This window comes from Phaethon lepturus, unplaced genomic scaffold (assembly GCF_000687285.1).
Source record: "Phaethon lepturus isolate BGI_N335 unplaced genomic scaffold, ASM68728v1 scaffold21624, whole genome shotgun sequence".
Taxonomy (NCBI): domain Eukaryota; kingdom Metazoa; phylum Chordata; class Aves; order Phaethontiformes; family Phaethontidae; genus Phaethon; species Phaethon lepturus.
The window spans coordinates 9656-126449 of NW_010534566.1; the positions used below are offsets into that span (position 1 = coordinate 9656).

The 116794-nt window shown below is 40.7% G+C and overlaps 2 protein-coding genes across 2 annotated transcripts; one reads left to right on the forward strand and one right to left on the reverse strand.

Moving 5' to 3' along the window:
* Positions 1 to 27981: 27981 nt before the first annotated feature.
* On the forward strand, positions 27982 to 64211 carry COL17A1 (collagen, type XVII, alpha 1). Its single transcript, XM_010285576.1, has 55 exons — positions 27982 to 28036; positions 29622 to 29720; positions 31683 to 31820; positions 32173 to 32220; positions 32575 to 32610; positions 34204 to 34251; positions 34654 to 34797; positions 35771 to 35914; positions 36680 to 36751; positions 37769 to 37840; positions 38203 to 38268; positions 39557 to 39721; positions 40099 to 40188; positions 40328 to 40369; positions 40979 to 41128; positions 41584 to 41799; positions 42414 to 42452; positions 43436 to 43462; positions 43941 to 43967; positions 44471 to 44533; positions 44707 to 44811; positions 45309 to 45371; positions 46001 to 46036; positions 46177 to 46230; positions 46618 to 46653; positions 46853 to 46888; positions 47305 to 47367; positions 47750 to 47785; positions 48167 to 48238; positions 48605 to 48631; positions 49310 to 49345; positions 49856 to 49891; positions 50119 to 50199; positions 51187 to 51222; positions 51915 to 51995; positions 53214 to 53267; positions 53388 to 53429; positions 54251 to 54310; positions 54470 to 54529; positions 55057 to 55083; positions 55171 to 55212; positions 55375 to 55440; positions 55821 to 55868; positions 56922 to 57035; positions 57312 to 57449; positions 58040 to 58123; positions 59143 to 59271; positions 60420 to 60509; positions 60938 to 61051; positions 61294 to 61446; positions 62261 to 62680; positions 62873 to 63013; positions 63600 to 63662; positions 63895 to 63966; positions 64162 to 64211. The coding sequence occupies exons 1-55, from the start codon at positions 27982 to 27984 to the stop codon at positions 64209 to 64211; spliced, it is 4506 nt and encodes a 1501-aa protein (XP_010283878.1).
* A 6876-nt stretch (positions 64212 to 71087) lies between these two features.
* SLK (STE20-like kinase) lies at positions 71088 to 95993 on the reverse strand (the record flags this gene model as incomplete). Its single annotated transcript, XM_010285578.1, has 18 exons — positions 71088 to 71234; positions 71820 to 71933; positions 73513 to 73638; positions 74837 to 75025; positions 76004 to 76128; positions 76373 to 76502; positions 79815 to 79907; positions 81922 to 82101; positions 82376 to 82499; positions 82773 to 82903; positions 84149 to 85573; positions 87555 to 87683; positions 88661 to 88742; positions 89433 to 89627; positions 89847 to 89919; positions 92522 to 92671; positions 93425 to 93473; positions 95829 to 95993. Coding segments are annotated over 18 exons (3627 nt in total), but the record flags the coding sequence as incomplete, so codon positions are not given.
* Positions 95994 to 116794: the final 20801 nt, after the last annotated feature.

Sequence of the window (116794 nt, forward strand, 5' to 3'; positions counted from 1 at the left end):
CCCCGCCGCGGGAAGCAGAACGCACTCCCCTCAGGCACCGGGGAAAGTAACCGAGGAAAGAACACCAGCCCCTCACCGGCCGCACCGCTTCAATCTCCCGCTTCCAGGGGGGGGACGAGAGCGGAGTCGCCAGTGCGCCTGCGCGCGCGCGCGGCGTGGTGACGAGCTGGCGTAGGCTGCTTTGCGCCTGCGCGCAGTGGAAGGCGGTGTGGGACACTGATGCGGGCGGGCCCGCGAAGCGCGTTCCTGCGGTCGGGCGTGCGGAAAATGTGTCGGTGGGCGCCGCTGACGCAAAGGTGCCGGGCAGGGCGGGGCCTGCGGTGAGCCTGGGAACCTCGTACACGCTTCTGTTGCAGCTGGGCATGCGAGGTCGGCCTGCTGTGTCCCTGAGGCCGGTATGGGCCAGCCAACCCATGGCTGGGATGGCTGGGGTCCTGCCCAAGGCCAAGTGCAAGTGCCCCTGTGCCAAGGAGGGGGGCTCCGGCCTCAGCTGGGGGCGCTCCGCAGGGCAGGCCCAGGCCCAGCCTTTTGGCATTGCCAAGGAGCCTCGGCTCCCCATCTCGAGCCACCCGTCATCTCTACCTCAGGCACTGTCTCCTCACAGAGGGGGAAGATCCGTACCCAAGAAATGCACCGGGAGAAGTGCAGTCTGAACAGCACTGTCTTGGTTCTGAGGGAAAGCGAAAGAAGTGAGAATAAAGAAACCTGGCTGGAAAAACTGGCAGGTAGATGGTGATTGTGACAAGGGGCAGCCCCAGCTGTAGTAGCAGTCATGCAGTTTAGAGCAGGATTAGAGGGTGCCCTGAGACTCAAAGGCACTGTTGAAGCACATGTGATTTTCCTGTCTTTCTTGGCAACCTTCCCTTCTGTGCCGCAGACCTGTTTTTCACCACATGGATTTATGTTTCTCAAAACTGATGTGTATGAAATGTTTTCCCAGTATAACTGTCAGGACTGAGAAAATGAGCTGTGGAAGCAATAACAGTGATAGCTCCCAGCCCGCTGTCTGTAGATGGTATCAGTGGTTTCCCCAGCACTGTCCACAGCCGAACTGCTCCATGCTGTGCATCAAGGTTTCACACAGCTGTGCTGAGTGTTGCACACGGAATATACGCACCCGCGTGCTCTTGCTAGATCACGCCTTTCATTTGTGTAGCAGAAATGCGCTCATTTCCTGCCTGGTTCCTCCTCACAATCGATGAGAGCGCACAGTTTTCTCTTCGCCTTGTGTAACTCCCATCTGTATTGACACAAGATACGCTCTTGCACTGAGAGGTGAGTAAGCACTGAGTGTAGGTGTGATAGTATGTTAGCAGTTGCTGTGCTTTTTGACCATAAGTATACATAAATTCACGCACTTCAAATAGAACTTCACAGGGATGACAGCAACCTTTTTTTGTCCTGCAGTAAAAATTATCTAAGCATTCAAAGCCCATCTAGAACAAGTCACTTTGAGAAATCTGAGAACTTGGGGCCTTTAGATTACTCCTTGTATAGGAGTTGACTATCTATGGGTGAAACAGATTTAGAAATAATATTTTCAATAGCAAATGTGGGAAGTTAGATTATGTGACTTAAGTTCTATGATCTATTATAACCATCTAGCAAAAAACTTGCATGGTACCTCAACTGTTGAGGCAGTTTGGAGGCACTTTTTAAACCTAGCCCTTTTTTTGTTGGTGGGTTTTTTTAATACCTGCAGCTAATTTAATGTCATAAATATTTTAATTTTTTAGTGTGTTAAAAATGGATTCCTGAGTGCAACCGTAAAAGTGCTAATAGAACTGCTGCTGCAAATTTATCAAGTGGGTTGGATCCCAAATACACTGGAGCTTTGAGATGGCATGTCTCCAAGTTCACAACACATTTCCTTGTGTCTCGAGGATGGTCCCAGCTTTAAATTACTCATGCTCTGTTGTACAGACATGTTAACAGCTGAGTTGCACAAGAACAACAGAAAGTTTGAGATATTATATCATTTGCCAGCAGAGATTCCAGTGAGATTTTACACGAACACAACACACAAAAAAGTCATCCTGTGCATTATCTTTGTTACTTTATTAGAGCAACGCCCATGTGCCCCACCCCAGGTGAGGATTACATTCTGCTTGAGACTGTGAATATAGAAAGACAGTTCCACACGTTGCGTTTATGAGTTTAATGTACTACACATAGAGCAGAGAAAAGGAAATATTATCATCAGTATTCGCTGATGGGTTATCACTCCAGGAAGAGATCCTGTTTCAGGTTGGTATTAAGTGTTTGGCTCTGTTTACCACATTTACCTATGGGTTTACTTGGTGTTCACATGTAATACTGCAAAACCATGACTTTTCCCAGATCTGGCACGGAGCTGGGAGCCAGGGTGTTATCAGTCACTATTCAGTGACTATCCCGTACTTTTATTGCAGAAACCCAGTAGTGATGGATATTATGTTACCCACAACTTAATGATGGCAAACACGAGTCAGACTAAAAACCTTCCTCTGAAAAAGTGCACATCTGTTTCCCTTGAGGAAAAGAGATTATCCATGTGTTATTGATACTGGCATGTTTATGGCACACTGTAGGTTGTTTCTCATACTGTTCAGTTAAGCTCACTGGTACGTGCACACAGCTAGCAAGTTCATTGCAATACAGTCTTTATTAAGCACTATAATGCTATTGTGTGCGGGTTTTTTTAATTCCTTTTGTACTCAGAATAGATTGGGGTAGGCAAAATAAAAGAAATAATTGCATAGGAAATTGTGCACTGGGTAATAAAATTATTGAACTCTGTTTGCCGAACATATTGCTCCCATTCAGAGAAACTTATTTCCCTAAGGAACCGGAAAGAAAACATGCTTCCTGGTTTTATTTTCTTTGGTGTTTCTCTGATGACATTTTAGTGATTTGATTTTTTTTTTTTGTTTACACCAGTTTGTCTGCACAATTGAAAGATATTTAGTATGTATCATCCTTCGTTAATCTTATGTTACCAGGAGAGCACTAGGACTCACATTTCAGTACTGAGAGGACAAGACATATTATATTCCCCTATGGTCATCATCTGGAGTTGCAAAACCAAAGTGGAGAGTAATGGTAAAGGATACTGACTTTGGGTTTAGAGACTCCAATTTGACTTTTATGGGTTCTTCTCTTCCAGAGTCCCAGGAGCATCACAAAACTTCCATTTAACAGCTTGCTGGGCGCAATGGGCCAGGCCTTTTCTCTCTAAGCATTGCTAATGAGTAATTGAGATGTTAGTCAACATACTAAGTCTTAAGGCACATACGCATTACCCCTTCTCTTCTTTTTCTGAAATCTGTTGATCTTGTTTAAAGCAAATGATGTGTCCTGACGCATGAAGTACACTCTGCACTGTCTGCATATTCTCTGTTGCCTGAGGCAGGAGGGTGGAGTGTTTTTATGTGCCTAACCACTAACTGCTGCAGAAATTTTTTAAATCCTACCCACTTCAGTATGGGCCTAGGGCTGTGTTTTTGCTGGCTGCAATTCAGTTCTCAGAAAAATGTTCTAACTTGCTTATAGTCATGTAAATATATCAAGGGAAGGGCTTTATAGACCAGATTCCTGGAGTAAAACCTGTTTACGACAACAAAACCTGTCCTTGGGAGATAGATTCTGCTCTCATAATGGTGCAAATGTCCAGTAATTACAGTGAAGTCACTAGAATGACATCAGCATGAAGCTAAAGCAAACATAAGAGTTAATTGCCTTTTCTGCTTTACATCTGGGACTTGCTCAGGCTATCCCATATTTTTTACTTCAATTTTCAAGGGACCTGTCTTGAAAAGAAAAACTGACATAACATGCTGTAGCTGAGAGGCATTGCAATTTGCCATTACAGAAGATAATGTACGAGCAAGCTGTGATGGGCTTCCTAGTCCTTGCTGCTGCCTGTGCGAATAACCAAGTGGGTGAGGCACAGTGCTAATAAAAGGGAATGGCATGAGACTGTCTTTTATTTTTGTGTCTGCTTGTGGGATTTTCTCTGACATAGTTATGCCAAAAATTACAGTTTGAAGTCTTTACGAGACTGTAGCAGACAAAGGAAACAAACAATAAACAGACCATCAGTGTTCTTGTCTTTGCTGGAGAACTGATTGATCATTATTTAAAGAAAATTCAAGTCTTTTAAATCTAAGCCCTTGCCCGTACTAGTCCCTGGTACAGCTTTTGTCATCTGTGATGGTCGGAGCATATTTTTGTTAAAGGTATTTGAATTGTAGTGGAGCTTGAAGACTCATTTCATTTTCTAACATACTTAACACAAAAGCTCATTTCATGCTGTGAATGCACGTATCTCTTAGGTTGCTCACATTTATCTGTGCTGCTGAAATTGGTGAAGCTGAAAAAGTGGACATCGTTTATTTGCTAGTGCAGACGAGCTAGTTTGAGGGCAGTTACCCATAGTCTGTAGGCCTTGGGTGGACACAGTGGATTAAACAGGGGTACCAAACAAGTCATCCAGTGAGCAGGTAAGCACAGATGGAGACGCACACCTTACCTTCTTCCTGGACTCCTGGGGGTTTCAGTCTTGCTCTGAGTGTAGATATGAGTGAGTAGTGTCCATCATCACTTCAGCGGCATTACTGGTTATTGTTTTGTTTTAGAACAAATAACCATTCTACTGAGCATACCTTGTTCCCTACTGAAGTGCAGCATCATCAGGCGGGATTTAAAAATACACTTCCTCCCTGTTACTAAGAGATAAATTAGGTCATTTTCCTGAGGCTAGAGAAAGCTGTATAAAGTAAAAATTTAGAGGTCTTTTCCTAAGGATGAAATACGAATGTGGTGTTCGTGGGAGTTTTCCATTTCTGGATACTGCTGACAATAAAGTCACATCTAGAGGGCTGAGATTTAAATGTGGTAATGTTGTCAGACACTGACCACGTTTATGTCGCAAACCAGGCTCACAGGTTAATACACTCATATGAGAGCTGGCTTAAAACTCTCTCCTGTTTTGTGCTCATACAATTAATAACTTACATAACATTTTAAGTGTGCATAATTGTTGTGATATGGGGGATATGTCTGTGTATTTTTTGTGCAAAGTCACATGTGTAAGGACAGCTGCCTCTGGATTGTGAGGCAGCAAATTCACCAAGAATTGTGAACTGGTATGAAGCTCTCACTTTTTAACATAGAGGTTGAAGCAAATTCCTTAAAAGTCAAAAGACGTAAGGTAGTCATGGATAATGGGAACTCAATAAATACTTGCTTATCACCCTTCCTCTCAAAACGCTCAGCTATAGGGAAGGCAACAAGAATGTCTTCTGTGCCATTTCCTCTAGCAAGTAAAATGTGCAGTGAAGCACATTTTTTACATCGTTTCTTGAGTAAAATAGGCTGTTTGTGCCAGTTATGGCTCATTTCGGAATGGATATTTCAGTGTTTGTGGGCTGTATTGCTTTTGTTCCAATTATTTCCAAAGAAATTTCAGTGCAAATTTTCTATTCACGTTCATATCTGAAATAACTGTATTTTGAGTCCCTTTGTCAACATAGGCATACAGAAAGAGCTTTACTGATGAGTGTGTAATATTTTCTTACAACCTCAGTGGGTTGAAGTGTTTATTCTTACGTTATTTTTACCATTGTTGTGTTGCCTTACTACAGAACAGCAGCTTAGCACTTGTGACATTTGAAGACATTGAGAAAGTTCCTCCTGAAATGAAGGGAAGCAGAACTATCCTATCCTGATGGAAGTTAGCAGAAATGTGGCATATGGAGTGAGCTAATGATATGATTTCCTGTGGTGCCGAGATACTGAAATTGCAGCTGACTGTATTAGCGTAAGTGTTTCACACTGTGTTTAACGTGTGAGAAGGCAACCAGTCTCCCTCTCAACACATTAAGGAAACTGTATTTTGTTTGAAGAACATTTATCTTACATGGAGTCCAGGAATGCTGAACTGATGCTAAGTGAAGAAAGAAAATTCTTTCATGAACCAGGTTAGCAATGTCCCCGACTTTAACTGGGGATGTTTTCCCATTGGTAGCCCTCATAGCTTTGAGATTGTGTCCTGGCATCAGTGACTGCCATCACACTTATTGATAGTCACTGAACAAGCTCTCTTTCATCATCAACCTCTTTGATGACAGCCATGCCATACCATTTCAAGTATCACTCCAACTGGAAATCTCCCAGTACATTCACAGCTGAAAGAAGAGTTATTCTGTTTTTAATGTTTTAAAGTTTAGTACATTTTTTCCTTGAGTTAATTACAAGCATTTTATGGGTAACATATGCCAGAATAAGCTATTTCATCATTTCTAAATGCTTGGTGATAACTCAACACATGGGTATGCATTAACAAGTTTTCTCTTGAAAGACTCCACAAGAGTTAGATCAGCCGATAGATCACCCTGGAATTTTAGCTAGCATATACCCTGCCTCTTCTTGAGTCTGTGAAACTGGGCATGACTAACCTTAAAACTGTCCACATTGGTGTCTGAATAGGAAGTCTTATGTGGGATTCATTTTTCTAAGATAACAGTACAATACTACTTAATACTTGGATACAAAGAGTAATCAAGAATATCATCATCTACTCCATGCTGTCTATTTTGTTTGGTGACATCTTTCTTTTCCATTTCAGTGAGGAATTCTGGGTCAGAATTTTTTTTTCCTTAAAGCAGGATTCTCACTTTCTAAAATCAAGCCTAGAAGCTGTTAAACTACCTAACATTTCCTTGTCCTAAGCTTTTCTCTCAAACCTGAAGATAAATGCTTTCTCACAAATATTGCTATAATGCAATAATACTACTACTTTGCATTACCAGTTAGTGTACCTAGCTGTAACTGCTGATTTTCTAAAGATGTTGGGTTTTTTTTTAAAAAAAAAAGGACAATAAGCATAGGTTGGAAATGGCAAAGAGGAGGATCTCTTCTCCAGACAGAATGTTTGTGCCAGTACCTGTTACTGGAAGGTCTTGTTGTTTTGCTGTTGCCTTCTCAAGGAGTTTCAGGTTCCACTTAGAACAGATAAATAACTCTCCTCACTGACCTCCAGATTCTCAGTTACACCATGGGTACATCCTGCAGGTGAGAAGTACAAATATGTCTCCACAACCAACACTGGTGAGGTGCTGAAAGTTGATCCTGGCGTGCAACATCAGAGTCACTGCATAGCACTGCTGGGAAAACTACAAATGAAGATGCTGCCTTTTCTGCTAAGTGCTACAGGCAGTGTCCCTAAGTTCTGCCAGTCTCATGTAGTATGGACTTTTAACGGTCAAGCCTGCAGTCTAGACACCAGACAACCAACATGAGGTACAGCTCTCTGGAGAGTCCATCAGGCAGTGGAGAAGTTGAGAGGACCTCAAGAAGCTAAAGAATTCATATGTTTTCCTTTTATCATGAACCTGAGTCCACCAAAGATAGATGGCCATGCATATTGCCAAATTTCAAAAGCAGGCCAGAGTGGTAAAGTCATTCTGTGATGCACTCTTAAGACTTGGGTATGTCACCAGGAGCATAGAAGCAATACCACTGAGGAAGAACAAAATAGTAAGGAAGTTGCTCATGTATGTATTTTACACATATATATTTACTTTTCCTTTTAAGTAAACCTATGTGTAAGAACCATCCTCACAGATATGATGGAGAACTTGCAATGACTCATCATCCAAAATGTGGATGATCAAACCCCACACCCTGAAGTTACTGTGATAAACTCTATTGCTGCTCTTAATTATTGCTGCACTTATTTTTGAAATGACAAAACCACATGGACCAATTTAATCTTTAGCATAGATGATTTAATGGGAATTTATTATTTTATATCAACAACTAATTTCATTCGATTAATTTGTAATCATTTTTTTCACCTGCATAATTTGGGTAGAAGAAGGGTAGGAAAAGTGGTATAAGATTAAATGATCCTCAAGTGCTTTCTTTGTGGGAAGAAGCTAAGTGAGCCTTCTTCAGTGTTTTGGCCTATTAAAGCCATTACTCAAAAAAATGAAATTGCAGTCTAAGATTCCCTTTACATTTATGCCCCACAGATGCAGCCATGTTCAAGCTGATGTTATAAGTGATTAAACTGTGATTTAATTTTCATCATTTCAGGTGGAGGAATCCCAAGAGGTGGTCACCAAATAAGGAAGCACTTTTATGAAGAGATGGGTATGTGTTCAAATCAGATCATCTTTAGTATATATTCCACAGATGAACGTTGACTGTGTTTTCCCACTGATGTTTAAAAAATGCAGATCCTAGGCAAAGTATTAAAAAATGCATTCAAGGGACACTCAGCATATTCTTTATAATTCTTTAAAATACTGCTCACAGTTATCCCTAACAGTAACTGAATACTTGACACAGAAATATTCTGTGAATATTTCATATGCACACAAGTACACAACAAACAATTCTCTTGTGTTTGATCACATGCTTGTTTATTGCTGAGTTGTTTATATGTTGGGAGCTCTACATCCCAATTTTTTATAGTACACTTACTTGTATTGCTTCTAGATGCTGGTCTTTTTTCACTGGTTTGTTATTGTTCAGTTGTGCAGACACCGTGCATTTGCATTAGGAAAAGCTGAAGGATTCCACTGACACTGCAAATAACTACAGCAAACAGAAGAGAAGTAGGAGCATGTAATTCCAATAGCCCCTTTAACACCAACCCAACCACAGTTCACTGCCCTCCCTCCTGTGAGCTGATTGCTCTTGACTCTGGCAATTGCTTAGTCTCTGTTTCTAGTATGTCTTCTTCCCACTTGGTCTCTGTCTTCCTAAGTTTTCATTATATTTTATGTGCGTATATTGACTTGTTGTTTCCTTTGTTTTGCTTGACTGCATACACGTGGTGTGTGTTAGCTGCCACAGACGCTATTCTGTTTTCCACATTTTGTGTACTTGAATGGAGGGGATCAAACATCTTTATTGATGAAGATGGGGATGTATGTGTGTATCAATGTCTCAGTAAGCATTAAGTATTGGACATGGCTGTTTATTGGCAAAAGAATTTGCTTCTAGACATATTAAGAACACCAGTTTCCAAAATACACTGCTCATGCCTGCACTGTTAAGGAAATACCTTATGAAGCTGTAAGTTAAACACTGGTCAGGTAGATGAGGTTCACAACAATTTGGCACCGGTTGTCCTTCACCAGCAAAATATGGTAGTTTTTTCCTGCAGTTACAAGTTTAAAGACATTTGCAAAACTGCCAGATTGTTATTATCAAAACAGTAATTAACTGAAGTGTCATGCAATTAAACTAGACCAGCATGTATTTGACAGCCTTGGGCAATGCTAGGAATGAAGTCCTCAGTTCAGCACAGTACTTAAATATGCATATAGCTTTAAGCATGTGGGTAATACCCATGAAGGCTAGTGGTAGGTTTCAGTGATCAGAGGAAAGCTGCAAGAACAGGAAAAGCTTAGTCTGCTGTTGAAAACCATAATGACATGTATGACAATAGCATTCAAATTCATAAAAGGTGGTGGCAAGAAAGGAGATAAGTTACACTGTGAATGGAAGAGGGGAAGTGATCCTCAGATGAAGCAATAGATACTTGTTCTGGAACTTCAAGACATTTTCTAACAGCAAGTATGGTGAGATGTGGACCAGATCACCTCAGGAAGGTCTAAAACCTCATGGAAATTTTTAAAAGTCTTTTAAAGAAAAATCTGTGAATAGTTAAGGTGGAACTGGATCTTGGGACAGAGAGATGGACAAGATACCTACTTGAAGGCGTTTTCAGCCTTATTTTCTACAGTTGTGTAATTTTATATGCTTAAAATTACACATGTTCATCAAAATAAATGTCTAAAGACTCTCACAGAGTTTGTCCTTATAGGCTTAGGCAAATGTTATTCTGTCAGAAGGGGGAGCAGTGGGTCAGTGTTCTTACTGGGCTCTCTGTGGCTACCTCATCTTTACAAAAGGAACTGGATTCAGTGAACTCAATATACGGAACTCCAAAAATACACACTCTTGCTAGTGAGGGTTCTTCACTTCAGATCACCACCTGTACTGTGTTTTATCCATTATTTTTATCGTGCCATTATACCTAACAGAACTATGTTTTTCGCACAGATTTTTAATATTTGGGGGTGGTGGTAAATATTTTATTCTGAACTTTTTAATTTATGCTGGAAACTAAAAACATCTTTAGCTATTGTGGTTACAAAACCTTCAGCTGTCAACTTTAATCATGGATGTTATTAAAGTAGAATACAAAGGGCACTTCCTTTGCAGGCACTGGCTAAGGCAGGCAGGCACCATAACATGCATCTGGCAACCCTGTGATAACAACAAATATACCCAGAAAGATCCATTCGTGCAGGAACATCTGAAATACATAACATACAGAGATGAATCAAGGGTGCCTTGATTTTGATAAGAGAGGGCTGTGTGTTATCACAGGTCTCACAAGCTGAACTTCTGATGGAAGCTAATTAATGAGAATCTGAATCACTCTGACATGAAAAGTTTGAATAACAACTAAGTTTCCAGCCAGTCATCGTGCTGAGAAGAAGTGACACACAACAGACCTGGCTTTTGGGAAAAGCTTTTGTGCTTTGGATAAGAAACAGGATTTTTCAAGCAGAGACATGAAAATAGAGATGGGCATAGTCAGAAGGTTCAGAGCCAAGTCAGAAAAACTGCCAGAAGCTGGAAGAAGAGACTACTTAAATAGCTTGGATCCAAGTTTTGAGTGTTCACTTGCAAATGTCTGACTCAGAACTGTTTAAAATATAATATGCTAGTCTGAAGTCAGTGTTCAAGCCCTGCTACAAGCAAAGCACTGCAAATAAAAGCTTCCTTTTTCCCCAGGGTTCTGCCCTTCCAGCTGAGCAGCTGGAACACAGTGTGCTTGCCATCATGCCACCATTTCTCCCTTTACTTTTGATTTTAAATACTTCTGGGCACTGGAGAAAAGCTGGTTTGTAAAATGAGATCCTCTTGCAGGCAACATTATGTGAAGGAATGATAAAATCACTGATGGCCATTACTGGGGAGAGCAAGGAGTAAAAGAGTAACTCTGGGCCTAGGAGCCAGATTATATAGAGGCTTTTCCAGTAAAGCCAGCTACTGCTCATTGTCTTTCTCTGAATATTCCTTGTTTATATCTCTGTTGCTTTACCCACTGCAACTGAAATTGTAATACTCACCTTTTGCAAAAATGGTGAGCTAGTCCAGGAGAAACCCCATTCTGCAAGGCAGCATGACCCCAGCCACCTTAGGATCATCTTTTCCTTTGTAACCATCAGGAGAAATGTGTGAAAGAAGTCAGCAGTTAAAATGAAGAAGCATTCCTGCCTAGCTCCACAGAAACACAAGTACTGCTGAAAATAGTAACTTCCCAGTCAGCTCTGGCATACTGGAGAGCTGGCCTTACAGTTGTCACCTTAACAATGAGTTACAGGTCAATTAGATGAATTGTGGTAGGTGCAGCAACTTGGGACATCTGGATTCTAACTGGGGATGAATTAACTGTAAGACTGTCATATGCATGGAAGAGCTGCATGATTTCTATAGAAATTATTTTTAGTACTACTACTTTTACGACTACTGTACCAATAAAGATGGGTAGATATTCTACAGACTGCCTTGTACCTTTGTATTCTTACGAAGCAGAAACATCAAAGGGCCACAGACAGGCACTGATCTATTCTCTTCTCTTCTGGGTCACAAATCTTCTCTTTGTTTATCCTTCAACAAACAGGTTTTGGTTGGAATTAGCATATCACTTGTGGTTTTGTATGGCAAAGGTGTGTCTGGCTAGAGATTTGCTTGCAGAAGCATAATCTCTAATAAAAAGTGAGGAACTTGGAGAGGTGTGAAGCAATGGGAGCATAAAGAAAATAACCATGAATGGTACTGAATACGGCTTTTGACCCACATAAGAAGAAAGCTGCAAACTAAAAGATGTTCTAGATTAAAGAACAGTGATGGATCATAAAACAGATAGAAAAACACTTGTTAATGAGCTGCCAGCTATGACTTTTGACTTCTATAATATTGCTCAAATATTTACTCTCATTCTGACTATTAATAAATGGCGTGTCTCTAACTACTCTGTAACTCCAGCCACAGTTTCCAGCTTTTACATATGTCCATTCATGATTGACTCAGAGTCAAGGCAAAACAGAATGTGCAGGGACTGGCTTATTTTAACCCTTGTAACTGTTTTTTCTAAATGGTTTCTGAAGAGAAGTGTTAAGCCTGTGTTGTGACTGTTCCCTGTGGGTCTGGTCTGTTGTTCTGCCTCTGTGAGAATGTTTTTATGGTCATGAAGTCTGTGCCAGGGTGTCAGATGTAGATGTGAAACTTGATCAAGATTACTGAAGTTCTGGCATATCAAAATAGAAGGAAGTCCACAAATGCTATAATTAATTTCGACACACAAGATACAGCAGAAGGGCACTGTGAAAGAGATAAATAATGAGTATTTATAACAATCCACATATAACAACAGAATTTGAGAAAGATAGACCTTGTACCATTTGGCCAAGATCTTAAAAAAAAAAGCCAGTGTGGAACAAAGTTGGATTCCAATTTCAGTCTGTGCCAGCTTCCTCATGAACAGAGCGAAGATCTGTATTACTTCCAGGATAACCGCCACAGAGTGGGCAGCACACACTGTAGACACTTCACTCTCTCCAAACCTTTTCAGTGACCAGGTTGAACAAAGACCATTATGCTTTCTGCAACGCTGATATAGAGGTGCTTTTTTGTAAACAACCATTTCACCTTGAAAGTCAGGATAAAAATATGTTCTAGACAGAGACACCTATAACTTCCCTATTGAAAGAGATCTTCGCAGACTCTGACTCAGCTTCAGATCTGCTGAACAGTATGACTCTTCTAATGCCTGTTTTTGATGTGTTCTTGTGGAGTCAAGGGCTGCTTATCATGCCCTCCTATGGCATTTTTGCCATGACAGATAGTTTAAAACTTTTTGACTTTGGTTGTTCTATACAGTGCATGTATCATTATCTTTGTTGAAGGATTGAAAGTCTGCCATGTAATCATTCAGTCCATCCACCTTATTCCATTTCCTAAGAAATTAGTTGATGAATTTGAAATGGCTTACGATTTTCATCATATGGATTAAAGACACATCATTAGGAGGAGAAAGATACTGTACTGGTATGCAAGTGATTAGAACCTGTGACCAAATCTGTCACAGCCTAATTTGATGTCTTCCACCGTGTCTTCCACCCATCCCTCTGTTGAGAACAAAAGCATTTGCCCTGCTTTCAGATGTGTAGAACAAAGCTTCTGTGCATGCAGGATTGCAATTGGGATATGAGCTTCTGTGTTGTCTCGCTTTAAAGAACTACTACAGACTTCTCTCTTTGTTCAAGGTGCAATAAAAATGAAGTATTTTTCTTACCCTCTAACATATTGTCCCTGCACCCTTGCCATAGGCTCTGTGTGCAGTACAGCATATAGCAGCCTTGGCCTTTATAGCATCTTCGCTTACCGAAAACAGCATTTAAAAAAATGTTTCTAAATTACTTTAGAAGTGTTGCATCAGTCTTTTATTCTGGACCCAGCTTTTTATTGATGCTATAAACTGCATACTTCGTATTTGCAATAATGCAATTCTTCATTTTATCAGTATTTACTGAGTTGAAGAGATTGGGGCAGTGTTGGGGGGGAAGGGTTGAGTTAGAAAAGGTGTACATAGTAGCCTACAAAACACATACTTAAATTGATACTGTAACCAGAGTTTACAGTTTACAGTTTTACAGTAAACAGAGTTTACAGTCTCTGTGTAATATCTGACATTTCTGGATAAATGAGTATTACTTCTATCATGAATAAATGCTCATCAAAACAGGTATTATGCACAACTTACCCCCTCAGTATAGATCTGACGGTGCATTTACTTGCCTCAAGGGAGTGGATGTCCTTCCAGCAGAACTCAGTTAAGGATAGTGATTTTTTTTTTTTTTTGAATAGTCAGGAAAGCTAAAAATCTTAGCACTTGTAAATTAAAGCTTTGGGTATTGAATCAAAGAGTAGGAACAATGCACTGTAAGTTAAATGAGTAGTTCCATTTTGTAAACGAAGAGTAGCTCAAGACACAGTCGAAGTGAATAGACCAGGGAAAGGCACTAAATTTAAAAAACTTCAATACAACAGCTCACACAACTCTGCTGCCAGTCACGTGTGAAATAACACCTTCCCTCCTATGACCACAAAACTTAGGAATTAATAAAGTTCCATAGCTCCGTGCTAAAAAGAGGAGACGAGGAAAAATTGTGAAAGGAGTAGAGAGAAGACAGTTAATATCTATGTCTTGAAGAGGATACTTAGCAGTTCTTCAAGAAGGGAAGAGAGAAAAGAGTGATGGAGACATAATTTTGGTAACATAAGAGAATGTTTCCAAAGAAGAGTCAACTCCAAAGAAGTGTTATTAGCTCTACATGAGATTAACTCATTCTTCAGTAATTTTTACAGTGTGAGAGAGAATGGTCTCCAAGCCAGTCTCCAGCCTCAGTACTCAGAACATGTACAAAGCTTCCAGCTGCCATGTGAGGTGCGTTCTGGAGAGCAATTTTACAAAGAGTCTCATGTCCCATCTTGTGCTTGCAGTCCTGCAAGAGATTAGCAGTCTTCTAGCCATGTGTATTGGATAATAATATTTTATGCCTCTGGAATGTATCTTCTAATAAAGGAGTGCCATTTAAATTGGGGCTTTGCAAGTCTGCACATGGCAGGTGAGGCTGTGTGCCCCGGGAAAAGCAGGTGCAGCAAGGGACAGCAGCCAGGAAGAAGGATTCAAGCCTTTCTGAGGACCAGTTCAGCAAATAAATAGAAGTAGAAATAGGAATAAAAACAGTTTCACACACCTTCTTGCCATGAGCAGTTAGAGCAAGTGGTATGATGTTGCCTTCAGAACCAAAATAAGATCCAGATTGTTCCATTGTAGTGCGTGATGTTAATCCAGATCTAAATAAATGCAACAGAAACAAGCACAGTCCAGCTTTACGCTAATGGAAACCAGTCTCTTGACTTAAAACTCTTCTGCAATAAAATTGAAAACTCTTTTGCAATAAACATGTGTTTGGACATTGATTTACGGTTATGAAGCACCCAGGAGAACAAAAAGCTGTTGTGAGTTGAAATGCTCATCCCTGATAATAACACTGATCTTTACTGTGATAAATGCCAACCCATGATAAATCCCTAATGATCAGTGGCAATAAACAGCGCTCACAACAGAGCATGTTCCCTCAGAGAGAACGCCTTAGTAGCCCAGCAGGGACTTTTCATTCTGTTGTTTACTTTGGCAGTGAAAAGTGGGCATGGCCCCGAACTGCTTGGGAGCCTAATCACAGGAAGTACCTTCCTAGCAAAGAAGGAGAAGGATCATGTTGCTGTGTAAGTTGACAGGGACCACCTTTGGAACAGAAATCTTGTAGAACTCTCTAGTCTTCCATTCAAAGCCTGACGCGGGAGATTTGCTGAACAGCCTCAGTCTTCATCATGCATGCGCCCAGAGGATAGTCAGAACTTCCCAGGATATACAGAGCACAGCTGTTCTAACATGTTTGTACAAAACCACTTTTTTCCCCCTCAGAAACATTGCTACCTAAACTTGACAATTACCCCAGAAATCTTACTATTTTAAAAGAAACATTTTCTCAAAGCCCTTTCAGCCCAGGACAGATTGTCTGATCACAGGGTTAGAGAGAACAATGTGAAAAACACAGGTTTAAATCACTGTTCAGGTGTTTGCATATTGCAAATTATTATATTCACCACTGGGCTGGCCTTCTCTTGCTTCTCCAAAAAATAATAATAATTTTTGATTCAGTTTGATTCAGCCTTGATTTCAGTTTGATGCAGGTTCCAAACTACGGGGAGACTGTTACCCCGTTAGTGTTAATGTAGTGCCAGACAGTATCTCCTACATCATTTGGTCTCAGGAGTGTTTGAACGTGAAGATGGAAACTGAAAGATGCAAGTTACTACTCTAGAATCTTACCTATATATTTTCATTTGAAATTACAAAAATCAAAAAGAAATTTTGAAAAATGTTCTAAAAAGCTTTTAAATTTTTAAAAAACTATTTACTTTGGGAAAACCTATATTCCAAATGATTCCCCTTACTGCCCTGGAAAAAAAAGAAGAAAGGAACAAAAAGAAATTTTCCACTTTTTGTTGTTTTCAAACTCTGTTGGAAACAAAAATTTTTTTTTTCCTGTAAATTTTTCTATAAAAGTGGTGCGAAAAACAAAATTGATGGAGACTTTTCATCCAGCTAATGATTTTGGTCCGTCATTTATTTCCTCTATTGTAAAGGATGGAGAGATTATCTTGGTTCTGGATCTGTCTTTTCACCTTCTCCTAATTGTCGTGTACTCTTGAGGAAAAACTCATCGCTCTTTAAGCCACACCAAACCTGCAATAAAGTTGCTGGAGTACAAAACTGTGTTTGGCCCATTGTATTCAATGTCCGTTTGTTTTCTAATTCAAACTTACAACAAAGGCAGTTTCATGATCAACATACACATGTGCACAGACATGCCAACAAAGACCGAGGTGCCATCCAGGGACTACAAAAACCCTGTTGTGTGGAAACATAAAAACTGAAAAGCTCAAAAACTTGACTTGGCTATTTTTTTTTTAAATGCTTTTGTTTCCTAAAGTGGCAGACTGGCATGCCATATAGATGGGGCACAGTAAAAGCCTGTGTTAATAAAATAGACTGAGTTTGAATCATCTTTTACTTTATACCCTGAATCCAAAATCGCTTTCCACATGCTAGGAAAGATCCCTGCAGAAGGGATCAAACCATACATAGTATACTTGTTGTGCTGCATGTTCTGGCTTTTTAGCATGTTTACTCTGATCTGATACAAGAGTTTCCAGCCTTTTTCAACTTGCAGACTTCTAAAGATTTTCAAAGGGAGAGGAAAATCCTTCCATTGCAGACTAAAACCATTTGGCAATATGCTTCTTTTACTTACCACAGGTTCCTCAGAAAATCTGTGGTTGAAAATGGTGGGTGAAATGTACTTCATCCACAATGGGCCTCAAATTGTCAGGTTACAAAACAGAAAAATGAACATATTGAATACACATTTAAAATCTACTTAGACCTTGCTTCTTTTTTGCCCTGGATGATCATTTGCTTCTGTGCTAAACAGAATCCATGGTGACTGAAGCATGTTCTCTTGGTGACCTGCAAAGCTATATAAATTTGTTAGGAGATGTGCTCATTGTGGTTGCTTCTGATGCGGGGGATTCCCTTCCCAGAATCAGGGGATGTCTGGGATGGTGATGGGAGAAGCTGCGTGTAGTGGTGCACACTTTATTGACATGAGTCTATCAGGAAGCTTACTTTTTCCCTTGCATCTGGCAGGGCCATGGAGGGTCTACATACACTGCTAGTGCCACCTCAAGAGTGAGTATAAACCTGCCACATCCATTAAGTCATTGACTTTCGCTCCACATACTACGTTTTGTCTGGTCTAGGAAACTCAAACTGGTAGTTTGAGTCCATTGTGTCAACATAGCATTTAGGACAAGCCAAGTTCTGGGGAACATACATTGCAAAATCAGTCTGGACTGCATGAGTGAAGGGGTGTTGGCCACTGCCGATGCTCTGGGCCTGCCCCCAAGCGACTCTGGAGCTCAGGCTAATGCTTCCTCTTAGCACAAGCTTGTGTGTGAACGATGTGGTTAATGAGGAAATCTATTCTTGAAAGCAAAGTTAGATCTTGACAATATAGATATGGCTAGAGGGCTTGGGGATGGGATACAGAAGATGTTCCACAAGCAGTATAGACTCCATTTCTGCTTTCTTCACTTACTGTCCCTGCAGAGATCCCCAGTGCTTGGCCAGGTTCCTTGGACTGAGTGTGAGCTGGCTGTATGCACAATCTTGAGTACATCCTTTGCATAGTGTTTAATTTAATTCTCTGATGTTTAATTTAATTCTCTGAGCCCAAGTACTTTCAAGAGAAGTTCTTGCACTATGTACAAACTCACCTGAGTGACGGAGCATCAGTGGCACTTCTGTTCCTAGAATCTCCTGAAAATCATCTCTGGTCTGTGAAATAATCCTTGATAGAAAAATGACCCTTTGAGACTTAGCAGGGAAAAGGAATGTATAGAGCTGGAGAAGGGGAGAGAGCAAAAGAAAACTGCTCTCAGAGACCCTTCAGTCACTCTCCCATGTATTTCCCATCTTGCTAATGAGAATTCCTCTCTCTGTGTAGGAGGTGAGTTGCTGCAAGCTGTAGCTGAGCCAGCAGAGATTTTCCATCAGGGTATTTTTGCCAATGTATGTTTTGAATTTTCTGTCAAGATGGCAGGCAGAAATCATTCTTATTTGCCAACACTCAGCAATTTCTGAGGCAGATCTCTAAGATAAGTGTTGTCTCCAGCTTTTGTCCTGTATGCACTGTTGCCCTGCAATTCTCCCTGTGTTGCTTTTTGTAGTGGTGCTTAAACTTGCAGGCTTTGGCCTGGCAGTAGGTAGAACTGGTTGAATTGTTTGTTTGAAATACTAATTGCTTGGAATTTTGACCATGGGTATGGCTGGTGAGCAATTCACAAATCAAATCTTGTTTTCTTTGGGGCTGCCAAGAAAGGTTTTTTTTTGCATGCAGCTAGTTCTTTGTAAACAGTTTGCTTTGACTTTTCTCCATTATTTATACTGGCAGCACCACAGCCACGTCATCTGGCGTTGGTTGTGTCCCTTTGCTGCCTGCTGACTGAAACATTTGATGTGTGAGGTTAGCAAATAATGCATTTTCTGGTGCATATTTTTTGTCTAAGAGACACTGGTGCTAAAACTCTTTTTAGGGTTCACAGGTGGGCTTGCAAACAGTAGTTTTCTAAAAGCTGGGGTAGGAAATTATTTGATCCTGTGACTCAAACTTTGAATTCTCTTAAATAAAATACCCAAGGACTGGTTTCTTTTGTCTTTGACCAAGCAGATTGGGCAGTGGGCTGATTGTGAGTAACTAGCGGCATCAAAAAAGTGACTCAGTCCAGCTCATAGCGCTGCTACTGTATGCAGCATGTGTTGCAGGCAACTTTTACCTAGATGACAAAGTGAAAGGGATTATTCATCATGCCATCACTGGGAAAGAGCAAACTCTTATGGATGAAAGTCACTTAGTCTAAACTTACAGTGATACCCCTCAGAGCAGCAATGATCAGGACCATCTGCTTCACAGCTGTGTTCCCTGGCAGATGCTGAGGTTTGCTGGACAGCTGGGGTAGGTCCCTAATTGCCATGGGTGAGAAAGAGAGGGGAAGAGGGAGAGAGAGATGGAGAGATCACAGCAGGTCACCTTTGCAAACAGGTCTGTTAACATCCCAGCCTTGATGTCATTAGAGATGAGTCTGATGTGGGTGGTAACTCCTGGCTCTGCCAGCGAGCTCCTGACCTGTACAGCCTGACCTGTACCAAGATGTAAAATGTGCCCAAGCATCAATGCGCATAAAAAGCTGCATGGAGGACAGGGGGACTTTAAAGATCACAGGTGTGTTTTGTTTGGAACTGTCTTTCACCAAAGCTTACATTATCAGGAGCAGTCCCAGACACACAAGACAATACATACATGTATCTCCAGCCCTTGGACTGTGCTACTTGCTAGTAACTATTAGGCAGTTATATTGCAGAGCACCAAGACAGCATCGGGATCCTAGTGTCTGTACAGGCTTCTCTCTGAGCAGAGGTAGACAGCTGTCTACAGCTGCTGAAGAGTCCCACTCCTCCTGTCTGCATAGTAGTAGTACAAGCAGCAAGCCCAAGTCTTCAGCCACCTACTCCCAGTCTCTGTCCCCTAACAGAACAGGCCAGGCCCTCCTCTCTGGACCACTACAAGTCAGTGTCCTGTGCACGGTTAAGGATTGGTGTTTCATAATGCTCCATATGCATGTATAGCTTTATTATAATTATTGCTGTTTATTATTTGCACTGTGATAAGCCTTAGAAGCTGTAGCAAGCCTCCTGCTGCGTGGAATGCTCTATAAAGCTAGGAGAGAGGAGAGGCAGTCCTTAGCTGTACAGCTTTTATATTAATGAGTACAAACAGTGAAGACATCTTCTCTTGATCACTGAAGTCTCCTGGGACCTGTGAGATTAGTTAGCAATAGTTTTTTGCATGCTGACATTACTCACCTCCCAGCACCCCAAAAGCAACGATCAGTTCCCCACAAGGCTTTTATTCATGCCTGAGGTTACTCACAGTGAGTTTCTCAAGTGATGTGCAAACCATGGACTCACGGCACTGAGTCAAGGAAGTGATTCAGGAGGCTCTGGTTGGTTCAGTAGCTGCATGGCTCCATTGTGTAAAACCAAGGCACAGAGGGAACTGCAGTTGCTACCCAGAAATAGGTGTGGTTTCTTCTTCCCTGTGCAAGCCATCCTTGTGTGGGCCTGCGCTATTCCAATCAGCTACTTGGCTGATTCACTAAATGTGTAACTTATGTGTCAATTGAGACAGAATTATCAGACTAATGTACACCTTACCATGCACTCCACAGCTCCCTTTGAAGTTGAAGATAACACGTTATCATCACTCGGCTGTTTCTAAACCATGAACATGCCTTAAGCTGCTAGAGGATGGCCAATGACAAAACCAGCTGGTTTAGCTTGGAGACTCTTTATCTTTGGGGTCCCCTTGCAGAGTGAGAAGTGACTCAGATGTGCCGTAGCACAGCCCCCTTCCAGGTGCAGTGAATGTGCAGTGTAGAGTCCTGCCTAAGATGAGGCAACTTTTTCAGTGCCAGCATCAGCTACTGTAAACTTTTGGAGCATCTTTCACCAGAGAAAATGGTGCTGTACTCAACTATGATTTGATCTGCATAGCTGCCAGACTGAGGCATTGATTGGAAGCTCAAAGTCTGTGCAGCTTCTTCTTGTGCTGGGAAAAGGGAAAGCAGCAAACTCTGCATCTGGTAGAAAATTCCCAGGTACACTCAGCAGCAGTGTGACTCCGTATCTACAAAATTCACCTTCTACAAGTGAAGTTGAGCAGGACAGATGGGGGAATGGGAGGATGGTGATTGTTACTTCCAAGAGGAGCTGAAGCTGCCTCCCTTGCTCTGACCACCAGTCCGCACATCACCACTGTTACTGCAGAAGTGGCAGCTGATGAACTGAAGCTAGGTCTGCTGCAGTTCATTGCACTCTGCCAGCTAGAAACCTGATTTTCTGAATTCCTGAGGCAATCACTGGCTTCAGTAAAAGATGAAGCAGCTCAGGACGTCTCTAAATTATGTTCTTGATGTTGACACATGTCAGTTAGGAACCTGAGTGAATTAATCAGTGTGTTTCATCAGGCAGCATCGTCACCTTCATCTTCATCGAAATTTCCTCTTTTAAATGCAGAGTTAATGGTTCTCAAGATGTGGTTTATTTTCACTTTCCGTTTAAGGCACCTCTATGCCATACCCCCCCTCCCTTCTATTTCTTCCCAGTAAGAAATTGGTAAAATAACTTATGAAGAGATGCTCCATGAACACTTTGTTCTCAAGAAACATTAGACCAGTGTATTTGTCACTGATGATATTGCAGGGATTAAAATACTGTAATTTTCTTATTTTATCAAAATTGTGATGGCTACCTTTTGTTTATACTTATATAAACAAAACTGGTAGACAAAGGTTAAAGGAGGGAGAAAATTCCTCCAGTCCTGAGGACCTTATCTTAAAATGTGAGGTCACATCTCTTGCTCCATTGAAGTCTGCGTGCCATTCCAGTGAGTCTCCCTCATACTGCTGGGTTTTATGGAGCTAGAATAGCCCAGTGCATTCAATGCTGTCTTGTCTTGAACAACTTCTGTCTGTGAGCAGCTAGGGTATGTCTGAAGCACACAGCTGTGGATTGTGCTGGAAGCAGATGTAAAATGAGATGACCAAAGTGCAGGTTTGAAGTCCAGTTGATAATAAGAGGGACAGTAATTCATGTTCACAGAGTATGAAGTTCAAAAAGCGAAAGCGACTTTTATCCTTTTGGTCAAGGCTTAAGCCAAGTGCAGGCTGGTCCCAGGCTGAGCTCTACACCTCTTAATGACTTGGTTACCACATGCAGCTTGTTTAGACAACTAAACGTCCTTTGATTAGTGTTCAGAAGGCAGAGTCATGGATGCTTCCTCCATGCAGGGAGGAAATTATGCTTCATAAATATCTGACTGACTAAAGATAAATATAAATACAAATTCTGGGATTTAGGCAATGCATTGATGAATTCTGCAATGTCTTGATCCCCATCAAAAAACACAGGGAGTGCCTTGGAGTGGCAGTGTAGTGCTGTATAGCAGCCATGTCCCTACACACCTTTGGAAATTTCCAGTATGGAACTTAAAAGAACAGAGTGCGATCTTGACAGTACGCAGCTACAGTCCCTTGAAAGGTCTGTGCAAAAATATGCATGAAGCATCAAGTTCTTTCCCATTCAGTGGTATGAATCTGTCAAAATCTGTGTAGGGTGAGAGAAGTCAAGGTGAATTCTGATTCTTATAAAGAAGCACAGGGCACCAAATGACACTGTCGTGTTCAGTAGGAGGAAGTCTTTACACAAGTCTCACAATGTATAGTTAAGCTGTAAAAACCTTTGTTTTAGGACACTGTGCATACTAAAATGTTGTACAGATTCAAAATTGGACAGATTAATGGAAAATATCCATCAAAGAATGATTGCAATGCTGCAGCTTTTGACTTAGGAAGTCTCCAGTGTACACCAGGAAAACATCTACATATGCTTGTCCAGTTCATGTAGTCTTCCCATGGCTGTTAAAATGGGCCATCGTGGAAGACAGGGTTGTGAGCTAAATGGACTTCTGCTTTGACCCACTATGGCTGCTCTACTGCTCCCGTTCCTATATAGTGGGAAGTCTGTAGGTGGTATACATGGAAGAGATTTTGTTCCTTACTCATTTTGGTGTATTTTTATTTATTAATAGTGCTGCCTTCTGAATAGAGTATAAATATCTATGGAGTTGGCAAGACAGTTCAGACCACTGACTTCAGCAGTTTTCAGCCAGTTTGTACTAGCTGGGAGTTTAGCCCCTTGTTTTGCTAGCAGTAAAATATGCTTAGTTTGCAGCCAGCTTTGCAGAGACGTCAGCAGGTGCTGTGTAACTTTCTGGAAGAAAATGCTAAAATGTATCTCAGATCTATCAGAAAGCACTGCCATAACAGTTCATTTTCCCTGACATAAACCTTTACACCTTTGTCTGTCTGGGATACAAACAGTTAATCTACCTGAGCAAATAGGTAGGAACATTTTTTATTTCAATAAAGTTTGATTCCTGGAGGCAGATCTTTTTTTCCAGTGAGTGTCAGATAATTGGAAGGGTAGGGTGAGGCAGGAAACCACGACACGCCTTTGTTGGGACTTGTTTAAGAGCATGGGAATAGAAAAGCAGAAGAAGGGCGAGAATAAAACAGGTTAAATCAAGAAGAGGTGAACATTTTTGGATGATCACTCAGATTCCACACACCTCTGGAAGGACATGATATAAAGTGTAGGTGGCAAATTTTGGTAGAAAGGAAACAGTCGAGGAGAAGAACAGACTTTCAGTTCAGTAACCAAAGCACTCCAGGTAAGTTACATTACTAAAAAAAAAAAAAAGAGAACAAAAAAGTATCCTTTGTTTTCTGTCTTCCAGATTCCTTGAAGAACAAGGCTGTATTCTCAGGCAAAAGAGAGAGGTGTTACATTTTGCCGTGGGGAGTACAATGTAAAAATAAGATTGTGTAAGAGCTAGGTCATTTTGGTTTTGTATTTGTCAGTGAATACAGCTCTTTTAAAATGAGCATCAAGTGAAAGTGAGAGTATACCTGCTGGGAGATAAGAAATGTGAAGCCAAGCTCTGGGTACATTTTTAATGCATTTTGTGACACTACCATGCAAATAGATCAAGTTTAGTTGAATGTTGTCTGTTCCGTAAGGGTACCAGCATAGTGAAATGCAGATCATCTGTTGCCCGTTTTTAAAACTAAGCGTATCTAAATGTGCTGGAGGAATAATGATTGTAAATTGGAACTTCACATGGTTGCAGGGTGTACATTAAGGAAGTAATCTCTACTCCTGAGAATGCCTGGAACTACTTCTAAGTGAAAGCTTGTGTTGCCATGGACAAACTTTGCTTTGTCTCTGACAGGTGGGTTTATTTATCAGCAGTGACTCATTGATTATAGACTTTGGGCCACATTTTTGTCATAGAAGATTAGGAGGCCCTGTAAGGTTTTTTTGAAGCTTTCTCACAATAAGTCAGAAAAGTCTGATTTGAGAATCGGTTTGGATCCTTTCTGCAGCAGGTCTAGCAACTTGAACATAGTGGCACAAGGTAAAAGACCTGTCTTTTCGTCTCTTTGGACTGACTTTTAGAGTGACTTCAGGGATGTTACTTGTCCTCCTGTGACTAGTTTCTTCATCTGTGAAATGGTGCCAGCAGCACTTTCCTGTTCTGCAAAGACTTTTTGAATAATACTAGATTGTTTGTCTCCCTTTCTGTGCTGAGGTGAGAAGCTTGTGCAGGTCAGAATGGCCTTGCTTTGGCCTGTTTCTCTTTCGGTAGCAAAATTAAGTAAGCACAGTGAGAACACATTTTTAAAAGGAAGGTACCTGGTAGTGTGGAACCTGGTAGTGTGGAGTGAGGACTGGGCAGTGCTGCTGCTTGTGCTCTGGGAAATGACCACATATTGGTGTCAAAGAAGCCAGGACAAGTTGTGGGCAGAGCAGAATTTGGTTCCTACAGCACGTCCAAGCTTTGGTTGGGTATCTATCTAACCTACTTCCTGACATTTCAGCATCATTTCAACAAGTCTACAAAATGAGCAGATTTGGAAGCATGATTTGCTTGATTTGATTCTGACTGTGTTGGTTTTGGTGGAATAATTGGAAAGGAACAGCTTTTAAAGCAGAATGAGATGGTCAGATTCCTAGACTGTGGGGTAAAAGAGAGATGAGGCTGCTTTTTAACCAGTTCTGTTACTCACAGAACAAGGGCACCTGAAAGGCTTGATTAAGAGGAAGGGGCACCCTAAGAGACATTTGATATGATGGGAGCCATGGCATTTGCTTTTAACATGGTCATTGACACGGTTTGGAGTCATCTACTGGGTCTCAGAGTACTCATGATCAAAGGGTTCCACTGACATTAAGTATTATTAATCTTAGCACCTGCTGGTGGCTCTTTCTCCTAATGGAGTGTCTCACAGCAGGAACCTTGTTAATGGAGGGAGGAGGGAGCTGAAAGGATGTGCCATGAGAGTGTAACAGCATTCTGACATGAAAACTAGAAAGACATTTTGGAGGAAAAAAAGCATCTGAAACGTGCCTGATTTCATTTTTCCATTAAAATGTGTCTTTGTGGCTATTCCCCTCCCCTTTGAAAGATGTCTGTAATAAACTTTACTACCATTGCACACAATACCTAACTTCTAAAACAAGAAGAGAGGTTTGAATGTCCCATCTCACACTGGCTTAGCATCCTTGCCAGTGTGCTGCACTGCATTCAGATGGAACAAGGGGTGCAGGAGGCACCCTGCAGTGTCGGCAAGCACAGATCTAAGCATGCCTTCAAAGCTGGCAGCTATTACTATCCTGCTTTTCAGTGCTGTACAGAGAGGAAGCAGTGTACACAAATGTGGCTGCGCTAGACTTCTCGTGGTTCCTAATGCCCTTGAGGTCTGCAAGTTCCCTGTTTTTGTGGGTGCCACAAGCACACTACAACCCCTGAACTTATGTTAAAGCAGCCATAGGGTTGCCCTGTCTTAAGCAGCCTGTGCTGTTTGAGAGTGATCCCACTTCACAAGTTCCTGCTTGTTGCTCAGAGATAATTGCAGGTGGCTTCTCTGATTCAACAGCGCTATTGCTTTGCCACAGACATAGCCCACAGCTATGTCTTTGTGAATCTAGATAGGAGCTGGTGAAATGAGTCAGTCCTAGCAGATAATGGAAATCCAGCTCAGTCAGCCTGCTGGAGCCTGGGCTGGCTTCTGCATTCACGTGGCAAACACACAGGCAACATACCTCAAAATGCACCATGTGCTGGGGCTGGGCTGTGGCATGTGTGGCTCTAAAGATGCAGTTTAACCTCTTCTTTTTTTTTTTTTTTTTTGATTGGTATCAGAGCAAAAGGAAAGCAAAGATGCAGAAGATGCATTCACTCCATGGTGGTGCTGGCCTCTTCCAGCATCCATAACCAGCACAGCTTCCCAATAGCAGAAAAGAAGTGGAGTTCTGGGGCTACAAAGCAGTAGGAAAGCAGCTTCCCAATATAAAGCTGTGTTCCCTGCCAAAAGCACTGGCAAAGCCAACAGCGCTGACATCTAGACAACAGCTTCCAGCATCTGTTTTTAGGGAAGGTTCTTGAAAGATGCTTCCACTGTTGATGCAATAAGGAAGAGTAGCAGAGATACTGCCTTTCTTTGGAGTGAATGACCAGGAACCCTTCTATTGCAGGGGATTGTCATCCTGCTAGAGGAGGAACTCTACTACCGTATAGAGCTCTGGTCTTGCATATACCTTGGAATCACCCCCTGGATAATCCTTTGGAAATCCCCAGTGTTAGCAAGCACTGTAAGGGCTGGGTAGTAGCCTGCTGCCAAGATAGTGTAAAGACTTGAATGTGGCCTCAGGAGCCCCATTTACAGGGCTCCTTAGCCGAGCTCAGGGTCTGGTTTGCAGAGTGAGGACTGTGGGCACTGTGCTGCATCCGACCTTGTGTTATTATTTATGCTTGGGCAGTACAGGCTTAACATCAAGGGAGCTACTTGGTAGACACTTTGCAGAAGGGTAAGTGGAATCATGAGGACCAAACACAAATGGTAGCAGAATTGGAGGGCATGGTCTTGTGTTCTGCTGGGCTCTAAAACTTGGAAGGAATTTTGGCCAAAGCTTTTTTTTTTAGTCTTAGCCTGCTAAGTGTGTAGTTTTTGGTACAGCTGGGCCTTCACTTTTAAGGAGAAGTTTTCAAATGCAGCAGAGAATTTTGGCCTATTATCGCCTTGTGCACAAATTAAAATCTTTTCCTTCTCATTGTTTGTGGCTGTACAAGATGAAACGTTACCTTAGAGAGACTAGGAGTGAGGAACTGTGTATTTCCCTCTGACAGAAGTATTTTCTTTTCTAGCTGGTGTTTCTTTTCCCCAATTACAACGTTTCTTTGTGGTATTCCTGCCTTGGCAGACAGTCATACCTCTGCTAGAAATTGTAATTTTGACAAGGGAGGGATCCAAGTCATGAAGAAGAGTACACACAGCATTCACAGCAGTGATTCCAGTATTGTGTAGAATGACCTGAGCTGGAATTTAATTAGATCATATTCCAAAGCCACAGACAGGACCTCCAAACTATCTCTGCTCTGCCTGTAAAGCAGGATAAAGCCCTTCCTACCTTAAGTTCCTTGCTGCTGAAAATAGGTAGTTTAAAGGTACATCCAGTGTTTTTCTGCTTCGCTGAAGTCAGTGCCGTTGCTTTAGCATCAACATACACTGAGAACACACGGTATTACTCTCAACAGCACAACAGTATCTCTGCTTAGGTTTTTCTGGCAGTACTGGCATGGTGCAGGTAGCTTACTCCTGGAACTGCCTGCTTTTCTAATGCTGTACTGTTGAGTCCTGCCCAGAGCAGAGATGTGGGAGTGGCATTTGGATCCTGTGGTTTTGATCAAGCCTTTATAGGAGCACAACTGGAGACCATAGTGTAGTGCAACAAACTCTAGATATAAATCCAGGTCTAAACTTCTCCAGCACTGAGTGGATTTGCTTCAATTGCCCCTATATCACCTGCTGTTTCAGCTCTGCTGCATTGTGCAGCATCCAGTTTTGTAGGCAAGTGGTGCTGGTCTGCTAGTAATACTCACATGGCTCTGGAAAGGCACTTCCTGGCATAGATGTCTTCCAGGCAGTCTAGTCCCCAGCTGAAGGGAGAAAAGTGATGGGACCTGTGGGGAGCTGTTGTTACCTCCTGTTTTTCTCAGTGCCCTGAGTCTCTCTGCTTTCCCTGCAGGTGGCAATGGTATGGATTCTGTAACAAAGAAAACGAGGCAAGATGGATCAGAAGTTACTGAAAGACGTAAGGAGAACATTTTTTATTTTTATGTCACACACCAAAAATCCCAGAAGCAGATGCCCAGTTTTGTAAGGGATTGAATTCTGAGCAGGGGTCCAGAACTAAATTCTGCACCTGTCCGTGGTCTCTCTGTTGAAGTCAGAATAAGGAATAGAATGAGCCAAGATCAGACATTGAGAGACATATAGCATGACTTGATTGATTGTTTAACCACAGACGATTGTCCTGTGGTAACATTTCTAGCCAGTAGTGGAGACATTTGGATTCTCCTCCTACCTCTGATGTCAATTTCCTATGTGGCCTAGAAAATGTTCTTTAGATATCTTTTTTGGCTGTGTATAAAAGAGAGGATAAGTTTCCTGCTGGCATTATGGGAATTAGCTAGTAGGAAGCTAGTAAGCGGTCTGACCATGGGCTTTACTGTTACAGCAATGTCTGTGGTTCAGAAGTGCCCAGAAATAATACTTCCATGTTTTACAGGGATTTTGTAAAGAAAAGAAGTCTCTCATGGCAGTGATGTTCTTAGTTACTGTAGAGTTAGAAAGGTCTGCAAACAAACACACAGCATTGTGTGCTAATGAGACTGCAGCCCGCAGGCAGCGTGGTCTTAAGGGACTCTTGTTTAAATGAGTCCACCTTCTTTGAATGAGTCATGCTCTTCCATGGAAATTAAGTAGAACACTGATCTCGTTTGGCTATATTAACATGCCATTACTTCTGCACCCTTTTCTTTCCTCAGTTATTACAGAGACTGTAACCACAAGACTGACGTCCTTACCACCCAGTAAGTAATTGTTAGTCATTACTTTACTTCTGCTCAGTGTTCTGTGCCCCTCCATGCTATTTGAATGCATTATTTCCATAAATCCCTGGGTGCAGCAGATCTCGGTGCAGAAAGACTTGCACTCAAAGAGAGGGTGTTTTCAGAAATGCCTCCCCCAAAATACTCTAGTTAGTGGAGAGAAGGAGCAGTATGTGGGGAACTGCCTGGGTGCTGTCAGAAACAAAGCCGCACAGTCCACTAAGACTGGTTAGACCAGACTCTCCAAGGGCTTAAGCCAAGATAGGGTCTCCAGTAGTGAGTGTCTCTTGGGGACAAGGGTCAAAAGTGGCCTGCGACCTCCACTGCTGGGGCTGCAGTGTATTCCCCTGTCATCTTACCCAGATGATGATGAGTGAATCTTTTTGGGTGATATCGGAGGTCATGGGTGATTTCTACCTTAGTGCAACAGGGTAGGGAAGAATCCTCCATGCTCTTTATACCACCATATTCTTGATTAGCTTGCTGCAGCTGGGTTGGAAAGGAATTGCACTATCTATCTCATTTATGATGAGGGTTAACAGGAGTATCCTTCAGCCCATGTATGGAGCAAAACTTGATTACAAACCTGCTGGGTCTGCAGTGTGAATGCTTATCTGCTCTGCCAAAACACTTCTCTGCAGTTCTGATATCTCACCAGACATGAAGCTATACTTGTAATTGAGTGTGAGGACAGCTTTGGGTACCTCCTGTCTTGTCTTGCAGTGTCTTTGCTCTTCTCATCTTTTACCCTGACAGAATGTCTCATTTTGTGCTCCTCTCTTCCAGAAGGAGGGAGCAGCAATGGGCTCAAAACATCATCTCACATTGGAGGGAGCGGAGTGGAAAAGAGGTCTTATACCCATGGCTGCAGCTATGTGACTTCAAGTAAGAAATTAAGACATTGCACGGTGAAGAAACAGAGAGCAAAGGCAGCATAAATGATCTGAGGAGAGATTCAGGGCAGGGAAGTAGGATGAGCCAGAGGTGAGGAAAACAGGGTTTATGCAAGTAGAAGTGGCAAATACTCAAAGCAAAGGTATCCCTTCCCTAAAGTTGGTTGTGAGGATGAGTCAGTAGATGGGAAAATTCCCGTTTTCCACAGGGAAAATTTCATTTCAGGAAAACAACGACAAAAATTGCCATTCCCACTGTTGTTAAGAATTCATCCAGAAACCAAATTTCCCTTCTTTCGAGTTTTCCAAATCACAATCTTTCTGACCATTTTTGTTCAAAAGACAGTTTTGATTAATCCTTTAGTTAATCTTGCTGAGGGTAGAATATTATTAAAGAACTTCCTAGAAAATATTTTCTTTTATGTGTGTGTCCATGGCTTTAGCACTTTGAACAGTCCGCCAGATTTTCTGGGTGTACTAAATCAGTATGTGTTGTCTACTCCATAAAAACAGGGTTCTTCTCTAACAGCATTCTTTGCCCAGCTGTTAGATTGTCATAGCAAAGGTTTCTCAAGAATAAGCTTCCTAGCCAGGCTTCAGGTACACCATTCTCTCTGTCCCCAGTGGGACACTGTATAACTATCCTTGTAGAAAACATTCTCCACGCTCCAAAAAAGCTGACAAACCAAAGGGAGTGAAGTGCCCTTTGGAAGCTCAACAGGAGAATTAACCATACCCAATAGATCTGACAGACACCTCCGTACCAATTAAAGACCAGAGTGTGGAATCACTTTCCTTCAGGGCAGATGTGAAGTAACTCCAATGAAGATGTCTGTCTAGTTGTCTGGACTAGCACCAGTCTGGGAACTGAATCCAGCCCTGCAAACTCAGACAATTCTGCAGGATTGCCATCTTCCTTGTTATTTCCTTTCAGTGTGTGGAAGAAGAGAAAAGAATCTGGACTTTAGAGATAATGAGCTCTTAAAGTTTCACAGGGCATTTTCTAACCTCTGCTTTCCCACTCTGCTTGCAGAATGCCTCCAACAGAGGCCTACTTGTCACTGTAGTTCTTTCTGCTGAATTAAGTGGAAAAGTTCCAGAACAAAACAGGTCCTTGTAGAGGAAAAAGTTGGCAAGAAAACACTCTGTTGAGATCACAAGGGCATGCTCTTTTTGCAGGGATGGGTAAACAATATCCAGTCTGATCCTACTGATCAGCATCACACTTTATCACAGGGCTCCCTTTTTGCTGCACTCCGATCATACTTGCATTAGATTTCATACAAGAGTATGAACACATTAGTTACGGCTGCTCAGTTCTTTCTCCACAGCACTGATGTGAATTAGGAAGGGAAATTCTTTCCTCTGTCTAAATTTAAAAGCCACTAATAACCTCCAGGCTGCCTTGGGCCTGACGCACACCTCCATCAATTCTGCAGAAAATAGACTGACTAAGGCATGACTAAGTGAGGGTGTGGATAGCTGCTTTGGAAGGGAAGTGGACTCATATCTGCTTTCCCTTATCTCATGAACTGCATCTTTCAGCACTTTGAGTTTGGCTTAACAGTCTCTCAGTTTTTGTGGTTGTGTCATATAACACTTGAGTTTACAGGTGGATCTGTATCCAAATCAAAACCCAGCACCATCCAGAGTCAGATTTATTCCTGCTCAGGGAATATGGCTCATTTATCCCCCTAGGCCAAAACCTGCTGTCATATATATCATTGACAAGACTTGTTTTGAAACCACAAAGCTAACCAACACTCCTCACTGCACTGAATGCTGAGGACAGTCAGAGTTAGACCCAAATGTGGTTCTTGCCCAGCTCTAGTTGTGAGGTACTGATGCAAATTTGTCCAGTTCAGAAGGCAGTAACATAAAGCACCCAGGGCATCCAGAGTGTACATCCAGGGCATATCTTCAATTTGCTGAGGGCATTTCGTTTTACCTATAGGTGGAAGTGGTAGATTGAATTCAGCATCATCATCTTCCAGCTACAGACAAGCCCAGTCTCCCAGCTCTACTCTTACCAAATCACCTGGCTCAACATTTGAAAGAAAAACCTATGTCAACCGCCATGCAACATATGAAGGTATCAAAGAGCATGCCATAGAAAGGAAGCAACATGTAGTGCACTCTGAGGTCTCATTAATGCAGGATTGTCCCAAATAGCACAAGAATCCCATTGTGTTTTTTCTAGGAAATAAGCCATCAGGGACACATTTTAATAATTAAGTCCTATTTATAGTATGCTCATTCCTAAAAGGAGTTGTGGTATATTTTTGTTGAAAGACATTAGCAGCTCTTTCACATAATATTGAATAGCTTTTTTTTTAATGGAAATGTTTGTTCCACTGGGATTAGACAATTACCAGAAGACATGTTTTGAAAGCTTTTAATGATCTTGTGTAAAGTATTAATGAACACCTTTCTGTTCTTTGCAGGGAGCTCCAGTGCCAACTCTTCTCCTGAGTTTCCCAGAAAAGAGTTTGGTATGTTCTTTTTAGAGCTGTTCCTCTGAACATTACCACAAGGTCATGTGAGTTGGTGACTATGGTGCTTTTTGCACATTGCTGTGTCTTGCTCTACCTATGCTGCCTCTCTATTGGGCAGTCAGTGCAGCTCCATGACTTTGGAGGAGTTATTTGGGATTTACATTAACAGCTGACAGCAGGGCCTCTAGCTGATACATATTCAAACAGAGGGTGCTATACCTGCTACCTTAAACTACTTTTGGGATGCTCTCCATATGGCATAGGACATGGGAACATGAACATGGGATGCTTCATAACATGGCACACAGGCAGTAAAGCCTAATATTGCTTTTCTCTCATTGCTGTTCACAGCATCTGCCTCCACGAGAGGGAGAAGCCAAAGTCGAGGTGAGTGATACTGTTCTTTTGGAAGTCTCCTTTGTTTTCTTCAGTATGATTCAGGTTGTGTTAAGTGGACCTATTCCTATCAACCAGTGTAAGCATAGAGCAGTTAGATGAGGTATGTGGATCTACACCACTGCACATGTGAACCATTTATCTGAAAGCAATTGCTTAAACAAGCTCGGTGTAAAAATTGACCCTAGTGAAAGTCACAGTGGTTTGGACTGTGTCAGAAAGGAGGATCTATTTGGGGACCTGCACATCTGGGGGCATAGTCTTCGATTTTGTCTGTTCACTACCATAAACTCAGTCCATCCATGCTCTGTGACCCACCTCTGACATATTTACAATAATTGTATTCAAGTTCCTCCTGCAATCTATCTTACAAACCATAAGGACATACCCTGAAATGATCTCATGCTGGTACTAAGGAGGTGGTGAGGAAATTATGGACTTGCTGTGGTCTGTTTAGCAAGCTCATTGTAAAGCTCTGCATTGTTTAAATCATTCAGCTTTTCCAATAATTTATTAACACTGTTGGGGAAAGCAGGATTGTATTGCTCTCTAAGAGTGTAATATCTGTTCCCAGTTGCTTGAAGAGGAAACTATAATGTCACTTTATCCAAGTTAATTTTAGTAGTGGATATAAATCAAAGTGTGCTCTTGCACACTATTCGCGGAGAGTATCACGGTTACCAATTATTCTGCCTCAGATCTTCACAGTCTCCTCTAGCACACTACGTACACTGAGCTCCCAGCAGAACTAGGCCATACATAATAAAACAGACACTAGAGAATCCGCTCCAGCTTCTCATATTACTTCAGCAAATAATTCTAATCCATCAGGCACATGAATGCCAAAGCTAGTGTTTCTTTTATAGTGCATGCACTATCACATTTCATCTTGAGCAGTATGTATCACATGTCCTCGCTGGCCAGTTTGCTTGTGGGTAACAAGTTTAAAGGCTTGCCCCAACCAAATCACATTAACTCTACAGTCTCCTGTGCTGGACAGTAAAAGTCAGTAATAAAATAGAGTACCTGATGAGAATGTTGGCTTAAAACTGGCATGATTACATTCAACGAGCCAAAAGAGAAGTCAGCAGGTTGTAAGAGACTAAATCGTACAGCCCATTGTAAGATGACAGTGCGAATTCTATCCAAGAAGTAGTAGGGAATTTGTGTATTTAGAAAGCTTCTTTTGGCTCTCTAGGTTTTTGTCCAGAACAATGATGATGATGATAATAATAACAACAACAACAACAACTAATAATAGTGCTGAGTGGGAATTATCAGTGTGATTGAGGACTGCATAATAAGGCCTTTTGTATGTCTGGCAGTATCAATGCTATTGTCTTCAACAGAGGCCCTCAATGAGTAAAATACAGCTCTCTGGAATTAAAAGTAGCAAAATGTCACCCCCTGCAAAAAGTCACCCAAGCCAATTTACAACCAATTCACATGGGCCATGAGTGCTGCTCAGATCAAGCAGCAAGACCGCAAGAAAGAAGAAATTCATTTCAGCCTAAAGATTCATTCCCAGCCCAGGGCACAAATGCATCTCACTCCATATTCATGATTTGCTTTTTCTCTTCACAGAAAGTGAAATACGAGTCCGACTGCAGAGTGCATCTCCATCTGGCAGATGTAAGTGCCACAGCTTTTATTCCAGGGCGATCAGGTGTAAGGCAGAGGGTGTTGCTGCTCTGGGTATGTCTGCAGTGTCTCTGGGACTCAATCTTCATGATGACAGATAACAGCCTGTCATTCTTTTTTTCCTGTTAAGAATGTTCATTTGTCTCCCCTTTCTGAACAAGGAAGCATGCTGTGGGTTACATGGTGATCTTGCAAGGATGTAGTTGTACTTAGTCCCAGAAATGAGGCCTTGAAGCTTTGTTATTAAGTAAGTGGCACCCCCAGAAGGCACCCCCAAAAAGTACAACTTCATAGACACAGATAAATTCCACTGAATGGTTTAGCCAGTGCAAGGTTATGGATCAGTGAAACAAGGGCTTTTGGGTGACTCTGGACACTTGCTTTTCCTGCCAGGGACAGAGTTGGATGATGTGAAACGTTTGCTGAAAGGAAGTCGATCAGCCAGCTGCAGCCCTACTCGATCACCGTCAAGTACACTCCCGATACCGAAAAAGGCTGTGGTGGAGACCAAGGTGGTTACTGAGAGCTCTCAGTCAGGTACTTTGCAGAGGATGGTTAGCAATGCTGGAGTCATTCCAAACATTATTTGCCATAAAAATACCCAGTTGCTAAGAACATCTGAGTGAGAATACATGTTCTCTGTCCCAGACAGTGGTGGCAATAGAGAAAAAGGGTCAGAATTCCGGAGGGCTGTGCAGATGTTGCCCAAACAAGAGCCATCTTGGGTAGCTTTCTAGTGACTTGTCTAATTTCCATAAAAATAAGCCAGTTCCTGCTGCCACCATCTTTAATTCAGAGGTGTTTCTGGCAGAAACAAGATCTTTAAGCAAACATGTCTTAGAGTGATTTGATCTATTATCTCCAAGCAAGGTGGAGACAGCATTTGTGTCAGTGATTGATTTATTGAACACACCACATGGTTCAGAGATCAGTAGAACTTGATAATAATAGAAGTGGTACTTAAAATGCTATAACCAGCTTTTATTATTTATAAGCCTCACCACAGTGCTTGAGGCAGTGGTATTCATGTTCACTCCACTGTCCTCCACCATTATCTAGGAACAAGCAATACCTTTTTTCTTGCAAATGGCTCAAATCCTGTCTAAAACTGGGAATTTTAGTCCAATACACAGAGCCACATGTGGGAAGCAAAAATCATATGTCCCCTGGTCCAGGATGATTTATTAACAGAATGACAGATCAAAGTGTTTTATTCTGTTATCATAGCATCTACAAGCAATGAAATCTCTTCAAGATGTTTTGTGAATGATCATACTATCAGGTCAATCTTTATTCCATTGGTTAAGATGCAGGTGGGCTGTAATCAGCTGGCATTTGAGATCAGTTATACCATGTTAACCTGGAGTCATTATGTTGATTCCACAAAGGTAATTGAAATTTAAGGCAGATGAAGTCGTTTGCTCTGTAAACCTACTAAACTACAACAGCATGCTGAGCCACAAGCCTGGTCTCATTGAAAACCACTTCTGTTTGTTTGGTTTTTTTACAGTGTCTGGGACTTATGATACAACTGTACTGAATACCGCCCTCCCTTCATACATGTGGTCCTCCACTCTGCCTGCTGGGTCTTCGCTTGGTGGATACCATAACAGCTCTTCCTTGATCAATGCTATGTCTCACTCTACAGGATCAGGTACGCTCCCTGGACCACCCAGGCTTGAAGGATGTAACTCTATACTGAAACTGTGTCAACAGCAGTGCTTTTTTTTTGCACAGCAAGACAAACTAAAATGATGGAAGAATTGAGATGGCAGGGGATATGCTTGAATTTTCTCTGGTTTTCTGTAACTTGGTGCTTTCTGCTTCTACACTGACTGTATTTGAAAATTCTTCTTTGTGAGAGTCTTTTGTCCTGACTGCCTGTTCTGTCACTAAACTTTGGTGATAGCTTTATCAATGAGGTCAGGCTCACATTCCCTATCAAAACTAGTTTTAGACTTTAGTTAACATTGGATTATCCTGGCCCATTGTAAGAAAGACTGGGTCTAACCCTTTGGTCCTCATACACTACAGTGTAATCAATAAGTGTTGAGGGTGCTTATACCTGTAAGGCCCACTTTTAAATGCCAGGGATGCTGCATTTCCTAGCTGGGAAATGGTATCAGGAAAAAACACAGGAAGCTTTATGACAGCACACTGTTAAGAGCTTCGCTTTCTCATGCTGTTTCATGATTGCAACTTGCCTGATGTAGGATTTTCTCCCCTTTGTCAGTTCAGTAAAAGAGTCGTTTGGTGTCACAGTTTTCAAGACTTTTCTTCTGTGCAATTATTGTGCATTTTCACTAACTGCATTTCCAAGTGACTCCGGCTCTTAATTTCTGTGACTATGCCACTGATCTTTGGGTGCTGGATTTCTGATTCTAGATAAGTAATAACATTTCACTTCCTCTTTTTGCAGTTTTTGGTGTTCCAAATAACCTGGCTCCCAGCAATCATACTCTGAATGCAGGCCTGAGCACTTCCTCTACAGGTCAGATTTTTCTCTTCTTCCCTTTACGCTTTCACAGCACCATAGTTCTGGCAGATAGATACAATGAAATAATACCTATATCATTCTGTTTCTCTTCTGTTCCTCATCTCAGTGTCAGCAGCTTGTCTGTTATGCCAGTTATTCTTTGGTTACGGTGGATTTATTCTGAGTCAGCCCTGCATAGCTGGTGTTAGCTCCTGACTTTTTATCTGGGAGACAGGGAAAACTAGAGATTTTCCAAGGAGAATAATTTGTCTTTTGAAAGCCATCTGTTAGGCCAGTTTGTTTCTTCTCTAGAACAGCTCAGGGCAATGCCTTAAAAAATAGTCATGTGTTCTAATCCATAAAGACCCACTGCTCTGTCACTTTTCCCTGTAATTTCCCTTTTCTTCACCTGGTTCATGACTTCCGGCAGACTTTCTTCAATGTTACTAAATTATTTCTTTTCCTTTCACAGTCACACACACTATGTCTACACAGCACAGTGTCACCATGCAGGGTCTCTGGGCCTGCAGAGAGAGCAGGGTGTGTGAGAGCAGTCTGTACACTGCAGTAATATTGCCACACTGATTCTGGCACCAAAGGTGCCACCTTCCAAGCCATTTGATTCTCTCTGGACAGTACTTTGACACATACTGTGTGCAGTTATCTCCCTAAATTTCCCTTAGTCAGACCAAGCCAGTTTTCTGAATTTACCTTTTTCCCCAAGTGCCTAACCTGCAGAAATGTCCATGCAGCCATGAGAGTGGCCTCGCAGTCTAGCTTGAGATAATGTTTTAAAATGGTCACCATTATTGTCCTGGGCCTACAATAACTTATACAGAAAAATGATCTAAGGAAGAAAACATCTTGTGGGAAACATCTCTGAACAGAAAAGCCTGTGATGCCTCCAGCTAGCTGGTGAAATTTCTTAGGAGAGGTTGTAATTATTATCATTGCTTTTGTTTTGTTTTTAGCCAGAATACCACCTGCACTGCAGGACTCCTGTAACTCCCTTTGCAATGTTTTTCTCTACAGTGTTTGGAGTTCAAAACAACCTGTCTCCAGGCTCTTCAACCCTGACCCAGAATGCTACTGCAGCCTCCGCAGGTCAGCAGAGAATTTAAGCTTAGAGAAAGTGTGAGGGTCACCAATGTGTGATGCCTTCTCCCACCTTTTCTGTAGTGACTAGAAAGTTCATATTGACAGAGGCTACTTCATCTTCTTGTGTGGAGCAGTGTGGTATGAGGGGGTATTGAGGAACATTTCCTCTGCTTTGCATGTGCAGGAACATCTCCCAGTGCCTATGTAAGCACTAGAGATTTGCTTGCTGGGGAAGCCCTTGCTTGTTTGAGTTGTCCTAGGTACCTTGAATGGGAAAAGATTTTTTAAATGGTGTGCAGCCCAAGATTGATGTGTGTAGGTACCTTGTTGTTCTTCATCTCTTTCATTCTCAAATTTCTTCATTGCAGCATATGGGATGAAGAACACTTCTCAGAGCAACACCATGGCAAGTACTGGTGTGTCTGCCTCAGCAGGTAAGTGTGTATTTCACAGTTGTTTAGCCATGGCCTTGTACAAGCATATCATCATAAAAATGAGTTTGAGATTCATCCAGCTGAGTGACATTAACACCTGGCTCCTCAGGAGCATGACTTGTCATTAGCCAAGTCTCCCTTCGGTACTTTTCTGAAAAGAAGGCAAATGATCCAGAAGCTAAGAATGAGCAAATGAGCTGGCCTGATTCAGATCTCCTCCACTTTGTGGTAACTCAGGTGATTTAATGGCAGCTATTTCTGCTCAACAAGCAGGTAACTGGATAGATCTCACATGTGAAATTGTGCTTCATTTGGAAGGTTGCTCTTAAACATAATTTTGCAGTAGTACAGCCCCAACAACTCAAAAATCAAGGAAGTGACTTATACATGATCAGAATCTTTTTTTTAATAAGAGAAGTTGAGGCCTTTCTACTGGCCTTTCATCCTTGAACGGTTGCGATTCATCTTTTCCAGCTTTTTTCTGCAACTCTCAGCTGTAAATTAGTCTTGCATTTTTTGTGTAAGGGAAGCCAAGTTTCTTTTGTAATCCAAGGACTCTCAAAATGAGGCTTAAAAATAGATGTAAATACCACAGAAGTTATGGTAACATTTCTAATACAGGTTTACTCCAGGTTTGTGCTAGAATAATGCAATAATACCATTCTGGTTATCTTGATTTTCGATGTTGTGACAATTTGTGTGCAAATTCAGGTTTGTACACTATTCCAGGCATACTCGATACTGCCTAATGGCAGAAGGGTGACCACACCGATGTTTTTGAGCCTTTTTTGGCCTGTGCCCAACCTCAGTAAGCTATAGTTCAATGCCTCACAACCATGCCCAGCTCCCAAGGATATGGAGTGCTTTGTGCTTGACAGCGTAGGTCTGCTAAACGTGCTCCTCAGCTTGAGCTGTGCTGGCTCTGATCACCCTTGAATGTCTCTCTCAGACTGAGTTTCTATAATTCTATAGTAAGTGTGTTTGAGAGGCGAAGAGGTTGTTAAGCAAATAATTTCTATATGTGATTGAATTCCAGATGCTCTCCATTTCTGGTAGCAGTTGTTCCCCTGCTAGTGAAATACAGATCTCTCAAGAAATCTAATGACATGCACAGCTCTCCTCTTGGCATCAGTGACCACTGTGTCTCTTACTGGGTGTTTGTGGTAGTGGCAACCCCAGTCACAATGGGACTACCTATTTTAATGAACAAAAGTATTGTAGCTTGTAGTTATGACTTGGTGGCCCACACTCATCTCCTCCTCTTTCCCATCCTTTATCAATATTCCAGGGGGAACTGTTTTGAGCTCCCAGGGAGATGACATTCTGCGCAAAGACTGCAAGTTCTTGCTGCTGGAGAAGGAGAATGCCCCAGCAAAGAAGGAGATGGAGCTCTTGATTATGACAAAGGACAGTGGCAAAGTCTTTAGTGCCTCTACCACTGGGCTTAATGGAGGTAACTTTTCTTCTTTGGGACGTGTGGATATGATGAAGGCAGAGAAATGGAGACTGATCATAGGAAAAGTTCGGAGTTCAGGACATTACACCTGACTCAACTCCCTGCAAGCCAAACAAGAAGCTCTGGCAAACACTTAGCCTTTAATTATGCCAGCTGCAATCCAGGGCTATCTTTTGCATTTGAAGCTCTGGAGTGCGCCTTGGAATATTTGACAAAGCTCAGGAACTCTGAAAGCAAAAAACTAGGTCTGGTTTAAACAGGCAGAGCTATTGTGTCTTCCCAATACAAAAACCAAAAACTTCTGCCAGTGAAAGAAGATAGGGCTCGTTGAACTTCTGGTGTAATGTTTTTAATTATATTCGGTTCCTGTTCAGGATCCTTTGTAGAAGACACCTTGAAGAAAGAGAAGCAGGGATTTTCCTCCTCTTACACTACGGATAATGGCCTAAAATCAGATGCAAATGGTAAGAGTTTGTCTCTATGGAAATGCAATAGAACTTTCTCCTTACACCTCCATTACTACCTTCCCCTTCCAAGCCCATGCTCTAAGCTTAATTATGCATAGAAAGACTGTTAAAACCTCTTTTACTGCTGTTAAAACAGGACTGAAATCTGTGCCAACAAGGGACAAAGCAACTTACGCAGGTAAGTGATGTAATTCAGTCTTTCATTGGAAGAAGCACCAAAGCACAATATCCAAAAAACCAATCATTCTTGAGTGACATTAATGATCTCTGTGCAATGACATCAGAGGGAGGGAATGTTCAGGAGGCTACTCTGTCTCTAATAAGTGGAGCACAGGCCAGAGAAACTGGTAGCAGTGATTTGATTGTGGATGAGTGGGCAGTTGGGGTATTTTTTTATTGCTGGAGAAAATTTGATAGCTGACTGTACAGCTGCATCCTGCTACCAGAAGAGTTTTATGGGGAGGAGAGGCCTCAGACAAATCATGCTGGCTACTGCTGTCATTTATGGCTCAAAACTGTACAAAAAATTGACCCCAAGAGGATCATGTTTTTCAGCAGTTATTTTAAAATTCACTGAGTGTTGTCCCCTGTTGGAATTCCCATTGGGCATGCTGTTCCCAGCTTCCACAGGGACTACAATTACACCTACCATGTGCAGAGTGGGGTGTAAAGATTTTTCTCCATAGCCCTATACAATGGATCAGACCTTGGTGTCCTTATTCTAAGAGATTCTTGACTCTGAAGTCAAGAAACTCATTAACCAGAAGACTGCCCTTCCCTCTTCTAGAAATACGAAATGGTGATGCAGGGGGTGCAATCGGATCAGCACCATCCTGGTGTCCCTGTGGTTCTTGCTGTAGCTGGTGGAAATGGCTCCTGGGTTTGCTTCTGGCCTGGTTGCTTCTCCTTGGATTGCTTTTTGGACTCATTGCTCTGGGTAAGAAATAACAGACTAACAAAATGTTGAATGGGGTAGAAAGACAAACAGAGGGTGTAAGCTGGCAAAGAGGCCAAAAACCGAGACATCAAGCCCAAGAACAGAGGAGGATCACATTCAGCTTGGTGGTGACTACCACCAAGATATTACAAGCAGATAGAAAGAACGGATAAGGAATAAAAACATTTGATGAGAGGTTATGTAGTCTTGGGGTGAGTAGGATAGGAAAACTCCTGAGATCTGAGATCTTACTTCTCAGAGACTAACAGATTCCAAAATTGTCATTTAAACTCCAGATATCCCTGCTAGAAAAAAAGGTACAAAGACTAATCCTGCAAAGCTCAGTGGCCATAGCTATCTGACAGAGTGTTGCATTGTGCCTGCTATTAGAAGTTGGTATTTCAGGCATGCATCTGTGGCAGCATGTTCCCTAGCATTTTACTTTAACCTTCCAGCCGAAGAAGTGAGAAAGCTGAAATCTCGTGTGGAAAACTTGGAAAAAATCAATGGCGGCCTCCTGACAATTAAGGACGGGAATTCAAAAATAGAAAAGGATGTTCCAAGAGTAGGTTTTCGTCAGGGTATTTCACCCTCTTCAACCTTCCAGTATGAAAATGAAGAGTCAGTTTGGTTAATGGTGAAGAACAGACTGAACAAGGAAATAGAACAAGGTGAGCAGAGTCAATGTCTGTGATGCTGCATGACACTGGATTATTTAAAGTGGAGCGGTATTTGATTGCCCAAGGGCCTAAAGACCAGGACTTTTAGAGTGCAATGAAGACTGTTAAAGATAGTGCTCTCACCTGTCCTCACAGACAGGCTGTGCTGGAGCTTAGAGTGCTGCCACTAACACTGGCAGTACATCCCTTAAAGCCAGCAGAAAAGGGAGAAGAAAGGAGGTTGTGAACATACCATCCTGTGCCAGGATGTATCAGGTTTGCTGTAGCAAGTGAGTTTTCCATTTTGAAAGATGTATGCAAAAGAATGAATCCACACCTTATTTCTCATGCTACTTTTGTTAGCAAGGGAAAGGTGATTTACTTCTGTTTAACAGATGATGGAAATAGGTTAAGAAAAGAGGAGTCTACATTCTCTCAGATTCAGAATTTTCATGGATTTGCAAAAGCAAATTTGCTAAGGGTACTCTACTTACAAAACCATGCTGTGCTTGCTAGCCTGTGCTGCCTGCAGCCTCAAAATCCAAACAGAAGGATCCTTGTACATGAAGAGAGTAGCTATTCTGTTGCATAATGCAGTCTAACAGCCCCTTCACTTCCTGTTACAGGCTACTTCCGAGGGGAGAGAGGAGAACCTGGTGAGAAAGGTAAAGCCATGGAGTCCTTCTCTTCCCATGTCCTATTCCTTGGCTCTGGCAATGCACAACTTTGGAGTGGATGTTGCCACAAAAGGCAATTGGCAGTGTGAAAGATGAAGCTGGTTTATACTTGAAAAAAAGAGTCATAAAATCAGTATGTTGGAAACAACCTTTAAGATCATCAAGTCCAACCATAAAACTAGCGCTGCTAAATCCACCATTAAACCGTGTCCCTAAGCACCATATCTATGTGTCTTTTAAATACCTCTGGGGATAGTGACTCAACCACTTCCCTGGGCAGCCTGTTCCAATGCTTGACAACTCTTTTGGTGAAGAAATTTTTCCTAATATCCAATCTAATCCTCTCCTGGTGCAACTTGAAGCCATTACCTCTCATCCTATCGCTTGTTACTTGGGAGAAGAGACGCCCACCTTGCTACAACCTCCTTTCAGGTAGTTGTAGAGAGTGATAAGGTCTCACCTGAACCTCCTTTTCTCCAGGCTAAACAACCCCAGCTCCCTCAGCCGCTCCTTGCAAGACCTGTGCTCTAGACCCTTCACCAGCTTCATTGCCCTTGTTTGGACATGCTCCAGCACCTCAATGCCTTTCTTGTAGTGAGGGGCCTAAACCTGAACACAGTATTCGAGGTACAGTCTTGCCAATGCCAAGTACAGGGGCACAATCACTTCTCTAGTCCTGCTAGAGTGCAAAGATAGTTTGCCCCATAGAGGCATGTAGAAGGGCCTGATCCCATGCAGAACCAATACAGGAGATCCAGTCTTGCATTCTGCCAGTGTGAAAGGCCAGATCCCGTTTGCCACTAGTGGGATGGGTCTGATCCTGCACTACTCAAATGTGAAGTGTCCCTGTTCACCCAGAACTCCTTCACATGTCATTGAAGGTGGGAAAGCAAATAGAAAAACAAAACAAATGCGTAATCACTGGAAATACCTCTGGATCTCTCCTGATTTTTTTTTCCCTCTTTTCTCAGGTGACATGGGAATGCAAGGTCCCAGAGGTGAGTCTGGAGTCACCTGCTTTCTCGGGTAGATTGGCAGTCTGCCATAGGGCCTGGGTAACATGGAGTTTCGTTACTCCAGAAGTTAGATAGAGAAGCTGATGCATTCTGTAGTTCAGATATTGTTGTGACAGTTGGGTTTTTTTGCTCTTCTTCTGGACAAAGACAGTTTTAGAGTTTACAGTAGAAGAGAGAACAGATCTCACTTTGAATCTGGAAACTTCCTTCACCTGGACAAAAGTCATTCCTGAAGCCAAGCTGTACCTGGTTTAATCACAGAGTGCTTCAGAGGATTTTGCGTGGTGTGAATGATTCAATCCATTGCATAAGTACAAGGAGAGCAATGTCATATTGATGGAGACAGTAGAACTTGTAAATATGCCAGTAGCATAAACTCCTTTTTTATGGGGGTGAAGGTTGGCAAAAGTGAGAAACAGGGAAGACCTGTTCATCACTGACTGTCTGTTTCTTTCTACAGGAGAGCGAGGACTTCCTGGTGTTCCAGGTGGGCAGTAGTACAATTCTGCTTTGAGAGAGGACATTTAGTGACATTACTGTAGGCAAGAATGAATTTTGCACTGCAAAAGTAGCTCAAGGTGGTTCTCTAAAGAGTCCATATTTAGCATAGACTAAGTCATTTGACTAGTACCTTGGTGCTGAAGCTACAGACAGCTCAGAGACTTGGATATAAGCAAGGCCTCAGCCTGACTTCCGCTTAGTTGAACATGCCTAATTTGGGGGTGTGAAGATCCCAATTTTCTTTCCTACTGAAAGAAAATCCTCTTTGAAAGAGTCCTATAGCTGTGTGAATACTTAGCCCAACTTCCCTGTGCTCTTATATTTATTGTGTTCTTCTAAAGAGATCCCTGTTCAAGTACCTACCTTCCAAGAAATAGATTTACCCCAGCGGACGAATCCCTCCAGGCTTCAGGTTTCCCTAATTTGCATGTTATACTTTCATGGCACACAGACAAGGAGTCTGAACACTTGTTGTGTTTTTCTTTACAGGTATTCCTGGTCCAATTGGGCATCAAGGACCAGAAGGTCCGAAAGGACAGAAAGGCAGCATGGGTAAGCATCTCTATCAATGCTGTGAGTCTCTCACAACTGATTGACACATGGCATGGGAATACAGACACCAGACTGGTGTGATCATTGCCTTCACCCATGGAAGTGGCAGCGGATCCTCTTGCCCAAGGTCTCCCATAAAGACACCTTTTTTTACAGGCATTTGTTTCCTGTAGGTGATCCTGGAATGGAAGGTCCCATGGGACAAAGAGGTCGAGAAGGGCTACCAGGGCCTCGAGGGGAGCCTGGACCACCTGGATTTGGAGAAAAAGGAGACAGAGGTAGGAACTAGGTGTCCCATTCTTGGATAAAGCAGAGATGGACAAAAGCTAGAGTTTGGTCCCAATTTATAAAACACCTCAGTGGTAGAATTTAATTTGATTATTCAAATACAGATTTCATTTCAGACATTTCCCAGTACAGCTAAATCTGGCCTAAGGGATTTTTTTACCAAACTTACAATGGGTAAACAAGGGTTGTTTTGGTTTGCCAGGTCTCACAGTCAGGTTTGAGTCTGGCAGAACCAAAAGCACTTAGTATCATTATCATCTTCTTCCCTGTTGTCCAAGTCACCAAAGCTGGCTGATTTATCTTGCTCATCCTGAACCCAGTGAGATGGGATTTTTTTCTTGGACAATGCATGTTTATTTGGGTGTTTTGAATTGACCAGCAGATTATTCATGACACTTGCCAGAGAAAGAATAACATGAGATGGGATTATGGAAAAGTGGGATCATGGTTGTATTCTACAGTGTCTATTCATGCTGTTATTCTGCAGGTGGTGTTGGTGAGCCAGGTCCTCCAGGGCCACCTGGTCCCCCAGGTTCTGCTGGCCTTAAAGGTAAATATGAAGATGGACAGAGAAAGCCTAGCAGACTTGTTAGGTGTAAATGACCACTGTTTCACTTGTGTTGCACTGCAGTAATCAGAAAAGTGAAGTAATGGTCCTCATTTAGATAAAATTTACTTTGGTCAGTACACATAAGCTTTGGAGATTTTTAGTGAGAATGGGGATTGGCAGGGAGGTTTCTCAAAACACCAATCTTTAAGATGTGTGATGTTTCCAGATGTTTTTTCTCTGCTTTCAGAAATAATAAGGTAAACTCCATATCCCTAACAGACTTCTAACAGAGTTAGAGCTCTACATTCCATGTAACTGCGATAAAAATTGCAATATAAAAAAATGAGTCCCACCTGAAGCACAGATCCCAGCATCTCAGCCAAGATGGAAGGCTTGAGTCTTTTTACCTTACTTTAGGGAAAACTACTTCCTCTGTGTCACAAATAAGTTGGGTAGATTTGTTGTCCTGGTTTTGAGGATGCCAGTGATGCAAATTGTTCCACTGGTGGGGGAATTCCAATCTGCTAAATACCTACTGGGTTGTGGATGCTGTTGGGCAAACCAAAACAGCTTTGTTCATTTTCTAATTGTGGTGTTACTGAAAGAAAATTCATGTTCCTTATTCACAGGTCTGATGGGTTCTCCAGGCCCACAAGGTCCTCCAGGTGAGTGCTGTATCCTTTGCTATGGCATCTAGAGGCTCTAGAAAACCAAACCAGAGAGACATCTTCTCACAGTTTTTCTTCTTCAGTGTTGCATAATGGTGAGTGGGAAGAATTAAACCCCGCATATAATTTTTCTGCAGGTCCTCCCGGCTTACAAGGATTTAGAGGAGAAGCAGGTCTCCCAGGTGCTAAAGGTAAGCTTCGTTTCCTCCCTGCAATTACAGCAGCACTAGCTGGTGTGCTTTTCTAGCCCTGCTCTGAGCAGCAGACTTGGTCTGAGCATGTAGTATTTTGATGCTAGGGGCAAAGAAAAGCATAAGACTGAGGAAAGGGAAGGAGGAACTAAAATTAATCAGTGATTGCAAGCAAATATTGAGAAATACAAGAGTCACAGAGGTAATAGAACAGTCTAGGTGAGGAAACATGGTTGGATGAATGGAGCTGTGTTGAAGGAAAGGAATTTGTGGTTTGAGTTTGATATCAGAGTGTCTCTATTTCCCCTATGATTTTTCTTGATGTATGAAATTCCTTTCCCTTCTGACTTATCATTACTATTCTTCAATCATCCATATATCTTTCAGGTGAGAAAGGAGCCACTGGAGCCCCTGGACCCAAAGGTATGTTGATCAATTAGATATCTTTTGTGGATATTTTCTTTAGATTCCTTTAGATAGGGATACTGTCTGTGGATATTAACCCTATCCTTCTTTAGCTTTTTCTTCTATACTCTTGTCAGAAAGAAGACTTTATTTACTCTGATGGAAATATTTTACAATGAAACAATCTCACAGAATCCTTCCCTTTTTTGTATCACAGGTGATCAGGGTGAGAAGGGTTCTCGTGGAATGACAGGTCAGTGGATTCTTTTCCTGCAGTAACAACCTATCTAATATACACATGCATTATTTGAGTTTTCAAATAACAGTATAGCCCAGCAAATCCCAGTTAGCTTTCTGAAAAAGTATAATGATGTTGTTGGTTATAGAAGTTTTATTTTTGCACACAAGTTTTAAACAAATAGATCCCATTCTTGATTCCAGTAATCTTGGTAGCAATCTTTGTATTTCGCTTTAGGGAAATTCTCCCTCACATGCCCTGTATTCACATCACTTGAGCTTTTCTAATGCCCAGAGACAGTCACAAATCATGAGGCCTCAACATCCTGTCAATGCTGGTTTTCAACTGCAAAGCACCAAATATTGCTGACAGTCATAAACTGTACCTTCACCAAGATTTGTTTGATTCATTTTCATGCCATTTTGCTACAGGTGAACAGGGATCAAGAGGAATGCCTGGTCCTCCAGGAGAGCCAGGAGCTAAAGGACCTGTAGGTGGGTAACAGAAAACAGCTGTGTTTATATGCAGGGCAATGTCATTTTCACAGTGTGTTTCTATGAGCACAGACAAGAAAACAAAATGGGAGTGGAATCATACTGGTTGTGATCCGAGGTCTATTCTCTAGATAGCTAAGATAAGCCTGTATACTCAGAAAAGATGCCCTACAGTTAAGTTTCAGATGAATGTTTTCCGGATAAGTAGATCCAAGTTCAGTAACTGCAGCCAAGGTTTCTTTCAGATGCAGTATGATGAAAAGCCTCTTTTCATCATCAAAACACACTCTCTTGTGTTTAGGGCTGTGCTCTGCTTAGGAGGAGGACAGGGCAACTGTGGTACTATTTCAGTGGTCCCTAACAACCTTTTTTCTTTGGACAGGACAAGCTGGCCGTGATGGACAGCAAGGTGAAAAAGGTAAGGGATTCCTTTGGGGTAGAAGTGCAGGTGTTTCCTGATTTGGCAGGAGGTTGATTTGCAAAAGGGGTGGGAGAGAAGATGGCAGTAGATTGATATTCTGGGATCTTGCTGTCTCAGAAGAACTGTAGAGTCAGCCATGTAAGCATGGAACTGAGACATATAATGGAGCTGGCTGTAAACTTGTGACAGAGTTCTTCTCACTACAGAACTCTTCTGTCACTGATGTTGATCTCCCAGACACTGATGCTGAAAATGGCCATTTGGCTATGAGGATACAATAGGTGGAAAGTGCTGCAGACAGCTGGTGGCCAAGCTTGAATGGATCGGTAGATTGTAAGGCAGTAACTTCTGGCTTGTTAATGGTGATTATAACCCTAGGTGAACCAGGTCTTATGGGAATGCCAGGAGCCCGAGGCCCTCCAGGACCTGCTGGAGATGCAGGACAGCCAGGTAAAAGCATACAGAGAACAAAAATACTTTTTGCTCGGTCAGGAACACAGATGTCTTTGTCAACAAATTCCAGTCTTAATTTGAAGTTAAGGCTGGCAAAGGGTCTCTGTACTGTAAGACGACGATGAAAGGAAAACACGCAGAGAGTCCAGACCCTTTGTGATGTCAGTGTTGCACACACTGCAAATAAGAACATTGGCTACCATGAGCCAGTGTTCTATTTACATACCAGATGCTGGGCCAATTTACACCACTGGTGGACTGTGTGCTATAATTTTAAGTAACTATAATCTTTTTCTCTCTGTCTGTCCTTTCCCCACCTGAAATTTGTTTAGACATCTTACAATTGTTGTCTTTTTCTGTCAGGTCTCACAGGACCCCAAGGACCTCCAGGTAGGCTTTTCCACTGTGTTCTAATTTATCAATGACACACTTTGATACGGGCTCAAAAAAACCTTGTATTTTCCCTCTGTGCTGCCTGGGGCTTCCAAAGTGATTTCCCAAGGCTTCTGCATCTCCTCTGGTTTTTGAGACAGGTTTTGTGGTTGGTGTGTAATTTTTGAGGAATGCAGGGCCTTGGAGCGTTGAAAATTTGCCTCTCCCCAAAACATAGTTTACAACAAATAATGTGTTTCAGTTCCCTATGCATCACTGAAAAGTCCTTCTAATCAGCACAGAAACAGAGGGGAGAGGATGTAGCAATAGAAGTGGAAACAGAGAATGTGACATCTGAAAACAGAGGTGGTTTGGGGGCAAGTCACCAGGGAGTTTATCCAGGAGCCTCAGGACAGGGAGCAGCACCTGGAAGAAACTACATGTAAATCTAGGGAGCAGTGCCATCATCCAAGGAGCAGTGGGAGAAGGGAAGCCCTTACCTATGCCCAGGGACACTACCATTCTCAGTGCACTGTGAATTCCTCCATTTGCTGTTAGGGACCTGCTTATAAATGCTGAAAGCCAGGTCGCTCCTTCTATAAGCCCACAAGTGAAACTCAGCTGAGGTACCTGGAAAAAATAGAGCAAACAATATTTGCACTAACCATTTTAAATTGTTCATCTATCTCATATCAGGACTTCCAGGCAACCCAGGCCGACCAGGGGCTAAAGGTGAGTTTTGTTTCTTCCCCAATACTCATTTTCTCTGCAAGCACTTCATTTTAGGGAGGATTTGCTGCTCTGCTGACCAGTCCCTGAATCAACAGTGGCATCTAGTGGCTTTAGGAAGGGAAGGTTTGAGAAACGGTAGCCAAAGCTTCCATGAGCGTACGCGAAAGGCAGGGCATCTGCTGAGGCACTCAGCATGATGGTTCTCCACTAAGAAAACCTTAGCAAACCTGGTTCTGCCCTGAGCATATAAGTAGGATGTGTAGTGACTCAGATAAATCAAGGCCTGTTGCCTATTCTAGCAGATGTAGTGCTTGGAAAGCTGATCAGAGGATATCTATGGATTAGCTAAGCTCTGTTGCTTCCCCCATGACCTTCCAGTGCTATAACTTCTCAGACGAGAGATCGAGGGCAAAAAGAACAGAAATCACGTGTTTAATAAGACAATGTCATTGAGCTAGTGACAAATCTTCCCCAAAAAAGAAGTTAATCTTCATCTCTCTGTTTTCTTAGGAGAACCTGGAGCTCCAGGAAAAGTCATAAGTGCTGGTATGTGGTGCTGTGAGAGTTCTAACACTTCTGCTTTTGGAGAATTTTCTCTGGTTTTTGTTATGTGTCCTAAATTCATCTCGACTGTGTGTCAGACCTGTACTGGGGCTCCCTGTGTTGGGAGAATACATATGCTATAGATGTGTGATTCTTTAATGATAGATTTGTTATGCTTTCGCTGGATGTGTGTATATATGTGTATATGTGCAAGTGTGTTTGTGTTTCAGAGGGTTCGTCAGCTATTGCTCTGCCAGGCCCACCAGGTCCCCCAGGCCCAGCCGGCCCCACTGGACCCCCAGGTGTTCCAGGTGAGGAAGCTGCTCCTCTGCTGTGTTTTTTGCAGGCAGCTTACATTGCTGTGCATCCAGTTCTTAATGTGCGGTGTTTATTGTCTCTGCCAGGCTGCCCTGTCTGGGAGGCAAGATTGCTCAGTCAGGATTCATGGTCCTCACCCTTCCCTGCAGAAAAACCAAGATCTCAGGCTGAGTTAGGAAGGCAGCAGCCTCAAGGGAGAAATGGGATACAATCACAGGGGGAAGGACAGAAGGGAGGGCTGAGAAGATGAAGGAACTGGGAACACTGTTGTTGTCCTTTGATCTGATGAGTGCAAAGTAGTGATAGGTCAAATCCAGTGAGTAGAATCAAGCTCTTTTGCCTCTCAGGAAAGCAGGCTGGTGTCTAATCCCTTTCCTGGCACTGTTACTGAAATCAGGAAGTGCTTGTTTTCCAGTCTTAGCTTTGAACTCAAGACAGCAGAAATCCCACATGAGCATCTACAAATCTTTCACATAAATACACACACACACACAGACTCTGGCTGTGCATGAGCTTGGTCCTCAGACTTCTCTGTCCCAAGTCACATGCTGCCCTCCAGCATGCTGGTGTCAGACAGCAGAGTTCCTGAGCCCTGGTTCCCATGGTGCTTCTGTGCTTCTGCCAGCTGTATTTGGAGCTGGTTTGGTAGAGCTAGCCTCAGTTTGCAGCAGGGAATGTGAGAGAAGGGTTAGGCCTATTGCATTTCTGTTGTGGTCAGTGACATTCTGGTTGATTCTAAGTCTAAGAGGCACCAAGCACTTTAATTGCCACATGATGGAAAATAAGCCTCTTCTTCAGAGCTTCAAGTAATACATGGCACATTGATGAATTCAAACTCCATAGCGATTCCATGTACTTGTGCAGACAAATACATTATTTGATAGTCTTAGTTCTTATAAAAGGTCTATTGATTCTTTCCTGGTACTATAAAATACAACCAGGAAAATCTAATGCAATGTGTTTTTTTCCTTTGAAACCAGGTCCTGTTGGACCAGCTGGTCTCCCTGGACAGCAAGGTACTATTCTCCATCAGCTTTGATTCTGTTTCTTAAGAGAACTGGATTCATTAGTTTTCCTTTGTTTCTAATTCTGTCAGCCCTTGGCACAAACTCTTTCCATTGTGTTTGCATATTTCTTCCTTTCAGTTCATTTTGCTGCATTATTTGGCTTAATTAATCTTGTATAGAATTTCTATTCTTTTTTTTTTTTTTCCCAGGGAAGGAATGAGGGTGGTAATAGCCAGCATGATATGGATGCTGCAAATGTCTTTTTTTTTTCTTATGTTATTTCTTCCGGAGGCTGGTATTCCTAAGGCACTTCTCAAGTGTAGTTGCCTTTCTGTGGTAGAGGATATAGCCCAGCTGGATACCTCCTGCCATTTTGAAAAGTGGGAGAACAAACTAGAGCCAAGCTGGGAATAATGTCACTGTGAAACCATTGCCAGTTGGACAGACATCTGTTTGGAAGGGCCTGAACAGAGATGACTCTTAAGAACCTTTCTTAGCTGGTTTTCTATGATCCTGTTAGAGCAAATTGTGCAGTAATTTCCATGTTTGAATGCAGTCTCCCTCAGAGCCAGGACTGAGTTCATGCTCTCAGTTCACACAAGCGAAGTGTGAACCTGTTGTCAGGGAGGTGAGGATTGGGTACAAAATGTCACCCTCTCTCAGTTACATAATTCACTTTCTCTTTTTTTGTCCTGAAAAAGGTCCACGGGGTGAGAAAGGATCCCCGGGTGAAGCTGTGGTAGAAACTATCAAAACAGAAGTCTCATCATTAGCATCTCAAAGTAAGTTGGCCTGTCTTTCTACTCCTTTGCTTGGAGAGGTCCCAGAGGCCTCAAGGCCTGCTTGCAGCTAACAGGAGATGCCTCTACCTCTTTCCCCTCAATGTGAGGCAGGGCAAGCATGTGTGTGTCTGTTCAGTGCTGGGACAGCAATACCGGCTACCATTTCTGCTCTCTTTCTCATCTGTGCATCGCAAAGTGCTTTCAAAAGGAGGTAGATGGCATCAGGCCCATGTCACAGAGAGGAAAGCTAAGTGAACAATCCCTAATAGCAGAGGTGGTCACAGAGCTGTGAGGTTTCAGCTTGGCCTTTTTAGCCACTGTGTTTGCACAGGGCAGTTCCCTATGTAATATGAACTCAGAGCCATCTGTAAGAGGAGACCCAGTTTGAAAAGGCATGTTGATCTGAGCGACAGAAATTGAAATCTCTCTGTGAATTACAGGACAAATTCACAGGGCAACAAATGCTGTTTAAGATGAAAATAAGTGGAGCAGAACAGAATAGTTTAGCAGCATCCCAGTCTGTGCAATACCAGATGTGTAGTGCACTTACAGTCAGTATTCCTAGGGCCTGGGACCTCTGCAAGTGTGCAGGAGGGGCAAGGTAGAGGAGGGCATAAAATCATAAATGGTCCTTGCCTGGTCACCATCTGAATGGGAACATGTAGATCCAGATCATGCTTCAGTACTGTCCCATCCCCCATTCAGGAGTCTTGGATCTCAGCATCACTGAACTTTGAGTTTGTGCCTTAGCTTGGAGGTGAGGATACATCTCCAATCAACATAACACAGTGCAGCTACTTGTTAAATATTGGCCGTATAATGTTCTCCTCCCAAAACTTGCCCCTCTTAGAAAGAAGCTTTCCTCTCCTTGAAAGTTCTTTCCCTCCTTCTCTAGCCTTTGAGTCATTTGCTCTTTCCTCAGCAACCATTACTCTGAAGGAACCATTACTCTCTGAAGGAGACACCTCCTCCCTGTTTATGATATGCTTTCACCCTGCCCAGCACTGTATTTTGCTTCATATCCTAACCTGGGTGACAACCAAACACATCTCTCCTGTCCCCTCTCTGCCTCAACCTTGGCTTAGGTCACTCAGGTCCTGTCTTAGTCCACCTTTGACTTTAAGAGCTTCAAACAGCAACATAACAACAGTGTTTTGATAGCAGCAGTAGCTCTATAGCAACAACTTCCCCTTTTTTGTGTGTGTTTCATTTGCATAGTGCTGGCAGATTTACAAGGGCGAGCAGGACCACCAGGTCCCCCTGGACCACCAGGTATGTAATATAGTAGAGCTCGTACATAAGCAGGGGGACGCTAACACACATGGCGTGTTTCTGGGCCATGCAGTTTGCTGAGTAAATACTCTAAAATACCCCTGTTTCTTTTGTCATCAGGTGAATCTGTGCAGGGACCTCCTGGACCACGTGGCCGCCCAGGTAAGAGCTTGTTTCTCTGAAACAAACCTGGAAAGTGGGAGGTTTTTCCAGTGCCTCTATCCTGTGCCTTGTGTTATCCCAGATGCAATCCTGGGCCTGGTAGAAGTCAGTAGGGCTGACTTTACTGGAAGCAGAATTTCACATACTGGTTTCCTACTAACATAATTTCACTGCAATATAGTTTCACAGCAGCAAGACACTGCCTGAGAGAGGACATTTGCTTTGGCAGAGGTTTGCTAGCCAGAGTAGCAATTTATAAAAGCCATGCTTTTGGAGAAGACACTCAATGTTCTCAAGCCACCAAAGAAAGTAACTGTAATCAGTTCTATGTTTACTTCTTACTTGTTCAGCCTTAACTTCCAGCTGGGGACAGATGGAGCAGTTCTTATTATGAGGAACATATCCCCACTCCACTTCCTGTAGCACAGATTTCCTTTTCAGAGCCAGAAGAGAGGGGAGGTGCAGGAGGACATGAGACAGGAGCATAACCTCATGCATAATCTCATTCTGTGCTCTCTGTTCGGTAGCAAAGGGGAACAGGTCGGCTGTGTGATGAAATGAACCTTCCCTTTCAATGTAGTGAAAAGGCCAGCTGGGACAGGCACTCTGGACCACAAAGGGAGTTTCTCTGTCCTATGTCTGCTGTGGCGGCAAATGAAAAATAACTAAGAGGGATAGATGTGTGTGGAGAAAACAACGATACTAGCCTACACTTGGAAATATTTGAGCTATGGCCGTCGCTGGGGATGTAGCAGCTCTGACATGCATTTACCTACATTGCTAAGGCTTATGCTTCCTGAAGCCTTTTTGTGTCCTAGGAGAGGGATTGCCAGGACCTCCAGGCCCACCAGGGAGACCAGGACCTTCCGTGTCCACCTCGGGTAGGTTCTTCCCACTCATTCCCTCGCCTGTGCCCTGGGAATGTCCTGACTTTTGGGGTTCCAGAGAGCACATCCTTGACTAGGACCAGGTGGAGCCAGAGGAAACTTGTGTCATGTTCTGTTGGATGTCATGAAGAAACCTTTTTGTTTTAATTTCAGAAACATTCGTCACAGGCCCACCAGGTCCACCAGGCCCACCAGGTCCAAAGGGAGACCAAGGTGGGTATATCCTGCTGCCTCACCGAGATACTAGACGGAGCTCAGCACCTCAGACTGAAAAGAATGAAGGAAGGACTTGGAAGCAGAAAGTGTCCTGCCTTTCTGTGGCTGTGAGAAAGCTAGCACAGTGGTCACTAAATAGGACTCCTGTCTGCTGCCATAAAAAACAAGTCAGTCCTTTGTCAGAGAAATTTATTAGTCTCCAGTACTGGTGTCAAGGCAATCGTATTCAGATCCCAATTTTGCAAGCCCATTAGATTCAGGAGCATTCAGAGCTTCAGATTTGCCATTAAGGGAAACAATCTTTTTGCAAAATGCAGCATGGACTTGGCTAACTCAGTGCACGGAGATGGCCCTGTGAAGTGTAGCTCAGCTCTCAGCTGGCAGGAAAACATGGGACCTACTCATTTTACCCATTTCTGCCCTGCAAATTGAAGGCCATGATAATACTCTGCAGTGTGGGCCGGGATGTTGGAGATCAGAACAAAGCAAATGCTAACATTGTTCTTCTGCTTTCCTGTTCACAGGCGAACAAGGTCCACGAGGATTCATGGGTAAGCAGGCTCCCGGGACCTATCAGTGGGGTTTGGGGTATCTTTCCTGTGTATATGACTGCTCCTCCATTTCTGTGTCCCATGCAGGAGAACCAGGTGAACCTGGCCTTTCAGCATTTTCCTCTCATGGTCAGTCTGTGTCCCCTTTCACCCTTTGAATTCATTGTCCCTAGGCTGAAATCAGGGGGCAAAATCCTGCCCTGTTGATTCTAGCTTAGTATTAGTGGAGCCAGGATTTTGTCCACACACTTTATTCCTCTGAATCCCTGACTCTCTTTCTGCAATTGGCAGGTGACAGAGTCACCATGCAGGGACCTCCAGGAGTTCCAGGCCCACCAGGCCCACCTGGACCCAAAGGTGAAGTTAAAAATCTTTCTTTCTTTGCTCGTCGCCTCACACAGCCAAGAGTAGTTGAGACTAAAGGATGGAGCAGCCTGGTCCTTTGGGAAGTACAGCTGCACACACCCCTGCCTTTTCAGGCAGAGCAGGACCATGGCAATAGAATTGCTTTGAGCACAAGGCACCTGGGCAGGTCACAGAAGGCTCAGAAAAGCTGCTGTGACCTCTTCCTTCTGCTCTTCCCCAACAAGCTGCTAATTCAAGATAGTCATTACAAGAGCTGGGTAGTTGCTTCTCTGACAACATGTAGCTCAACTGTTTTACACGACCAAATATGCAACATGCAGTGACATCCACTACAGTTGTCTGTCTATCATCTCCCTCACTCTGGTTTCCAGGTGATGCAGGTGTCCCAGGCGCTCCTGGCATCCCAGGAGCATCTCGAGGTAAGAGGCCAGACCATTGTTCCTCTGATATTATCAAGAAATGCTGACATCCTGATGGAAACTTTGAAAAAGCTCCTTTGGGTTTTACAAGTGTAGGTGCCAACCTAATGCTGATGGGATTTGTGTTCAAAACCTCTTTTTGTACAGCCGCCTGCCTTAAATTAGACAATTTAAGAATTGCAAGTTTTCTGTTTCCAGCTTACTGGGAATCCTTTGAGCTAGAGTTTGTCCTCATGGGACATCGAAGAAAGGGATCCCAGGTTGGCTAACCATGGTCCACAAGGGATTAGGGAAGCTGCATTGAATCCAGAAGTGGAAAAATTTCTGATCAGGACAAAAGTGCCCTTTGCTCAGTTTTACTTACCCTCAGGGGGATTCATGTGAATTAAGCTGCATTCATTCTGAGTAAGAGCATCTCTGTATGCATGGCATTAAAGCAGTTTCACAAAAAGTGCATATAGGTTAACTTAAGTGTCCCTCCATGGGAACAAGCCCTCTGCTTCTCCACATCATGTCCTAGGAATACTACCTCAGGGTGCTGGGAAGACAGACACCTTAAAGAGCATGAGGTGTCACTCAACACTATGGTGACAGGAGTCACACAGGGCCCACCTGTATCTTGCAATGGAGACAAGTGAGGAGGTTCTTGAGCTGGTGCTGCCCAGGCTGTCTGGGATTGGGAGCAGCAGAGCAGTGAGGTTAGCCTAAGGACCTTGAGTGCTTTATGGATCCCCATCTATATTTCTGCACAGTGTTGTACTCTGGTGCACAAACTGACCAGGTCTGTCATACAAAGTCAGGGAGGTCTCTGGACTCAGCCCTGCAGAGCTGCATAAGCTGAATTATAAGATGCTGAATTGATTGAAGAGATTATACTGCCTAATAGTCCATGCTCAGACTGTGTTTAGAGGTGGAGGGGGAGCCCTTCCATAGTGCATTCCCAAAGCTCTTTCCAGACCTGTGGGAAGGACTTAATGCAAGCACACCTTAGTGTCACTTGGTCTAATGCAACCACACCAAAAACACTCCTTCTCCTTACGATGCTTTCTGTAGGTGGATCCAGACAAATTCAGGGACCCCCAGGACCTCCTGGGCCACCTGGTCCTCCTGGCCCAGGTGGAAGTTCATCTCAAGAGATTCAGCAGTATGTCACTGACTACCTGAAGAGTGAGTATAACGAGATTTTGCCATGGGTCAGCAGATGCATGCCTATCTCTCTTTTGTTGCCTGAGCCCCTTGTCACTGTCCCTTTAGAAGCAGCAGCCCTGCTGCTTTTGACCTTATTTTTGTTGAATACTGTCATGTGCTGTTGGCCACTGTGGCCTCTGCAGAACTGTCCTTCTGTTGGCCTGCTTTTTGCCAGGGGAACAGGGTCCAGTAATTGTGCATATGGCCTTTATCTTCCCCCTAGTGATGTGGGCATATCTTGGGCTTCCTACCTAGGTGGCAGTGTAAGACATTATTTGACTGGTGCCCAAGGCCCGCCTGGCCCTCCAGGCCCACCTGGCATCATCACCACTGCAGATGGGATGAACTTGGATTATGTGGAGCTGGCTACCCGTGTTATGAACTATATGACAAGTAAGCATCATGTTGGTAAACTCTGTACTGAGTCGTGCTCTCGGCTGAGCTTGTGCAGCACCTAGGAGGTGAGAACAAGAAGAGAAATAAGACTTTAAATAGCAGCACCCCAACCCAGTTATGCATCTTCTGCAGTCTTGGCCCAGGGCTCCACACAGCTGAGGTGGCCTCTGAGCCTTGTCCCATTTTAAAGGTTAGATTAACTAACAATTGCTGCTCTTTAAAGAGCCTCACGTTAAACATTAGCTGTTAGACTCTGTAATACCCCCACAACCAAAACAGAGGTGGTTCTATTTGGTATATGTGTTTTCAAATATTCTGGGGCTGTTTTGTATGCTTGGGGTCCTCCTAAAGCAGATTAAATTCTCGGAGCTTTTGGAAGTAGCCTGGAATCTCAGTCAGAAGAGCACAGACCACACAGCTGTGGAGACGACCAGGATGTGTGAGACGGCAACTGATTCATGGCTGGGGGCACGGGAAGCCCATTCCACCAGTTAAACTGGATAAATTCAGCTTTCCATTGTCCCTGCCTGACCCCTCTTCACCTTCGGTCTCATCCTGCCTGATGTAAAACCTTTTCATTCCCACAGGCTCTTCAGATCACTATCAGTCATTTGCCAGTTCAGTATCAACTACATCCATTTTGTACCAAAAACTTCTAGACATGCTGCAGAGTAAGTGACCTCAAGGGAAACATGGGGGTTGGGGATAAAGCATTCCAGCAGCCTGGAGATCTGCCCTTCCCTCCCTTTCAGTCTCATATCTCCAACCAGAGATACCAGCAGCTGCTTCGGAGAGCAAAGGCCTGCCATAGGTGCTGCTGAGTGACCTGCAATGTCTCCTTCCAAGTCCTTTGGAGACAGATTTATGTTTCTTGTACTGGAGAGTTTGCATGCTTTCCATACTTTGTTACCTGTTTGCTTTTTGTACCCACTGTGGTAACTCTGCAGTTTCCCACTCTCCTCCCGTTCTCTCCTTGGGCCTTTAGGTGGCAATTGCCTCTGTCTCTCCTTTTCAGGAATTCCCCACAATTTCCCCCAGTCTCCCACTAAACCTTGTGCTTCTACTTTCCGGCTCCTCCAGTCTCTTAGGGTTCCCCACACTCCTCCTTGCCCACCCCAGATCCTTGCTATGTCTTTGTTCTTAAGGTGAGGAGGATACCCAGCTCTGTATTCTTTTTTACACACACTGTTACTGTGGGATGATAGATAAATCACCAGAATGTCATTTTGCTGTGCCTGAAGGTATTGCTGATGCTGGCCAACACTGCACTCCGATGTGATCCAGCAGGGAGTCAATCAGATTCCATGTTCCAAACAGACAAATGGCTGCTGAAATGCCACAGAGCTCAGCATGGTCTTTCCCAGCTGAGCTACTTTTTATTCCTTTTACCTAAAAAGTCCAGAGTGTCTTGAAGAAACAGCACAAGGAGGTCCCTTTAAGCAATCCAAATTCTCATCTTCCTCAAACCCTGGGTTGTAGGAGGTTCCCAGCCCTGTCACAAATGTTTCTGACAGCATACACAGGGCAGTTCACCCTCAGAAAAGGAGGACAGTGGGGAAAGGAGCTTTGCATCTGTAGGTTTTCATGGTCTCCCTAGTAGTGGGGAGACAGCTTACAGGCTGGGAACTCCTCACACCTGGTGTCTTTGCAGCTGCTGGGCAGCCTTAAAAGATGCATTTTTCATTTCCAGGAGAAGAAATTCGTCAGTATCTAATTGGACCTCGGGGCCCACCAGGACCTCCTGGACCAGGGGGAGATGGCATGTCTCTGTCACTGGATTATGATGAGCTAACCAGACGGTTTATCAGCTACTTGTCAAGTAATGGTCTTTATTAGTGTGCATTTCCATTTCTTCCTTTGGGAGCTGAGCAGAAAGCTCATGCTGTCCGTGAAAACTTTTCCAGTGTTGGCTGTGTGAATCCCTACATATAGAGACCTCCTCACAGGGATTGCAAGAGACTTGGAAGAGAACAAAGATACCCTGTAACTAAGATACTATCCACAGACTCTAGTAATGAGTTCTTGCTTTGCTAAAAATTGAGATTAGGAACATAGTTTCATTTTATCCATCTTAGAAGTCCCATCAACACCTTCAAGTGCCTTTATATTTCTCACTGATACCTCTATATCATAGAGATATATCTCTCTATGGAAGAGTTGATCTATGCCCACTTTGTGTTGAGGTAGCTCAGGCAACAAACTCTTAGAAGTTTACAGTTAGTTGAAACAAATTCCCCCTCTCTGTTTCATTTTCCCATCTGTAAAGGGATGATATGGCATGTAAGAGTTGTCGGATAGAGAAGAGTCTGGAGCATCCCCCAACAGCAGTGCTAAAATGCCTAATCCTGGTAGCTGCAATTATCTGCTTAAAAGCTCAGCCTGGTCCGTGCTCAGTCTCTCTGCACTTGCCCTTGGAGACCAGATCTCTCTAATGGGCTGCTATAGAGATGGTGGAAATTTCCTCGTTAGCTCTGGAAGCAGGAAACTGCTGTTTAACAGCAGCACCCTAACAGCTCCAGCAGGACTGCCGAATTTTATCAACAAGGACATTTCATTAAAGCAAATCACAGAGGTGCAAAGTTTTGCACCAGAGCTGCTTGCAGATAGGCAGGCACAGGGAGAGCAGGACATGCATCAGCCAGTGGGTCACAGCTGAGCTGCATGTCCTGGGGTGCCTGCTGCCCTGTGTCAGGGGTTCCTGAGGTGTGCAGAGCTTTTGCCAAGAATAGAGGCCTGATGCTTGCCTGTCTGCAGGTGCCCTTGTGTTGGGATTAATGAGCCAAGCTTTAACTCCAAGTCTAGAACAAGGCCTGAGCCCTGCTTCCCAGCACAATCCACTGATGTGAGCACCCCACCCTGCAGGAGTCCCTCCTGCATTGCCTGTGAACAAGCCATGGAGTCTGTCTGCTCACACTGTAACAGCCTGTTCTGATAATGTGCTACTCTTGGATCTGTTTGATTTTGCAGGTTCTGGGATGAGCATTGGACTCCCTGGACCACCTGGGCCTCCAGGCTCACCTGGTATATCTTACAGTGACCTAACAGCATACCTGCGAAGTAAGCCAACCTCTTTACTCCCCTGTCATAGGTCCCTACACACCCCCAGGATCTTTTTTTACAGTCTTAGTCACAGAACTTCACCTTTTGCCCATCACACCAAATAACGCTCTGTGAGACTCTGATGGTCCCTCTGCCATAGCAGCACTGCAGGCCTCCTGGGCTCTGCCGGCACCTGCACAGACCATGAGGGGCTGCAGAGAGATCACTGTGCTCCTGTGGAGTGCAGCAGCAGCAAGGTGCTGTCTTGGGGATGGAGGAGCCCTTTGTCTTCTCCAGACTCTGCACCATAAAGGAATTTCTTATGCCACTTTTTAAAAGTATATTTAAAAAAAATAGGGAAGTTGGAAAAAAAAATATTGTCAGGGAATGTTCATCAGGGCTGGCAGTGGTTTGGGTGACTCCTTTTCTTCTCTTGTGCCTTACAGACTCTGAATTCAGTGGTCTCATCGGGCCCCCTGGTCCTGCAGGGCCCCCAGGACCTCCGGGGATCCCTGGATCATCTGGCACCTCTCTGGAGGATGTCTCTGCTTACCTACAAAGTAAGGCACTTGTGTTTCTCACAGCTGGCAGGGAGTTTCTGGAGGGACTGAGGCTGAGATTTAGCTTACCAGGGGCTGTGACTGCCCACTGAGAACAAGGTTACTTTAAAAAAAATTCCCATCAACATCAGCTGGAAAAGGCTGGGAGTTGGGGTTGAAGCCTTTAAATTTTCAAGATCCCCAGACATGTGTGATTTCCTTGTCCTCTCACTGTCAGAAAATAATTCTTCCTCTCTCTTAAGGTGTGGGATACTCCTCCCTCTCTGGAGTCCAGGGTCCACCTGGCCCTCCTGGCCCTCCAGGACCACCAGGCTTCTCAGGAACTGGCCTCCTGTCCTATGCTGACATCACCCACAGTGACGAGTTCAGGAGTGAGCTGATCCAGTACCTGAAGAGTAAGGGGATGCCATCCATCCTCCCTGCACACACCCCAAGCAGTGCTTTGCCTTGTGTAGGCTGCTGGCTCTGCCACAGCTGAGGCAGTCCTGTAGGAGCCTTCCCTGAATTGGAACTACAGCAACACCTTATCCCTACAGCCAGGCCTATGTAGGACCACACTGCACCCCATAGGCTTATCTCCTCTCAGTCCGACTGCAAGGCAAAAGTCCACGTTGTGAGCCAAAAGGGACAGGTGCTGGGCAGTTACAATTGGTCTGTGCTGAACCACAAGTCCCTAGTAAGGTCACCTGCGGAGTTTTGCCATGGGAAAAGCATTTTCTTTGACAAATACCTGCCCACAGAGCAATGGATGATGTAGGGGCTGGAGGGCAGCACTGAGCCAGCTGTGAAACAGCATTGGTCTGAGCTGTCATGCTGGCAAGTCATCTGGGGCAGCCTTTGAAAAACATGGGGATCCCCTCACTTTTGTGAGTCTGGTCACAGAATGGCTGTTTTGGCAGAGGTGCTGAAATTGGCCTAAGAGGAGTGCACCCTTCTGCAAAATCATTGAGCATGTTTCCAAGATTGGGCACCCGAAATAGTGGGCGAGATGTGGAGGAGGAGAGTGTCATTCCATCTGTAGAGATCAAAGCTATGTGACATACGTGCCTGCTGCCTGAGAAATGGCACTGGATGAGGGTTACTGTGATGATTGGCGGGACAGAACTTCACACTCCAGTCTTCATTCAGGTGGTAGCACAGGCCCTCTGCTAAGCTTGGAGGGCCCAGGTACCCCCGTGTCCCTGAAGTGTCCCCTCTTGTATTTTGCAGGTGATGAAGTTCGAAGCTACATCTCAGGGCCGCCTGGGCCCCCTGGGCCACGGGGACCTCCAGGACCCAAAGGAGATAGTGGCTTGGTGGCTGGGTCTATGTCTTCATCCTACCAAGGGTTACGGAGTTCCGAGCGGTTGCATGGAGGGTCCTTTGGTACTGAGGGATCCCATGGGGGATCACTGGGCACAGGCAGCTCATATGGCAGCTCCATGAGCAGCATGTCATCTTACAGTGCCTCAATGGGCAGTGATGGCTCTTATGATGCCTCCATGGGCAGTGATGGGTCTTTTGATGGGTTGCTGACGGAGGAGGAATCACACAGGAGATCAGCAAGTTCAAGCAGATCCTACAGCAACTCCTTCACTGGTTCCCTGGATTACAATGAGCTGGCGCTCCGTGTGTCAGAGAGCCTACAGAGTGAGTGGAATGCCAGCTTGTCCTGATCCTCCCTGTCCCAGCCCACAACTCCTAAGGCCCTGTGCCTGGTTTCACGCTGTTCACTTCCCTCACCCTTCCTGCTGCCTACAGCTCTACCTTATACCTTCTTGCCTCAGCATCCAGCCACAGTTTTCCCAGAGCTCCTTTCAAATGACATCTTTAATTCCTCAGGCCAAGGTATTCTCCAGGACCTCATGTCTTACACTGCACAGGGACCTGCAGGTCCCCCTGGCCCTCCTGGTCCCCCTGGCATCAGCAGGGTCTTTGCAGCCTATGGAAATGTCACTGAGGACCTCATGGACTTTTTTAGAAGTAAGTGACATATTGACTTGGTGTTTCTGGCTCATGCATATGAGATCTCTCCCACCTTTCATAGACCTAGTGATCTTTTCACCTTTGTGTGCCACAAAAACACAGTCCAGATACAAAGCTGGAGGCAGATAGTCTTTCCACCCTCTTCATCCCTTGCTGGGGAAGTGCAGTCTCATCATTAGGAAGGACATCAGGTTTTCCCACTACTTGTAGGAAACTCATCTCAAACCCTGAAGGCCTCTATGCTTGCAACCCTTGAGGCCCATTTTGACATGGCTGGGCTGGCACATGTAGAGGAACATGAGGCAGCTGCTCACTCTGTTCACAAATTCCCCTCCCTGACTGCGGGCCAGCTCCAGCCCTGGTGACAGCCAGGACACCCAGAGAGGGTGGCAGAGCAGTACTGGTGAAATGAGATCACAGCCTGCCCCTAGGGCTTTATTGGGACCAAACCTATTTTTGAAAAACTTGCTCTTAGTCCCTCTAACCTAGAGAAATGTCCTCCCAGTGAGCCTCTAATGAGCACAGAGCCCTTTGCAAGTGGTTTGTCCCACTCATTCATCCTTTCCTTCACTTCCTTTTCCAGCATATGGTACCATCCAGGGGCCACCTGGTGAAAAGGGGGAGAGGGGTTATCCTGGACCCAAAGGTAAGGCTTGCCATCCTTTCCCTCTCAAGCCCTGTAATGCTCTGGAAGAGCACGGTGTCCACAGAGATAGTTGGCACGGCGCTGCTCAGCGTCACAGCCTCCCCACAATGGTGGTGGCACTTTCAGGATCTTAGCCCAAGTATTGTCCTAACTTTGTCTTCCTTACCCTGCCCTGTCCCTGTTCATGGGCCAGTCATGCTCAAAGGCAAACTTGGTCTTCTCATTCCTTCAGGTGACCCTGGACCGATGGGCCCACCAGGACGCCACGGGCAAAGGGGCCCGAAAGGAGAGAAAGGAGAGAAAGGTATGAACATCTCCCATCCCCAGGAGAGCAGGGTTTGCCTGTCAGGGAGTGGAGGATTCCCCAGGCACCAGCCCATCTCTCAGAACTGCTGGAAAACTACCATGGCCCCATTTTTTTTTTTGTTCTGGGTCTTTTGTCTTTTTTTACCCCACATGATTTTTCAAATAACATTCCTTTTGACTTTCTTCTTCCCAGGTGAACAAGTGTATGTTGGCAGAAGAAAAAGAAGAAGTGTTGGGGTTTAAGGAAAGAGGCAGCTCAGTTCTGCACTGGGCAGCATTCCCAGCAGCCTATAGAAAATTAGCCTGGATCTTCGCTGCCCTAATGCTAAAACGTCCTTGCCGATCACCTAACCATTTAGACTTGATAGTTCAGTGTTACCGCTGAGATTTGAATGGCTCTTTTACATGTCCAGCATGGCCCTAATACGGGTATTTGCTCCTGTTGCTGATGTTTGGCTTAGTGCTCCCGAGCTCCCAGGCTTACGTGTCTTTGGGCTGCCAAGGGCTTCTGTCTCACCCCGTCCAGGCTTCCTGTATTACTCCCAGCTATGTAAAAACCTGTCTTTTTAACAACTAGCCAACGATCCAGCAAAAAGAGAAAAAGAAACCAATCCCTCCCCCACCAAACGCGTGGTTTTTCAGAGATCAGCTTCATCCCACAGGATAAAAGGCCCTGTAAGAAACCCTGGGACTAAGCTTGCTCACCGCACTGGGAATTCCTCTCTGCAAGCTCTGCTGTGCCGGCCCGAAGCGGGAGGTCCTGTTGGAGCAGGTGCTGGAGGTACTGAAAGGGGCTGTGTCTCGGGGGTCTCTGGGAAGGGTACGCTGAAGTACCCTGAACAGAGACCCGCGTGAGACGCTGAGCCCAGCCCGGCCAGCGCTCGGCTGCTGCAGCGTAGCCGCTGACGCTGGGAGCAATAGCCGGGCTCTGCCTTCCCCCGCAGCCGCGTGGCGGTGCTGGCGTCTGCCCCACCGGCCCCGCTCGCAGAGCTTTCAGACTGCTGCCATCAGCACCCACAAGCACCCTGGCCCGTGACTGGCTTGGGGAAGCGATGCCCTCCCAGCTTGGCAGTTTTGCGATGCTCTAGTGCTCTGTGTGCATTAACCCCACTCCTGACCTCAGCTCCTTGGACAAACTGGTACTGGAGGGGTTCAGACAGCAGTGGGGTACAGCACATGCCTGGGTTGGCACTTACTTGCTTTGCAATGCCTGGGACCGAACTGAAGCACTTTTAAACGTAATTTGTTAATCTTTTTAAAAATATTTTTGTATTTTTTGTTTTTTAAATGTTGGGGAAAAATATTTTTTAATGTAAACAGCCCAATTAAAGCATGTTTTTCACCCCAAGTTTGCCTGGGCAGTGTTGCATTGGGCAGTCAGTACCAGCTGCAGTGTGACCTGGTGGTTTTGGTGGCTGGTTTGTTTCTCCATCACCAATGCCCTGAGCAGACACCAAGCTGCTTCTCAGCTGTCAGCAGTTTCCAGCCACCTTAGCAGGAGCCTCCACACATTGTCCCAGGGTGCCACAGCCACCATTTTCTTCCTTGCAGTGAGGCATTGCTCCTAGAGTTTAAGTATTTTAGTGCTGAGGCCGGGGGAGGCCAGCATTTCAGCGCAGGCAGGCAGCTTGGGCTGCTGGCAGCCTCTCGCACAGCGCCTGGACATCATGAAGTATGACAACACAGCAGCTTTGTGATGTTCCTGGGGCCACATGTGTGTACGTACGCACGCGCGCACACACACACTCTCTCTCTCTGAAGTGCTACTTTAGTTCCAGGTATTGGCCAAAGCAATTGGTCAGTGGCTTATTTTCATTTTTATAGCAAAGAAACTTGCTTGAATTGCTTAATTTCAGTTAAGTTTAAACATCTGTCATCTATTTTTATTTCCAGAGTTAGCAATGTCAGGTTTTTGTGTTCTTCCCACATTATTGCTCAGGAGAGTTCAGAGCAAAGGCCTGTGTGAACCAGGTCAGCTTTCAGCACAGCCCCTTGCGGGGCTCCTCCATCAGCAACGACCGCACGTTGAATTCCCACTGGCAGGGCAGGGCAGACACTAAAAACAGCGTCCTTTTAGGTTTCTGCTAAATCTGCACTCCTGCCCTGGGCTATTCTAGTCAGGGAGCCATATATTGCACAATATTAAGTACTTTTTACACTCAGTTATTTTAAAAATTCTAAATTGTGCCATTCACTCAAGCATCATTTGTATTCCATGCAACTTTTCCATCAACAAAACAGAGGCAACAAATCAGCAAACTGTGATTTTATTGTATTTACAGCAGAATTATTACAATATTCTACATGAAATCAAATTACTTTTAAAAACAAGACAACAAAAAAAAAAACCTGTTGTATGGCTGCTACTGCAAGTTCACTTCCACAAGCTGTGTGTACAGAGACCCTTAGCCAATTATTCATCCATCTCATGATTTTTGGTTGCTTTCTGTAAGGCAAAAATAACTTGGTTTGCAGTTAACACAAAACATTCAACAAACTGCAGGGACAACACGCGGTTGGAGATGCCTCAGATGTGGCTTTACCACAGAAAACCACTCTGCCTGGCTTTCTTATGGAGAACAGGGGTATGGCAGTTCAACACTACAGATTTCACTTGGCGTCCCTTTCTAGTTTCTCTTCTTTCCACCATTTTAGGATTGAGCATCAGTAAGAAAGAAGCTTTACCACCTAGCTTGGGAGTTGTGGAAGAGATTTTGGAAAATTAGAGCATCATTTGTGGCAGAAGTTGTCTGGGAATGGGAAATGTGCGTGGGGACACATCAATGCAAGGAAGTTTCTGAGATCCAGAAATACAGATTTTGAAGTAAAATGACCAGATTGTAAATGCTAACATAAAAAGCAGAGTTATCTGCATAGTGACCATCCTAAACACTCCTCCCTACCATATAGTCACTGTCCTCAAAAACTTGCCCTGCTTCCCCATGGCAGATTAACCAAAAAGCAATAGTTCAGTGGAAGCAACTAGCACTGAGCTTATTTGCACATTTAAGTCTGTTCCCTGGTTTTCAGCAAACATGAGCATTTTTGAGGTCCTAGGAGCTGCAGCTATACTGCAGCTCTGAAAAGTCAGGCTACCTAAAAATGGATCTAAGTGCCTGAATTTAAAAAAACATATTCAAATCTTTCCTATACCAAAGCATCCTTGAAATACTTGCAAGACAGATACCATTTCATGTGGAGAATCAGCTTAAACTTCCTATGTGATATTGCCATCATAAAAGGCATTGTGGTGTGATGAAATTAATTACGGGACTGCTTTGCTTGGCTCTGTCTTAGTTAAGGTGCTAAGTTTCCTATTTATTAAGAAAAAAAATTCAGTAGCATGGACTTGTAATAGAGAAAGTCCTCTGGGACAGAAGAATAATTTTTTAAACTATGTGATTGATACTGAGTGAATGTAATTTTAAAAGGATATTTGCTTAAAGCATTGCCCGAGAAAAGGATGCAGCTCAGAATGAATATCAGTATTTTAAAAGTGATGGGAAAAATCACTTTGAGTGAAGGCCTCTGGTCAGGACCATGCAATACTGCCACATCTGAATTTGAATTCTGGTGTCAATTCAATTAAAGGTTTTCCTTTGGAAGGTGTTAATAAATCAGGATCTATCTAATCAATCATAATAACAACCACCTCAATATCGTATCTTTTAATGTCGTACATGCGTCTCATGAATTCAGAGACAGCGGAGTGCTTGGAAAAAGAAACAGGTTTGTTTTATGGGCATGGGAGGGGAACAGATGCTGGAGTATTTCCCCTTCACCAAAGCAAACAGCGAAGTTGCCCGGGGACTTCAGGAGGCCCAGGGCTGAGACACAGCCCATTTCCTCCACTGCTGGTAGCCCCTCCTCCCACAGCCCCACGCAGGCGAGACGCAGAATTCACTCAAGATGCAGAATCTGCTAAGATCAGGGGCAGCGAGACCCCCCGAGGCTCAGGGAGCCAAAGACCTCCCCGGGCTACCGGCAGCGTTGCATGAGCAGAGCCCTACTGCCCGTCAGGATGCGAGTAGAGCCGCTGGCTCCGGCACTTACGGGGCCCTGTCCCAAGCAAGCTGACCTCGCCGTGCCGAAATCCGCCGCCAGAGCTCAGGAAGAAAAGCCGCGGGGTCTGTATGTGTCAGAGGCCGCCGGCACGCAGGCAGGTTTTTGTGAGAGACTGGGCTGTGAATACGAGAGGACAACGACCGTACTGCACTGCCATTCATACATTTTATTGCCTTTGCTCATTTACCTGTGGACAGTATTTATGATGTAGTAAAACACAAAGGTGAGCAAATACTTATTTGTGCTCGTCTTTTGAAGGGCGTCTGGGGAAAATAAGATCTGCCAAACACTCCGGAGGAAAGTACGTTGTTTTGGCTAAGGAAAATGCACCCAACTACCTTGGAGATGGAGCTTCTAACATTTAGTAAAGCGAGGTGACATGTGATGGTAGAGAGATTGGATTTTGTATCCCAGGAGATCTCTTCCAGGCCTATGTGAGACTAAATTAATTTGAATTCGATTTTCTGACATTGATGTAATATCGTACACATCTTTCATGTTCTGCAATACTTAAAAAGCCAATTTTATCAGTCTAAATGTGTACATTTAGACATGTACGCATGTATGGAGCATAGCATGTAGCATAAATGCTACGCTTCCTGTTATCCCCCCAGAAAAATGTATTTTCACGCTTGATATCAATTCTCAGCACAGTCCACAAGGCTGCAACTGCCGAACGGTGCTCCACACCTGCAGACCTGACCGAGCACCCACAAAGGCTTCAGTCCATTCGATTCTGTTCGATCCCTCCCTCCATCACAGAACTCAGTTACTTATTTGTACAGTTTATAATGAGATCAAATTGCAGAGACCTGTGTGAAAAGGGTCTTCAACTAAAAGACTTAAAAGATTTAGACAGAGGTCAACAGTATGCCAATATATATTAGCAAGTTATCACTGAAACTGCCAAAAATGTAAGCAGAACGTTAACATTTCCCTCCGAGGATTTAATGTGGGTGAAGGCAGAGATAATCCGGACGGGGAAATCTGCCTGCCCTCTCTACTCCCCGAGTAAAGCTCTGAGCCTACCTCCTATGAAATTGCAAAATTCTGTTAAATACAGAGATGAATATTATTTAATGTTATTTTAGTAACAGTCAATTTATGATGGTGGAGCTTAAAAAGTAAAAGGCCTTCAAAGACATTCTTCACCCTACTGAATAAGCAATTTAAAGAACTTTGCATTTAGCAACAGATTAACATTCTAGAGATATGGTATGTGAATTTACAACAGTACACAATACACATTTATATAATAAATGCCAGAAATTAAGGCTAGCTATTAAAGTAATTATGCTATCAAAAAGTTACAAAATTTAAATTAAAACATGCATTTTCCAACTTTTTTTTTTTTACTTACTGTGCTGTAAATTAAGTGTCTTCATTGAGAAGGTATTGGTTCAACATCCAAGGATTTCAGCATCCAAGATTTCAACCACATCTGATTAAAGTCCTACGTTAATTTATGAGTTCATTCACATGCATCAATACTGTTCCCATGAAATGAACATCATGTAATGGTCACCAGTCGCACATTTAATGCAAGCTAGCAAAATAAAATGTTTACAGCTGATACCCAAAGAGACTCGAAAGTCAGGCCTCAAACAACAGAAAGCAAACACTATTTCACAAACTGAATTCCAGCATACCAACGTACAGCTTATAATACCGTCTTGATATGACTCCAACCCTAGCCACCAAAAAGAGTGCAGTAAAAGTGACCTAATAACAGTTGTATTTCCCTATCAGCTATATGAGAAGCATTTCAGGTTTTTCCACTGCAGATCAGTCAGGTAAATAACTTATTGTACATCTATGAACTTCAAAAATAAAAACTGCCTATGTTAGTATGTGGCAACACAAAAGCAAAACACCCGGCTTCATAAAGTAGTTCGTCTATATATTTAACTTAAATCTTTCTATAAAATGACTAAAATAAAAAAATCAAATCTAACACTTCTAATCAAATCAGACTTTAGCCATGGTTATTTATAAATATGACCATCCACCTCCACTTTCCCTATGGAGTTTAAATGAACAGGCTTTGGTAAGAACAGAAAAATGGCTCTACCCATTCCAGGTACAGTTAGAGAAACCACGTGCACTTTGCACACCGCTTTCTAAAAAATAAATTCTACAGTTTTTCAATTTGTAGAACTAACCACCTGTAGTAGCTAAGGAAAATAATAAACTGTGCATTTTAAAGTTAGCATTTCTTTCACCTTTACATATTTTAGTGCAAAATATTTTAGGGTGAGGATTTACAACAAAAATGGCAGTAGCAGCAAGAAATCTTGTGTTTTGTACAGTAACAACAATGCTAAGGAGTTTTGTGTTTTTTAAATGACAAAACACTGTCCTGTTGCCAGGATAAGCATATCTAAGTGTTTCAGGCACTGTATTAATTAAACTAGCACCCCATTTCATTATGGAACTAATGGACAAAATATGTCATGGAGATCAGCTCAGTTTAATTATGCCAGAGGTTTCTTTTTAAAGAAGTTGCAAAGGCTTTTGCTTTTACCAATCGTGTTTAAACATAAGGGTTTGTTTTTCTGATTATTGGCATGTTCTGAGTAATTAGTCTCAGTCCTTGCTGTGAAGACACTGCTCAACATTATAAAATTTTAAACCTCTCACGGCAGTTTCAGTTGTGGAATTCTCTCATGGAGAAATCAGACACTTAAAAACACAGTAGCAGAACTACTATTACACCGTTTAAACATTCACATGAGAAACCTTTTTTTGTGATCAGAAAGTGTATAATTAATATTTTAGGCTTAAAGTCAAAACCGTAGATAACGTACTTTTTGAGACGGAGATAAAAACCCCACTTATTCTTGAAAGAGCTGAAGAACACAGTATTACCATTACACACCAACACTTTTCCTCTTTCCTTCCATTCTGAGAAGTAACGAAACTGATGGTGACACTGATTGTCTCCACTGAAAACAAAATGTGCTAGGCCCTTTGATGAACACCACAGATTAAGTCAGGTTAGACGATGAGGATGCAGAATTCCAAATCGGAAAAAACCTACAGCAGTTCCCAGAGTTATGACCCAGTGGAGTGAAGGCTGGGGATTGGATAGAATTTGGAAATCCGGCTTTGTGTTGAAGGGTTAAGGCATTCAGATTCTCCAGTCATTTTAAAGAAAACTTCCTGTTCCTGCAGTTTTCTGGCAAATTCTTCTTCCAGCGTCTAAAACCAAAATCAGATTGTCAAATCAGCAAAGCACGAGAAATCTGTTATACCGGGGACATATTCTCTGATCGTAACTTCATACGCCATCATTAAAAAAGTCGCTTAGCAATTATGAAATTGCAAGACAACCAGGACACAGCAAGCGAAGAACATCATCCACCCGCAGGACTCTCTCTGAACTGTGTAAAAATCGAGTACTTTCCATTTTAAAATAAACCAAAACCAACCTTCACCACCCTCTGTCTGTTATTGAGCACTCAATTTTTATAGCAACCTACTGGCTTCTGACATATATTCCTAAAACCAGATTTACCTCTAGCTAGGAAGTTTTATATGCAAATATGCGCACAAGCCCTGCAAGCGGGAACACCGTAAGAGGCTGATAATGCACCAGCCTTTTTTGTTGCACAAGCCCTTTGCTCAGCTTTCATGCTTTTTTTTTTTACATCTCATTATTCAGTAACTAAAGCAGTTTTGTACAGTAGCTTGGTTCTCCTCCTCCTCTGTGATACTTCTTGTATTGTCTGTATTTGCCAGATCCAACTCATCTTTATTTTCCAATTCATAACTGCTCCGATTTACCTTTTTTCTTGGTCTCAATTTCTCTCTCCATTCCTTCAGTTCTTGGCTGTGCTCTTCATCTAGCTCTTTTAGCTTCTGAGTCTCGTGCTCAACCAGTAGATGGCATTTTTCATTCTTAAAACAAGATAAAGATAATCCTTATGTAAAACTAATTCAGATTAGGCAACTCAACATTTGTACAGTGACATATGTTGTCCTAATTCTTTTTAATTAGCTTATTCTGTGTAAATAGTGACGTGAATAATTACAAGATAAAACTATGTTACGAGGCTGCATTACCAAAAGCTGATCTTCCCATCAGAACCGAGAGGAGAAATACTTGTAAATCCAAATATACTGCTGAGTATCATGAAGGCAGCAGCTGACAGTGTTACTCAAAACTGTGTTTCACAGCCTAATAATGCTTTTCAAGGGCATACAGCATTTCTACTTTTCTTTCTAAAGACATTTTCTATAATTTATTAAAATCAATTACATTAAAAAGGAGGTCATTTTTTGGAAATATTTCAACTCTTGGTGCCAAGGAGCTGAGACTAACAAATGGGGCTTAGAGAGGAGAGAAATGTGCTTGCAGAAGCAGCCTCAGCATTGCCCTGTAAAAAGGAAAAGGATACTCAAACCACCCATCAGCTTCACATGCCTCTCAGTAAGGTACACATACGTCTCCCTAACTTTCAGAGGGCTTTTGCAGCATGGTCAGAAAAAAAAAAATGAAGTATTTGGCTACATCAAATATTTGATTTTTAAAAGCAGTTGGCAATGGCAGTCTCTAAACCCCATGTTCTTGTTTCTAGGGCTCCAGTCCCAACTGGGTCTGATGCAGAGTACAAAAATACAGGAACAAAAGTAACAAACACTTGGCTAGACCTGAGTGCAGGTAGGGGCCAACTTTTCCTGGTGAAGCTCAGAGTAGCCCTAATCTGCTCAGTTTGAGCTGGAAGTCTCACAAGACTCCCACGGTACTTGGGGATTTACTGAAGCGTATTAGTGGCACAGTCAGGGACTGTTATTCACAGGATGTAAGAAAGTGAACAGAGTAGAACTGGCTTCATTGGTCGTTGGAAGATTTCTCTACACAAAGGTTACCAGCAGGTGATCATTTAATGCTTTAAAACATGCTTGTGTCCCTGAAACAGGGAAAAGCCGATTTAATGGAAAAGGAGATATGGCCTCTGCTACACAGCAGCAACTTTTACAAAACACGTACCAGAAAGAGACAAAATAAGAGCTCCTTTTCACAAGAAGGGAATTCCTACTAAGTACCTTCCAGAAGCTCAAATACAAATGGCAGTCTGCACTTTGTAAAAACCACCTAATTCCCATGTATTGCTGGAAACGTCTTGTGGGTAATACCTGGTGCTGCCTACCTCCGTTTTGATTAATGACGCTTCAGTAAAATCAGGTTAAAAGGAAATGCTGCCTACAGAAGATAGCACTGGGAACTTGATAGATATTCTAGAAGTGATTATCTGCTTCTGGTTCATGCTCTTCTTGCATTTAAGATGATTTCTCATTAATTGATGTAAGTAAATGAATCTGGTTAAGCAGTATGCTGCATGCCTTTGAAAGTAAAGTTGGAAAAACCCTATACCGACCAGTAAAAATGAAAGAAGAGATGTTTCTGCTTTGCCTGCATCTGTTATTAACCCGAGTCTTCCCACTGAATGTTCATTTAATATCATCTCTTTTTAACCTGTAACTGATGCAGTTCTCTGATGTTTGCTTCACACTGCAACTGAAGGTCCCGCATTTGGTTTTCGTGTTTCTGATGCTGAGCCAGTCTCTCATTCTTTTGCCTCTTTTCTTCTTGAATAGCAAACTAGAATTAAAAATAAAAAGATGGTTTATATTGTGCCTCTAGATACAACAGTTTATATGAGTCAAAAACCTGCATGTAACAGAATGAGTACGTATAGCATAACTGAAAAGAATGGTTTTAAAGGATTTAAACAATAACTCTATTTTCTTTATTCTTTTTTAAAATTCTTACAAAGGTAATGACCTCACAGTTTTGTCTATCATTCTACTTCTCTGTCTGCACTCTAATCTTTCCTAAAAATGCAGCACATTTCCCTTCCAGACACCTGAAGTTACCTCCTAGCTTCAGAGAGCTAAGTGGCACAGCAGTGTTGCTACAAGCATCGGTTAAAGTTGGTGATATACAGCTACAGGAGACTATTTTCCAGATTTTTCATCCTTCCTGTGCTTACCATATGAAACCATGATTTGGGACTTTTGTGTATCAGTTGAAAGCAAACCTCTAAAACTCTTCACAACATTCCCTTTTAAAGAATGAGTGAATTACCTACTAAAAGCTACAGTTTTAGTTCAAAAGCTCAAGTATTCTTAAAATTATTTTGCAGAATCGCAGAACAGTTGAGGTTGGAAGGGACCTGCGAAGATCAACCCCGCCCTTCTCAAAGCAGGGTTAACTAGAGCAGGTTGTGCAGGGCTGTGTCCAGTTGAGTTCTGAGTATCTCCACAATCTCTCTGAGCAACCTGTTCCAGTGGCTGACCATCCTCACACTAAGAAAGTGTTTTCTTATGTTTAAGTTGGATTTTCTGTATTTCAGTTGTGCCCACTGCCTCTCATCCTGTCACTGGGCACCACCGAGAAGAGTCTGGCTCCGCCTTCTTTACTCCCTCCCATTGGTTATTTATACACATGGATAAGATCCTCCTGAGCTTTCTCTCCTCCAGGCTGAAGCATCCCAGGCATCCCAAGCATCCCCTCCTGTAACAAGGCCCACCCATCCCTCAGTCATCTTCAAGGCCCTTTGCGGGACTTGCTGCAGTAAATCCATTTTTGTGTCTTGTCTTGGGGACCCCAGGACTGGACCCAGTGCTCCAGATGTGTCTCACCAGCGCAGCGGGGAAGGATGACTTCCTCTGACCTCATCCAGTGCATCAAGCCAGTTTTGTACCATCTGTGAACCTGCTGAGAGCACACTCTATCCCATCCTCACATTTACATCACATTAAGCATTTACACTACGAAAACTGTTTTTATTACTTACCTGCTTAATTTTTTCACGATCTTGGTCTGGAGAGGCTAATGAATTGATTCTTAAACTTTTCTTAAACATAGCCATTCGAGTCTTTGCTTCACTTCGCTGGATTTTAGGCAGTCTCGCTCTTTCCTGAGTTTGCTTGTTCTTTAACTCCTCAATAAGGCGCTGATTATATCTCTGCATTTGTTCCGTTTCCTAAAATGTTAACCATACGGAAATGTTACAGAGCAACTACTATGTTAGAATATTTGCATCTCATTTCATCAATAAGCATGCTGTTTGAGCCAACTTCTTTCATCAGAAACCAGACGCAGCCCTAGTGATATCAATGGGGAGGAATGGGGTCTTCCGCTTATTCCAGAGAGCTCTGAGCCATGCCCAACCCCGATGAAATTCTCTAATGAATATGAATAGACATATATTTTACCAGTGGTTGTTCGACTCCCGAATTGCACTTTAAAGAGTCCATGTTATTCAAAGGGAGAAACTTTTGTGGAACTGGACTTCCGCTACTGCAGTTGTGAAATGTCAGTTCGTTGCAAGAGCCGGTGAAAGCAACAGCCATTATGGGGATAAACCAAACCAAACAGAAACAAGCCTCAGCGGAGGCTGCTCGTGCTCTGGTCACCAAGGAGATCCTATATCTCTCTGTTGGGTTTACATTTTCAAAAATTGAGCTACTCTGTTCAGTCTATTCTATAAAAAACAAAATGCCTTGTGGAAAGTAAGTGGTGTCTTCTGGGCTTTTATAGGATTTAGCTATAAAGAGACAGTTGTCAGCTACTTGCCCAAAAGCTAATCCAGTTCATTCTGCCCATTTAATTCCAGGATGATTTACTAATGGAGTAGATTTATTTAACCACAAGCCAAAGCGGTTTTGGTATATAAGCAGAATTTGCTATTCTTAGTAGAAAAAGGTTGATGTTGCAGTTGATGGGTGTTTTTTAAGAATCAAAAGGGAAAAGTAGGACCACTTATACTTCAACACACTACTAAGTTACTAAAGACAGACAATTAAGATGTTTTTATTTCAACAGAACAGACACAGCTTCAGTATACCTGTGTGGGTCTTCCCTGTGCAAGCAAACAGCTACCAGTAGAGATCATAAGACTACTTGATAAAAACCCCAGGTATTACAACACACAAAAGAAATTGTCAGAGTCACCACTAACTTTTTCATGCCTCTTAAGCAGCTGGTGTCTCTGCATGAAGTACTGATCTTTGAGTTGCTGTTTGAGGAGCTGGTGTTTCTCTTGTAGATGTCTCTCTTCCAGCTCCCAGATTGCAGCTTCGCGAGCTGGAAGAAAGAAGAATGCTGGTTCAGAAAACACAATAAAATACTTTCTAATCTACCTGCTAGTGTATGTTTAGAAGTGGCCTACAAGTGCATTTTAAGAACAATGCTACATACACGCAAGTGTTTTTATTACAGTTCTAGATTAGTCATGATGGTCTTTGATTTCATAAATTTAAGACAGATGTATTTTATTAAAATACATCACAAATGTCTGTTTTTAATGAGACAGTCTGATGCTGGATACCTCTCATGAGCTGCTGTTTGTTGTTGAGGCAGTCTCGTTCAATAGTGGCTAGTTCTGTCTTCTGCTGCTGAATAATTTTCTTCAGAGATGCATCCAGTTCTTGTTGCTGTTTCTGCACAAATTCCTGCTCCTGGTAAGAACAAATAGAAGCAAATTAAATTCTGTTCTTCTAACCACATTATATTTTATTGAAACTCCCAGTTCTCTCAGCATTATATGAAAACAAATACATCTATGAAAATTTGATCTAACATGCCTTGGCTATACAATTTTGTATTTCTTGTACTTTCTATGTAGAGAGTAGGTAAGCATATATTTAATGTTTAAATATTACCTTCAGAAATAAGACCAAAGGCAACAAACTAGCCAACAATCTGCAATTCATTCAATCTCATGTCCCCTCAAAAGAAGCTGCAAGCTCAAAGCTAGCAAAAGACAAGTACTCAATATGAAGTTGATCTCATCAACTCAAGAGTTAATTATTCATGAAGGCGTGAAAATAGAAGTATTTATAGCTGTTTTGCTTTGGATGATTAGTTAAAGCCTATTTATTTACACAGTTGGGTCTCAGATATGTGTCTCAATTTTGAGTGGTTTATCCCATCATGAATGCAAAGATATTGAGGTTGGGAGTTCTGCAAGACTGCTATGAAGACACTCAATGGCTTTCGCAGGAACTGCATTCCGCAGGACTTGTAAGCTTGTCACACCAGAGCTGGGCTGGCTCCTCGCAAAGTGATTCGCCATCTGCCTGATGCAGTCCCCATATCATCCACATCTTCCCATTATCCAGGGCGTATCACTCTACTGCATCACATCATGAAAAGCAGGCAGTAGTGAGAATCTCCCTCCCATGCCCCAAGACCATACTGTTGCCTTTCTTCTTTGCAACTATCAGAAAACCCCAAACACCAAGCATCTACAAGCATGCAAGCATGCACACGCACACACACTCTTTAAGAACAAGAAATTAAAGCAGATGTTTCTACCATGATATAAAGGTCAAAAGAAAGGATGATGGCAGAGTCCTATCAGAGCCAAGGTGGGCAGCTGAAGCATTTGCTGTTACACATAACAAAGCAATGTTAAAGATGGTCTGTTGGAAGGGAGGTGGGATGAGGCAGGAAAACAGTACTGGGCTACAGATGATCAGTGGAAGGGTCTCCTGAGCTATGTGTTTTTATTTTATTACTGAATCTATGCTACTTGCTAAAAGAGTTGTCAGCAACATATGGAATTAAATGTTCATTAAAAGCATTTTTTATTACGACCAGGAGAATCCTTGTTTTCGTCTTCACAGAAAGTTATTAACGGATGAGGCTTTCATCTCTCTCTCAGTAGCATTACACTTAGACAGGTAATAGGAAACCAGAGGTGGAGTAAGTTGGCGAAAAGTTCCGACAGCCTGAGGGTACAGAAAGGACTGGAAGGCCATGTCTGTAAATTCAGTCAGATATACCTAATCAAACATATGGACTGACAAAAAATACTGCTCTATTTCCCTTTCTAGATGAAAAGGAGAAGAAAACGACAAGTTTATTATTCTGAGAGTGCAGACACATAATTAACACTGTGTTTAATTTGCCAGGAATTTTTTTGATTTGGAGGGAGTGGGGGGAAATCTTTTCTAGTGTAAGTCATGGTCAAAAAGCAAATATGCTTGAGATTTGTTCAATCATTTAAGTATCATTGCTGCTCTCTCTCCGTGGTAAATCTGCTTAAGCAGTTTTGTAATTGCTATTGCCGTAAGATAAACCAGGCAATCTCAGAAAACACTCTAGCCTTTCCATTTCCCGCATCTACTCAAGTACCACGTATAATAAAGATCACACTTTACTGAAGAATATGTTGGATGGTGTAAAAGGCAGACAGTGCAAGGCAGTCTGCCTTTTTAAAATCACCACTTGGCTTTGCCCAATAAGCATCTTAAAATAAACTTGGATATCTTTAAAATACATGGTTTCACTGCACACACAGCAGAGAAGTCACACATTGTTTCTCACATGTGCTGAACAAATAATAAACACCAGAGAACTGTATTATATTGCATTTGTGTGAAACTTGTGTCTTGCCCAGAGTTAATAACTACTGTAATTTTGATCTTTATACTATGAATAGTGCATAATTACATAAATTTGTGCTAACTAGTTTGGAGATAGCAGTGATATTAATCAGCACATATGAGCAAAACAAGAAGAGAAAACACACATCTGGAAAATTAGGGAAATAAAACTTTTTTTGCTTTGCATTTTAAGACTTACATCCTGCATTTGTGCGTTGAAAAGTGTACATGAAGACAACTGAAAAGACTGAATCATAACCTGAGCAACGCCCTGTGGGACACAATGTACTTCCTATGTCAGAATATAATGAAATATAGTTCCGTTCTTAAAACAAGAAGAAATGAGATCTGCTGTGTGTTAGTAATACACACTTAAAATGTCAAAGCTAATCACACAAAAGTAGTCACTGACAGAAGTTCCAGATATTCTAAAACTAAACATCTGCACCTTGTCTAGTACTTATCATCCCAAGTAAGGGTATTTTACCTTTAAAACTGCCTCTTTCACCTCTCTTACTTGAACAAATAGAAACCAGCAAAGGAAACAAACTAAGTGACTACATACACTATGAAAACTTGGGTTTTTAATTGTTTCCTTAAAAAGTTCAGAGACGCATATCCTTGGTGTGGGGAGAGCACTGCAACTCAATCCCATTCCCATCCTGGGAAATCCCCACTTGAATTAAACACCTAATCTAATAAAGTTGCTATTATTTTCTACTAGGTCACTCACATAAGCATTTGATCTTTAAGTTACTCAATGCAAACCTACTCTGTTGTGGTACAAACTCACCCCGTACAGGCTATCGCCATCACAAAGCCAATGTTTTTCGCAAATACTAGACCCCCTTTCTAGCCAGGTCATATAAAAGCAGCAAGTCTGAAGGAGTGAAGCTATAGATGATGTCTTGTAAAGTTTCCATACACCTACACTTTGACATTTACATAACTTCATTTTACCGGCTACTATGAACAAGGTGCCTCACGCTTACATATTATATTGATTTTCCTCTCCTGCACTTATATTGCTCAAAACTAACTTCTGAACGTAACCTTTATAATTTGATGGACCTGTGGGGTACTTACCACTCGTAAAAGCACTTTAAATAAACTTGCTGTAGAAAACAACAGCGGTCTTTCTTGGTACAGTATACAAAATATTGCACTTAACAGCACAAACCTGGAAATTGCTGGTCTTACATTTCTACATGGTATACTCTATGGGATGTGAGACAGGAGTACTTGAAGAAAGAGAGCAGTACGTAGGGTTAGTTTGAGTTAAGTTCCATATTCACTCAACATCAACAAGAAGTGAAATCATCAAGCTGTGTGACTACTGCTGCCTTTTGTATTTTAGTAGCTTCAAGCTGCCGTTGTTACCTGAGCATGCTGGCTTTGTGCAAGCTCCTCTTTCTTGCGTTTCATGAGCTCTTTTCTCAGCTCTTTTGGTGCTTTCTCCACTTCACATAAAACCTACAGTGTATATAAGCATGCAGAAGGTGGCAAAAAGAACACTGTTTCTCCACAGCAAGCGTTACTGTGAACATAGGACATGCAGGTCAAGCACTAGAGGTACTGGGAAGCGTGCATTATTCCAGTGGCAGGGATGTTATTTAGTGAAAAGAGCTTAATGAAAAGAGAAGGAACAATACATGCTTTATGTATGCCAGCGCAGCACAGAAAGGAGGTATATGCCAGCCTCTTTTTGCATGCAGATGCTGCCCGGTGCTCGCAGAAATGGCTTGCGTTTTCATGCAGCAGCTAGCGAAGAAAACCACCACCTGCAAAAGTGGCATTTTCTTGAAGCACTATGGCAAAAGGACTACCGAGTACGTTTACCTCATGGTAAAGCTGTGAAAAATGCTTGGAAGTTTAAAATAACTTCCACTGAAAACCAGCTATTTCTGACACTGTCTCAAACATCAATTTATAAGATGCCATTATTAGTGTCTCCAACCATAAATGACATCTACAAAGCATATGTCTTTAAAGTAATCATACAAGCAAATAACAAATTAACTGGTTGTAAGTGTTTGGTTCTGAAGAATTTAAAAGCAAAAATAATAACTAAGTATTTTCAGGAAACTTTTCATGACACGTATGCTGCAATGGAACGTGTTTCAGTCCAAGGTGAATTAAACTAGATTAGTAGAAAGATTCTAAATATAAAACTGGCTAAATCAACTATTAATCCGTTAATTTGCTGATGTGTTTTATTTCTTTTTAAGAATTATAAAAATGTAACATTGCACACTCAATATAGCACGTGTAGTTTTAGAGCACCAGCTGCATTTTCCTTCAAACTGTAAATCGCCGCCTTAAGCTTTAAATACAAAACTATGCACCCAAAAACAAATGCCTGTTTGTTTAATAGTGGAAGCATCATCAGAAAACAAGAGTCCAAATCACCACATGCTACTCCTGCTTCCATGAAAGAACTGCTTTTAGCTCAGAGCAATATGTAAAATTCTTCCCGCTTTCCCATGTAGGACCCAACCACCAGTAAATAGAGAGAGACTCAAAAATGCAAGAGGTACCGCAAAAGAAGAAAAATTGTTATTTACACATGAGCATATGGTTCAAACTGAATACAACTTATATTTTTTTTATGCACTTCTGTACTACAGGACCATTCTATGCAAAAGCATGGACAATACAGATTTCTAAAGAAATCTCTGTAAGTCTAGTAACTATTAGAGCAAACACTAGAGCCATTTATATACAAACAAGCACTACAGAATTTATATGAAAATGAAATAGAACAGCTTTTAAGATGCAAAATTCATATGGAAACACATCACCTTCTCTTACTCCAATGCAGGCAAATTAATAGCATAAGGTGTCAGTGTCAAATGTCATTTATTTTGCCTTAACTGTATGACACATGAAATCAACTATAGAAGATTTTAGGTTATCCAGACTTTTTTCTCTTGGCTTTCCTTTCCGAGTTAAAACTAAATCCATATAACTGCTGTCACTTCATAAAAAGGAATTCTAAACAACCGCAGCACACATTCAATAAAAATCTAACAAATTACTCTAAGAAAAAGAAACCCATCTCTGGGATTTAAGTAGTTCTCTGCAGTCATCACGTCCATATTCTTTTCTTCAAAATTCTTATTTGATAAGTACTTACTAAGTAGTTATAGCTGGATTTGTTTAAAGTAGAAATCTCAAATATTTTTCACAATCTTTAAGAATAATTTTTTTCTTGATTTAATACTTGAGAAAAAATATTTTAGTAAAGATTCTGTAAAAAATAAAGTCTTCTAATTTGGTAATGTTTCCTAGATGAAGTCAATACCTAAATCTTCCAGTTAGCTGTCTGTATTTCACTTTAGGCAGTAAAACAAAAGAAATAACACTGACTGCTAGTAACTCTTCCAAAACTCCGCATATCAGGTTGACAAAGCTTCTGGGAGACCTAATCTCAACCGTTTGTACGCCCATACTTCTTATTTTCCATATTACCATCATTGTCTCTTACCTCCTTTTTTTTGTTCTTCAGCATGTTCTGGAATTTGGACAATTCCTTCTCCTGTTCTGCTTTGATGCGTTTTGCTTCATCTCGTAAACGATTTGTGTGTTCCTGTTCCAAGCGCTCTATTGTCTGTTTCTGCTGCTTTTCCAGATTTTCTATTTCTTGATCATACTGTCGCTTTTTACTCTGTAAAAATAATTTGGCATCATTTTTTTGAATACTAAATTCTGTTCAGTGAAGTCCTGTACCACAGCAGAGGATGGCCACAATGAACCTTTCTGGCAGGCGAGTTCTAGCATACAAGCTGGGCACCCCACAATGGAAAATACTGCCATTTATTATAAAGAATGAAAACTAAGCTATAGCCATCATAAAAAGAAACACCTGATTGCTGCTAGTAGTATTCCGACTACTCCATCAAGGTGTCATATTTTAAGAGTACCAAAATCCAGAAACTCACTGTCATTTCCTGCTCAAAACGTCTGTACATCTGCTCTCGTTGTTGCAAAAGCTTATTACTGAGTTGCTGTTGGGCTCTCTGCTCCTCTTTCTGAAGAAGCCTTAGCTCTCTTAGCTCTTGACGTCTAATAATGAAAAAGAACACTTAATATTGGTGGGAAAACAGAAGAAGTGGAAAATTACAGAAGAGGAAGAAAGCATCTACAACTTAGGTCCAGTAAAACTACTTTTAAATTGATTGTCTTATTAAGAAACCTTTGCATTCCTTTCTAATAACAAAATAATTGAATTTAATCCCCAATTATTACAGAAATAAGATCATTATGCCCCTTCTTTTATTCAAAGAGAAAAAAATTAGCTGCTAACCCCTTGTAAATTTTACTTTTAAAAACACTTACCGTAGGAATCGCATTTCTTCACTTTTTGAGTCATTTTCAGTAACTATTTTTGATGTGGTTACACTCACTTCTACTCCATCAACAACAAACTTCCGAGTTTTCTTTAAAGTTTTCTTCTGTCTTCTAGTTTCCTGAATAAAGCATTGGTAAGTTGTTCTGTATTTAAGTTATATCCTTTTTTCATCTTTTTTCTTAATATTGAATTACTTCAAATATGTCTGTGGAGGTCTACCATACAGTAATCGGGAGTTCTTCTCACTTACCAGGTACCTCATAAATCAAGTGAGAATTTGTAAAATTCTAATGTACTTAAACTTCCTCTAGACAACAAAGGAAAAATGTAATTATCATTCTAAATTGCCAGAAGAAAAAAAAATAATCTAGATAAACGCTGAACAGAAGTGATGCAGTTTTATTTTCAAGAGCTGAAGACAGCCGCAATTATTGTTTGCTTCTGACCACAATTTTCCCAGACACCAAAAAAGATATTTAATTCTGAAAAATAGTATTGAAACAGAACAGCAATTTATTCACCTACCCACTTCTGCTTTGGAAATCAATTAAACTAGCAAGTTTATTTATTTATCCTTATATGTTAGTCAAAAATCACATGATGATCTTGACAACAGAATTGGAGAAATCTCACTTCTTGGAGCTGCTGTTGTATCATTAAAAGAGAAGAGACACCCCCGGCTGAAACCGCGTCTCCGTGGTGTTGGGGCTACTGCAAACACCTTGAAATCACGCTTAGCACAGCTATGCCAAGTTATGATTTTAGGGTTTGGTTTTTTTTTAATTTCCTGAGGATGTGTGGTTTTTTTTTTTTCCTTCAAACCCACGGTTACACAGTTACTATCCTAGTATGGCTATAATCATATCAGTATAAAGATATAAATAAAGTTCCTAATCTGCAACGTGCTTCCTCTGAATAAGCTCATTCATACCGGCATAATGCATCAATATAGTACAACCAAAGGAGCACAGTGTTTGGCATAAACAAATGTGAGACGCTGTCTGCTTTAGATCTTTTAAATCTGAACAGAGAGACAGAAGATGGAATTCAATGTCAGATTAGTTGTTTTAAGCTATTTGTCCTGGTATATGCTAGTTTACATTTTAAGAACACAATTATGTAACAAAATAAGAAAATAATTAGCAGCTCTGTAGCTCCTGGCTTGGCTGCATAACTGCACGAAATCCAGACATTGTTAGAGCACACAATTTAGAATACTTCAGTTTCTACAAAGTTTTACATTCCACAGTGTCATACTAGTTCCTCGCTCAATTTTCTTTGTATGAAGGTCAAACTTGGAGAGAATTTTAGGGTCACACTCACATAGGGTGTTATATTAAAATATATGCTTGCTTATACTTACCTGTAAAGATATTGATCCCGTCTCTTTGTTTTTACTAAGGAAACTAGAAATCGACAAGTTCAAATCAATGCTGCTATTATCAGCCGTAGAACCAGTGCCTGAATCTGCATCATTTTCCTTCAAATTCTCCGATTCTAGCTGCTGTAAAGTTTCAGTACTGTCTTGATTATCCATTTTGACTTTCTCCTCATTTTCTTCAGTGCTAATACTAATACTGGGGACTGGAGTGACTTCAGAGTCATCAGCTTGTTCACCAACAGTATCTTGAAGCTCATTCTTCCTTATTTCATGAGAAGTAACGCCTGAATATTCTTTGTCTACCTGAATATTCTTTTCCTGGATATCCTCAGGTCTGTGCTCTCCTGAATTTTGGTCCATATCAGTCAGTTTATCCACCACCTTGTTAGAAATATCCTCAGGCTTGCTCTGTATTGCCTTCTGGTCTATGTTGTCTTTTCCAGAGTCTTTGATCTCTGTTGCCTCCATGCTGCTTACATTACAAATATCCTCATTTTCACTTTCTGCCAGTTTCTTGTCTACTTTGATCGCTTTATCTGGGCTTTCTGATAGAGTTTCTTCAGAGCTGATTATCTCATGGACCTGCTTCGCCTGACTTTCCATTGACTTATCCTCTGTCTCAGGTATTTTATCCCCCTCACTGATCTGCGCCTCAGCAATACCACTTATCTCCTTAATGTGGCCAGTTCCATGCTTTATTAGTTCCTCTTCTTCATCAGCCACTTTATCTGCAGCATTAGGTAGAGTTTCTGTAGTGATGTCTATTATCACCTCTTTCTGAGCTTCATCTATATCTTCCTTTTGCTCTGTAGTATTTTCTGCAGGGACCTTTTCTTCCTTACTTTCCAACAGATCTGTTCTGTTGTTCTTCTCTTCTTTTTCACCAGTTTCCTTAGAAAGGGCTTCTTCAGTTTCTACACTATTTTCAGTTGTAGGTACTATTTTCAATTTATTGTCTTCTGTCTGTTCATTTCCTATGTCATTTTCTTTCGCTTTTTTTAGATTGGGTTCATCCTGTATTTCTGATTTTGTTACCACATCAAGTTCTTTCCCTCCTTTCTGGGGTTCCATATCTTCATGTGCTTTTCCCAGGGTCTCTGTATTCTTTTCAATTGGCAATATTTTGCCTTGCTCATCTTCACCAGTTGGCACAGAACCATTCTGCACTTTCACATCACCAACAGTGGTATCGCATATATTATCAGCTGTTCTCCTGAATTTAATGTCCTCAGATCCATCTCCAGTTGTTTTGTCATCTGGAAATATAGAGATGACTTTGTCCTCAATCACATTACTTTCTGTTTTCTCAGAAAGAGATTCCAGAACAGAGGCATTCTGTGAAAGTTTATCCTCTTCAGAGCTGGCAATACTAAGGTCAGAAGACGCACGCTTGTCTGCGGGCAACTGCTAAAAAATTAAAAGAAGAAAAATATTTAATAATTTTCTAACTTAATAAAAGCACAGTTCTCTTGAAGAATACCTGAACAGAGGTGAATATTTTATTCACAGGCAGAGTTGTATGAATTTGATAATCTCAGAGTACTTCACTTGGTATTACCACAGAATTGCATGAACTGCAGACAGGCTCTGAACAGAACAGTTTCACAAGAACACTCTTCCCTCTCTTATAATTTAATAAAATACACTGTGACTGAAGGAAAGGGATCATGGTCAGCCCTCTGCCTCACACACTTAACAGCATCTTCAAGAATCTTTTTCTGATCACACTGTTTTTTTTTTTTCCCAGTATTAGCTCAGTTCCCCAGTAGTGCCAGCTACAGCTGGATTTGAAGGACACGTGTCTGTGCCAGTTTGGCTAGGAAGAAGCTGTGCAGCACTGATAAAATGCTATATTAAGACCTTCTTCTGCTTCATCAAAAAGAAGATCTTTCCTCGTGTTCTTTGTTAAAAATGCTTGCAAATTTTTTGGTCTGTTGTTTAATCACTGTGAAACTCCATTAAAATGATGAAAACCTCCAGCAGATTTGATTAAGTGGCAGTACAGAACTACAATAGAAACAGTTACACAGCTGTAGAAATTGCTGCTGCCAGCATATGAATGCATGTTATCAGATGACATACAGGCGTACAAAAGAATATACTAATAAAGTATCATTTTAACCATAATTGCCCTTTCGCTCTTCAAACTGATTGCGGTATCTCTCCGTCTATATTTACTGTTAGAACCCTGTAATTTGCAGATCAGGCTTCTGATGTGCCACTGGGAACATACTAGGTGAGCTATTGTAACGTGCATGGGTTTGATAACCCATTTCCTACCTTAAGGTTCTTCTAAGCATTCAGAAAATAATTCCTTTTAAGTTAAAAATGCATTTAAAGGATTTCTTCATGTAATTCTAGAAGCTTAGTGTTGAACTCCGAGCAGTTTTTAAAACGACCACAAGGAAATATCTCCTTCACAGTTTCCGAACCTGCTGCTTGTGTCGAGACACTTGACTCACAGGGTGGACTTCGCCCCAGCCCCCGTGGGGATTGACGGCTTAGCAGCTACTCAGCAGAGCGAGGTGCTGGGTGATGCCTTAGGAGATGGACACTAAGTCCTGGAGCAAGTTGGTGGGAATGCAGGCTTTGGATCTGCTGGGGCCGACAGGGAAACCGGTATGAAGGGCAGGGGACCTAACTAGCTTGGTGAGGGGCGAGGAGGGAATGGAGGTGTGCCGCTTGTGTATTCGGCTTTGTTACCATTGCTGGTAATGGCAGCTACTGGTGGTACTGGTCACTGTCCGTGTTCGTAGTGCTCGAGCCAGTTAAGTCAGAGGGCACACTACCGGTATACTCTGCAAGCTACTACCATGTAATGGAACTTCATGGCTTTAGCCTTTGAGGAACTGAATTTGCATTGTAAGATTCTGAAGCAGCTTTAGAAATACACTCACAAATGCTACCTTGTCTTGGTAAAACATAGGGGTTTTAGCTTTTTTTCCCCTGACAACCGTGCTGTAAAAATCACAAGAGTAGTTTATAGTTAAATGGTCAAATTATTTTCTGACCTTCCTTAACATTTTAAGCATCTTATGAAATACAAACATACGATTATCGTTCATCTAATCATTTTGACTTAAAACCATTTATACAAAAATCAGTATCTGATTTCTAAAATTCTACATTACATATACATGTAAAAATAGATGAAGATAATATTCTTTATTAGATAATATTCTTGTTATTAGTTCTTAAAGAATTTAAGAACATGCTAATTTTGAAAATGCTGACTACTTATTTTGTAGTAAGGTTACAGTATGTTTATGCTGTTATTCTTAGAAGACTTGATACAAAAGTTAAGTAGTACATCAGAAATTGGAGTTCTCCATAGGAAACTGGTGTTTGAAACTAGCTGCATATTTAAAAAAGTAAGTTTTAAACTGACCAGAGAATTTTCTGTTTCTTCTTCTTCATCCTCATCTTTACCATCTTCAACTTCCTCTGTAACTTCAGCCTTAGCTTCTGCAATCAATTCTCTTATTGGTTTATTGGAAGTAACAGTAACAAATGGATGCTTGTGAAAGCAAAAAATAAGTACAATATTAAGTGCCGGCTTCATTGTACACAGCGGGAAAATCATAACTTGAAAGAAATCAGAGAAATGTTACTTTGGTTCTCTCAAACTTGAAGATTCATAGTTAACATTAATCATAAGTGTCTTAATGTATTTTTTTCCTGCATGAGCTTTAAAATCAAAACATTTGTATTCAAATATACTAAGTAGTCTAACAAACTTGCTAAAAATAAAAATAAAATTCATTTATACTGACCTGTTTCACAATCCAAAGAATACAAGTAGAAAGATTTTTTGAAAGTTTTTTTTTCCTGGAAACGGGTTTCATTTCCTTTCAGTTCCACAGTTAAATTATTTTCTGACAAGCTTTATCTAGAAATATTCTTTCTAGAAACAGTCTGGTTTGCCTTTAGAACAATTTTTCCTAATAAGAACATAGAATTCTACATTTTTCTTTAAGAAGAAACAGCTACCTGTTTTCCTACTGTCTGAATCTTCTCTGCTTGGCCCTACTGCTTAAATCTATTCAACATATGCCAGATGTATTCTGGATAAAGTAAATGAGTGCTGACGTTAAACAGAATCAAATGTACCTAGTCACATCTACTCCTCTTTAGCTATTCTGCAGTGACAGCATTATAGAGGAAGGCTGACCACTAAAGCTTTTAAAACACCTGTCAGCAACTGACTACTTATGTAAATGTCTCCTTCATCCATTTTAAGTGGCAAAGTATAATTTAAATACTTATGCAAAGTAATCAGTTATATTACATCAAAATATATAAAGAATTTGATCTGCACTTTGTATCATTTAATCAGATTTTACCAAATAAGGATCAATGCAACAATGTTAAAAAAAGACTGCACATGAACACTTAATTTTAAATTATTTAAATAGTGTAATACTGATCTGCTTTTAAAAAATACAAAATATGCTTGCCTTTAAACAATAGTTCTGAACAATTAACTCTTCCTACCTGTAGAAGTTGAGTTGCACTCCATCTTGCATCGACATTCTTTTCCAAACATTTCTTCAGAAAATCTTTAAAATCTGATGACCTAAACAAAAAGCAAACGAGTAGTAGTTTTTCTTTTGTCTTGACATCAGACTACTGTATAGTGAAATATTCTTTTGCTTTCACATGAATCTACACTGCAAGTCCAGGTCCTGCTATTGATTTAGAAAGTCACAAAGGCAGTATGGGAATGCAAAGACCAATGTGGCACAAATCAATCTAAAATGTTCTTCCGTTTATGGAAGAGTTTACTTTTGGCTCTGGATTTATGATACACCGTATCTGCTATACCACTAACTGAACCAAATAAAGGTATTAAAATGACCAAATAGATAACGGCTTTTTAAAAATGTTTTCTTAGTAAAAAAAACACTTTACTCTCCTTTCACCCGATTTTCTTTTTCAGGTGGTCTTCAGGTCTTTTACTGCATTTGTAAAAAGCTAGTTTGTATGCATTTTAATGCAAAATCTGCAAAATAGTTCGGTATAAAAGCTTCTACACAGAACTATGACAAAAAGGCCATAGTCCCAATTGTATAAGGAGATCTCTATATACGTATGTATACATGTACAAACATATAGAGAATATGTACCTGACTTTATGCGTAAAGTTAGTCCTATAATTTTAACAGGTCTACGCCCATGAATGTAAGTTTAGCAAATATACGACTGGGCATGCCTCATACTTAGAATCTATGAATTGTGTTGGGAAAGTTGTAAATAAGTTACTAACCATTTTGAAGGCTGTGCTAACGTAGGTGGATCGGATTTTGCTATTTTCAGGAGCACTCGCATTGGATTTAATTCATGATGAGGTGGCTCTATTTGAGCCATTTCTATTAAAGTAATGCCAAGAGACCAAATATCAGCCTTGTAATCATAAGGCCTGTCTTTAGAGGTCTCACACATTACTACTTCTGGAGCCATCCTGCAAAGAGAATAATGAAGTAGCAGATTAAAAAACGCACTCTTATCTGTTCTGAAAAAGGCTGTAAAGTAGATAAAATCACTGAAGCATTTTTAAGCAGCACATTCTGCTCTCACTTAATATATTTACACAGTATTATATCAAGCTCGTAACATTAACAACAAAGGTAATATTAAGATATTAGTTCATAGTGAAAAGTCAGCAAAACAGTGCACTTACCAATACGGTGTACCAATAAAAGAATCTCTTCTTTGTATTGTTCTTGTGTTTTTAGCTGATACTCCAAAATCCGCTTAAAGTAAACAGTAAAATGCTATTAACTGGGTGTTGGAAAACATACTCTATTTTACAGCTGTCTTTTAAAATATTGTATGTTCCAGAGCAAACATTCTACAGTATTAAAACTTCAAAGTGAGGTTAAAATATTTGTGTTTTGACAACTGAGTGTCAAGGTTCTATACCATAGATACTATTCTATACCAAAAGGTATTGAATAAACCTTATTCTCCATTGCTAAAAAAAGTAATGCTACTGTTGAGTTGTGTGGGACAAGACTGATGCATCTATTTAATGTAGGAATAAGTAGGTTAAATTATTTTAATTAGAAAATAATTTCTTTAGCCTATGAAGGCTGTATTCCTCAGACCTGGCATGTTAACGCTCTGATTAATTCAACAACTCATTTAATTTTTAATTTCAGGATTCAAATTCTCATAAAGCTAGATTTTCCCTTTATCTTATGGGTTTCTTTCCACATGCCTTTTAACTTTACAGTAAATATCTGAAAGCTCACATATGCACTTTTGATGCAACAACCAACTATAAATTTACTTTATCTTTGCAATTAATATTGCTTGTCTATAAAGCACTAGATTTCTTGCTTAGGAAAAAAGACGACATTTAAATAAGTGTTACATGCTTATTATAGACACAACTTTCTTAATGAAGATCTAGAGATTAGAGCAAAGGGACAAAACAGCCATATGTTGCAGTCTTTAATCTGTACAAAATTACTTGATGGACTCAACACTTGAGAAGCCTAATTTTGCTCTGTTGGGGGGGGGAAAAAAAAAAAGGATTAGAGAGAGCTATTTGTTAAAACATAAAATCTGAAATCTTGAGGGGCTACAGATACTGAAATAACAAAACTCACAATTCTTATAAAAATCAAATGCAATGAAGTAAATTTATTTGCCATTCACATATTTGTAAAACAAGGAACTTCCCATTTCTTTGTGTACCAGAAGCAAAATACAAACAGTTTAAAACAAATAAAATGCTCTTTCAAGGTATGCTGTACACTTTTCAAAACTGAAGTAAATCCTTTTTTAGAAATCTTAATTAGCAAACCTGAATATATCACTAAATTTATGTGTGGAAGAAATCTCCCTGTCGTCTGAACTGTAAAGTAGTATCTTGACAGCCTGCACAGTTCTGCACATCAGCTAAGCTTGACAAAAAGCTTAAAATAGTTCCAGTCTGTATGAGGAGGAGCCAGGTCACGTGAGGCAAACAAAATGAAAAGCAGCAAATTATCCTCTCTCTGACCATGAGACTCTTGCTATGATCTGTGATTTCTTTCACATTAGTACTAAGAAAATAAGATAGTGGTTCTATTACATTTCTAAATAAGGCCTATGAGACTTAGCCCATCGCTAAATCTTCATCCTTCCAAGAAAAAACAAAATAGTAAAGTTACCTGTACTTTGTGGATGAAGAGAAAGGCACATGCAAGTATACGTACAAGTAATAACCTTATGCAAAGAAATCCATGCAAAAAGCACAGAAACACTTAACTGGTCAATCTAGCAAAGCAAGTTCTTAAATACTCTCAACTTCTCAACAGAGACTGTGCACTACACCTTGCAGAGACACCACGATCAAACAAGTTAGGTATTAGATATATTTGTGAATTTGGACACATCTTGCTTACGCTTAAAAGGAACATCTGTAGCAAGGCTGGGAATTTAGATCCCCGGTTCACTGTGGTGATCTTCCGATTCTCCTTACCTTTACTGCCTGTGTACCTTGCATCCAAAGAAGTATAGCTCATCACACATGTTACATGGAGAGCAGTTTTTGAAACCTGAACGCAAGCTGCTACATCATGGAACTATGACATTGGTAAAGCCACTGTAAAGGCTGACAGCTTATATACATTTGCGCCTGATGAAACCCTGAGCAAAGTGGATCCAGACAATTTCTATCTTTTCCTGGCTGAATGAAGGGATGCTGTTCACAACCAGTAGTCCTTTGTCAGTTCTTCATGGAGGAATCCTAATGGATTCCCTACCACATCAGAGGGAAAATGTGGATGATGGCTTAAATTCAGATAAAATAACAGGAATCAACAATAGAAAGCTTGGATTAATTTTCTACTGTTCTATCGCCACTTCAGTGCAATGAGCAATTAAAAAAGGCATGGAAAAACTAAGTTGAGTCATTAAGATTATTAGTTCTCAGTAATGGAAGAGACAACAGTACTAGGTACTGGGTTTTGGTGATTATGAACAATGCTCGTCTTCTGAACTAACAACTTCAAAGGGAAGTTCTGATGTTACCATAGTAAAGACAAGTGTAATTAAGAACATTATACTAAGAAACAGTAGGACCTGTGTCTGACTTCAGGCAACTTGGTACAGATATCGATATGATGCCTACCCTGCTGATTTTGAAGTCTGAAAGATCTGCCAAGTATGGTTAGGACATTTACTCAAGCTTCCCCGCCCCCCCGCCTTCAGAGTAGCAAACCACTTGCATCTTAAAAAACTCTCATTGTTAGATTGATATTTAAATAGGTAAATACTGAACTCTGCCAAACTACAGCCTAAGGAAAACACAATTGTAAGACCACACAAAGTTCTGGGAAAGGCCTTTGTATGCAACATGCTTACCTAGTTTAATGTCTCCATCTAATGTGAAAAGAATATTGCCAGCTTTTAGATCTCTGTGGATGATCTTATTTTCATGCAAGTAGTTCAATGCTTCCAGTGTCTGCCTGCACACCACTTTGATCTGCGGCTCTGTTAATGGCCTTTCAAGTTCTACAAAAGAAAGAACCAGAAATAAACAGAACATTTTTGCATTTTATGTTATGTATTCATAGCAATCAGTACCGAGGTATACGTGAAAATTAATCAATCAATGTGAAAGATTCTGAACATCATATGTCAGAAAAACTTCTACCTTAAATATTTGCTCCTTGCAGTAAAAATTTCATCCCCTGTACCCAAAACCCTCCTCATCATGAACTATGTATATCTACCTATCTGAACTATGAAAAAGCTATACAGTTTAGAGATTGGTTCTTTCATATGGTACACCTAAATGTTAAAGACTAGATCCTTTACTTACTGGTACAAGCATTCACCCAGTTTGTGGAATAAGCACAGAAAAATCTAACTTTAAGGTCGATGCAATATAAAAAATTAGCACAACATAATTTGGAAGATGGCAGGGGAAGAATGACATCCTGAAAAGGGCTCATATAGTTTATGGTATAGGAACAGAGAACTCCATAAGCACACGAGAACAACTCATCACATTCACACAAAGGATCAGGATGAAAATGTGTTTTGAAAAGTAAACACTTCTAAAGTCAGAGAAAATTAACCTAACTTAAGTTATAATGTCCATAGATACAGGTGTAAATGCTAATTTAAAACCGCCAACATTTAACACATATCAATTACATAAATATTTCCATTGCAAAACAAAATACATGTGAAACTAGTCTTAAGGTATATATTATAATTTTGAGATGTTATTGAGTTTATTATTTGAAAGAACTTATTTACCCAACATTACTGCATCTACTGCTCCACCTGCGCAAAATTCAATCAGGATCTGTAAAAAAAAAAACAAAAAACCAAATTACAAATTCAATAGTTCTGCTGAACTGAACCATTGATTAAGGAGCATTATTGGGAGACCCGAGTTTCAGACTATTTGGCCTTGACAGATTATTTCACTAACCTCTGCAAAATATTGATACTGTCACCCAGCTAAAAGTAGGGCTGTGCTGCTTAAGCAAATTATTTAAAAAGTGCTTGGAGAACCTCATACAAAAGTCTTAATCCAAAGATAAAATTTCAAAATAAAACTTATAAAACATAATAGTCAGCTTCAATCTGACTTGTTGTAATGTGATTTACATAATCCCTGCAAACTCACTTCTTGATTATTAAACTCTATTTCTATAGTGTAATCTCTCTACGAAGTTCAAGTATAAGAGGACTTATGCATGATTTTCCAGCAGCAGATGTTATCTCCTCTACTGTTTCAGATGAGATGAAAATATGGAAAAAATACTCTTAAAAGGTGCAGAAAATGAGTAAATTCAGACGTTTACATTAATTTTCCTCCATCTTTATTGATGCCTACAATACATCAAAGCTTTTATCCCAGAATCTAATAATACTAGAACAACTCCACCTCAGTTCTCGGTTTCCATTTGAAATAAACAGCAACTATTTCTGAGGCTCAAACTATACTGACATGTAGGACAGAAAGAACATACAGAAAGGAGGAAGAGGGTAGACGAAGGGAATGAGGAGGGCAAGAAAGAGGAAAGGTCATCCAAGACTGATACACCACCCTTCCTTACGTGTTTTTCTCCTTTAATTTGAACTTTAAACATTAAATGACAATTTTCAGTCTCACAACTAATGAGTATTTCTTGTCAGAATCCTAACAGTCAATATTCTGGGAAATAATATCTCAATTTTTTCCTTTAAAGTACTTTTAAAATCAGAGTATAATTGCCCATAAAAGAGGAAACCTCAAATTATACCTTAGACGATAACACTTACATATACACCACTTTTGTTACATATTACTTCAAATTACTACTATAATTAATCCTCACAACAATGGTACTAACCAATGTATTATATAATGAAACTCTTTGTAAATCCTTTAAACCATTATTCCATTTACATGCTTCTGCATACCTACTGCCGAGTAAGTTGAGTGTGAAAAATTGTAAATAAAGAATTTCTTTCTCTAAAATTTGCTGTTTGATCTGACAATCTGACAAAGGCCTCTTTGGCAGAGAAACTGTGTTTCTAAAACTGGAAAGCAAAAACATATTTTATGTCCAACTATCATTCTTTTCTTTTTTTCCCCTCAACTAAATTCTGTTTACTCACCACATCATTATAACCTTCCCTTTGCCACTTTCATGCCTCTGCATTTCACTATAATTATACATCTACAATTTTATTTTCAAACTATTTAGTCCTCTTCTATCTTTAGTCCGCCAGTGAAGCCCATCCACGCAGTTTCATATTCTGCCTTTAAGCATACTTGCCTTTATGCTGACCTTTATGCATGGAAATTTTTTTCATTTTTCACTGTTCTATACAATATCATTTTACTCTGCATTCAGATCACACAAAGTTTTTACAAAGCTTATCAAAATAAATCTACATCAGGAAACAAGATATTCCAGTGTTTTCATGCTTAAAGGATAAAGCATATTTGTAAGAGTCCAAGGAAATTTTCTTTTACTTGTTTTAGCTATCTTTTAAAATTATAAACCCTTTCTAAAAAAAAACATGTATTCTTTGTACAATCCAAAAGCACTTATAAATAATGCATTGGGTTACGTAAAAGAGAAAAATTGTATTTTCATAGCTAAAGCTATTCAGTGCACAGGATATAGCAGATATACCCTGAAACATATGCCCACTAACTATACTTCCATGTACAAATATCTAGATTTTAAGTAAATTAATTACGGTCTAAGTCCTGGGTAAACTGTCCTGCCTGGAAATATCAGTGAATTCAATTGTATCTAAAATACATACTTCACAGACTGACCTTTTCATCACGTTATTTATTTTTCAGCTATGGATTCTGAATCTCCCTCTAAATCGTGCAAATGTAATTAAAATCCGAGTCCTGCTGTTACAAGTAAGCACTAAAAACTATCAGATCATTTTGGTATATGGAAAATTTCCAAATTTTTAATTCAAAGTCCTGACCAAATGACTCAGTGTAGCTCAATTTTACAGTGACAATATCCTAAAAGACATACTCACAATATACAAATTAGTTTTGAAACTGAAGTTGTCACAATAGTGACAATCCAGAAGAAATGTGACTGACAAGTGATCTTTTAATAAAGCCAAGGGAAAAAAGTAATTTCAACAGCCTTTTGAAATAAGTAAAAGCATTTAGGGAAGAAAAAATACCTACCCAGAGATTGTTTTCATAGTAGAAAGCATCTAGGAGCTTAACAATATTAGGATGATCACAGGATGCTAAAATATCAATCTCAACCATGTAATCTTCAAGTTCTTCTTCTGATTTAGTATCAATCACCTTTGCAGCAGCCAGTACTTTCGTTTCTTTGTTCTGAGCCTATAAAAGAAAAGTCACAGAAAATATATATATGTGAACGTCACCAGAAAAAACCAAAACGAAACAAAAACCCCTCTTTTGACATTTCTGTACTACTTTCCTGCCTTTAGTTTGCTTCTCCATAAAGAGAGAATACCCGCATATTAGAGACTAGGTAAATGCTAGAAGAAAAAGGGTTTCATAACTTTTCTCAAAGTCAAGAAACAACGAAGGACAGGAATATAAAAATACTTAATTCTCATCACATTCTTCAAACCATCATGCAGTCAGTAGCTTAGGGTCGTTACTATCTCGTACTCCTCAGACAAAGGTCTGCACTGCTCCTCAAGAAACCACCTATTAACCCCCGGCAGCCTCCACCTCCCACTTCTGCCTGCACAGCTGCTCGCACAGCCGGACAGAAAACAGCGACCAGCAGCTTAGGCTCTTCTTCAGCCAGGAGCTCCCATGCAAAAAAGCTGCCAAGCCATCATTAATTTCTCTCGGCATTTTACTCTCTTTGCTTCAGAAGTCTAGGAGCAACTCCACAGGCTGCTACTCGCTGAAGCTGGCCACGCTGGAAACGCTGCCAGCCTCTACTCTCCACGCCTTAAGGCGAGGGAGCTAGAGCTGCTGGAGTGGTAAGGTCAGCTGGAGAACGAGTACAATTCTGACTTGAAAAGCAGAAGGAAAACAAGACCTTGGGTACGCAATGAAAAAAAAAAAGGGCATTTCTGCTGTGCATTTAAATATTCTTTGGGTTTTTTAAAACATAAATTGCAAACAATTAGGGTGACTTATTTAAATAGCAAAAGGTTTCCGAAACCAGTTGCTGTAAACACTTATTCACAGAATACCGCTGAGAAATGAATCCAGCAAAACAAGGCAAGGTGAGGCCCTTTTTTTTTTAAATACATGGGGTATAAAGCAAATATTAAACACACATTTGTGTGTGTACGTATATATACACAGACATAAAATTATACACCCTTTCTAATAATTCTTTCACAAGTTATGTTTGAAGGAATACTGTAACTTGGAATTCAGTAAACTTTAAACAAGAAGGTGTATCTTCTCAAGCCAGCATAAAAACACCACTTGATCAAGGTATTTCCAGTGGCTACCTTTTGCCTCTGAATACATGAAGTTGCAGAACTGAAGTCTACTTCAGCAATTATATGTAAAGATCATGAAGCAAAGGCCTAGATTTACTCCACCTAGCTTTAGAGATTCAAAAGAAATTAAATGAGGAGTAGGGACATCGGCTCTCTCCAAAGCAGCGGAAGACAAGAAGCTGCAGGGGCATCACAAGGTGGTTCGTCCTGCCTCCCCGCTGCTGCGGCTGCTGCATGGGGCATCTTGGTCCCAACCTAGCTGAGACAAACCCAAGACAGGACACAGCAAGAATCCCAAAACCTGACTTTTGTCACCTAATCTGGTCATACCAGTATCAGACAACAGCTGATGTGAGACAGCAAGTAAGAATTCTTAAGAATGACTTCCAAGCTCTAAATATTATTACTTTCACAGCCATAAATAATTCTCTCAACGTGGAAAAAGAGAGTATTTAAAGATAAATGTTTAAGATAGCATTCAGTAAAACAGCAGTAACAGCAAAACACTCTTAGAAGCATAGTCCTAGCTGATTCATCTTATGTTGGAGGTTACAGGTTTGGTGTAACATTTATTTTTATCTCGATGTTCTTTCCAAAACAAAAAAACAACCAATCTTCCCAACCTCAATATTTGCCCTCCCATTTTCAACAACAAAGAGATCTGTATAACATTATTTGAAAACAAGCTACTGAGAAGTTTTCAACACACATTCTAGTAATAAAGAGAAAAAGGTCTGCTTAATAATGCAAACATCATTTGTTTTGGTTTCACGTTTTATAGCAAGAATGAAAGACCAACCTTCCTATTCTAGAGCTGCACTATAAATTAAACATGAAAGGTGAAACAGATGTCTGACTCCACAACAGAATTAGACTTGGTAGCTTCACATGTGCAGAAAAATGGCTGTTAAAGCACCTTTCTAAATAATTCAAATACTAACTGTAAATTTACTTTTTTGAAACATGTATGGCCACGTGCTCTCCACTGTACCATACAAGAAGAATACGTAAAAAAAAAAATCATGAAAAAAATCTGAAATTAATTTTTACACAAATCTGCACGTAAACTATATAATGGTAATAATATTTTGTTTAAATAAAAATATTTTGAACTTCTACATCAGGTAACAGTAACAGATGTTACCGTTTTCAGATTCAGTTTCACCTTAGAGAGAGGCAGGCATTGGTAGATTAGCATGCATGATTACATGCCAGGGAGTTTGCTACATTTATAGCATATATTGCTTTTTTTTCCTATTGGCAGAGTACCTTTTATTTTGATTTTTCCCAGATCCTTTTGCTTGAAGTAACTAGAAAATGGTTTTGAATAAGGTACTTCTATTTCCCCCTTGTTGTAGCTCTATTAAAACACCTCATTAAAAAACAGAAGTGATTATAAAGACAGTATGATTATCTTTATGAGCATCTTAACAATTGTAAACAAAACAAATGCTCGCCTTTGTTCTGACTTGAGATAGTAAAATTTTGTAGATCTAGATCTAGACTTTTTTCCAGTTCTCAAAAGAAAAAAGCTTTAGAATTAGCGTATTTCCACTGGGTATTTCTGAGGACTAATAAAACATTTAAGTATACATCAACCTACACTTGAAAAAAAAAATCTTTATATTTTTAAACATGATTTTAAAAGTTCTTCTTGAATAAGACATTATGCACCTCCACCCCACAATGCACTCTATAATAAATACCCATCTATGTGACTTGCTAAGAAGCACGTAAGAAATATGCTCTTTTGAACTGTGTAGGAAAGGATTTTACTGTTCATGCATAAGATTTATGTAGCACTGTGTTATATGGGAAAAAAAACGCTCTGGATTAAGAGGAACAAAAAGCATTTGTGTGGGCATGTTTGTTTTTTCTAGACTTTGGACAAAGTCTTTCTTCTGCCACATAACATCCTCCAAAGGTCAGAGCAGGAGCAGAAATGTGTGTGTAGATGCAGTCTTGATTTGCATACTCATTTTGCATCTGGGTACACAAACATTTGAAGTCAAATAACCATTCACGTTACTCGGAGGGTTCCACCCTTCCAAAATACATCCTCTGTCAGGAGCCCAGCAGTTTCTTCCTATATTTTAGCTCTCAACTCCCCATTCAAGTTATTCCAAACGCTCTGCTTAAATATATTTGATTCTGCTTCCATGACAGGTGATTTAAGCTTCCGTCCTACACTAAGAAATCCAAAATTTTCAATGGTTACCGTTCAAGGAAGAAAGGGGGGAGAAAGATTTTCTTTCTTTGCACTAACAAAATTTGATCTTTTCAAAAGATTCATACACAGTGGTTGAAAACAGAATCAGAGTAACTCACTCCCTCAAGAGCTGACTAATGCAGTATGACAAAGACATTATTAACTAATATATGCAACAATAGATAAACATTGCAATCCTTCCACCAAAATTTCTATTTGGATTATATATTTAAGGTTACTGCAGCAAATGTTAACTTACAGAGAGATACTATGCACAAGGGAATAGCAAACTTTACAGCACAGTTTTTGGAATGGATGGCACAGTCTCATTAAGCAGAACACACACAAAAATACTGTTATTCTGCTAACTCTAAGATAAAGTACTTTTATAAAGATGGATTGCAGGTTACCATAGAATAAATATGATCGTGTAAATTAGAACTTGCAAATTACTTTCTGAACCTAAACCCCTCACAAATGGCAATGACATCTAATGCAAAAAAATGTGGTAAACATTTGAAAATGTCTCAGTACAAGAAAGAAGAATAACCATTCTACACAAAACTAGAATCTGTGAGTATATGAAATGCGACACCTCCCTATCGATCCTGGAATTTTTATACCGTATCATATATCCAAATATAAGCTCCAGAGCCAGAAGCTTTGTGAAGAGACTGACAGCAGAATATTAAAAGGCAGGTTTACTGTCCGGGCACTCGGCCAAGGAGTTGCCTATTCCCAGCCACGGACAGCAGGGAGAGCAGAGCCACCGCTCCAGAGCAAGAGGATTACAGCTCACAGATAACTCATGGTCTTTCATCTTCAGACGACCAATATGAAGTTTCAGCCTTGGTTGTGAGGAGCTGTTTCAGTTTCCTACCACCAGCAAATGTTTCCTTCCCAACTGTGCAGCTCCGCTCCTGCGATGTATCATGTAGACATCCAAAAATTAAACACTATTTACAAGTGAAAAAAGTTAAGTATGTCCTTCATCTATTGTTCAGCCAACCGGAAACAAAGTTGAGATACGAGAGAGAACGTTGTTCATCACCTTTCCTCCTGATGCCTGATCTCTTCTGAGGTGTTATATAACCACACTGCATGTTTTGCAGGCAGCAAAACAAATCAATTAAGAAGCTTTTCCTGCCTGACTCATTCTTCTCAACAAAACTATAGTCATAATCACAGATCATCAAGGCTACCAAAAAGTGAAAGATACGCGCATAGCTATTCAGCAAAGATGTGTTTGCACGTAAACAGCTACACTTGTGTGTAAACCCAGGACTGTCAGATCTAGCTCCATGTATGCTTTCCGACGATGTCTGAGTAATCAGTACTGAAAAGCTGTCCTCGTACAAGACAAAGAGCTGCTTCTCAGAGCTATCAGAAAGCAGTGGATATCAGGCTGTCTTAAACATATGAACCCAGGAAAAACCACTGCTATAATTTCAGATTTTAACAGCCTGATCAAATCAATCTGTACGAAGTAGTGTGGCCTACTGGAAAAACTACACTGGACTTTGTTTTGTATAAATTTACTATACCGTATATAATATTGTCCTGTGCATTTTGAAAGTAAAATGGCATGACTGACCAGTATCAAGTGTTCAAACTTCTTTTCAAAACATAGAAAGGGGTTCTTTAATAGTGAATTTTATTTAAAAAGAAAAAATCCACTTTAATCAGATAAAAGGAAGCATTAGTTCTAATATCGAATGTTGAGAAATGTAGTTAAAAGTGCCAGTTTGAATTCAAGAGCAAATAGCTACCTCTGCAATATTAAACAACAGTTTTTACAATAAATCACAGGTTAGGCCAATGAAGGAGATGGCAACCTCTGCAGATTTCTTGAAATTAAGATAAGCCAGTCATCTCAAAGAAGCTACGTTATTTTGCACCAGTCCTCACTGCACAACATTTGAAAGTGTAGTAGTAATAAAAAAAAAATATAGATAATTTCAATTTTTTGTTTAATCACACATACGGTTGGTCCAAGGAATTGAAAACCAGCTAACTTCAGTTATACCTGCTAAAACTTGTTGAAGTGACTGTTACAAAAGAACTATGCAGAAGAGAATGACAGGATAGTATCTACTAAAGATGATAAACCCTTAACCTACAGCTGATCAGCCAAAATTTTTCCCTGCCTGCACAACGTACCACAACTACCTACTATACAGTTTCTTCTACTTAACAGATGTTTAATGCCAGGGGAAAAAAAAAAAAAAAGAAATAGAAGCGTAGATACAAGTGTGTCTGTTTCCTACAAGCAAACAGTATTACCAACAAAGTGGAGCCCCAGGTTCAACCTAGACTACTGAAATACATCTTTACGATACTGTGGTCTGGTGTTGCCTTTGTGGCTATACTAGTTTTGGAGCGGTTTCCATGACAACTTCACTCTTTTACCACTATCCTTGCACTTCGTACTTACTGTGGTTCTTCTGCTTCCTCCATAGTTGGTTTCTGAGGATTCCACACATTATTTTTGTGAGTGGTATGGAATATAATTTTCATGTTTGACCTCATGATTCCCTTTATGTATTTTCATTAATTATGTGGTATTTTGCATACTAGTTAAGCAGAGTTCCCATCCTGATTCAGGCACTGTGTCACTGAAATCGGAAGGAATATTTATATCCATATTTGAAAAGTACCAGGGCTGAACTGGCAAATATGTGCAAAACAACAGTCCCTTAGAGGAAACTTAACAGAGGAGATTATATCAGATATTAGCATAATTTCTCTTACTTAAGCAAATCCATTGAAAAAACAGAATAAAAATAATAAGAAAAAATTTCTAAACACTGTCAAGAAAAATCTCCAAAATATGCTATGCTGTTTTATAACAACACATTATTATTTTCCGTTCTCTTGTTGCATGATAGCTCACATAAAAGCAACGGGGGAGAACAGCCGACAATATTGGGAAAACTTTTGTAACTAAAGCATTAAGTGATGTCAGAGGTATAAGTGCAAAGGACTGGTGTTTTTTCCCTAAATTCAGTTACAACAGCAGCACACAGTACTTGCAAAAGCAGCATTAAAATACACAATTCTGCATTACAATCAACTCCTATACTTGAGGAGGGGGAGGTGTGACAAATTAAGATTTATCCCTGCAGTGCTAAGCTGCTTTGCCAGTATCTTTCATCTACAGAAGACACTAACAGTTGCCAGCAGAGGTTTTCTCCATTTTATCCAGCACCAGACAGTGTCAGCCCTGAACTGACTGACAACTTCCCAGGAAACACAGTAGCCCAGTCTATCTTCACCTTGGATTACAGATATCCTACAGTTATTTATTCAGTCTTGTATCATTAATAAAAACAAAACATAATGCTTACTGCTTATTAATTCACAAGTTTATTTTAGTCCCTACAGCTTAAAATTAAGTCCTTATTCCAGCAATAAACACACTTTTATTCCAGATGACAGAAATTGGTAATGCCTCCAAGAAACAATGATATCAAGAAATAATTTTTAATCAAACAATTGCTAATTCTAGCTGCTCACGAGAATTACTTCTAAGACAACCAACAAGCCAGAGTTTAAGCTGTCTCCAGACTTGTTTTTTCAGAAAGGTATCATGCTGCCAGGTTGACAGTTGACAATTCTATTATTTGCTCCTGATAATTTTATAGTTTGACTGAACACAGGACTCAGATTCCTTTACCTAGGAGGATTCTATGTTATAATCTAGACATTCAACATCTGTAACAATGCTTTAGTTCACTGGAGACGAGATTTCTTTCAGTAACACTGGAGCTCAGAGAGCCAGTGTGAAGCCCAGGGAGGCATTTGGAGTTGTAAAAGCTAAATCTGTAGCTTTCTGCAAACAGATACACCACAGAGCATTTTGGCTCAGGTAGTACCAAGTAATTTTGTTTACTAGCACTTTACAGACTATATAGTGGAGATTCACGCATGTACACGTAACAACCTAGAATGTTTGGGGTTTTTTGGTGGGTTTTTGGTTTTTGTTGTTGTTGTTGTTGTGTTTTGCGTGCGTGTGTGTTTGGGAAGGGTTTTTTGTTTTGTGTTTTTTTTTTTTTTTGTGGGGGTTTTTTTTTGGTTTGTTGTGGTTTTTTTTTTTTTTTTTTAAATAACATGGCTACCCCAACCCACAGTTCTGCCTTATCCTGTTCCTTGGAGTTAGGTTACCAAACAAAACTGGGATCTCCTCTGCCCACAGCTTTTAGCCAAATCAGATGTAAGGTGGCTACAGCTGTTTGCTGACCCATCACAGCTATTCGTGTATAACAAAACAACAACAAAAAACCCCACACATCTGACCTGAGCACAGAAAATTCTGTCCTTCCAAACTGGATATGAACAAGTCAACAAAATAACAAAGAAAGATGACAATGCCTTTGGACTTTAAGAACTCTTCAGAAAAGGCCTTGTGACATGTTACTAGGGAAACTACATAGTCATCAAAATGAAATGTGGCAGAGTCATTAAGTTAAAAAAACTTGCTGTCAAACAAGTAAAGAATATTATTAAAAGCTCTACATTTCATATAGCAGAACGAAGACTTTTAAGGACCTCCACTAAGACAATTTATTTTATGTATTTATCGTAGAAGATGATGGGATATAACAGATGTAACTTAACTGTCATTTAAAGTGTGTAACTAGATCAGAAATATGGGCAGTTTGGGAAAAGGTTTTGCATAATTTTATACTGCAATGTGAACCGTATCCAAGATTTGCAATGAGCACAGCTAAACAGCCAGCGAGAAAATATTAAATAAAACAAGATGAAGCATTATCACCCCATTTCATTCTTTGTCTTGCTAAAATGTACAATAAAGTACACTTCATATATTTTAAGGGAAAAATATAAACTATATAGGCAGATTAAGAGTCAGTATTTTACAAAAAGACGCAACAGTGGGAAATGAAACGTGACTACATCAATAGCACATTAAAACTGACAACAGCTCTTGCAAAACTATCAAAGCATATATTCTGTTGCTCCATCCATGCTCTAGTCTCTTGAGATGAAACTTCCCCTATTTCTGAAGTAAGAAAAAAGGAAGTAGAGTAGATTTTGACAGCTTTCATAAAAAAGCTGCACAACACCATCCCTGGGGTTTTTTTGTGTTTTTGTTTGTTTGTTTGTTTTTAAAGTAAAACTGTTCTAGAACCCAATTAATATTCTTTTTGTGTTATTAATGTATTTTTTCAAGAATGGGAAATTTAAAACTCTAAAGGGAAGTTACTGCTTCCTTGTAGATACATATTTTTAAAACAATGTAATAGAAACTAACTGCAAAGACAGCAACATCAACAAAGAAATCAATACAGTTAAGCCAGTGTCTTTCAGCTCTCTAATGTAAACAAGTTATTTTCAAGTCAGTTCTACAATGAACTTTATTGATTACAAAATTCACTATGATGATGTATGCTATTTAATGCTTATACAGTCTGTGACTTGCCAGTAGTTTTCTTGTGAGTCTTAAGTAATGACCCTAAAGCTACATACCATCTCATGAGAACAAAGCAAAATCTTCGGACATGCAAGTTAGAAAGGTTGCCTCACATACAGCTTATAATGACCTTGCTATCTTAGTGCTGCAAGTATGACGTCTCAAGAGATGAGAAAAAGCCTGAATAAACATTTGGTATTCCTTGAAAACTGGCTATTCAAGTGCCACAAAAATAGCGTCTTGGGTTCTCTAAGTAAACTTCATTCATATTCAGCACAGTAATGGAACATGTTGCTTCTGATGTTGCCTTTCAGATTCATTGTTTGTTAGGTTTGTTTTTTTAATTGGTGAATTTAAACAACAAAACAATTAAGAAAACTGACTACTCTAAGAAACTATATGAATGCAAATCCTATTATTTATCTGCTGATTTCAGAAGAAATTCTAAGTTAGAAGCATATGCTGAAGAGGATAACCATTTTCAAATTCTGACTTTTTTGCACTTGCTGCTTGCCATTGTACCAATTAGTGTAATTCATTCTGAACGTACCTAATATGCTAGCAATATGATAATGACCATAACTGCATTAGTTGATAAAATTACTGAAATCCAGCTAAACAAATCAAGATAAAATACTTCAACACTTCACAGAGCTTGATGGCACAAAATACGCAAAGGGAAAACAGTTGCTTTACTCAAGACTTTCGCAACTAATGAACTTGTGGGCTTCTATCGGTAAAAGACTTTCATACAACGTAGGAAAAATGTCCTTCCTCCAACAGAACTGCTGAGTATCATGTCAAGTTAAACACTGCAAAGTTAAGTACACAAGATGTTCAAGAGGAAGTACTGGTTTTGTCTCTTGATAGTGTGGCAAAGTTACTTTTAATGGAATTATGAAAGCTCTATTTTGCCCACGTGCCCAAGAACTGACAGCAATGAGGATGGACCAGCATAGCTGTTGGAGATAAAGTAGTCTTCTCTTTAGCAAGACTCCCCTCTTTCTCCTACTCCTCCTTTTCTCTCATGTTTATTTTTTTTATTCTTTTATGAGGCCAAAGGCATTTTGATGCAGAAGGCTACCTTTTGTTGTCTATTTGTACACTGAGAGGGAATACAGAATTCCATTCCTTTTGGAAAATTATCTAAGCCATTTCTTGCTTCAAAATACACTGCTCACTCTGGAATTCAATTCAGTTTCTGTACTTTCCTCATACAGGTAAATATAGTGCCAAATAGAAATTCTTACAGAATTTTCGCTCTTTTCTAGCAGTTATGTAGCACACTTGAAGTAAAGAAAAGAATCACCACCTGAAACAGAACTGGGAACATAGACTTTGAGTAAATTTCCAGTTAAAGATATGTCTTCATAACAAAATTCTTCTAGCACAGACATCAGTGATGCAAAGGGACAGAACTACCAGCTGATAACAATACCAACAGCAGCATTTAGCAAAACTGCCTTTTTATCAGTACTGTTGCTAACAGCAGATGATTTATACAACACAAGTACAGCTATTATTTCTTTTGTCCTGACAAAAAGCATTCATCTGACACCTTAACAATTTCAGAATATCGATATGCCACTCGAATGCTTCCCTTTTATAGCTATTTCAGCCAATGGTGACACTGTCCTGTCATTTTTCCCTTACATCAGCATCCTCACTTGTCTGGCCCTCCCGTGAGCTGGTCTAGGGAGCCAAGAAGATTACATGTACAATCAGCTTTTGTATGGTTTAGTTCCTTGAACCAGATCATCGCAGGGCTGACAAGCACCAGATCCATCACATGGAAGGAGGTGGGAATGGGAATAGACTGCCAGAACTCTGGCTGCATTGACTTGCATCGTTGGAAACTGTTGTGGAAAACAGTCGTAGTAAAGACCCAGCCACTCGTTATTCAAAAGTCGCTTCTGTACCTACCAAAGGTAGGTACCTAGTTCTGTACCTACCAAAGGTAGGTACCTACTTCTGTACCTACTGAAATGCACCACTTTAAGACGACCTGTTATTGACTGTTTCACTTAGTATCACGGTTCCATTCTGTTTTAGTGCCAGCAATTTGAAAAAATCATCTTCATATTGCACTGGCTCAACGGTGAGGTCCCATGATGGGCCACTAAAGACTACAATAGCATCAATAAACACCAAAACAGACATCACAAATAGGAGAGTTAACAAGCCTGTACACTAGCTCATTTTTATATTACACTTTTAGATGTAAGGCGAGGTATGTGGGTTTTTGTTTGTTTTTATTTAAGTATAACACGCTAAATTAACAAACAACTTCTAGGGTTATTAAGCTGACCATAACATCTAAGTTTGCTACTGAGAGACAGCTTTAAGTTCTTGCTACAGCCAACAGCAAAGGAGGCGTTTTCAGGTACCCCAGCTATCCCTGTCAATCAATAGGAAACCCCTGACAGCATTCTTTTTGTTTATGTGTTGTGTTTGTTTGTGTTTATGTGATGATCCTTAAGCATTCAGACTCCCCACCCCAGAGGGACGAGAAAGAGCAGACAGTGCTACCTTCTTTCAGGTTAAACTTGGCTAGTGCATCTTTACTGGTAGTAAAAACTAGTTGGAAAGGGTGAAAGAGTAAAAACAAGCTTGGCTTAACTCTAAGGGTACCCATTTCTCTGCATTACTGGAATAATTTGAGTTCATTTTGAGGATAATTCCTGTTCAAACTCTTCCAACCATAGTTCTCAGTGATGATCACAGTTCACAGTTTTCACAGTCTAATGTAGTTGCACAGACCTATGGTTCTGACCCACGACTGTCTGGCACTGAAAAACAGAACAGTTTGCCTGAATCATGAACTGATAGATTTGTGGCACCCGCAGAAGCTAAGCAAGTAAGAGAATGAGGGGAGGACAATTAAAATCATTGAAAGGTGAAGCAGTTGTCTTATAAAACACAGACTAAAAAGGTTGGGCCTCTTCAAACAGGAAAAGCTGAAGGTGGGGCAGGAACATGACCGAACTTTAAAAAATAAAAAAAAGGCAGCATATGAATTGAATAAAGCCCAATTGAGACAAAAGCCGTGAGTGAGATGAGGGTTTAGTGCATGCTAATTCTTGCTGAAGCACTCAACTGACATTTCTCCATTAAGGTTTTACTGCCTTCTGATTACAAGGTCTTAACTCTTCTCCTGGTAAAGTACTGCTGAGAAATACAAGTGAAAAGTCCTCTTCTATAATGTGAAATTCAGACACGTGTTAGAGAAAAGCTTTGGGTTTACAGCATAAATCTGTGTGAGGAAAACCATTACCTACAAGACAAAGAAAGAATAAATTCCAGTGCAAAAAGTCTTGCCAAGTTATTACTGTATCATTAAAAAGTTACAATAACTTCGCTCACAACACTGTTTTCTGAATCATGGTTATGACTAAACATTTCTAGAGACAAAACCCAGTTCCTTAAAGTCCTCCTTAAATGAGAAGGTCTCAGACAGCTCTCAAATGCTGTTCAATGAGATAGGAAGAAAGTAAAGGGACGGTCTTCTCCAATTCATTATCAAGCTAGATGGATGATTCTGCTTTAGCATGGGGATTCACCATTGCTTTCATACTAAGTAGAACAATCTTGATGTGGGCACAACTTAAGTTCTAGGGTGATGGTTCCCCAAAAAACTTCAGCAGACTGTAGAGTTGCCCTTTCACCCTCCGCTCACCCGCTCATTTTGAATAACTGCATTAATGCAACTTCAGAAAAACTCTTTCTGAAAACAATAAAGTCCCTTTATTTGTCATGGCCTCCTTCAGTTTCAGATTTTCTGAAACAACAACCAACAAACTAATTTTTAAGACTGACACTTCAAGGTAATGGTCACTTAGTCCTCTGTAGTAAGGAGAGATTTAGCAATTTTTAAATGCTAATCAATAAATTGATTTGATTATGGTAGTACAATCCTACTTTTTCAGTTCTTCATATTCTTCTCCATAGAAAAATCAGTAAAAATTAAAAACCATATCATAGAATAGCATGCTTCAGGTAATCAGAACCTTCTTAAAGCCAGATTTTAGGTGGAACTTGACTCAAGCACGAATCCATGCTTGAGCAATTTCTTGCTCCAGGCTATAGGTAATTAACTAAAAAGAAAATGACTGAAAAATACAAACATGGCTACATAAAGGGGAAAAAATTTGTGTCTTTCAGCTTTCAAACCATCATTCATGCATAGGTGTTTTACATTAACCTCCCTATATAATATAAACACATGCAATCCCACAGAATACTGCAAAGCAGTCGTAACCCAGAAGAGTAAAAATAAACAAGAAACAACTTTAACATTGTAACTTGCCTTTACATACATTTAGAACTGCTTTAAGAAACAGTATGTCCTCCTACAACCAAATATGATACTTTTAAGTAGGTGCAATAAATATACGAATAATCTTCCATTACTATCTCATTGTGATTTTTTTGCTTTAGGTTAATCTTCTGCTGCATGTACTTCAGTTGGTTTGTATCATGAATGCAGAGCATATCCAACAGAAAATGTGAAATGCCAATGGAAAACTAACATTTACAGTAAAGCCTTAATTTTTTGTTGAAGTATGAGGTAGCCTACTAGCTTGAATATTCAAATACTATTGAATATTACTTAGCCAATTCTTATTACCCAACATCCTTCAAGCATATTCTGCAAGTACTAGGTCTTCTTTCTCTCTAAAAAGATCCTTTCACATTTCTGAGTGGAAGAAAATGTGTTTCCACATGACATATTCGAGAGTTAAAATTTCTTTCAAGCATTCCATACCGTAATCATGTTATAAAGCCATAGAGGGAGTTACAGTATGTATTTTACACGGGTTTGGAGAAAAATTGTAAAACATCATTCATTTTTTCACTCTGTGCTATTAATTCGGTCTGCTTTGTTTTCTAACTGCGATCTGCTTTGTTTTCTAACTGCAAATTTCACGGTTTTTCCATCACTGAACATTGAAAACTGGAACAATCCAAACAGTATGAAATGAAAAGATAGCACAAGCATTGTATTTGAGTAATTTGGCAGCTACTGTAAAGACAGACAATAGGCAAAAGAGGTGAGACACTATGAATTTGTCAATTCCGTATATAATCTGAATATAATTAAAGGTTATTGGGGGAGCACAAAGAAGCAAAGACCATAAAAGTATTCATAAATGACATTTCAGGCACCAGGGTCTCAAGGAATGCATTTGAGAGATCAAACCAGAGAGTTTAATTACATGCTGCCTCTTTCACACAGACACAGCTGTCATTGAAGGAGAATGATGTTTATAATCTTACAAGATTCTCAAAACATGGGTCATGGCCCACGAAATATGTAAGGCCCATTCATAACTGCATGCAACTGGAAAAAAAAAAAATCCCAAACTGGGGATTGTGGCATTTGCAAATACAAATCCAACAAATTATTTCTTCAATATTGGTTATGGGGCGGTCAAAACTAGAATTTGGGTCAACACCAAAAGAAACCTGTGAACTACTGCAATAATAGCCTGTATTACTGCTTGGAGGATTGTATTACTGGAAGACTACTTCCCTGCCAAAGATTAAGTTCAAAAGGTTTAACCAATTTGTCAACAAAACCTGTTAAAAAAACCCCCACAACAGGACTCCAACATTTTTTAGCTCCTACATCAGAATTATTTAATTAAATAGACTGCATCTGACTTAGATATGAAGAATTATTTCACCAAGTTAGAACAGCTTAAACACACTTCATTCTGCTGTCTATTTGACAACATTCAAGTTACATTCAGTTTATGTCTGAAATCCAGAATTTTACTCTCCAGACAAGAAACCAACAGCCCAAGCACTTACACAAATAGTTAGCTAAGAAATCAGAAATATCAGATTACATGTAAGAATATAGGAACTTTTATAACATAGATAAATAAAATGAAACAATTATTTCCTTTTTACTTAGAGCTTTAAACAGTTTATGTAACTGTGCTCACACCTTGGAAAAGATGACTGCCTTACCAAGGAGTGATCATGAGCATTCTATATTTATCCTCCACAAACTTGTCTACAGTTTTAATTCTGAATGCAACACACAGACAATACATTACTCATAAGTTAAGTATTGTGATGCTGATTTTAAGCCAAGTGACTTCAAGATGTCCAAAAAGCGAGACACAAAACATGTGCTATACTTCTTACTTCTTTAGAATATTTCCTTGCTACAGATAAAATGGAAAGGAGATACTACCTTCTGCAAATAGCCATTGAAACCAAGAAAATTATCTCAGTTTGCAGTCTACAGATGACTGACTTGCACTACCCATTTCCTCAGAAAACTTAGCAAGAGTGACAATAGGTGTAAAGAGCTCTGTAAAGCTTTCCCCTTGACACATTTCCCAGGGTTTAAAACAGTGATAATGCCTTTTCCTTATCTGGTATATTCAACAGGCTAAAATTGCAATAGTGTGAAAATAAAGATAACATTATAGAGCAACTCAGCAAGCTGATCAGCAAGACTAAAACGCTTTACCTTCTATGAATGGTCATGCATCTTTTTTTCATCTGGACCATACACAGCAGCCCTAAAATACTCAGGCTACTCTTACAGAAAGGACTGCTCTTAGCAAGCTTTAGGTTAAGTTTTAGTTCTATTTTACTTAGACTAAATATTTAAAATTGAACATTGCCATCTTATACATTCGTCTCTTGAGAGTAAATCAACTCTCTTCTCTGTCTACTAATGCCTCTATGGCCAAACAAAGCAACATGGCGTTTAAGTGAATGTTATTAATTCAGATCTCCTGAGGACAACCGTACTACTTTATTGCTCCAGTTTAATCAGAGGTCAACTTATATAGTCAATTATGAATGAAAATAGATTAGAACAAAACATATTAAGTATAGCAAACAATTTAAGTCAAAATTGCCAAAAGTTCTGCACTGATTCATTCTTATGTATTAAAATCCAATTTAGGACATTTTCACCTGATTTTTCTTTCCAGGCCTAGGCTTATGAGCAGAGTCATACATGCAGCTTCGGGTTCTTGAAACACAGTATTTGACTGGAAATTTTCAAATGTGAATTTATCGTCCATCTACCACCAAACATACAGGATTTCAGTCGAACTCAAGCAATATCCTTTCACAGGGAACTGTATCTTTTATATAGGCATGTTTGTGAGTGCCAACAGCTCTAACAAATTCTTCTAAAGAATTAGCGGAGCTAATGACACCAGGTAAGTCAAAAGACAAAGAGCAGACAAAAACCAGCATATCAGTGCTTCAGCTTAGATATCAAGTAAGTGGTCAAAATCTATTCCTATGAGTGTTGTTACAGAAGTAAAAGATACTGATCCTAGCAAGCAGCACAATATCCATCCGAGCAAGCAGCATGATATGCTAGTATCATTAAGATTACTTCAAGTTGCAATACCCAACTGTAGGAATTATTTAGATTGATGTGCTGTAAGGCCACAGAAACTAGGCAATATAAATTCTCCTTGCTCTGCCCCGATTTTGTTTTCGGGTCAGACTAATTAAAGTATTTTCTAGGATTAGAAAATAAGTTATGATGTTAGTGGTATGCAAAAAGTACTTCTAAGCAGCCACCATCAGCTCATTTTTTAGCATTAAAAGGAGGTAAGGCTACATTATCATTAAATAAGTAAATTGGTCCAGTCTTATTAAATCACTATTTAAAAACTGCATTTGTTTATATCTGCTGTAGAAGACATTAAGGCAAAAACAAGCTCTCCCGTAAGTCATATAGGTACATTACAGGTAAAATTGTTTTAAATACACAAACAAAAGCTTAACTTAACTGAAGCAACCTCATTAGTTATTGGACTTGAAGAAACACGATCCACTATCATTAGGCAGAGGTGAGTTTGTAATGGCCACTATTTCAAAGATAAGTACATAAGAATACTTAAAGTAGTTGTAATTTTCAAAAGATAATGCATTTGGGTAACGCTGTTCACCATGATTATGGCTATCAACTTCCACAACATTTCTTCTCTGAACCTAAAGAGAAAGCAGAATAGGCTTTTTAACTAAGCACCAGTTAATTGCTGAGAGTTGGAAAACTTGTCTTAGTAACTTGAAACGAAATAGAAACATTTGATTTTCCAAATTCTATGATAATCTTGTATACACAATACTTCCAACATCTTAGATTCAGAGTGATAACTGGGATACCAGAAATGGGCAGAATATTCCAATTCAAACTAAGATGCATGAATGCAACTCAAAACCAGACAAGTATGAAGGATTCTCTAATAATAATTTGTCAGTTTCTATTAAAATATATATACATGCTATACATATTCTCTCTACATGGTATGTGTATATATAGATACCCTATATCTTATATAGTATGCTGCCACATATATTCTAGCACCATAGAATCTGTTCCTATAGAAGACTTAAAATTAGTGCATTTGTACAAATGGTACCAACAATTATAGTAACGATGACCAAAAGACCATGTATTTCTTGGAGGAGTATCCTCTAGTAAAGGGCTCAGAGATGACACCAACTAAACACTAGGAAAACGACTTTCTGCCATATAAGTGTTCTTATATTCGTGTATAATGTTCTGACTACCAAAGCTGACATATCTTACTGAAATATAGTCCCAGCACTTTATTTCATTCAAAAGCTTAACTTAGGAAGATATCTGCATTTTAATTAGTTATGTGCATCACTATGATAAAGATTCTCAATCAGGAGCTTTAGCAAGAAAGAGCCACAGAATATTAGGCATTTTAAAGGTCTGTTTTCACACCATGTGAACGTTAACTTCTGGGAATTTAGAACGCAGCTTAAAGCTGATGAAAATCTTTAAGACTTACTTACACTGATTTACTTTAAAGCAATGTTTACTTGTGTGCACTGAACTGATATTTGATACAACAGGGCAATATAACACACAATAAAGTAACATGATATAATAATGTAACTAATTTCTAAAGCAAACTGGTTACAATTAACTTTAAGACTAAGAGCCTAAGACTCTTCAGGGGACTTAACCTGATCAAATCAAGAGCAGTTTCAAACTGCCTCTCTTTGCTTTTTTCTTTTATTTCTTTACAAAAAAAAAAGTAAGAGAGAAGAAAGAGAGTAGTTTGTGATCTAACTGCCAAATTTCAAAGTTAGATCAGCCTCCGATGCTAGTATTATGCTTCTTCAGCAGCTGTCAGAACCCTGGCAGTCCATTCAGTAATTCTAACTAACACATGAAAGGCAATTAAAGAGATTGGAAAAAAGGTCTATCATCAGCAGCCTAGAAAGTCTCTATACAAGGGCCATCACCTGATACTGAAGTACTGCAAGGGTCTGTAAATTGAAAAAGGATGGAAAACTACACCATTATTCATTAGCCAAGAGCAAAAAGAAAAGAAAACAACCTAAAAGTGGCCTCTTTGACGAGGCTGAAAAGGGCTAGAATGAAAAGTCCTATACAACCATAAACCTTTGCCATCAGTAGTCTGCAGTTACATAGCTCCTCTGATCACAGGAGACTTGCCACAGCAGTTGAAACACTTAGAAATACAGTGGTTCTAAACATTTACTTAGAAGCTAGTGAATACAAATGTATGAATTGTCAGAGCTAAGAAGGCTTTAGAAAGCTAGAACAGCTTCAAAGGAAGGAAGCTCTTCCAGTAATTTCGCTAAGTTATTAAAAAAACAAGCAAGACCCTTGTACTTGATTGGGAAGAAGGGGAATGAATCACAAGTTTTCAATATTCTTAAGACTTCTGTATATGAAACTAGTTATCACTAGACATAGAATTTTTTAATCAGCTAGGTTTCATAATGCTGTCAGAATCATTTAAGAGTTGCTTTTCGGTATTTATTTAAATATTTGATACTTTGACCAGAAGATGAGTTACATAACTAAACCAAATACTCCTCTACAGGAAATCAGAGAATGTAAACCAATCTAACCTATTTTTTAGTAAAAGTCCAAAGTATATAAAGCCTTATTTATCGGGCAATTCCATTTTACCATATATCTGCCAAAACCCTGTCGCACACTGACTCCTAGGATCTTAAACAAAGGCAAATGTACTTTTGGCAAATCTAACTGTCACTAGGGTGTTGTGTTGTTTTTTTTAAAACAAACAAACCAAACAGCCAGCACACAAACAAAATTAACCCCTCCCCAAATATCCCAACTTACATTACTTAAAGACAAAGCTTTCAAACGTTGACAGTTCTGTTCCAGTTCATAGTTTTGATTCCAAATTTGAGAAGGTATTGAATGGCTATTCTTGCAGTTTCTCATTTGAGGTGTACATCCAAGAAAGAACAACCTAACACACCCTTGCTTTCAAAACAGGTTCTTGCCAAGCATGCTCACATGCAGGAACACAAGTACAAGTTAGTATCTGTGCATAATCCTCCCTCTCAAACTAGATGGAAACAAAATGATTGCTGCTGAATACATGCAGTCAGAGACTTTTTTTTAATGGGATTTTTTTTCCCGGAGAACTAGTACCTCTTAACTTTCACATGTGCTACGTTCACCAAGTTTACCAGTGTAACTGAATGTTTAATTCTAATTACGATTATTTTTTAAATAGGGTTTAATTCTGAAAAATTCCAGTAGTTTACACTTTGTCATTTCACACTCGGAAATAAATCTCACAGTGAAAAATCATATCCAACTGGAAAAAAAAAAACTCTTCTTGTACACAAAGTACACTGAAATGCAGAATTTACCAGTTGTCTTGCTCAGACACCTTCCTCTACAGACTACTGCTACTACAGACATGCCTACAGATAAACATGAGGTGAGAAGAGATTTAAGGATGGGGAGGGAAATGCATATGGGGGAGGAGAAGACATTTAGTATTGTGCTTTTGGGGCTTCCCCAGTCATCTCTTTGGGACAGAGCATTACATTCACCAAAAAGGAACAGAACTCCCCTATGAAGTTTAAAGAAACAGTTGAATTGCAAATGCTGTTAGAGACAACATTATGTTTTTATAGTCACCAAGCTTTATGACATGCAACTTCAGCCATACTTCCCAGTCATTTTAGTAAAAAAACAACCAAACAACTCTCCCATCTTCCACACTGGCATGAGAATTACCATCTAGACTACGTATTACAGCAACATCAAAGTAAACTATAATCTCTTAAAATAGAACATTGACACAAATTCCTGGGGTGAAAAAAGCCCACCTAGCATTCTGAACTAACTGCAGCACTTTTACTCAAATTTACAAACAGTTAACACCACAGTACAATAAAATCTGAAATAATTTCTACAGGTTTCATGAGCACGCAGATTTCATACACTCTCACATGCAATATTCTAAATATAAATGTTTCTTGATCGAATGAGCTTTCAGTAACACTGTAAAAGCTATTCTTTCTCATACTATTTTTTTTCTAGTCTCAAGAAACTGCTCCACAGTCTCAGTTCCTGTCAGTTCCCCCATTCTCTCATACTTATCTTCCATGATGTTTTTTTCCACACTATCCCTAAACCAAACGCGGAGCATTAATGCTTTTTTAGAAAGAGGAAGAGTAGCTAAATAATTGCCTGAAAGCTACAGTCTCGCCAAACACCAGCAGTGTTGTATTTCTGCCATTGTACCCTACTCAGCTTGATAAATTCTAGATAAGCATCCTTAAAAACACTATTCTGTTTGTACCAGTATATTTGAAGATTCAAAGATCAAGCAACTGAGAGCAGTTAGGGGATCCAACAGAGGAATTCTGACACGTAAAGAAAGCCAAGAGAACACAACTATTTAATTCAGTTACACACTGAACAAAACAGGAGAATGTCCATTAAAAGAGATGTGAGCTTGGCCCTATAAACTACGCACGAGGCACACAAGTCAATTTGACCGTTCATGGGCTTCCTTCCGTACAGAAGCTTTTTTAAAAAAAAGTATGAACTTGACACTTAAGAAAACACAGCCTTCGTAAGGTTAGAAGCCATCCGGTACACGAATCCAAAAAAAATCCCACCAAAATACCGGAGAAGCGAGCGATTCAGCGACGGGCAGGGTGGAGCAGAAGGCGGGACAATGACCTAATAGGTCTTTTCTATCTTTAGTTTCAGGAGCCGCCGCGATCACACGCTCCG

Coding starts and splice junctions, on each gene's coding strand:
- COL17A1 (XM_010285576.1), top strand. CDS start 27,982: ATGGATTCTGTAACAAAGAAAACGAGGCAAGATGGATCAGAAGTTACT. Junction 44,812..45,308: donor TGGAGAAAAAGGAGACAGAG/GTAGGAACTAGG, acceptor GTTATTCTGCAG/GTGGTGTTGGTGAGCCAGGT. Junction 47,786..48,166: donor TGGACAGCAAGGTGAAAAAG/GTAAGGGATTCC, acceptor TTATAACCCTAG/GTGAACCAGGTCTTATGGGA.